This window comes from Apodemus sylvaticus, chromosome 8 (assembly GCF_947179515.1).
Source record: "Apodemus sylvaticus chromosome 8, mApoSyl1.1, whole genome shotgun sequence".
Lineage (NCBI taxonomy): Eukaryota > Metazoa > Chordata > Mammalia > Rodentia > Muridae > Apodemus > Apodemus sylvaticus.
In genome coordinates, this window is record NC_067479.1 from 84,104,599 (window position 1) to 84,248,777 (window position 144,179).

Here is a 144,179-nt window from a genome sequence, read left to right on the forward strand (position 1 = left end):
AAGACACAAACACTCTCTTAGGCTAAGAGTAGAGTTTTCATTCTATCCCTGGGAAGCCATGTCTTGGCTTCTGTCTGTTGACTGTCCATTGTGACTATCGTGAAGTCACTAGGCTGCCTTCAAATCTGTTTGTGAAACAGCTCTGGCACGGCGGAACATTCCTTTACTGTGTATGAGCAGTGACATGTACAGCTGGTGAAATGAAAGGGAAACATTTTTCTTGCTGACTCCCCTTTCTCTAGTCAATGATGCGGTCATGGTCCTTCGGAGGTGCACTCCAGCAGCCGAAGTCCTCGTGTAACTCCTGCAGGAGACGCTATAAATGTCAGACACCCAACAGTTCCATGGAGAGTGCACAAAGCCAGCTGCTTTAAGACTGAAAATTCATTCAAGGTTTATGTCCTGCAGCCAGGGCTGGCTTGGTGACTATGCCACCTACGGAGTCCCATGAGTCCCATGATCAGAAAGTTCCTGCCCTTGGTATATAATCAGCACCCTGCATTTCAAACTGGCACTGCCTGATACAAGGAGCAGCTCATCATTGGTCACCATTATGATTCTTTACATAGAAGGGCTTTAAGTAGAGAAACACCATGACAGCTCAAGAAAGGGAAAAGCTTTCAGGTTTTGCTCTTGCTTTCTGAGCCAGGAGCCATGCTCTTCCATCTGCAGAGACACTGCATAAAAACAGAGACCCTTTCTCCTTCCAGGGCCATCTCTCAATGGGTCTCCCCACCCGTCTGTGTTTCTTTTTCTCTTCCTCTTCTGTTCCCTCCTCTTCCCTGCTCCTCCTCCTTTCTCCTTTCTTCTCCTCCTTCTTTTTCTTCCACATGGTCTCATGTAGTCAAGGCTGGCCTCAAACTTTCTATGTCGTCAAGGAGGACCCTGAACTTGCGATCCTCCCATTTTCTCTTCTCTGGCACTAGAACGGCGGGCATTTGCCCCCACATACGCTTTATGCGATACTGGGGCTCAAACATGGGGTTTTGTGAGTGCTTGGCAAGTGTTATGCCAACTAAGCTTAACCTGTCTGTCTTCTGGTTCCTTTGCTCTAATCTCTAGATGCTTCCCCTCCTACTTTCAGAATTCCTGGAGAGACTGGGAGACATCTCTATTTCCTCCTCCTCCATCACACTCCAGGACGGTCACCAGCACGGTTCAGCCATTCTCCAGCCCCCTCTGATCAGACTCTCAGCTTGTCTGGCATCCAAATAAGTTGGGAATTTTCCAAAATTCTCTAGGAGAAGTGTGCTTAGTAACCCAAGATGTTTGCAGAGCACTGACATACTGTTCCCTTTTTGGAGGCTCACAAAATACAACAGCAAGCATAGTCATGGCTCTGGGAAGTCCTGCAGCAAAGACACAAAGAAAATACTCAGATGCACCCAGATGCACCCTGAGTAACCTCGAATCTTCCAAGCTTATTATTTTTCCAAACCGATTTCAATCACTTTCCGTGCAGAGTATCTCTGAAGAGCCTCAGAACCCCCAGTGTCACGCCTTGCTCGCAGATCAGGCTCAGGTTCCACAGCCTGAGGCTTTGGAGGGAGCCCAACCAGGAGCCTAGAAAAGTCTCTTAGTCTCTTTGATCTTCAATTTTATTGTAAGTCCTATGAGATTAACACCCCTATTCTGATAAGAGAGTGATGTACTTGAGAAATGAACACAGTAAGCACTTGATGAAGGCAAAGCTGTGTCTAGATTGTTGCTGTTGTTTAATTTTTAATATTACTGTATTCTAGTTAGCATGCTCTTGTTTAAAACTGAGTCCTCTTTTGTAATCCAGAATAGCCTCCAGCTCCCTATATAGCCTAAGATGGCCTCAAACTCACAACTCTTACGGCTTCTTCCTCCACAGTTGCAGAAATGTGTTATTATACCAGGTCATCATGACTGTTCACCACTCCAAAGAAGTGCTTCCCCTCCAGAAGCCCTTGCTGATGTCTCCTGAGCCATCACTCTCTTTATCTTCTTGTTTTCTTAACTCTCAACTTGGAACTTGTTATCAAATCAACACCCAGCAGCCCAGCCATTCATGCCTAAAGTCTGTCTATAGTACTAGGGAAGTGCCATACTTTTCTCTTTCCAATCACTTTCCTGGATCAGGAGCATAATGAGGAATGATCCCGGGTAGGATGCAGCGGTTGTGGATAGCCCTGGGCTTGTATTTTGGTGCTAATTCCACTCCTTGGAGTTGCTCTGTGAACCTTCTCCCCCACCTTAACTTTTCAAATAAAGGCTTGAGACAATGATTGGGCAGGAAAAGGGGGAGGAGCTGAGAGTCGTGGGAGGAGAAAAGGATCGCTGGAAAGGGGGCAGAGCTAGATCGACAGGAGGATCGGCAGGAAGTGGGGAGGAGCTACAGAAGATCCATGGAGAGGCTGCAGAGAGAGCAGCTCGTAGCCTGGAGAAACCACAAGTTATATGGAATAATAAAGATGGGAATAGAGTAGTGTAGTGGGAGATCTGCTCAATCTAGGCTTATAGCTTGTATTGTTACTGATTGAGTTAAGATTTCTTTTACCAGGTAATTGGGTTGGAAAAATATAGCAACAGGATACCAGGCCAGACAGGATATCTGCTGTCTAGTGATAAAGAATATGCAGTCTATGTCCTCATTTGAGAAATGCATCTGTTTGTTTAAGATGTCCCTTTAAAATGCGCTCACATGCTTAAAGCTATAAAAATGGCAAAGCAATAAAAGATGGTTGGTCCATCGGTGCTGAGAGACAGACACCAGCCTGGGACTGAGCAACAGCAAAGCATCGCGTTCACAAAAGATTCCCAGTCTAGAGGAATTGTCTGTTTCTCGATGTGGTCAGGTCAAAGCAAGAACACCACTGTGGCTGGTGTTGTGCCCCGCGTTGCTGGCTATTTGTTAGCTGTGAGTTGACACTTTCTCTCTTCCCTACTTAGCTTGTCTCAGCACCTCTCTTCATACCTTGCCTTTCTCAGCCAGTTCCTGTAAAAGAGATCCCAGGATGCTGGTGGACCTCAGACTTACAGCCATCTCCCTATCTCAGCCTCTAGACTGCTAGCTTGGTTTACAAACATAAGCTCTAACACACCCAGTTAGCAATTAAACCAACATAAGGTTGAGATGCTTACAGGAGGACTAAGAGACAGAAGTAATTTTGAGGCTAATGGTTCAAGGTCATACCTTTAAGCTGCTAATGTTGCTGCTGCTGTCAACCTAATGTGAATCCACAAAACTGGTGAGCAGTAGCCAGAACCTAGCATCTTGGCCATGGTAACCATATCTACTAAGTTAGTCTGGTTACTTTATTCTTCTAACATTGACTGGTTTGGAGGTCTTGTTGTTTATTTTGTTTGATTTTATTTGTTTCCTTGTTTGTTTTGTCTCAGCCTAGTCACTCTAGCTGCAAGGGAGCCCAGGAGTTGATTTTTTTTTCTTTAATCTCCATCATTTATAACATGAACAGAGAGAGGCTAGGGTTCATGGAAGACAGTAGACTATATTCCAGAAGACTATCAACATAAAACAAGGGCAGCTTCTGTTATTGCATGTGAACAATTTGCCTAGTGCTAGTAGTATGTAGTTTATATGTATTTCCAGTTGTTTTCCATAACAACACTTGTAGGATGGTCCAATAATAGATCCATTTAACAGATGATAAAACTGAGTAATCATGATATAAAAGCTTCAAGGTATGTGCTGGTTTGTTTACAAATATGTTTGTTTACATAGGTTGTGAGGTTTGTTTGGTTAATCTACATGCTACCACAAAGTACACACATGCACACATGTGCTCACACACACATATAATATATATCATTTGATATACATATAATGACATACATATGATATATATCAGTTAGTGGGTAATGTGCTTTCCAAGATAAGCATAAACCTGAGCTCAATCCCCAAAACCCATGTGAAAAGCCAGGTATAGTGGTACACGTTTATAATCCTGGTGGGTCTCTCACTAGAGAGTTCAGCCTAGTCTTGAACTCCAGATCCTCCCATCTTAGTCTCCTAAGTGAATGCTGAGACTACACTATAAGCACTGCCATACACAACTTAAATCCAAACATTTCAGAATTTGAAGATGGTTCTCATGAGCCCTTCTTGAAGAACTATTGTCAGGCCAACTTCAACCCTGAGTAACCCTAAGAACATAAGATAACAGAGCCCCCCCCCCCAAGCAATGTTAGTAATGGGGACATCATGAGTCCATTGTTAAGATGGGAGTGCCTGGAGAGGACTTAGCTGTTCTGAAAGAGACTGGAAGAGTAATGGTGCATGAGCTTGGAAATCTCACAGAAGAGAGCAAAACATAAATGTAGAGACATAGCCACACCACGCAGAGATGAAATTAAGAATTCTCAAACTGACACATTATGATAATACTATCCACTCTGAGGAGGGAGAAAAGCTAGCCTGGAATTTTGTGAGTTTTCTTTTTCCATGCCTGGTTGGTTGGTTGGTTTTACAGAAGATCAAAGCCAGGGCCCTGTGCACTCTACCACGGAACTTCATCCTTTGTCAGGGTTTTCACAAGGAACTCTGAGTAGTGGAGTGTGTGCTCCCTGCTCAGATGCAGTGCAGTGACTAATTTCTTCCTCATAAGAAAACTAGAGGATGCTGGGTGGTGGTGGTGCACACCTGTAATCCCAGCACTCTGGGAAGCAGAGGCAGGTGGATTTCTGAGTTCGAGGCCAGCCTGGTCTACAGAGTGAGTTCCAGGACAGCCAGGGCTACACTGAGAAACCATGTCTTGAAAAAAACCAAATCCAAAAAACAAACAAACAAACAAAAAAACAAAAAAAGAAAGAAAGAAAGAAAGAAAGAAAGAAAGAAAGAAAGAAAGAAAGAAAGAAGGAAGGAAGGAAGGAAAGAAGGTAGGAAGGAAGGAAGGGAAGAAAGAAAGAAAGAAAGAAAGAAAGAAAGAAAGAAAGAAAGAAAGAAAGAAAGAAAGAAAGAAAGAAAAGAAAGAAAGAAAGAAAGAAAGAAAGAAAGAAAGAAAGAAAGAAAGAAAGAAAGAAAGAAAGAAAGGAAAGGAAGAAAGAAAGAAAGAAAGAAAGAAAGAAAGAAAGAAAGAAAGAAAGAAAGAAAGAAAGAAGAAAAAGAAAGAAAGAAAAAGAAAACTAGAGGAGAGTGCAAAATATCAAGGGACTAACTAACTAATGGGTTGCACAGAAATTTAAAACGATTGTTCAGAATTAAAAAGAAAGAATCAAAAGGCTGGGGAGATAACTCAGCCTGTGAAGTGCTTGCTGTGTATGGATGAGGACCTAAGCTCAATCCTCAGGATCCACATTAAAGAAGAAGACAAAGAAGAGGAGAAGGAGGAGGAGGAGGAGGAGGAGGAGGAGGAGGAGGAAGACAAAGATGAAGACAAGGAAGAGGAAGAAGAAGAGGAGGAAAAAGAAGAGGAGGAGGAAGGGGAGGAGGAGGAAAGGGAGGAGGAGAAGCTGGCTGTGAGGATGCTCACTTGTAATCCCAGTACTGAGAAGACAGAGAACAGAGGACCCCAAGGACTTGCTTACCAGATATCCTAGTGACATCAGTGAATTCCAGGATAGTGAAAGACAAAAACAAGGTGTGTGTGTGTGTGTGTGGGGGGGTGCTATGAATAGAGGTACTGGCTACCAAGCCAGAGTCCTGCTAATAGCCCTTTGACCTCCAAATGCTATGACACATGCATGCCCAGGCATTAAAATAATTAAATAATTAAAACAACTTGAAAGGCACCCAAGGATCTATCTCTGCCATCCACATGTAAGCACACACACACACACACACACACACACACACACACACACACACACACCAAGAAACCATTAAAACTTGTCAGATTCACCTTGAAGACAAAAATCTAGATAATTTAACAGCACTTGTATTTTAGATCTTGAGGTTATAATCTGTTTTTATCTTACTGACTGGGCATTCTTAAGGAACTATGGAAGCAGATGCTGTCACCTCTGCAACCTCTTGCCTCCAGATTATTTAGCCAAAAAGGTACATATTACAGCTGAAGAGAAATGCTGAACTACTTGAAGTAGGCAAGAGTCACGGTGAGGTGCCAATGGTGTGTCTGTTTATACAGAATGAGGGTGAAGCTACCAAAGCATTGGGCTGTCCCACTAAGAACAGAATGTCAAGGCAGCAAGGATATCTTTTAGAGGGATCGGGATTTGAAGTAAACATCTCTCTCAGGAAGTATCTGGCCTTAAAGATACAATCAGACAACCCAAAATAACTCAACATGCTCAGGAAGATGAGCTCGCTAAAGGGGGGAGCCAAGAAAAAAAAATAGACTATGAAGAGACGTCACAAACCTAGAAGCTGGTAGGAAAGTAATGTGTTTTTACTGGTAATTTTATAAGAACTTCCAGAAGGAAGGAAATTCCCTAACGAAGATAAGCCAAGGAACGAGATGATGATGCCGATGCTTGCTTAAGTTCGAGAACATTCCAGAGTTAAGTTGGCATGGAAGGAAGAAGGTTGCAGTGGACGCCACACCACCATGAGTGAATGAATCAAATTCTGTAAGAAATTTCAGAGTGTCCTATGAAAGGCTCTGTCACACAAACAGGATGGAATGGTCACCCTGAAGCATGACCCTGGCCTGCCCAGTGATTGCCAGGGAGAGAAGAAAGAAAACCAAAGAAGATAAACACTAGCTGCTTGGACTCAAAATGTAGACTGATGTAACAAAGACGAGTCCGCTTCAGAGTGAGGGCTGAGGGTCTGGGGAGGCATGGGCTGGAAGCACGAAGATGCTGATCACTGCGGGGCACAGACTCTCATCAGAGCCTGCCTTGAGACAGGGTTCACAGCCCTGCAGCAGGAGCCAGGAGTCTTTGTGGCCGAGACAAGAGAGGCTGGGAAAGGGGACTCGACAGGGAAAGAGCTAGGGTTCTCCACAGGAGGGAAAGCAAACTCTTGTTAGTAGGTAATTTAGGAATCAGGGGATGAATTGCAGGGGCCATGCTAAGATCTAATAAGACCCACATAGCTCTTGATAATCAAACAGTCTGTGACAGCAGGCAAAGGCTGCTGCAGGAGAAAAAAGCCAGCTGCCAGCCTGGGACAGAATACGATAGAGCCAAGATGCCCATGCTTCAAAGACTGCTGTCTTAACTCCAAGAAGACATGGCCATCAAATCCAGCCACAGAAAGATCCCTGAGTCCAGAATGTTCTCTATTGTACCCACTAGAATTATAGCTGTCGTCTATCCAGGGCCAGCTACAGGATCCAGTGCGAAACGAAAGGTGTCCCTTTCACAAAGCCGGGAATAATGTGAGGAGCAGTACTAAAATATACAGCTTTTTCTTTTCTTCTGAGGTTTAAACTTGGTTTCTTGGTCTAAACTTACACCTGCCATCAGACCCTATTGCTGTGCATGTAGCTACCTCTACCTGTTAGCAACTACTGTGCCTCACACCATTGGCCCTTGGGACAAGGCAGAGGCTTCTCTTGATCTTCAAGTGTGAGTCACTGCCCGGGACCACCTGCCTAGTGACCTCACTGCCCACAATGGACTAGATCAATTGGCAATTAAGAAAATGAGTGAAACCTTTTGGACATTTCACATGCTTCCAAATGAGATATGAGTTTACTCTGCACCTTAGATGTGTGCTTGGCATTTAAAATGTGCTTTTCATTTTCTCTCTGCTAGCCACACAGGCACACTCTGAGCTTCATGCTTCCTAATATGAAATCACCTCCCGAGTGTCTGGGGAGATGGTTATGTAGCTAGACCATTTTCCCTGCACATGTGAGGCCAAGGCTTCAGAGACCCTGAACCCACGTAAGTGACAAATGGACATGAAATCTTTCCTGTAATTCCTGCCTCAGAAGACAAAGATACGGGATCTCCAGAGCAAACTGGATAATGGCACAAGCCACCTCATCAAGCTCTGGGGTTGATTGAGAGGCGTCAACCCCATGAAATGGAAGAGCTGAATGATTAGCGCAGGTCTCCACATGCACATAATGCACATTCACATATACATACATACATGCATACATACATACATACATACATACATACATACATACATACGATGGAAGAGAAGGAGGTAGGAGAAAGATGGAGCAGAAGCACGTGGCCTGGAGAAACCACAAATTATAAGGGATCTCATAGATGGGGAATAGAGTAGTGTAGTGGCCAATCTGCCCGATCTAGGTGTGCAGCTTGTATTCACATTAATTGAGTGGTGTTTTGTTTGCCTGGACTTATTTGGGTTGGAGATTTAGCATGATGGCTGCTGCTCTCTGTGCTAGCCTGATGGCTGCTGCTCTCTGGAGAGGAACATAAATATCTCTACTCTTGGGTGAGAGGGAAGGATCTTCAACAACAACAACAAAAACTTGTCTTTAGACAACATGAGAGTCCTAATGCACCTCTCACCTTGGACAGATCCTCTTTTCCAAAAGGACCAATGTCACTCAAGTCAGCCAAGAATCAGCATGCAGCATTCAAGATGAAAGGGTAGGGTAGACCTTTGCAGCCACACTCTCTGTGCAGGCTACATTTTATGACACCTTGGCACAAGCTAGAGTCATCGGGAAGACTGAGGAAACGCCCCCTCAAGTTGGGCCTGTGAGGGCCTTATTCTCTCTCGCAGGCCCGTTCTGTTTCATCCCCAGCTCTCCTTCCAGGTAACCCGTTCAATGTAACTGGGGCAGTTACACCTGTGATGGGTTTTCTTTACTGACATTTGATATGGGAGGGCCCAGTTCACTGGGGGTGGTGTGACCACTGGGCTGGTGGTGCGGGAGCTATAAAAGAAAATGAACAAGTCTTTCAGAGTAGTCCAGGAAGCAGTACTCATTAGTTCCTGCCTCCAGGTCCCTGCCCAGGAGTTACTTCCTTAAGAATGGACTGATTGAGCCAGGTGTGGTGGCGCACGCCTGTAACCCCAGCACTTGGGAGGCAGAGGCAGGTGGATTTCTGAGTTCGAGGCCAGCCTGGTCTACAGAGTGAGTTCTAGGATAGTCAGGGCTACACAGAGAGACCTTATCTCAAAAAAAAAAAAAAAAAAAAAAAAAAGAATGGAATGATTGGTACAAGGAAATTAATCCTTTCCTCCCCCAGTTGCTTGTCATCATGGTGATTTATCACAGCAATAAAAACCCCAAATAAGACACTCTTATTATTCAGATAAAGAAACTGGGGCTCACAGAAGACCCCACATATTCAAGTAATAACAAATACAGAAACAAATACAAGGGTCTCGAGAGGTGTTTCAAAGGACATGGGTTAGATTCCCAGCACCCATAAGAATAATGGTCCGCAACTCCAGTTCCAGGAAATCTCATGCCCTTTTCTGGCTTCCACAGGTATTTTACACACACACACACACACACACACACACACACACACAAATGCACATGCACATGCAAATGCACATACACATGCACATGCACGCACCTATTATGGTTTGTATATGCTTGGCCCAGGGAGTGGCACTATTAGACTGTATGGTCCTGTTCAAGCAGGTATGGCCTTTTTGGAGTAGGTGTGGCACTGTGGGTGTGGGTTTTAAGACCCTCACCCTAGCTACTTGGAAGCTAGCATTCTCCTAGACGCCTTCAGATGAAGATGTAGAACTCTCAGCTTCCCCTGTACCAAGCCTGCCTGGATGCTGTCACATTCCTGCCTTGATGATAACAGACTGAACCTTTGAACCTGTAAGCCAGTCCCAATTAAATGTCCTTATAGGAGTTGCCTTGGTCATGGTGTCTGTTCACGGCAGTAAAAGCCTTACTAAGACAGCACCCCACAGGCAAAGACTCAAACACATAAAAATAAATCTCTTTAAAAATAAAGAATATAATAGATTCATAAATACATGGCTAGGATATTAATATTCTTAGATTTTAGAAAGTAAAACTAAACATTTGGGAAAAGTTACCATCTTCCCAGCAAACACCCCACATACACACAACCACACACACCAGGGTGTAGCGAGCAAAGTGGCAGCAAGGCGCCTTTGTGCAATCAAGGAGATAAAGACCTGCATTTTTCTCTAGTGCAAAACATAACTAATATATTGACCAACTTCTCAGGCCAGCCTGGGCACCCGATCTGGAGTCAAATAAGGAGGTTGTTTGTGTTAAACAGTGTTATCTTAAGTAGCCTGGCTCCTTGGCCTCTGGCTAATTTGGATAAATCGGTCTCTCAGGGTGACTGTAAAATTCCTTTCCTCCATAAACCTTTGGAAGGACAGATGGCCACTCTTCTGCTGAGGAAGTTTGACTTCTCTCTGTACTCCTGTGTTGGGGGAGGGGAGAAGCCTGTTTGGGGGCAGGGCAGTGTCAAGAGCAGGCAATCAGGCCTAGCTGTGCTCAGTGGTGGCTTTTCCAATAAAGGTGCTTGCCGCCAAACTTCATCACCTGAGTTCAACTACAGAGACCCACGTGATGGAAAGAGATAAGCAACTCCTAAGAGTTGTATTCTCCATATGTGTGCTCTGGCACAACTCACACAGACATACACACACTCATACACGTACTCATACACACATGCTCACAGACACACACACATGCTCATACACACTCACAGACACAAACACACACACACACTCACACATACACACACGCTCATACACACTCACAGACACAAACACACTCACACACACACACACGCTCATACACACTCACAGACACACTCACACACACACACACTCACACACACACTCACACACACACACACTCATAGAAGTACACTCTCACACACACATGCACACATTCACATTCCTTCACAGTCAATCAGTAAAATATAATACATTTTAAGTACAGAAAAGAAAAGAAAATAGAGAGCTCCTTGGGGGGAGCCTTGTGTAATCTCTATTATGTCTATGTCTCAGCTCTTTAGACTAAACAGGTCCTCCCATTCTTTCGGTGAGCTTTGGTCTATGTCTTCAGAACAGGAATTTTTGTAATTTCTTGGAGTTATAGACATCTTTTGGAATCTAGTCAAAGGCTCCTCAGAAAGGACACACATTGGCAGCTATTCATATATTTAGGCAAACAACCCCCCAAGCCCATCCTTGCGCCCCAAGTTGAACACTTTGAACCCTAAAGTCAGGAACAGAAGACATTTTTGGAGAGAACTCTACAAGCTTGAATGGTAACCCCTAACATTACCTGGGCTTTAAGGGGTTAGCACACCTCTATGCACTGCGAGGAGGAGATACTTGGAAGTGACCCACATACTTCCTAAGATCTTGGAGCAGTGGTTTTCAACCTTCCTAATGCTGTGACCCTTCAATATAGTTCCACGTGCTGTGTTGACCTGCCCCTCCCAGCCATAAAATTATTTTTGTTTGCTACTTCGTAATTGTAATTTTGCTACTGTTGTGAATTGCAATGTAATGCCTGTGCTTTCCGATGACCTTAGGTGACCCCTGGGGGACAGATTGAGAACTTCTGCCTTAGAGTAAAGGAGAAGAGGGCTAGAGAGATGGCTCAGCAGTTAAGAGCACTGACTGCTCTTCTAAAGGGCCTGAGTTCAATTCCCAGCAACCACAAGGTGGCTCACAACCATCTGTAATGGGATCTGATGTTCTTATCTGGCATGTCCGAAGACAGATAGTGTACTTACATACATAAAATAAATAAATCGAGAGAGAGAGAGAGAGAGAGAGAGAGAGAGAGAGAGAGAGAGAGAGAGAGAGAGAGAGAGAAGAGCCTGGCAGGAAAATGGTTCTTCTGTAGGAAACACTTCCTATTACCTTTAGCCTGTAATTTATGAGTAATACCACAAGGTGGCAATGTTGCAAATTAATGGTTCTTTCAGTTTACTAACCTCTGGGTTCCAAAGTCAAACCAATATTTCCACAAAACTTTTTCAATAACTCAGTTGAAATTGCAGAGAACAAAATGTGCTCCAAGTGCCTGCTGCTGGTCTAGATTCTGGAAATATGAAAGTAAAGAAGGCGTGTGAATATCTTTGTTTTCCAGTCCTTTTCTTCCTGCAGCAAAAATGTGCCACCAAAAGGTTAGGTATTCATTCCTTTAACTCTCAACTGCTCTGTCCTTCAGAGACAGGTAATGAGCACCTATAATTTTTATTCCCTAAGACCTGTGTGGGCTGTACCAGAGTTTCCCCTGAATCTCTTTAACTCTTAGGTAATCTAGTCTCTCTTTTCATGTCATCAGAATAAGAATTGTTTAGTAAACTAGCTATTGAGAAATATCACTAGACACCAAGGAGAGAAAAACATCTTTCCATAGGAGTTAGAATTCCTGAATGTTCCATGCTTCATCTACAGAGCCTGCATAGACACATAAACACAGACATACACACACTTTCTGTGTGTCTGTCTGTCTCTCTCTCTCTTGTACACACACACACACACTCTCTCTCTCTCTTGTACACACACATCACACACATATACACACTATCTCTGTGTCTCTGCCTCTCTTCTACATAAACATGCATACATACATATACACACTATCTCTCTCTTTCTCTTGTACACACACACACACACACACACACAGGCTGTTGGGGAATGAAGACTGCATCCATGAGGAATTGAACCTATGTCTTGAAAGAAGCCAAGCATTTCTCTTCTCTGATTCCCCAGGTTCTAGTGACCTGGTACCTAGCCTTGTCAGTTACCTAGTGCTCCGGCTACTTGTGAACACTGACTGTCCTGCAGGACATGTCAGCTGTTCATCCACAGCAAGGGCATCCGTGGCAAAAAAAAAAAAAAAAAAAAAAAAAAAAAAAAAATCCCCAGTGAGCAACCACTCCAGTGAGCCAGATGTGAACACACAAGGGAGGACACACTCAACAGAAGGAATGAGTGGTTGGACATTGGGGTGGGGGGGGGGAGCTTCAAGGCCTGTGAGAGAGTGCATACTCCCAGTGTGGCCCTAAAGCATGTATTACAAGGATAGAGGAAGTGCAGAGGGAGCACAGATAGGGAGGAGCCAGACTGAAGGGCCCTGGTGTGCTGAACAAAACATGTGAACTTGGCTGTGTGACCTGAGGGAAGCCAGGGGGAAGCCATCGATGGTTCCAGGGAGGAAGAGTCCACCAAGACAGAGCCAGAACGGGCAGATGGGTCAGTAAGGATCTCCTAGGACCAGCCAGGACCAGCCAAGACCAGCAGGAACATCTACTCGAGTGTTAGTGGTTGACTTGCACTATGTCCTGTTGATAAACAGGATGGGGTGGGCTGGGGTGACACAGTCATGGGAGAATGAGCTAATGGAATCTATGGGCTGCTACTGGGGCTCTCCACTCCACGATATCCTCTCGCCCACTCTTTTCTCTGCAGGTCTCCCTCCTTAGCTCTGCTTTCCCCGGATGCAGCCTTTCAGCGCCCACCCCACGGGGTGCATACAACAACGGAGCTCTCGGAGTTCTCAGAGCAGCACACCCGGGAAGCTGGTAGGATAAGATGAAGATGGAGAGGCTCAGAGAGGGTATGCGACATAGCCAGGACACACAGCTTCGTGGAGGCCACAGTGTTCAAACCCTACTCTCTAGATCACTGGCAGATAATCAAGTCAGGGACAGAAATATCCCTAGTTCTCCAGTTCTGGCTCCAGCTAAGGAGTGCCAACCGAGGGAGGGGCAGGAACCGGTGCTTCTCAGAGGATGTGACCACAAGGGGGCAGTGGCGCCCCGCGATGATATGCTGATATGCCGCTGCTTGGCTTGAGGGCTATTGAGACGAGCCTAGAGACCTGGCTTCAGGGGAAAATTCCTAGAGGTCTCAACCTCCAAGGCCCCCACCCAGGGCCAGACTCCGCCCTTCCACTCAGAGGCACCTTAGCCTTTGGCACGTGACTGACTCAATGCAATCTTTTCTTAGTTTCCGGGACTAGGCTTGATTACTGCAGGAGTAGCCCATGGCCATCCCTGGTCCCTTAAATGCAACATTTAGCTCCAACTCAAAATCTCTGCTGCCCCTCAGTCCATTCGCCCGCGTCATGCTCTCTCTAATTCTGGGCACTGAGAGCTCCCAGAGCCTCTCATCTACCACTGTCCTGTCCCGGAAGTTTAAAATCTAAACCAGAAGAGAGCAGAGCAGGACCTGTGAGGTTGCTCACTGGGCTCCAGGGGGACATCAAGAACCTTCGAGAGGACAAACGGGACACCAGTCCCCCCCTCCCCCAACGGAGGAATGTAAGCACTCCCCCCCCCCGCCCCTCCCCGCCCTTTCTTCTTCACATTCCACTTTTTCTCCCATTCTTCCCCTCCTCTTCCTTCTCTGAGCAGGGTCTCTGCTCCGTAGCCTAGAGCTCTCTGTGTAGACCAGGCTACCCTTGAACTTTTCATGATCATCCGGCTTCAGCCTCGTCACGTACTGGATCTACAAGACTTCTGCACCCTGCCTGGTTACTTTGAGCTATTTTAGGTTTCTTTGAAGATAGCACATGCTGGATGACGCAGGGGAATATTGAGCTCAAGGCCAACCTGGGCTACTCAGCGAGACATTGTCTTAGGAAAGACAAACCTCTTTGAAGAAAGGGCTCCACTGCTTGCAGGTAGGGGAGGTCATTGAACTCCTCATATCACGGATGAAAATCTGAGGACAATATCAGAGATTTCCCTGGCTACACACTTTGGGAAGGGCACAGGTTACCCTGGAGCCCTGGTCTACCCCACATGACCATCCTTGGGCATAAGAAGTCAGTGAGAGATGAATAGAAAAAAACTTGTAGCTGTTGAAAGCATAGCAGAGGGATGGAGAGATGACTCAGCAGTTAAGAGCTCTGACTGCTCTTCCAGAGGTCCTGAGTTCAAATCCCAGAAGTCACATGGTGGCTCACAACCGTCTGTAATGCTATCTGATGCCTGAGGGATGAGATTGTCTCTTGTATCCCTAAAGAGAAAGGTCAATTGGGGAAGAACAGGCTGCTCCCTGGGTGGGGGGGGCGCGGTCCCAGAATTCAAGTTTATCCAAGGTACTTCTGTTAACAAGGATCCCTGGGCTCAACTTTACACTTCAGTGCAGAACATCGGCACTATTCCCTAGACATTTGCAGGGGAGCTGCAAAAACACCTGGGAAAGAGGGCTCCTCACACACCCGTGGAATGGATGTACTCGGAGTGCTATGGCTTAACTATGCCTCATTCCCAGGAGGGGAGATCCTCAGAGAGCCCAGTCTGAGGGAGACATGACACGTCATTGGGGAACCTCTGTTTAAAGGGCTAGGGAAGACAGTTTGGGGTGAAGAAGATAGATATCTTATTTCTGTGGGTCTCTGCAAGGTGCCTTGCTGTGTCCCTGACCTTGCCCTCTGCCTTTCTGTCTGAGTCTGTCTATCTGTCCTGTCCTCTCAAGCATATGTACTGTCAGAAATGAAAACATACATATCCACACCCAGAAATCTCTCTTTCGTTTTTCCTTTCTTTTCCTTCCTAGGGAATACAAGTCAGACCTCGCACACCAAGCTATATCCCCAGATCCCTTTTCTTAATCTTCCATTTTGAAACAGGGTTTTGATCTTGGACCTGCAAATCCTCCTGTCCGGGCTTCCCAAGCGCTGGGATCACTGGTGGATGTCACCAGACCTGGTTAGAAGAAAAGTGTCAATGTATCAACGCACTAACATCTTCGTCTTAATTAGTGCCAAAGGGCACAGAGTCCCAGTTCCAAGAACTCTGGAGAGCCTGACTGGGCAGTGAATCAGAGTCAGGAAAGCCTTGAACTCATTGCCGAGGGTTAGGCTCCAGTCCTTATTTGAACTCAGGGGCTTTGAACTGAAGTGCACCCTCTCTGCCTCTGGGAGCGGCAGCCCTCAGGAGCTGGTCCTGGTCTGTAGTAAGAGGGTTGGCGTGCGAGCCCCGCCTTGCAGTTGTTTCCTCCTGGACTCACAGGCTCTGGTTCCTGGCCTGGCTGCTGAGGAAAACAAGGCTAGAAGGGAGCATGCATGTCGACTGCAAACCCTGGAGAGACTGGTGACGTAGGAGAACCGGAGCTGACCACCCAGAGGTCTAAGCGCCCACAGGGAGGCTAGACTGAGAAGCAGAGACCACCACTACTCCGTGCCAGGGAGAGCAGAAGGCTAGGTGTCATGCAGGAATTTGCACATTGCCCTTGGCTGGACCTCTGTGTGTGGGGAGGGGGAAGTCAAGAGTTTGGACATGGGAGCTGGAGAGATGGCTCAGTGGTTAAAAGCACTGACTGTTCTTCCAGAGAACCAGGGTTCCGTTCCCAGAACCCACATGGCAGCTCACAACTCCAGCTTCAAGGGATCTGACACCATCGCAAAATGTGAATGCAGGCAAAACCATGCATGTAAAATAAAAATAAATGTTTTTTTCAAAGACTATGAGCATAATGTGGTTCCAATCCCAAAAACATTTAAACTTTCATGAACCTAGTCACTTCCTGTCTCAGGAAAAGAGAGACCAACTGTTCGTAACCATGGAGGTCAGAAGCTGTGTCCTGGAATTTACCCTATCCAGAGAGACATGAGGGAAAGAGACAGCTCCAAGGGGCCAACTCTCTTCCCTGTAGTTCAGGGAACCAAACACGTGTAACCATAGAAGTTCAGAGTGACAGGAGCACCTATCCCCAGTAAGTGACAGTCAGCTTGTGTCACTGCACGCAGCTCCTGCTTGCAGAGCTGCCTTGGCTTGGCTGGCTGGCTTAGCTTGTGCAGTGAGGACTTCTGGGCCACTGTCCTCCACTCTGTTGCTGGTGAGCCTGTCAAAGAAGAGGACTTGGTGCCGATGGTAGTGGAGCCACCCACACTCCTGGGAAGACGACTGCGTGGATCTGGCTTTGCTTGGGAGACCTGCTTACATTGTTCTCACCAGCCACGGATATGGGGCCAAGTGATTGTCATGTTAGAGCTGTGACCCAGGTAGCTCTGGACTGTCCTTCCCATTGGCTGGGAGCCTCTTGTCTTGGCCTTTCCCATGCCTGGATTATGGTTCAGCCAGACTTCCTGTGCAGGTCTGGCCAGTCCTAAGCCTGAGGGAACAAGAGGAAGTGTGTGAGCCCTGGGGCTACTCTGCACGTCTGAGGGGCCAGCCAGGTGCTTATTCAATGAGAGAAACCTGGGAGAAAGGAAGAGGGATGACAAGGCTTCTGCTACCTTCTCCTTCAGAGCTAGATGACCACCACAGAACTCAGAGCACTGACGAATTCTCAGGAGACACAAGGGCCTATGGTGACATCACCAAGGACCCGTGAACACACACACACACACACACACACACAGAGCACCATACAACTGGGGGGGGGGGAGCCTGCTATACAAAAGCCTAAAGCCTACATTCATTTTTCTATTGTCTGGGAACAGACATTTCTGATATAATCTTTATATATGTATTAAATATACATGTATATATAGTAAATGATATACTGAATGGTAAATACAAATCCCAGCCTCTCCTTATACATTATATATTATGAAATATATATATAATATATATTTTATAATAAAGAGACTGAAACTTTATATTTTAAAGTTAATAAAGTTAGTTAACTCGGAAAAGCACATACTTAAACATGGCTCTGATCCAAGAGTGTTCTAGCTGGCACTGACACCAAGGTGGAGAGGTAGCCAGAGCAGTAAGAATCGTGGGGAGAGGTGCCCTGGATGCAGTTGCCAGTATGTGGTGTGGTGCATCAATGGACAGGTAAGACCTGGATCTCAGGTGGTATCCTGGGAGGCTAATGGAACAAAACACCTGCCTCCCTGAACTAAGGAGCCAGGCTCTGGGGCTCCAGCTATGGACCAGGTTCAGAAAGAATGTGGATAGAATGTTCTAGATAAAGGCAATCTGAGGCCCTCCGTGGATGCTGGAAAGTTTGGTTAGTGGATACATTAGTTGCTTTTCAGTGCCTGAAGAGAAAGAAGGAAGGGTTTTATTTTGGCTTACAGTTTGTGGGGATACAGTCTATGGTGGAGAGGAAGACATGACAGCAGAAGGCTCTGTGATGTGGGAGTATACAGTAGGGCTCCTCATCTCCTCACATCTTGGTGGAATGTGAACATTCTCAGAGACGTTTAAATGCGAAGACCTACCCTGAGCATGGGCAGAACCATCCTCATATCAGGCTCCCAGACTAAATAAAAAGGAGAGAGTGAGCTGAGTACCCATATTCATCTCTCTGCCTCCTCACCCTGGATGCAAAGTGATCAGCTCCACGTGCCTTCCAGCCATGACAGATTATCCCCCCTCAAATCACAAGCCAAAATAAACCCCTTTCTTATCCTTAAGGATATCTTTTTATTCTTAAGTGACTTTTGTCAGGCATTTGTCATAGTAACAGGAAAAGCAACTGGTACATAGAGGCTTAAAGAGGAAGGCACCGCCAGGTGGTGGTGGCGCACGCCTTTAATCCCAGCATTTGGGAGGCAGAGGCAGGCGGATTTAAGTTCAAGGCCAGCCTGGTCTACAGTGAGTTCCAGGACATCCAAGGCTATACAGAGAAACCCTGTCTCAAAAAACAAAACAAAACAAAACAAAGCAAAAAAAGAGGAAGGCACGTCACTTTACTCTCATGTAAAAGTTTGAGCTGTTGGGTGGTTCTAAGACTCACTAAGACTCAGTGGAGGAGCCAGGGGCCTTCTAATTTGTGCTGATGGCATAACACAAAACTTCTATTTCCTATAGTCCAAGCTCCTGCCATCACATTTATACCCTTTCTCTCTGAAGGCATGATCCATAGAGTGTACATGCCACTATCATTCCTATCTCATTGATCAAAATGGCCTCATATGTAGCTGCAAGAGAGCCTGGCAAATGTAACTTAAAATTCAATTATTTTTAAGAAAAGGATCTGGAGGGGCTGGGTACACATAGCTCAATGGTAGAGTGCTTGTGTGACACCTTACCTTCCATCCCCCCATCCCATCCCCCTCCGCCATGAAACAAAAGGGGGAATCTTGGCTACTTGGGGAGCAAAAAGTAGTTTCTGCCACATGGAGTTGGAACCGGGTCTCTCCATAGTCCCTCCATTGGCCTTGGGCTGCTCTGGCCTCCTTGACCAACTTCATCAGACCTAGGCACCCTCCTGTTCCTGTCTACCCTAGTCCTGCTGACCTCGGCAAGTGGACTTGGCCTGTAGAAGTTTTGGTAGTGTAGGGTTGCAGTGATGGAAGGCGAGCCTGGCACTGGCTTTCTCTCCTGCACTCCATGCTGAGTTCCTGGAAGCTTCCTGGCTAGGGACTGAAGCAAGTTCCCACTCACACTGTTGGAGTTCTCCCCTTCTGTGGCTCCTCTGTCCCCTCACAGTGAGAGAGGCAAGTGTGGGGTGGGTGGAGGGCCGGCCGTGTGCTCATTCCCTGAACCAAGGCCAATCAGGTAAACAGCTAACGGCAGCAGCTGAAGTGGCTTGGGAACTCTTTCCCACCAGATAGTCTGATCTTGCAAAGGCCAAAACCAACAGCAGCCGATTCCGGAGGCTGTGGCCCCGCCCACTGTCTGGGTTGCTCACCCCAGGCTGCAGCACGCAGTGGTTCTGCTCTGAGCCTCCGTTCTCCACTCCTGTTTTCTCAGAGGATTAGGGATGTGGGTGAACCAGGGGTTACAGGAGAGCAGCATTTCTCAATCTATTGACACTTGGGGCTGAGGATTCTGTCTTATAAGGGAGTGTTCTGGGACCTCTTCCTACCAGATGACAGTAGTGCCCGTTCTAGCTCCGAGGTAGCAGATAGCATCCAGGGAGGGACTCGCGGAAAACCATACCCCAGGTCTGGGGGCACAGTATCATGTACTCAGCCCCCAGTGATTGTAGCACTGACTAGCCTGGGGAACAGAGGCCATCTCAGAATTCTAGCATGGGGGTCAAAATCGAGACTCTGGAATGCCCACCCCTTTGGCAGCCAAGTGACAGCAGCAGCTTTGAAGGAGTCAGTCCTAAAATAGACATTAGCATGCCAGGCTCCCCCAGCTTCTCCCGACTCTCCAGGTGTGCCACTTTCCTGGGTAGAAAGGAATGAGTGTGGGGCCTCCACCACATCTCTCCAAGCTTCCTTCCCTCTACAAGCGGAAGTCGAGACCACAAGCCACTCCCACCAGACCAGATGAAATTGTACGGGTGTAGAATTTCATAGCTGTAATGAGCACCTCAGAGAAACACGTTTTTAACTTCCTGGTTTTTATGAGGTGCTGGGGATAGAACCTAAAGCTTTGCACAAGCTAGGAAGTCCTCTACATTGGGCTACTTCCTCAACTTAAAAGTGTGCCCTCTCTTTCTCATACTTTTTCTCCAAAAACAATATTTTATTAGGGGCTAGAGAGATGGCTCAGCAGTGAAGAGCACTTGAAGAGGACCCAGGTTCAGTTCCCAACACTCACATGGCACCCACCACCACCTGTTAACTCCAGTTCTAGGGCATTCGATGGCCTCTTCTGGCTTCTGAAGGCACTAGGCACACACGTAGCACACCTATATGCAAGCAAAACACCTCTACACATAAAATAAAAATAAGTCTTTAGAAAGAGTGTTAAACTTCATTTCTCTGTGATAAGTAAATAAATAAATCAAAGAAACAATAGGAAGGTTACAATAGGATTAATAAAAAACCAAGGTACCAAGCTGGGCAGTGGTGGTGCACGCCTGTAATCCCAGCACTTGGGAGGCAGAGGCAGGCAGATTTCTGAGTTTGAGGCCAGCCTGGTCTACAGAGTGAGTTCCAGGACAGCGAAGGCTACACAGAGAAACCCTCTCTCAAAAAAAACCAAAACAAACCAAAACAAACCAAAACAAAAAAAACAACCAAGGTACCTGCTAACCAAAGGAGACCAGGTAAGATCCTGCAGACACCACTAGGAAATGAATGTTGAATAGATAAAGGGTGTTAAAGATATTAGTTATGAATTTTCACAGGCGTGGCAACAATTGTATAGTTATGTAGTAGAATGTCCTCAATGTTAGGATCTGCAAACTGAAGGATTTGGGGGGAAGTGTGCAGGGGGGCTTTCAGGGACTACTTAGATCTGGCTGCATTGGAATACACTATGTAGACCAGACTGGCCTTAAAATCATAGAGATCTGCCTGCCTCTGCCTCCAAGTGCTAGGATTAAAGGTGTGTACCACCATGCTTGCCTTGAAGTAGTTTCTATTTCTTAAATAATATTTATTAGTGTGTGTACACGTATGCACATGCCAGGAGATATGTGTGGAGATTCAAGGACATCTTGGAGAAATTGATTATCCCTTTCCACCTTTATGTGGATTCCAGAGATCTCTGAGTTCAAGGCCAGATTGGTCTACATGTTGAGTTCTAGGCCGGCCTTGGCTACAAGGTAAGACCCTGTCTCAGAAAGAGACAGAGACAGAGAATCCTTTAAATAGTTCTACCAAAATTTACAGGGAGGGCACAATGGGCACATGATTGACAGTTGTTCAGATTCTGTCCTGTCTGCACGGTGGCCACCAGCCACTTGAACTGAGTCACCAACACTATAAAATGCCCACTGGATTTCCAGCTTAGCTTTGAATGAGTTCACTAATGATTTCTAGAGTCAATGCACATAGAAATTATATTGGTGGTATATGAACATAATACATTAAATAAATGTATGAAGTCTCAAAGGCTGGCAAGAAAGCTCAGTGGGTACAGGTATCTGCCATGCAAGACTGATGACCTGAGTTCAATCCCCAGGACCCATGAAAGGTAGAAAGAGAGATACAGTTCCACAAAGCTGTCCACTGACCTCCATGCATACCATGTCCTTCCCCACCACAAAGACACAACACTAATTTTTAAATTTAGAAGAAATTATATTTCAAAGTAAATAACTATTAAAGTTAATTTCTTTCATATGTGCACGTGCATGGGAGGTGTTCATGTGTTGAGTGCAGGTACACATGCTAATGTGTGCACATAGATGGGGAGACCAGAGAATAACTTCAGGTGTTGTTCCTCAGGCATCCACACACACATACATCTTATTTTGAAACAAGGTCTCCCATTGCCTGGTGCTCCACCATAAGGTGAGTCCCAAGCATTCTCTTCATTACAAGCATCCACCATCATCTCCAGCCTTTATTTTTATATAGGTTCTGGGGTATCAAACCCAAGTCCTTGTACTTACCTGGAAAGACAGCATTTTATCAACTCAGTCATCTCCCCAGTCCTTTAAGATTAAATTTAATGTGTTTCTATTTATCTTTTTAATATGGTAGCTATTTTTTTAATGTGCATTGGTGTTTTGCCTATAGGTGTATATTCTGTGTGAGGGTGTCAGATCCCCTGAAATTGTGAGCTGCCATATGGGAGCTGGGGATTGAATCCAGTTGGGCCACCAGTGCTCTTCACTACTGAGCCATCTCTCCAGCTCCCCAGAATTTTTTTAAAGATTCATTTATTTCATGTATGTGAGTACACTGTCACTGTCTTCAGACACACCAGAAGAAGAGTATCAGATCCCATTACAAATGGTTATGAGCCACCATGTGGTTGCAAAAGACAGCATTTTCAGCAAACAGTGCTAGTTCAACTGGTGGTCAACGTGTGCAAATTGATCCATTCGTATCTCCCTATACAAAACTCAAGTCCAAGTGGATCAAGGACCTCCACATAAAACCAGATACACTGAAGCTTATAGAAGAGAAAGTGGGGAAAAGCTTCAAACACATGGATGGGCACAGGGGGAAAGTTCCTGAACAGAATAGCAATGGCTTATGCTCTTAAGATCAAGAATCAAGCCAGACGGTGGTGGCGCACACCTGTAATCCCAGCACTCTGGGAGGCAGAGGCAGGTGGATTTCTGAATTTGAGGCCAGCCTGATCTACAGAGTGAGTTCCAGGACAGCCAGGACCACACAGAGGAACTCTGTCTCAAAAAACTAAAAACTAAAAGCTAAAAACTAAAAACCAAAAAAAAAAAAAAAGAAAGAAAGAAAGAAAGAAAGAAAGAAAAAAGAAAGAAAAAAGAAAGAAAGAAAGAAAGGAAGAAAGAAAGAAAGAAAGAAAGAATAAGAATCAACAAATGGAACCTCATAAAATTGCGAAGCTTCTGTGAGGCAAAGGACACTGTTAATAGGACAAAATGGCAACCAGCAGATTGGAAAAAAATCTTTACCAATCCTACATCTGATAGAGGGCTAATATCCAATATATACAAAGAACTCAAGAAATTAGACTCAGAGAACCAAATAACACTATTAAAAATGGGGAACATAGCCAGGCCTGTAATCCCAGCACTCTGGGAGGCAGAGGCAGGTGGATATCTGAGTTCCAGGACAGCCTGGTCTACAGAGTGAGTTCCAGGACAGCCAGGGCTATACAGAGAAACCCTGTCTCGAAAAAAATGAATCCAAAAAACAAAAAACAAAACAAAAAAAAACAAAAAAAAAAATGGGGAGCAGAGCTAAACAAAGAATTTTCTACTGAGGAATACCGAATGGTTGAGAAGCATCTAAAGAAATGTTCGACATCCTTAGTTATCAGGGAAATGCAAATCAAAACAACCCTGAGATTCCACCTCACACCAATCAGAATGGCTAAGATCAAAAACTTAGATGACAGCAGGTGCTGGTGAGGTTGTGGAGAAAGAACACTCCTCCATTGCTGGTGGGATTGCAAGCTGGGTACAACCCCTCTGGAAATCAGTCTGGCAGTTCCTCAGAAAATTGGACATAGTACTACCTGAGGGCCCAACTCTACCACTCCTGGCCATATACCCAGAAGATGCTCCAACATATAATAAGGACACATGCTCCTCTATGTTCATAGAAGTCATATTTCTAATAGCCAGAAGCTGGAAACAACCCAGATGTCCCTCATCAGAGGAATGGATACAGAAAATGTGGTACATTTACACAATGCAATACTACATTAAAAACAGCTATTAAAAACAATAACTTCATGAAATTCGCAGGCAAATGGATGCATCTATAAAATATCATCATAAGTGAGGTAACTCAGTCACAAAAGAACATACATGGTATGGTCACTGATAAGTAGGAATTAGGCAAAGAACATGAAATACCCATGATACAACTCACAGACCACATGAAGCTCAAGAGTAAGGAAGACCAAAGAGTGGATGCTTCAGTCCTACTTAGGAGGGGGAACAAAATAATCAAGGGAAGTAGAAGGTGGGTGAGACTTGAGAGGAAGAGAGGAGGGGGAGGGGAAAAGAGGGGAAGAATCAGGTATGGGAGGAGATGGAGGAGATGTACAGAGGGTCAGGGAATTGAACAGAGGTGTGTAGCAATGGGGGATGGGGAACTGGGGAGTAGCAACCAGAAAGTCCCAGATGCCAGGAAAGTGAGAGCCTTCCAGGACCATGCTTTCCTGGCATCTGGGACATTAGCTGAAATGGGGAGGGAGAACCTGTTGAGACCATATCCAGAGGTTAGGCATGGCCCCTGGGTTGAGGGATGGGGCCACCCACCCATTTCAAAAACCTTAACCCAGAATTGCTCCTGTCTAAAGGAAATACAGGGACAAAGAGTGGAACAGAGACTGAAGGAAAGGCCATCCAGAGACTGCCCCACCTCCGGATCCATCCCACATATAGACACCAAACCCAGACACTATTGCTGATGCCAAGAAATGCTTACTGACAGGAGCCTGATACAGCTGTCTCCTGAGAGGCTTTGCCAGATCCTGAAAAATACAGATGCAGATGCTCCCTGCCAACCATCAGACTGAGCACCGGGATTCCAATGGAAGACTTAGGGGAAGAACTGAAGGAGCTGAAGGGGCCTTATCTGGCATCAATGGGAGGGAAGGCCCTTGGTCCTATGAAGACTTTATACCCCAGTGTAGAGGAATGCTAGGACATTGAGGCAGGAAGGAGTGGGTGGGTTGGTGGGGGAGCACCTTCAGAGAAGCAGGGTAAGGGGGGATAGGATAGAGGGGTTGCAGAGGGGAAACTGGAAAGAGGATAACACTTGAAATGTAAATAAATAAAATATTCAATTAAAAAAGGTTTTATTGAGCCAGATGGTGGTGGCGCATGCCTTTAATCCCAGCACTTGGGAGGCAGGGGCAGGCAGATTTTGAGTTCGAGGCCAGCCTGGTCTACAGAATGAGTTCCACAGAGAAACCCTGTCTGGGGGGAAGGTTTTATTGGAGCTAGAGAGATGGTTCAGTGGTTAAGAGCACTGACTACTCTTGCAAAGGTCCTGAGTTCAGATCCCAGCAACCACATAGTGGCTCACAACTATCCATAATAAGATCTGATGTCATCTTCTGGGGTGTCTGAAGACAGCTACAGTGTACTTACATATAATAAATAAATAAATCTTTTAACAATGTTTTATTTTAGACATTCAAATAAATAATTTGACAACTGGAAAGAGAAAAAAGCATAATAGTAAACTTGCATAAATGGTTAATATATTTCCACAAAATAGAGCTGACCTAAATGGAGAGAAAAGGACATTAAGTGTACCATTTTTTAAGAAAAATTTGTGTATATTTATGATTCCTTTAATTAAATTAGAAGACAATAATAAAATGAAAATAAGGACTTTTTTCTTTTTAATTAGGAGGATTGAGAAACAAAATTTAAAACTGGAGGAACTATTCAAGTAGCCTGCTCAAAAAGCTGAGGCTTTGTAAATGTAGAAAGGAGTGACAGGTGTAAGCTTCTGAATGGAAGAATATGCTAATTAAAGCACAGCAAAGAAAGAAATTTGGGGGACAGCACATGTGAAACCCAGAATAAACAGTGTCTCTGAATTTCACCACTACATCAGAAGCTGAAAAACAAAGGAAAAAGGTCTCAGAAGTCTGAGAGAAAAGTTTCCAGGGCAATTAGATACCCAGCTAAACTATCACAAAGATTTAGGGTAAAGAACTGGAGATAAATCTCAAAGGTTTAAGGGCCCTTACTGCTCTTTCAGAGGATTCAAGTTTAGTTTCCAACACTTACACCACAAGCAACCGGGGCTATGAGACACTTTTCTTGACATTGATGTCACTTTTAACTCATACATACACAGACCCACACACATAGTAAAATAAATCTTGAGGATAGAGAGATGTGTCAATATCTAAGAGAACTTAACTGCTTTTCCAGAGGATCCAAGTTCATTCAATTCACAGCACCCCTGTCCGGGTGGCTCCAATCACCTGTAACTCCAACTCTAGCACACACACACACACATACATACATACACACACACACACACACACACACACACACACACACACACATACACAGAGTAATTAAAAATTATTCTAACCCCCCCCTACATCATTGTTCAGAGAACTGTTTCAAAGAGTATCCCCATCAAACTAGGAAGGAAGAAAGACAGAAGCATTGGGTTCTGAAAACAGGCTATAATGGAAGAAAGAGACAAGGAGACTTCCCAGATAATGGTGAAGGGATGTTCTGGGGCAGTTAAGTACAAAACAAACCCAGAGAGAAGTCATCCATCTAAGAGCAGAAAGATCACAGAGGCTAGAAGAGATGTTTATATGGAAAAAGTGAAGGGGACTGATAGATAACCATTTTAAGAGCTTTACAACTAACTTCAGCAGGATACGGGCAGTGAATGAGTGGTAGGAACATACAGATCCTAGCAAACAGACAAGGCAGGGAGAAGAAAATGTCCTGGGAGAAGGAAGAAAGAGGGTGTAACTCCAGGGTTTTTGTAATACCCATATTAATAATAATGTAAACACTGAATTATGATCTACCCATAAATTAACATCTTACTATATTGGTTAAAGAAGCTATGGGTGTGCATACTGGGGATAGAATAGGGCTACTTCTTTGTGGTTTTTTTAATCTGTTTTAATTTGTTTGTATTTTTTATTATATTATAACTTATTTTGTGTGCTTGTGCACCTGTGTGTGTGTGTGTGTGTGTGTGTGTGTGTGTGTGTGATGGCAGCTTGTAGGAGTCACTTTTCTCCTCCTACTCTGTGGCTCCTGCGAGTTGAACTGATCCTGTGTTGTCAGGCTTGTCAACAGCATCTTTACATAACCATTTCAACAGCCCTGACTCTGCTTTCTTCTGTTGAAATATTTTAATTGTTCTTTGAGAATTTCACACAAAAAGTTTTGTTCATACTTAATCTCCCTCAGCCACCTCTTCCCAGATCCACCCCTTGACCTCTCTCCCAATTTCTGTCTTTGTCTTCCCATCAATGTCAATGTGTGCTACCCAAGCACCCTCATATGTGTGGGCCACTGGAGCCTGGTCGACTACCAGAGGCTGCACTCTTAGACAAAACTGACCTTTCCTTTGCTAGCAACTAGGAATTGCCAATCGCTCCTTGTCTAAGGGTGGAGGTTTATGACCAACTTCCCTTCTCCATGTTGGGGTCTGTCTTGGGCTTGCACAGGTTTGTGCGTGCTGACACAGCCACTGAGCATTCATATGTGCGTCTGCACTGCTGTGTCTAGAAGACACATTTTCTTCTGTAGTAATCGACCATCTTGTGCTTTCCTCCCCTCTCTTGCAATGATCTCTGAGTCTTTGGAGGAGGCGTTGCCTGCATATGTTGCATTTAGGGCTGGACATCCTGCAATCTCTTATTCCCTGCACCTTGGCCAGTTGTAGGTCACTGTGTTAGTCAGCATGTACTGCAAACAGAAGCATCTCAGGTAAGAACTGAGAGATGCATTAATCTATGGCTATAATGGTAGGTCATTAGGAATTGGCTTATATTCATTTAGCAGAATGAATATTAATTAGTACCATGTTCTTCTCTAGGGCCTGTGACCTGTCTAGTTACAGGTTGTCAGTTATAGAACGGTGCGGTGCCAGGTATGAATTTAATCTTGTGGAGTGGGCCTTAAATCCAATCCAAAAGTAGTTGTGTACTTTTTTATGTTGGGAAATGAACCCAGAGCGTCTCACACGCTAGGCAAGGTCCACATTCCCAGTCCTCAGCATAGGAAGAGAATCTATACTAACTGAAGTAGAATAACAAAAGACAATTGTAGGAAGGGCTGGAGAGAAGGCTTGGAAACTAAGACGCTTGCTGCTCTTCCAAAGTTGCAGGTTTCGCCAAGCACCCATATCACAACTGCCGGGAACTCCATTTCCAGGGAACCTGATGCCCTCTTCTGACCTCTACAGGTACCTGCATGTATAAGGTGCCCATACCTGCACTCAGGCACACACATACACATTAAATGAATAATTTTTTAAATGATCGTGGGAATTTTTTTTAAACGGAAGCTAGATGTTGCTTAGAAAAGCAAGGAGGGACTGGAAAGGAAAAACCTAAACCTTGGAAAGGGCCTTTGGGACTGGTGTTTGGGAAAGGTGAGGAAGGCGGCTGCTATTTCCCATTATGTAGTAGAATTTGACTATCTGAAAATGTTTATAGCTATCACTCAGCTAAAAATAAAAGTTGATTTAAAAAGATAAAAAGTCCAGACCATACAGGGCAAGACTGGGAATCGGTGGTTATTCCAGTTGCCGCCCATCAGCGGCCTGCGTCAGCTCCTCCGGCGGCTAGAGGGAGCCTTGCTAGAGAAACTCCATCCGGCCTTACCTCGTGACTCATAGGCTCCCATTGTTCCATAGCCCTGCCACTCTCCCTCTGTGGGATGTGCGCATGCCCAGGTGGGGAGGGGGCCGCAGGAATTTTCTGGTACCCTTTGTTTGCTGTGCTGCTTCACAGCTGTCCCCAGAGGTACAAGCTTCCTTGCCAAGTGTCAAGCCTGGGGCACTGAGTGCCAAAAAGGAGCGAAAACAATCTTAAAATACCCCCCTCCCGACCCGCTGTGGAAAATTAGGGTCACATGGTTGAGTGAGACCTTTGAGATCAAGTTGTCAACTTCTGCGATAGGTAAACACCTACTCTTAGGCTGAGCAACTTCAGTGGCAGAAGACTCGGTACTTACTGTTGTGGGCTGAGTGCGAACTGAAAGTGCACCAAGGTTCTTTACAGTTGATAGGGTTTTGGTATTCCCTATAGGGCAAGACTTTTGCGTATGCTAGGTCCTTTTGGGTATGTGTGGCAAACACTTTACCGAGCCATCTCCCCATCCCTTCCTATCTGACTTTTATAGGACCGTGTTTTATGCTCACCTGTAACTCAGTGGTCATTAAAACACTCCCCAGAGATCTCCAAGTACTGGTCAAAGTCGCTTGAACCCAACCCGAAGCCCGTGCTCAGGCCATGGGTGCAATTGGCAAGAATGTGAACACTCTAGGAGGGAACAAAGCACGGGCTTGGGGACCCTCTTCGCCCCCTTTGCCTGGAGGGCATCCCAGTAGCCACAGGCCATTAGACTTCCCTCTGTCCACACAGAACTCTAGGATGCCTCCACAGCCACTTGGAGTTCAACCTGAAGCGCAATAAAAACAGCGACACACCCAGCCTGTCTCACGAGGGTTACTTGTGACCATCTCGACACACCCAGTCTCTCAGGAGGCATCTGCTTCTTGGAGAACCAGAACTACAATGTAACACTTTCACGGGTCCTAAAAAAAAAAAATCCATGAGTCCATAGGCTGGCTTACGGAAAAATCCTTACTTTTTTTTAAATAAGGGTTAGGGTTAGAGTTTAGCAGATCAAGGCCCAAGCCGCCATGTCCGATGACCTGAGTCATCCCACATGTTTTCTGATCTCCACTTATCCCTGTGGCGCATGTGTGCCGCCTCCCACATAAACAAGTCAATAAAGAGAAGGAAAAGATCCATTGTTCCGACTTCTCTCTGCCTCCACCTCCCACTATACACTCAGACCCAGACAGACAGACTGACAGACAGACAGACATACCAACACAAAAATGCACAAACACACACATGAACACACACACACACACACAAAAGAGGAAAAGATCTTTTCCCTCAGTCCCCTTGTAAAGAGCCATGGCCTCTGAACTATACCATCCTAAGTTTATTTGAGTCTCTTCAATGATCTTCGCACAAGAAAGTTCTCTAAGGACCCAGTTTTGAGACATATCAAAGTAGCTGTACCCGCTGGGGCCAGAGCTTTGCCTGAGACTCCGGATTCATAGGCATGGCAGGTGGGTGTGAGTCGGAATGCCTGGTAACATGGCTGGTGGTACTATCCTGGTTCAGATGAGAGGGTTCTGGGGTGGGACCGGGGAGCCATGTCAGCCTAGAGCCATCAATGAGTGTGGCATCACCTGTCACACCACAGCCGTGGGCACCAAAGGATCCAAACAATCAGTCCTTTCAAGCTGTCCGATGCCAACCACAGCATCTTCACGGACTCACCGGGAAACCCAGGTGTGTGTGGCACTGCCTTTTGCCTATAGCATTGACATCACATTACCTAAGCCTGGTGGGAAAGTGGCAGCCGGCACAGCTTAATTACATACTTGTATAATTCAATTTAATTTTTTGAGACAGGATCTTGATACATATAGCCCAGACGGCCTTACATTTATAATCCTGCTTCTGCTTCCCAATGCCAAGATGACTGCCCATGTCCAGTCTTGGTAGTATTTTGTGACACAGTGTGCACACACTCGTGCATGCAAGTGTGCAAGCCCATGGGGGCGCATGCATGTGGAAACAAGAGATCAACCTTAGCTGACATTCCTCGTGTGCTAGCTGCCTTGTTTTTGGAGACAGGTCTCTCGCTGGCCAGGAATGCAGCCATTAGGCCAGGGACCTCAGGAATCCCCATCTCCCAGTCCTGGGCTTGCAGGGATGAGCAATCAGACACAGTTTTCTTTTTACGGGCAGCTGGGCCTCAAACTCTAATCAGTCCTCCCGTCTGAGCTACCTCTCAGCCCTGTGGTTTAGTTTTCTTTTATTCTGTCGTCTTTTTCTTTAAGGGGCTAGGTTGATACCCAACTTGTAAACGTTCTGAAAAGCAAACCATTTGGCTCCTGTGAGCTGACAGGAGTGGCCTCCAGGCTCCTGGGTTCACGTTTCCCATGAAGTGAACTGCTGAGGGTAGAGATCTGAGTGGCTAGAGAGAGACATTCTCCTTCCTCCTCAATCACCAACGTCAGGTGTCCTAGGCAACTTTCATGAGACTCAACAAACACAGGTCATCTGCTCTGTAGTGTGTGGTGTCAACAGCCCTGACAGAGCAGCTCAGCTGGCCAGAGGCGCAGGTGAAGGAATCAGAGAGTGAGGGGGTAAACATGCATTTCAGTGCAGGGGGAAACACAGGCAGGATGGCTTGGCAGGAATACAGGAAACACAAATATGTGAGTCCTAAGCCCTCCAGCCAGGGTTCCCAGGACTTGGGTATTTCTGATCCTTCTCCCATTGCTTCTTAATCAGGACCTTTCTAAGGCAGAGCCCAGAAAACCCCTAGTGTGATTGTGTGTGTGTGTGTGTGTGTGTGTGTGTGTTTACTCCTACAGAGCCAGAACAGGGTATCAGATCCTGCGGCCCCCCCTCCCCCCCAGAGCTGGAGTTACAAGGCAATCCAGATCTACTAACCACGGGTGCTGAGAAATGAGCTTGCATCCTCTGAATGATCAACCTGCATTATCATGGAGCCACTTTTCCAGCCTGAAACCACTTTATATTTTGAGACAGGGTCTCTTACTGAACCTGGAGCTCATGAATTCGTCTGGGGCTGACTGAGAATCAAGTCCTGTCTCTGCCTGCCCCGTGCTGGGAGGGCTGATGCACATTGCTGAGTCAGGCTTTTAATGGGAATGCTGGGATGTGAACTAAGGTCTCTGCTTGGACAGCAACTGAGCTATCTCCATGAGTCCTCCGGTGATTCTTGAGTCGCCATCGCTGCTAAGCCAGGCTGGGATGCTGGTTCCAACTCACTGGTTTTACACACTAAAGTTTGGCTGTGACTTGTGGGAAGATCACTGTCTCTGTGCACCCTTCCTTTGGGATGAGAGCCCAGGCTCTGCCTCTCGGGAGCTGTGTGACTTTGATCCTCAGTTCTTAGTAATAATAATAATGATAATAACACCAGCCTCATACAGTGTGGTGGGCGCTTAAGTAAGAAAATGTTTACAAACAGTAGTCAGTGCTTGGATGGAGTTGCTACCACAACTGTGGCAGATAAAGTCTGGGCCTTGGCAGCCCTAACAACCAAGGCTCAGCTCAGTTGTAAATCTCTTTCCAGGAGACAAGTTTTCTTCTGTCTGTCTGGTGCCAACCTGTGCCTTCTTCCAACATAAAATTCCAATTTCCTGAGGACTGTTGTTTCAATAGTCAGATTCCTGGCAAGTATTTCTTTGAGATATTGTCACTCATGACAGCAAGGTAACATACGTGTTGGGGGTTGAATAAGAATGGACCCCCATAGGTTTATATACTTGAATGCTTAGTCATAGGGAGAGGCACTACTTAGAAGGATTAGGAGGTGTGGTCTCATTGGTGGGAAATGTGTCACTGGGGGGTGGGCTTTGAGGTTTCCAAAGCCCCAGCCAGGTCCCACTGTCTTGTCTTCCTGCAGCCTGCAGATCCGGATGTAAAACTCTCAGCTATTTCTCCAGTACCAGGTCTGCCTAAGTACTGCCAAGCTCCCAATCATGATGATAGTGGACTAAACCTCTGAAACCGTAAGCAAGCCCCAATTGAATGCTCTCCTTTATAAATGTTACCTTGGTTGTGGTGTCTCCTCACAGGAATAGAACACTGACTAAGACAATTCGTAAGACAGTGGGGCATCTTTAACACAGGCAGAAATGGCTGTTAACATCACCTGCCTAGATAATCACAGACTCCAGACCTCCCAACACATTTTACAGATAGCATAGAGGTCTGGAGACCTGGAAAGAGATCTTCAACATCTGAGGAAAAGACATTGGCCACAAATGATATCTGGTCTCAGCCATGCTGTGTCTAAGGACAGAGTTTTTGAGTCAGTGTAGCAGGTACTCTTTGGCTCAGGTATATTGAAAAGCTGGTCCACTTTGCAATTTTTAGAATGTATGTGTATTTGCGTGTGCTGCATGAGTTTATGTGCAACATATGTTTAAAGGAGCCCTTAAATGCCAGGAGAGGAAGTCAGATCCCCTGGAACTAGAATTACAGGTAATTCTGAGCCATCATGTGGATGCTGGGAACAGAACCTGGGTTCTCTGTAAAAGCAACTGCTCTGAAACACTGAACAATCTCTCCAGCCCCATGCCTCACCGCTTTACATTTTAATGTAGTTGTGGTCGGTGCCAGGCTGTCTCTGTACCTCAGAACCTTCTCCATAGCCCAGCAGACAGCCATTTGCTTGGGATAAGCACAGCGAATGTCTCAGACCATCATACAGGTTGTCTACCAAAGACTCTAGAGCTGGTGGCTTGGTCCCTAGTATAACTATGTTGATGGTGATAGAATCTTTAAAAGGCAGAGTATAAAAGTACCTTTTATTCACCTGATGTAATTGTTGTCTCGGAGATTTTTTGTTTTTGTTTTTGTTTTTTGGTGTTTTGTTGTTGTTGCTGTTGTTGTTGTTTTTGAGACAGGGTTTCTCTATGTAGCCCTGGCTGTTCTGTAACTCACTCTGTAGACCAGGCTGGCCTTGAACTCAGAAATCCGCCTGCCTCTGCCTCCCAAGTGCTGGGATTAAAGGCGTGCGCTGCTGCTGCTGCTGCTGCTGCTGCTGCTGCTGCTGCTGCTGCTGCCAGCCGCCGCTACCACCACCGCTACCACCACTGCCACCCGCCACCGCCACCGTCACCGGCCGCCTCCGCCACCACCACCACCCAGCTTGTCTCCGAGATTTATTGCCTCAGTCTGCTAACCTAGGCCTACTCTTGGAAGCTTCTAGCCTCTGTATAATCTAATCTAGGCCTAGAGTGTTTTCAGCCTCTGAGACTTATTGCTGAATAAGCTCACCCTTCTTGGGTTTTTTTTTTTTTTTTAATCTCTTCTGACTGGCTAGTTCAACTCCTCACTCAAAGTCCCACCTGACTTACTCAGTCTGGCTTTTCTCTTGACCTCCGAATTGCTCTGCTTGGCCTCAAATTAACTCTAGCAATCTTTTCTAACCTTTTGGCTCCTTCTCATTCTCTTGCTTGTTCTGTCTTTACCTGTGTCTAGCTTGTTCTCACTTCAACCTGTCTCTGTAAAACCCTCCTGGTAAAACTGCCTCCTTCTCCCTCTCTGTGCTTATTTGTTCTCCCTGTGAACTCCACTGAACTCTCTCTCTCTCTCTCTCTCTCTCTCTATATATATATATATATATATATATATATATATATATATATATTGTTTTGTGCTGTGCACTTTTCTTTTTTGTTGTTTTGTTTTGTTTTTTTGGATTTGTTTTTTTTTCAAGACAGGGTTTCTCTGTATAGCCCTGGCTATCCTGGAACTCACTCTGTAGACCAGGCTGGCCTCGAACTCAGAAATCCGCCTGCCTCTGCCTCCCAGAGTGCTGGGATTACAGGTGCGCCACCACCGCCCGGCTGCTGTGCTCTTTTCTTAGTGTGCTTTCCATCTCTCCCTTATGTTTCCCTTTCCTCTCTCCTTGTGAGAGTCGGGCATACCTTAGTCTGTCAAATCTTTCTCTGATTCATCACTTTGTCTGCCGCTCAATTAGACATCACTTTCAAATATGGGTGTTTCCTTTAACAAACTAATTTTACCTTCTTTGTTTGGGATTAAAGATGCATACTAAAGGCTGAACCACATCCTAACTAGAGACAGATTCAAATATCCTGTAACAGTAGAGTCTAGAGAAGGCGATTGGACCTTTGGGGGCACCGTCCTTGGAAAGAATTCAGGACTGTTTTGTGAGTGTGTAGTGGTTATTCCAATGGCAGACTGCTAAAAAATCAAATTCAGGGTCTGAGGATGTAGCTCAGTTGGTTGAGTCCTTGGCTAACATGCATAAAGCCCTGGGTTCAATGCAGGCGCCTTTAAAACTGCAAGGTAGCAGGCATATGGGCAGAAGGTAGGGATAGGAGAATCAGTAGGTCAGGGTGACCCTTGGTTCATTGGTGGTTCAAGACCAACCTTGTTTCAAAAAATATATTAAAAAATAAGTTCAGCTTTCTTGACTTGCTCTCATTTTCCCTTAGTTTTCTCTCTCTCTCTCTCTCTCTCTCTCTCTCTCTCTCCCCTCACCCCCTTCTTATGTGATGCTATCCACCTGGAAGCCCTCAGCAGAAGAAGCCCACACCATTACTATGCTCTGAGATCCCCATCACTGAGGGATCTCTTTTCTTTTGTTTTTTTTTTTTAAGATTTATTTACTTATTTATTATATGGAAGTACACTGTAGCTCTCTTCAGACACTCCAGAAAAGGGAGTCATATCTTGTTACAAATGTTTGTGAGACACCATGTGGTTGCTGGGATTTGAACTCAGGGCCTTTGGAAGAGCAGTAAGTGCTCTTAACCACTGAGCCATCTCTCCAGCCCCATCTCTTTTCTTTATAAAGTACTCCATCTCAGGCATTTTGTTGTAGCAACACAAAACAGTACAACACAGGCTCACCACAACAAGTGCCATTTATTTCCTCATAAGGATAGCTGGCTATGTACTTTGAAACATCGCCTAGGGCTGGGGTGTTCAAGATGTGGTCTGGTATGTCCATGTGGTCACGTGATTGGAGTTGGACTTCTTTATTGCTTGGGTCTCAAGGTACTTGGATTTCTTAGATTTCGATCTTCCCCTAGAGCATAGAAGCATCAGGTCTTTCTATTATCTGTCCAAAAGCAAAGGAAATCACCTGTCTGTTTATAGATCAAAATAGCCCAGGTGGGCTGTTCAGTTTTAGAGTTCCTCTTCCCAGAACTGCAAAACAAGCAAGCACATAAAAATTAGCCACCTTTAAGGGGGCTTCTTTTGTTGGTGGAAATAGGCAGTTCTCGTTGCTAACAAGTCAGCAGGGGGAAGATTTTTATCTGAGGCATCTGGCCAGTACAGGGTGTTCCACCCATCACATGTGGAGGAAGGTAAGGGACAATTTCCCTGGGGCCCTTCTCAAGCCCTGGAAGTAGGCACTGGTGGGTGAAAGAAGGCCCTGTCTTCAGAGAAATCAGCCCGAGGGGCCAATGTCTGACTGACTTCACAGAAGTGACCCAGCAGGATGGAGTGCTGGCTTCACCCAGTGCGACTGGTTCAAAAGTACAGTTCCAGCCCGGGAAGACGGTTCAGCAGTTGAGAGCTCTTGGGTGTGTGCGCGAGGTTTGTACGTGTGTGTGTGTGTGTGTGTGTGTGTGTGCATGTGCTTGTGTGCATGTGCTTGTGTGGGTGTGTGCACACACACGTGGATCTGAGTTCTGTTTCTAGCACCGCCTGGAACTTCGGATCCAGGGGCTCTGACAACGTCTTCTGGCCTCCTCAGCCATCCATACACATGTGGACACACATACACATATTCTCTCTCTCTCTCTCTCTCTCTCTCACACACACACACACACACACACACACAGAGAGAGAGACAGAGACAGAGAGAGACAGAGAGAGAGAAATTTAAAATGTTTTCCAAGTATGTCTGCTGTCTCTTCTCTGTTCTCCATGATCACCCCCTTCCATACATGCTACTTCTGACCACCCCCCCAGATCCTGCCCTGAGGCCTTGCTCTTCTGGGCTCCAAACCAAAGTACCAGATTTCCAAATTTGTAAAAGGCCCTTCAGCTGGGCTATAAAACACTACACCTGTCTGCTTCATCTTGTTGAGCAATCTCCCACAGAGCAGAGGTGTGAAAGGGCTTCTAAGGACGGGAGAGATACTCCAGCCTGGAAAGATGGCAGGAAAGGAGGGATTTGGGGGCCGTGGGAACTCTGTTCCCAATCATCTGGGAACACAGAGAGGTAAAGATGAGGAGATGTATAAAGGCGGTTTGCAGCAGCGGAGCTCTCTGGCAGGAGATGCTCTGTCCTGGTCCTGCCCTCTAGACTCAGGTGACTTGGCATAAGATGAGGTGACTCATCAGGGCCACCTCAGTCTGCCACAAGGTCCCTCAAGTTCACGCACCTGGCTTTGCTGGGACTCGTCCTCGTGGAACAAGATCGGCTCCTGGCTTGGCCTCTGCTTCAGGAACCGAGGGACAGAGTGGCCAGTGAGAAGCATGGGACTTGGGAGGACATTCACCCTGCATTTTTTCAAATATCAGAAAGCAGAGTCTCAGGCCCTGGTGGGGATACACACTCAAGTAACCCAGCCTTCCATACCTCCAGACAGTGGTTCTCTGCTGGGGAGAGGGCATAGAGTAGGAGACAGGGAACTTGAACAGGTCACAGCTGTTGGAACAGAGGTAGTTTCCTGCGGGGACAGTGCCACACAGGGAAAGGCACCCAGCCCAGACTCGGGAGGGCTGACTGGTGGCTATGGAAAGGTGATAGCAGGTAGCCCCTGAGAAAATAAAGGCGGGTCACGAAGCATAGCATGAATTCATAGCATGAATACGGTGGAGACTCATAGAGACTAGCACCTGGGGCCTGGGTTTCAAAACTGGAAATCTGGGCTCAACAGGTAAAGGCACTTGCTGTGGAGCCTGATGCCCTGAGTTTGATCCCCAGAACACACATAACAAACGGCAGAGATATCTGTGTCTACTAAGTTGTCCTCTGACTTCCCCAAGTACAGTGTGGTTGTCCCCCCCCACCACCAGATAAGCGGGTTTGTTTGTTTGTCTGAAGCAGGAACTTGTTATTCAAACATGGAGAGCAGATGGGCAGAGCTGAGACCAAACTTCAGGTGCCCCTCGTCCCCAAAGAGAGGTCGTCTTTGCTGGAGACATCTCCCAGAACAATCTGCCCTACCTGCCCACTGTCTTCCCAGACAGTAACCTTGGCTTCAGAAACTTCCCAAGCAATCCTGCCCTTGCCAGGCCCATTCTAGGACGAGGTGACCCCCAAGCAGGCATTTTTCTTTTTAGTCCTCCTGAACAGTTCCATGGTGACTCTTCTTGGGTCTCACAAGAAGGCAGAGAGGCAGCTGGGATACAGTATGTGCCGGTTTCTCCATTTCTGGCTTCCCCTCCTCCTCAGATTGCAGACTCCCTGTAGGTCAGAGCCTCCGAGACCGCCAACAGATTTTGTGGGTGTCTTCCCTATCAGATTCAGAACTGCCAGAGGGCAGTGTGAGGGACAGGAATGCAAGCCTGGGCAGGCGTTTTCTGCCACCTCATAGTTGTTTGAACTTGGGGAAAATTGCTCTCTTCTGCTTCTTCATTTGTAAAATGAAGTTAATAACACGTTAGGATTAAAAGGCATAGATAAAAGAGATCTTAAGGCTTTTTAACGCAGTGCATGCTGGTTAATGTAAAAAACTCACAGCCCCACAGTGTAGAAAACAAGTGCAGTGTGAGTAGTGCCCAGCCACGGAGGAGACGTCTATAACATGACCCCTCCCCCAAGGCTCAGGGAACATCACGGAAAAGGGGGCAGAAAGACTGTAAGAGCCAGAGGTCAGGGGGAACAGCGGCAAACGGCATCTTTTGGATGGACACAACAGGACCAGAACACTCATGAATTCCGCCACGGTGCAAGATCCATCCAGCCAACCTTCCAGCATGGGTGGGGGATGGGCTCACCAGCCCCGCTACGGAGCTGTTGACTGAAAAGGAGGTAGAGTCAGTTTTCTTTAAAGGTGTGGCCCTGGTAGGTCCTCCGCCCTGCTCCAATGCTCCCGCTCCCGCCGCCACCCATTTGTACAAACTGAACTTAATGGCTTATTTTTTTAAAAAAACGAGGATATGAAGTTGGAGGTGGGAGTGAGGTCTGGGAAGAGTCAGGGGGTTGGAAGGGGGAAAATATAGTCACAGTTGTTAAATGCATGCACGGGATTCTCAAAGAACTAATAAAATATTACTTCTTGTTTTGTTTTATTTTTGTTTTGAAGTTCCAGGAGCTAGAGGCTCAGCAACCACGGGCGTCCACTGCTCGGGTAGAGGACCTGAGTTCAGGTTCCAGTACACACACCAGGCAGCTCAAAGCCACCTGGAACTTAAGTGCCAAGAGACGTGATACCCTCTTCTGGCCTTCTCAAGTACCTGCACACATATGTGCATACCTGCATACAGACACACACACACATGATTTAACATTAGAAAAGAAATCTTGAGAGAGAGAGAGGGGTGGGGGAAAGAGAGGGAGAGGGAGAGGGAGAGGGAGAGGGAGAGAGAGGATGCCACTGAAAGGCGTCCTGCAATAGGACAGACGCCATTCTTGCTCCCTGGAGGCAGGGCCATTTGTCAGTCCCAGCTGCACCAGAAGTGCCCTACCTAACCTAGTACAGAGTGGGTGACCAGTTAACAGTGGCAGCAGAGCAGTGAGTGCAAAGATACTGAGGGAGAGTAGGGTGCTCTCTCAGCCTAGGGCCGGAAGGCTTCTGAAGGCAGCAGAACTAGAGGCTGCTGGGAGGCGCAGCACCATTGACTTCCACTGAACCTATTGACCTCACTCCTCTGGAACCCTGCCCCGGGCTAGGGCTAATTCAGTGGCTTCGGTGGAGGGCTGTGCCATCCTGAGTGCCCAGTGACTTCAGAGCCCAAGGGCCAGCTCACTGCTTCCTCGTCCCCAATCTCTCCCTCACTCCTGCAGCCTTCCCTTTCTCTGACTTCTCAGGAAGTTGGGGAGCCTGGCCAGGGCTCTGCTCTAACTGCTTTCCCCCCTCTCCTACTTCAGAAAGCTCCAGATTAAGTTCAGCCATAGGAAGGCCACAGCCCAGCCTTCTTCGGCATGTGTTGATAATCTGTCCCTGTCCCCTTCCGCTGTCCCTGAAAGCCACTCCCCAAGTCCCATCTCCGGGCGCATAGTGACTGGTGCTGTTGGGGACGAAGGGCTGTGCTGTTTCACACAGCAGCTGGCAGTCTGTGAAGCAACCTGATGCTAAATAAAAGGTGTTGCTGTTAGGATGCTGTTACCTTAAGGCCGAAGTCAAACCGGAAAGCCTTGGACCTATGCATCCCAGTGCTCTCAGCGTGGGTCGAGGGGAGGGTGCGAGGGAGTATAGGGAGAGAAGAAATAAACAGGCAGATGGGAAGGATTTCCAACTCAACCGTGCATTATTTGTGGGGTGTTGTTTCCAGGACCTCTCCGGGACATCCAAATCTCAGGGTTCCTTATAGAAATGGCACAGCAGCCTGGGGAGACAGCTCTGTGGGATGAAGTGCCGTAGTTGGATCACGGGTATGAACAACCACACCAGGCAAAAGACTCTTGTGTGTGTTTGTGTGCCTGTGCACGTGCGTGCTTGCTTTCTCATGAAAGCATGTATGTACGTATGTGTGTATGGGTGGGCCAGGACTTTTCCAGAGTAGTTCTCTTTCCACCCTGGTTTTGAGGCAGGGCCTCATTATTGTTGACATTGTCCTATGCATAAAGCTTCCATTTGATTCTCCTCTTTCTGACTCCAATCTCACTGCCAGGTTTTTTAGGCACCTCATGCGGCTTTTTAAGTGTGTGCTGGGGACCAAACTGCAGTCAGGGTCACTTGGCAAATGTTACCCGTGAGTCATCTTTCCAGCTCACAGATTTTAAACAGGGTGCTTACGCTCTGGCTGTGTTTTCTGCTTCCGAACTCCTTGAGTTGGGAAAGTTCTGATTCACCCAGCTGCAGATGTGAGGCCCATCCAGTGATGTCAGAACAATCAAAAACCCACTAGCCATCTTCTCATCGCAGCACATTGGCTGTGAACTGGCCAGGATCTGTGCTACCTGGGTTCAAAGCCATCTCCATTTCTCGTGTCTGCACAACTTGGTGCCTCAGACACCCGTCTGCTTCCTGCCCTGTTTGTGCTGCAAGGCAAAAGTGTTACTTTGTTTTATTGGGTGTTAAATCTGTAGAAAGGTGTCTGGAAGCTACCGAGGGGCAGACTTGGCCACACCACCCTCCCTGACCCGACCAGCCTTAATTGTCGAGTTGAGGCTTCTATCTGATGGGAGGCGTCACTGAGGAATGAATGGCCTAGATCAGATGGGCCTGTGGGCACAGCTGTGGGAGACTGTTGATTACAATTCATGAAGAAGAGTTCAGCCCAGTGTGAGCACACCATCCCTGGGTGGGTGGTCCTGGCCTCTAAGAAAAACTCAGCTAAGCATGGGACTAATGAGTCAGACATCAAGCCAGCAAAAGATGGTTTCTGTAGTTCCTGCCTCCAGGTTCTTGCACTGACTCCTCTTGATGATGGAAATATGTAAGCCAAATAGCTTTTCCTTAGGTTCCTTTGGGGTAGAATATGGTCACGGCATCAGATAAGTCAGAAGAACATCTTTGCCCTGCTCCTAGATGTTCTTGCTTGGTTTTTCTTCCTTGATCTCCACTTCAGCTCTATACCAATCCTTCTAACCTACTGACATCAGCCTGTCCCTACCTACCCCACACCCCCACCCTGCTCCCACCCCAAACACACCACACACCAAGAGGGCTTGTTCATGTGTTTTATTGTAAAAAAAAAAAAAAAGAAAAATGTTAAAATAAATTACATCTGCCTTCACCACCAGCACATGCATACAGCGTGGTCGGTGTGGCTCCAGGGCTGCGGACATCTCACAGGAGCTGGGCTCTTCTTCCTCCCAGCCTGAGGCTGCTGTGGCCTCTACAACCGCTTTGATAATGGTGGAGGTATGGAAACACACCTCTCAGTGTCATAACGTGGGGGCTCTGGCCCCCATATGCCCCTCGGCATCTATACATGGCGGGGGGAAGGGGCTGAGGCAGGTTATCAGCTGAGCCAGGAACTCCTTAACTCCTGTCCCGCACCCGAGACCTGCGGTTGTCCCTCCCTAGCTAGACCTTGGCTGACAAAGGACAAGGAGAGCTGGGAGGACACCAGAGTGCCTGACAGACAGACCTCCATTCCAACGGCAGGGACCCTGTTCCTTACTGGCTCTGGGTATAAAAACAAACAGTTCAATAAAAAAAAAATATTAATAACAGAAAGCATTTAGGCCAGAGTGGGCTGGTTGAAGGCTGAGCATCAGGGACTTAGACAGCAGTTAGTTCCCAGACCTCACTAGGAACTGGACCAGTAAGATTCACATTTTCTTTTCTCCCCAGCCCAAATGTGCACACGCATGCCCACTGGCACCTGCACACGCTAACACCATACAGTGGCTGGGGGCGGGGGGGGGGGGTTAGCTCAATTCACAGTTCTATGAGCCAAGAATGATTTGGCCTCGCTCCACAGGCCTTACTAAGAGAGGCAGTGAGGGAATCTATGAAACGAGACGGTGGGCTGGGAGTGTGGGTGCCTAGGCTTGCGCTGAGGGGCCTGCACCTCATTCCTGAGCTCCCTGACCACACCCAGAGCTTCCATCTCTCTCCTGCATCTTCAGGGCATAGGACACCTTTGGCCTGCTGTCGCTGTTCAGAGGGAGTCCGAGGTGGGCACGGCTCCACTGAGAGGACACACATAGCCCCTCCCCCACAGCCCCTGCCCTGAGGTTTGCAGTAAGGGGCTAGCTGGGCAGTGATGAGTAGGTGGGCAAGCGGGTCCTGCTACTGCTGGGGTGCTGAGGTGCCCCCAAACTCCATCATATCTGTGCCTTCCCAGAACACCCAAGAACCACGTGCCACCCCTGGGTCTTACAAGCTCCTCCTTCCAAATGCCTAGCTTAGTGCCAGGAACAAGGGCGTTCATTGTCCATTAACACTGGTGAACTCAGCTGAAGCTTCTGGCCTCAGAGAACCGTATGACAGTCAACCGAACAATGGGGAAAGACTCAAGCAGCAAACCCAGGACCTCCAGGGTGAGTGTTGCTGCCTACGTGCCTTTGGGTCGGCCTGCCGGGCAGGCCCAGGACAGCAGCCTCCCCACTGGGCCACAGAATGGAGGCCTGTCCTGGGCCAACACCACATCCCATGGAAGCAACCGACTGGAGAGGACAGAAGGAAAGGCAGGTCCCTGGCTCCCCATCTCATTTCCAGAGCCTTCTCCCTGGGGTCCGGTCATCACAGGACAGCCCTGGTAAGAGGAAGGCACTGGAAAGCAGGTGGGGAGCCAGGCCCACCTCACGTGCCCCTGGGGCTGTCTGCCTTGTTGTATTCGTTCATCAGCTGCTCGTAAGGCACGGAGAGCTCTGACTCAGTGCTGGTGAAGGTGGACTCGTCCGATGAAGGGAATTCGCCTGTGCTGTTCAAGGGCGCCTCAGCCATGGGCCCCTGTTGAGGCTGCTCCTTTGAGGTCAGGTTGTCCTCCACGGAAGACTTAGAGGTCTCCTCATCTGAGAGGCCGGTTTCCTCATTTTCAAAGGTAATGTTGGCGTTCTGGAAGATGAGCGGGTGGTAGTCCAGGGCTTCCCACGGCTCGCCCTCCTCACTGATACGGTCCAGTTGGTTACTAAACGCTTCGGAGGTTGGGTAGCCATCCTTGGGGGCCTGTGCCCCCGCCTCCTCACCAAGTGGCCTTGACACATGTCCTTTGTTTCTTAGAGTCTGAGATACCTCTTCCAGACTGGGCACTCGATTCTTGGAATAGACCACCAAAGGTGCCAGGGATGCAGGGATGGCGGGTAGCCCATCCCCTTGGGGCCCCAGCCCGTGTCCAGGTCCTGGGACCCTCTCCCCACCCCCGCTTGTTTTCATTGCCTTCTTCCCAATCTGCTTGATGAGGTCATTGTAGGTCTCCTCCTTTTTGGATAGGAAGCTGAAGATGTTCACGTCCTTGGAGGCTGTACTTCCGGCCATCTGCAGGGCCTTTCGGGAGTGTGGAGAGCTCTCAAAGGATTCCTTCCGCCTCCGCCGCCTCTTCTTAATGGCTTTGTGCACTTCCACAAACATGCTCACCTTCCAGTTGACAAAGAGGGACAGCCAAGCCAGCCCCAGGTAGATCCAAAGCTCCACAAAGTATCGGTAGAGGGCGTGGTAGTTGGCGCTGGGGTTCACACCTGTAAAGACAGGAAGTCCAGAGGGTCAGCAATGGCCAGAGCTGTGCCGGCTGATGTAACACCATTGCAGACGCAGCAAAACGTGTCAAAAAAAGGGCCTGGGAGTCAGGCATGGCGGTGTGTATCTTTAATCCCAGCATTTGGGAGACAGAGGCAGGTAGCTGTATGTCTGTGAGTTTTGAGGCTAGCCTGGTCTATGAAGTGAGTCTAGGACAGCCAGGACGGTAACACAGAGAAACCCTGTCTCAGGGAGGGAAGGACCTGGGAGATCGATCACTCGGGAGGTAAAAGTGCTTGTAAGACAAGGACTTGAGTTCCAGCATCAGAATTCACATAAGGGCTACAGTTAACGGTATGCCCTTAATGGTTTAAGAGCACTGGTTGTTCTCCCAGACTGACCCAGGTTCAATTCCCAGCACCAACATGGCTACTTATAACCAATTCAGTTCCAAGAGCTCTGATACCCTCTTTGTGACACCAGGCACACATGTGGCATACAGATATACATCCAGGCAAAACACCCATACACACACACACACACACACACACACACACACACACACACACGGAGGCCTAGACTGTCCTTGCCTGTCTTTCTGAAGGACTGTGATTTCATCCCAGCCCATCTCTGAGCTTCAGTTTCTCCAACTGCAAAATGTCAGACCCGAGACCACTTAGGGGGTGAGGGGAGTTCAAGGGGGCTCTTTGGGGGCAACTGTGGAATAACCAGCTCACGAGTGTGAATCTTTCTGCTCCGTTCTGTTCCTCCCAGTTAGTGAGTGCATCATGGCACAGTTAAAAACGGAGCAGAAAGTCGACATTGGGGGTGCTGGCAGCCTCGGCCCTGGGGAGGGACTAACAGATTTACTGTGAATGATGCCGTGGTTGGGTCGAGATGACCCAGGAAGCACTGACCTGGCAAGAACCACTCTGAACTGTCTTTACCCTCCTCCAAGGCGGAGCCTGCCTCCCTGTCTCAGCCCTCTTCAGCGTAGCCCTCTCTTTGACTGACTGTCCTCGGGAGCTCCACCGCTCTGCGTGCCCCTCTGTGACAACACACTCCAGAGAGTCTTTCCCGCCTTCACCCCACAGCTCCAGAGGTTCTTCTCCCTTCTAGAATTAGGTACGATTTCCTTCCTGGTCAGGCAATACGGCTCAATGGGCTAAAGGTGCTTACTGCCACGCTTGAAGTCCTGAACCAACTCCTGAAGATTGTCCCCTGACCTCTACACATGCTAACTCCCAAACATACAAATAGATAAAATAATAAAATAATTTTTAAAAATACCCTTTGTAACTTTATCTGCATCCTGACTTCCACGGTGGGAAGGACCTGGAAGAGGAAACCTCCAGCCCTCATTACAGCCTTCCCCGGAGCCAGAGCCTCTGCCTTAGGAGGTGCCCTGCTCTGAAGCAATGGCAGCAATGATGTCACAGGCTCACGTGCCTGGTTTCTACCCTCAGCACCGGGGAATTGAGAGGGATTCAGTAGGCAGTATCCCATGTGGTGGTGGCTATTGTTACAGATGCTTAAGACAGGAGGATGGACCACTGGACTTCCTAATACCACAGGCTTCCCCTCAGCAGGCTCTGGGCCCCTGAGACTAAACAATGATGGGGTTGTGCCTCTAAATTTATATCCAGACAGCAGGCAGGCCCCACGAAGCTAGGGTCAGGAGTGTTCACTGAAGCAAGCGTCCTGTTCCCTCCACCCACTCGGCTGCCCCCTCACAGCATTCCACACAAAAAGGGGGCAGAGGCATGACCTCCACCTGCCCTCTGAGCAAAGCAGCTGGCGCCGTGACCTCTGCGAGCCGAGGTGCAGGTCAACAGGGAGGGCACAGGCTGACACTGGTCCAGAAGGGTTTCAAGATTAGGAACCAGGAGGCTGTGCAGGCCACAGGCACCAGACACTGAGCATGGGAGGCTGGGACAGGCACAAGCCTTCACACAAAGGGGACAAAGAACCTCTTCATTGCCTGTGGGGATTACGCAGAGGAGGAAAGCAGGGCTGAGGGGGCAGGGCAGTGGGGAGAAGGCATCCCTTGTCTGGTACTCTTCCTGTGTGTGTGTGTATGTGTGTGTGTGTGTGTGTAGATCTGGGAAAAGCTTCAGGGTGATTCCAAGTGACCTGAGAATGGGAATGGGAGAAGCAAGAGAGAGAGATCAAAGACTAGCCAGCATCTATCAGGTGCCCCAACAAGGCCTGTCTTGAATTGGAACGAGACATGGCAGAGGTCAGAGGAAGGAAGCAGGGACTCACCGGCCACGAAGTCCCCAAAGCCAATGGTGGAGATGGTGATGAAGGAATAGTAGAGGCCCTCAATGTAGTTCCATTCTTCCGTCACCATGAACACAAAAGGCGGGATCACCAGGTGGACCAGGACGCCCCACACGATGAAGATGGCCGTACACGTGATCTGAGCCTTCCTCTAGCAGGGTTGGTGAGAAAACAAGTCAGCTGTGGGAAGGGACTCCTACATCCCAACTGAGACACAGAGTGTCCCAGGGTGCTCCAGTGGATCCAGCAGGACAAGCGTCACCTGTCCCAACACCTCCCCTCCGCTGTCATGGTGCCCCCAATCAATGCCCCCCTTATCTCTGTGTCTAGAGTTAGGAACATACCAGGCTCACTCCTCTCCTGGTAAGAAACTGGCCCAGCCTCTTCGCACGTCCCCCGAAGAACTTGCCCAGAGCGCTGATCCACGTCAGGCACAGTGGCACCCCGAACAGGCCATAGAAGACACAGAAGAGGCGCCCAGCGGGGGTCTTGGGAGCCACATTGCCATAACCTGAGAGGGAGGAGAGAGGGAGGCCAGGATCACAGCAAAGATTATGGAGCCACCACCTCCAACAACACACACACACACACACACACACACACACACAGCAGCAGCAGCAGCAGCTTGTGAGGGACACAGTCTTTAAGATAAACTGATCCGATTCTAGTAACATCGATATATGATCCCTCGATCAGATCATGCTCTGACCCTGGTCAGTTATACAGTTATTTCTACAGAGGGGGCTTTGTCCCCTCCATTATATTGGGAGTTCCCTGTGGGCAGGGACGAGGCCCACAGATACTCCACTGTCCATTGGGTACTGCTGTGCAAATGAAACAGAGATGCCTGCCCTCACTGGGTAGACACCCATAAGCAGTGTGGAGGACAGACTCCAAAGATGGCCACTCTGAATCCCTCTGCCCTCACCCAGGGCTCATGTCAGGGTGTAGTCTGTGAAGCTGAGTATCAGTGGCTTGGACTCCTGTAAGGTTCTGAGGAGAGAGGAAGTGGATCTGGTGTACTGAGGGTGTACTGAGGGTGTAAGGGGACTTACCGATGGTGGTGATGACTGTGGCTGCGAAAATCATCGCATTGGGCCAGTTCCAGTTGTTGAAAGTCTGGTTCCCGGTGATGGCCACACCCTGATCAGCAGCATCAGACACCACCTAAAAAATAAAAAGAACCAAAGGGAAGGTCAGAGAGAGATTTGTCAGTGACAGAGATGTAGCTCAGAGGGACTCCACCTTGCCTAGCATGCATACATACTCTAAACTCTATTCCCAGCATGGCATAAGCCTGGCACAGTGGCACACACTTGTAATGCCAACACTCAAGAGGAAACAGGAGTCGGCCAATGGTAGCACATGCCTTTAATCTCAGCTCTAGGGAGGGAGGGGCAGGTAAATTTGAGTTCCAGGCCACACTGGTCTACAGTGTAAGTTCCAAGACAGCCAGGGCTATACAAAGAAACCCTATCTCAAACACCAAACCAAAACCCAACAAGGAGGGAAAAAAGCATGGGGAGGGGAATCAGGATCCTGCTTCAAGGCCAGCCAGGGTTACTTGAGACCCTGCCCCAAACTAATAGCAGCAGCAACACATTCCTCATTTGACCACCAGGATACCAAGGTGGCTAGCAGTGTCTTTACTATATAGCTGAAACATTTTACAGAGAGGACCAGGGAGGTTGAATGATCTACCCAGGTCCACACAGCTAGGGAGATATATGAACCAGGCACCTGGTTTGAAATTTTGACAGAAACCACCCAGAGCTGAGAAAGCTTGTACCACAGGCTTCTGAGGAGGGAGCTTTTCCAAAAAGTTTCCAGGTGGTGCTGGTTCAGGGCCTGAACTCCAAGAGCTATGAGACTATTCCATGTCTCTAAGAGGGCAGACGCAATACAGATACCTCCAATGTCCCCTATACGTTAGCCCTCCACAGCCTGAGAAGGGGCTTTCAACCATGTTCACTGGGGGATGACCACTGAGGTCACCTCAGCATCCTCGAGGCCAAGGATATGTATCAGGACACGTAAACGAGCTAAACCATCCTTTCCTGATCCTGTCCCTCATGGTGACAGGCTCCCCCTTCCCTGAGTTCCTTCTTCTCTCTGCCCTGGGCTGAGCAACTGTTGGGACGGAGACAGAACAACAGGTGATAAGTATACTTCAAAGTGATTAAAACTTACCGGGTCTCCACAGTTTCCAACTGGTTGGAGGCCCCACGGCAGGCATTATCTGCTCCAGAAATTTCCCAGAAATACCAAACCTGGTTCTACAAACTCCTACCTGCCTCACTTACAAACATCAGCTCTGCCTACCTCTCAACTCATCTGACTGGAGGAGCAATATCAGAGCTATGCCGAGAGCGGCCAGAGAGGCCCGTGAGGGGCTCTGAATCTGGGGTTCAAGTTCCGTCATTCCAGGTCAGCCCCGGGATGACCCATCAGCCTAGAGAGCAGGAACCCAGCCAAATTTCCTATAAAATCCAAGCCAAGGATAGCGGGGAACAGAGTGGAAAGAGAGACGGGGTGGAGAAGCCATCATTTCTAAGCCACCCGAAGCATGACTGAGGTTTGGAGGGAAGGAGGGAACGCATGGATGGTTCCGAAGGAATGCACAGTTTGCAGAAGCAGCAGAGGCTGTGTAAATGGAGCTGCATACTTTGGCGAAGAATTTTCCATGATGACATGCCCGCCCGACACCCCATCAGACCACAGGCCGCTCGCTGCCCTACCTCCCACTGCCATTCCCAAACCTAGGAGAGCATGGAACGCAGGATATCTTACATATTCTACGGGTAAGAGCATCTTAGATGCTGCAGACCAGCAGGAACACCCAACAGCTTCTTCCTTCAATTCTAGGAGACTGAGCCTACTTGCTAGGAAATGGCACTGGCACCAAGCCACACCTCAGCCCCTATTTAGCCTTTAAAAATCTGTCTGGAGCAGGAGAATGAGGAAAGTCTAGAGCCCTGAGTGTTGACATTAAACAGAGGGGAGAAAAAGCAGAACCATTTTAGTCCCCACCTGTTATCAGATAGAAATCTTAAGCCGACAACCTGAAATGAAACAGTGTATGCAAGAATGGGGGTGTGGCTCGATTGTAGAGAGCACACCCAGCACAGGTGAGGCCCAGGGTGGCACACTTGCAAGCCCAGAACTTGGAAGGTGGAAGCAGGAGGGTTCAGAGTTCAAGGCCAGCCTGGGTAGAGAGGCTCTGTCTCTGAATAAGGAGCTGGAGAGACAGCTCAGAGGTTAACAGCGTGTGTTCTGTTACTCTTTGAGGTTCCAAGTTTGGTCCCTAGCCCCTATATGAAGCTGCTAACAACTGCGTGTAATACCAGCTTCAGGGAGAGCCAATGCTTCTGGTCTCCAGGGCATCTTCATGTGTATGCACGTACCCAAATGCATAAGATAGATAGATAGATAGATAGATAGATAGATAGATAGATAGATAGATAGAAAGATGGAGATATAGATAGATAGATGATAGATGGATGGATAGATAGATAGGCTGGGTATGGTGGCCCAAGGTTTTAATCTCAGAGCTCAGGAGAAACAGGGAAGCAGATCTCTGAGCTTTGAGGCCAGCACGGTCTATATGGTAAGTTCCAGGCCAACTAGAGCTAGACAGTGGGACCCTCATCTTGAGCAAATAAAAAACCAAAATCAAATAAACAATTATGCCAGATCTAAAATGGCACTGGCTTACCACCTCTGATCATTCTCACTGAAATCCCGAGGAACAAAAAGATGTCAGAGAGAAGCAGCCTGTGTGTTTTCAAAAAGTAAAACGGTAAAACTGTAGAGATTTTGTTTTGAAAGTCTAAGGAACCAGGCTAGACTCCTGTTTTCGTTTCCTGAAAGCTGGGCTTACAGTTGTGCACCACCAAGTCTGACTTTTGAAACCTTCCAAATGGGGAGACCTGAACATTTGGAATGAGTCGAATACATTTCCTTCACTGAAGGGCCACAAAGCTTCATGTCATGTCGAAAGCACTCAACCTGAGTTAACAAGGCGGCTGCAGGAAGCCTTCAGCACACTCTCACGGACAAGACAGAAAAGTGTCTGGGGTCCATTCAAACGCAGCTCAACATCTCTAAACAGTATCCTCATTGCCAATCCAGACAGAGGTCTCCACGGTCATGCCCAAGGCCTAGCCTTTACAATGTCTTCTTTCATTTACTCAATGGTACACACTCAGATGATTAAGAGCCTACCACTACGAGAACACAAGATGCAAATTTAAGAATCAGTGCAGAAGGATAACTACAACACCACAATGGGGAAACATGGTGAGAATCTACACAAAATGAATGTCTTTTTAATCTTCAAGTCTTCAAATTTTGAATCAGAAAAGTGGTGGGGGGAGGGGGCGGTGTGTGTGTGGGGAACTGGTGAGAGAGATGGTCCAGCGAGTCCAGTGCTTGCCAGGACCTGAGTTCAGGTTCCTGGAACTCACATAAACTGAGTGGGGCAGTATAGAGCAAGGAGACAGGTGGGTCCGTGGGGTGTGTTCCAATCTAGCTGAAGCAGTAAGCTGCGGGTCCACTGATTGATCCTGTCTCAATCAATAGAGGAAGACACTCAGTGTGGACCTCTGGCTTCTACAGGTACATTCATATACCTACTCAACACACACACACACACACACACACACACACACACACACACGAGAAAGAAAAAAGGAAAAAAAAAATCAAGATAGGACAAAGGGGAGAGTTCTTGGATTCCACTGGCCATAGATCAACAAACACGGGTAAAAAAGTAAACCCCAGGGTGAGTTATCAGTCCAGAGCTGGAGATGCCAAGTCCATTGTGCTTCAAGGTCAGGCCACGAGTCACAGACTGTTCCAACTCTGTGTCAGACTATACGCGTCATGCTAATCAATGAGCCGAGGGCCAGGAAGACCCATCAGGGAAGCATTTGAGGATAGCATCGGCCACTGCAGATCCTCGTAATGAGAATCCGTTAGGACGGGGTGAGCACTGCCCATCAGGAGATGATATGGGGCACACAGAACAGGAGACCTTACTTGGGACCAGTTGTAGTTTCTGGAAAGTCAGGAGATTGTGTTTACAGGGACACTCTGTGTCAGACGGGGAGTACGGTTGTGAACACACAGAATCTGTCTTCTCACAAGTTTTCTTTCATGGTTAACAAGAGGACAATACTGACGTAAAGTGGATGGCAGACCAAAGGCGCTAAATGCTGGTAGCGATCACAGGACAGCCCTACCCATAATGCTTCACTGCTCCTCTGGAGTCAGGCTGACTCAAAGGCCACATGTGATTCAGAAATCAGTCAGAAAGGACTAAACATTCCCCCTGACACAAAAGCTGAAAACTCAGGACAGCACAGAGGATGGCAATGCCGGGCTTCCTGCCCTCACCCCACTGGTGCCAGTGTCCTCCGAGGCTTGCAGCCTCACCCTCTCTCTCCCGGGCTTATCAGGAGCCGCCGCTCCGCCGCTCACCTGCTTTCCCCGTGACTTGCGTGAGTTCTCCTGAGTCACCCATCAAGGACAGATAACTATAGAGAGCGTTCACTCTCCTAAGAGCCCCTAACCCCATAAGACACCAGGGAGCCCTGCAATGGTAGAAAGGCACGGTATCCTAAAAGGCAACAGGGGTAGTGGACAATCACAGCTCCCCAGGGCCCCTCACTGTTTCTTCCCCTGCCCACCATCCCCAAAGACGGCTGCTGGCTTGGGGTCTCTGCATAGCTCCTCACCAAACCTGGAACACGGATGGGAATAAGGAGGGCGATGACCACAGGACGGGACACCAAGAGTGCCGCTGTGGCTGGACACCCCCTTGCTTGACCTTTGACACAGCCAGCACCTGCCTGGCTCTTCCTGATTCTGCCAGGTATCACTTGGCAAGGAGCTGAGATCTGAGTGGGAACTCGGAGGGAGCCAGCGAGTCTTTCTTTTTCCCATTGCGTGGCGCCATGGTGGAGATGCACAGCTAGCTGGCCATGGTTGGGATCCCGCAGGGTGAGGAAGAGGCCTGAATCAGTCTCCCAGAACAAAAGAGCTGACCCAGGATGGGGGCCATCCCCGGGTCAAGGGAGGGCTGTGGAGGAGGCAGGCAAACCCTGTTAGACAAGGCGTCCTGTTCTCAGGGTTAGAGAAACAGCTCTCACGGGAGGAGGTGGCCCCTGTTCATTTGCAGTATTCTTTAACTTGGCTCCTAAACTCACAAGAGACAATATTTTCATTTTCCTCCTAAGCTTGGAGGGTGATGGAGAGAGGGAGCCCAGCCTGCACAATCCGGGCCAGGCTCCTGTTTGGGGACGGAATCGAGTTCCCCGCTTGTCACCTTCATCATAAAGCCAGCGTGATTTATTGAGGTCTTCCTACGTGCCAAGGGTTTTGCTCAGCATTTTACGTGCCTTTTAGCTCATTTAATGAGGACAGGATTCTGCTGGGAAGACACTATCATTTTTTCCACGTTGCAAATGAGAGTCTGAGGCTGAAATAGCAAAGAAGTAGCCAGAGGTCGTGGTACGAAAAGCTACAAGGCTGGGACTAGAACCCAGGGCCACCCGGGTCCAAACCGTGGTGATCCTGTCCCCTTTCCCCACAGAGGCCACAGGAAGGAGACCTGTGCACACTTCCACCCTTTCCCACCAGCTGAGAAAACAGTGCCCGAACACCAGTCCAGCCATTCCCACCCAGTCCTCCAGTGAGCCAACATCCACACCCCCACTCTAACCTGCAGACACCAGCCATCCACACCGTCAGTCAGGTAGGCCTTCTTTCCATGGTGTGGGGTAAACTGGCCAAGGCACGAGCCTATCTGGGGGTCCCATCTAAGAAGCACCCATGCAGCTATTTGGTCTCTCCACAAATCCTGTGGCTTCCCAAACACAGCCCCTCCCCCATTCCTCTATTCCTGCCCCTGGAGAATTGCAGTCCTATGGTGCTCCAAGACCCAGAATCCTTGTGCTCTCACTGGCTGACTCTGTTCTGGAAAGTCGCCCCACCTGTCCACGGTGCTTGAGACCTCGAATACTGGAACCATTAATCAGTCTCCTTCCGGGGGCTCTTCCAGACACCACCTCCTAGCTGTGTAGCTGCTGAGATGATATTTGGGCACATATAATGATCAAAGTACTTATAACGCTTCCCTCACTGAATGGCTAGGACCTGTAAAGCAAGTACCATTCGCCTGGTTTAAAGATGAGAAAGCAGACTCCAGGCCAAGGCAGGGGGCAGAGCTGGGATGTGAAGTTGAGCAGGACCACAACGGCACAGAGGGAGAAGCGAGAACACTGCTTAAGCTGTTTAGTACAATGAAGTCAGGCTTAGAACACATCGCCTCAGGCAATCACAAAGGAAATGTTAAATGTCAACGGGAAAGAAGAGTCCCCTGTAAAAATAAACTCCAAGAAGAGACTTTGTGTTCCTGTAACTTAGGCCTCTGCCTCGCACAGCGCAGTAGCTGCTGCAGTGAAGCGCCTGTTAAGTGATGGGTACCCTAGCCTTAGCTCATGTGTCTTCAAACGCCTACACACCCCAACATCTTTGAGCATTATTCCAAAGTTGTTTTATTCTTTTACGATAGGGACTCACTGTGTGGCCCTGGCTGACCTGGGACTTCCTATATAGATAGACCAAGCTGGCTTCAACCGGATACAGAGCTCCACCTGGCCCTGCATCTCAGTGCTGGGACTAAGGGCTTGCTCCAGCATGTCTGGCTATCGGTGGCTTTTAAAACAGTTCTATCTGCAACAAAGTAGAGGCTTTTGTCCAGCAGAAACGGGGGAAGGGATGCAGACTCAGAAAGAGAGGGTGTCCAGGATAGGGCTGAGTTCTGGGTTTGGGAAAACCAATGACCTCCAGCCAAGGGACAGTGCACCCAGCCGAAGAGAAGGGAAGGAGCCAGGCTAGAGAGGGGATGAGGGTTAGGGGTCAGAGCATGCAATGGCTGCGCTGGGGGAATACCCATGGAGTGACCAGGTTGTCCTTCCTGCAGGAAGGACACCTGTCACCTCCGGAAACCCTCACAAAGGCAGTGGCTATATAGCGAGAACAGGAAAGGGAGTCTAGAAGACCATGCTGACTGATTGGCACTTCACTGACTCTTTGCCAAGCCCTCCTCTCCAAAGACACTCACCCCTAGTCACAGACAGTCCACTGTGGCACTGACAAACTGAGCCGTCTCAGATACAGGCTATCTGTACGCAGAACCAGATGGACCTACCTACCTGGGACTAAGAAGGACAGGGTCTCCCAAAGGTTAGCAATGAGGCTTGGGGAAAGTCCTTGGCTGGCCTTGGCCTGCATCTTCTGAACACAGGGCGAGCATCCAGGACCCACTGAGGGAAGGCCAAGCGTGCCTGCTATCAGCATGCTAGCTCCTCTGTCTTTGTCTGAATCAGGAGCACAGACACTGTAGATGGAGGAGATCCGAATAGAGATCTACTTGCCCACAGGGACAGGAGGGAGTGGCAAATCCTGGACAGGACTAGAAGTTCACAGGGAGGGCCAGTGAGAAGAAGTGACAACCATGTCTTTCTCTTCCTATACAGCCTCTTAGCACTTGGCTTCCTCAGACCACATGGAGAAAGCACTATGTCTCTATAGTTAGGTGCCATAGGCGGGAAGAAACTTGGGCACAGAAAGTGCCCTTACCCTGCCCCCCTACCCCAGAAGGAAGCCTTCTCTTTCCCTGCCTACAGTTCTGAGCCATCCTTATCTGTTTGCCATCTATCTAAGCAATAGATGCATCTAACTAAGCGGGGTGTTCGGGGGCACAGGTGTCAGCGTTGCATTCCCCAGGTGAGGTCAAGGCCAGGAGGGGAAAGAACTTAATTCCTAACCCTCCCCACCCCCTGCTGTCTCAGGCTTCACAGTCATCAAAAGTCTGCCTGACGCTGGCCTCACAGCCACTTGCTGTCCATGACCATATGGACTCTAACACGATCCCCTCCCAGGTGGGAAACCAAGGGTGCATGAAGACCCCGAGATGGGTTCTCTGCACTAAAGTTAACAGCTAGATACACGTCAGGTAAACATTTGTAGTTTGGGCCTGAGTACAGCAACTGTCAAGTTATTTCAAGTCACAGACAGGCATATGTCAAAGGAGGGAGACCCCAAGCCATCCCTCATACACCAAAGCAACTTAGGAATCAGGGTGGGTAACGAGGGGGGATGGGGAATGCTGGTGTGCCCAGCTGATCAACTGGCCCTCATTCAATCCGGTGATTCCCCACTGGACATATAAAAATATTGTGGAACCGGGTGGTGGTGGCGCACGCCTGTAATCCCAGCACTCTGGGAGGCAGAAGCAGGTAGATTTCTGAGTTCAAGGCCAGCCTGGTCTACAGAGTGAGTTCCAGGACAGTCGAGGCTATACAGAGAAACCCTATCTCGGTATAGAACCAAATCCAAAAAAAAAAATCTTAGAAGGGCTAGAGATAGCTCAGTCAGTGAAGGCTTGGGGTGCAAGCATGGGACAGGACCTGGACTCATTCCATCTTCACCATCCATGTAAAAAGTCTTGCATGGTGACACAAGCTTGTGATCTCAGCACTAGGGAGATGGAGGCAGGAGCATTCAGGGGCTCACTGGAGAGCCAGCCTAGTTAACAGTGAGGCTGAGGGTACCAGTAAGACCAATCTCAAACAGTGAGGTCATCTTCTGAGAATGACCTCTGGCCAACACACACACACACACCATCTCCATTCCAAGCCAGCCTTTTGAACTATTTTATCAACGTTAACTTGGGGATGGGAAGAGGAGTTAGGCTTACTTATAAGATGAAATTAAGACTTTGATAAAACAGAGCCACTGTGAGAGAGGGACTCTCAAGCCCAGGCTGGACTGCCCAAGGAACCGTCTTTAAGTTTAAAATACCAAGCCCTGCAGACACATGTCCACAGATTTAAAAAAAACTTCCCCAAAAGGTGTCAGGTGGTGGTGGAGCACACCTTTAATCCTAGGCTCAGGAGGCAGACAGGAGGATTTCTGTGAGTTTGAGGCCAGCCTGCTATATAGATGAATCTCAGAACAGCCAGGGCTATACAGTGAAACCCTGTCTCCAAAACCAAACAAACAAATAATAAGTCCCTATGGTGATATACACCTGCAATCTTAACAATCCAGGAGATGCATGAGGAGAATCACAAGTTCAAGGCCAACCTGGGCTATACATCCAGACCCTAAGTCAAAAACAGACACCAAAGCAAACCAACAAGAAAACAGTTTCTCTCAAAGCAAAATGAAAAACAGAACAAAACAGAAAACATTAGCAGCTGCCTTTAGAGAGGGGTGGCATGGAACAGGAGCTGTGGGGCTCCAGCAGGGAGCACAGGGCAGGGATAAGGAATTCCTGGTATTTCTCCACTGCCTTCTCCCCAGCTCAGGGTGCCTGGGGTGAGGCTCAGAGGGCAGCCATAGTTCAGAGCAAGGTATAGGCAAGAGTCCATTAGTACTCACTCCCTCCTTGGGCCAGCTGGAGGCCCAGCTCACAGCAGCCTTGCCTCACCCAGAGAGAGGGCAGATGATGAATAGCATCCCCTTTGGGACAGATGATGGATGGCCCGGGGGAGGGCCACACCGTGCGTGTTTTCCTTCATCAGTGTACTTGGCTGTTAGAGCATACCAAGAACTGAGACTCTCCAGGAACCCTTGGCCTTTCTGCCCACGTCTTCTCTACAAAACAAGATCTGACCACAACCTCCTAAAATACCAGTTTTCCACTGCTCAGACCAGCACCTTTCCTCACCTACCCCTGCTCTTTTTAGCATGTTGAAAATATATTGCTTTCAGCATTGAAAATTATTGTGCCCTAGCCCAGCTCCCAGGTCAAGAGCCCCATCGCCAGGACCAGTTTGCCTGTCTTCCCCAACCCAGCTCCCACTAGAGGGGAGACCCCTTTCTTGTCTAGACTCATATTTTGTCCTTGAAGGAGTGTGTCCAGTGCCCACCCAGCCTACTGTCCCTTACCCACTGCAGAAGCAACCAGCCAGAGCACAGGTGAAAGGCTACACACACACACACACACACACACACACACACGCACGCGCACACGTATGTTTACGCAGACACACCACTTGCATGTGAAACCTGGCTGTACCTCCTAGGAAAGCTTTTAAATATCACTTTCCTATTCAGGCCCTGACTTTCTCTGGGGGGCTAAGACGAAGCTAAAGGCTCCCCCTTCCCTAGTTAAGGTACTGTCTAGGTCAAGAAGCCACAGAACAGTAATCTTCCTTTGTGGTTTCACTTTCTACAATTTCTGATTACCTATGGTCAGCCGTGGTCCAGAAGTATTCAACAGAAAATTCCAGAAGTAATTCATGAGCTCGGACTGACTTCTGAGTCACGTGGTAAAAAAATTCATGCTCTTTGCCACTTCCTGCCTGGGCCGTGAATCATCTCTTCTCATCCATCCAGTGTACCCACACTGTGTCCGCTACCTACCCATAACTCAGTCACCGTGTTATGTTACCATAGTGCTGGTATCATTGGTCCAAGAAATACACAGCTCCCCTTTTCTGGCATCTACTATTGCTGTCTTGGAAAACATCTGCACGGATTGTTAATGCTAACACGGATGAGTAGGTTAATTCTATAGTGCCCCTAATGTATGCCGAGAGTAAATGTGTCATTTTCCACCCTGCCCCTCAGGGGCTGCTCCAGTCTCTGGGTCTGTGGGTCTCATTGTGTGGCTACCATGATGTGTGTGTGTGTGTGTGCGTGTGCACACTCGTCTCTGTGACTGGATTTCCACTGGAGTGCTGGATGTGAAGCTGGGTTCTCCACATTTACTAACTAAATCATCCTCTCAATTTTCCAAACAGCTGCCCTGAACCCAAGAGATTAAGGTCTGTCCCCTCCTCCCTGCCACACCCTCCCAGTCAGCACTTTGTCTGTGAATGTCCTTTCACCCACCTTTGGGATTCCCCTGCCGCCCTCCCCGGTTGTCTCTCAGCAGCTTCTGTGGCTGCTCAGAGGCAGAGCCTGGGTCTCACGCTCTCTCCAACTCCCGGGAGCACACTTGTGCCAAAAAGGGAGCAGCGGGGGGTTTAGCAGTTCCTTCTGGGTTTCCGATTTTCACAGGCCTGGGAACCCAGTCCTCACTTGGAAGGAACAAAGAAAACAAGGCAGGTGGCCCTGTCCCATTGTTCTCCGCCTGGGAGATGGTCACCTGCCCGGTTCCCTGCAGCCAGCACTCCTCCCATGAATGCAATCTGGCAGGGACTGGCTGAGTCAGGAGTAGGGCGAAAGGCTGGAAACCAGCGAGGATGCTGGGGCACCTGGAGGGCTGGAGATCCCGGGGTATGTATGGATGCGGTCACAGAATATGGCTGCCTGCCCAAGAACTGGCCTTAGGGAACAGGAAAGGACCCTTCCCTCACAAACATGCACACCAGCTGACCCCTCTGGAGTGAAGCTCTTAGAATTTACCTATGGCCAACAGGACAAGAAAAGAGGGACATCTTTCACCTCCCTGCAGCACCTCGGAGCCCCAATTAACCACCGCTGCCCTTCCCCCAAGTGACCAAGTCCCTGCTCTGTGCTAGTATGATTCCTATCTGAGATGCTGGGCCTTGGGTTTGTGACTGCATCCCTTTCTACCACCAGAATGCACAACCCAAAGTGCCTGGCATCTCTCTGCTCTGACCAATGCCAAGAGGGTACCCTCCAGTGTATGAGAAGGAGGTCAGGGAATGGCTTCAGTTAGGCCTCACAGGCCTACCAGGCTGAGGATGTGCTTTACCGGCAGGAGAGGCTTCATTCCAAGGGTGGGCTAGGGCTCTGGGAAGAGCTCTGTGCTGATTGTATCTGTTCTAGACAAATAAGCAGGCCTTTGGGCCCTGTGCACTCACTCTCCTGTGTCAAACTGCGGGAGCTCGCATGTCAGTCAGCATCTCCCTCTCCTCCACACAGCAAGCAGGCACCAGTACTCTCAGGTCGTCATCCCTCTCCACAAGCCCTCTCTGCAGCACAAGCAAGCTGGTGGCAGAGCCATAAGAAGCCCAAGGGAAGCCGGGCTGTGGTGGCGCACGCCTGTAAATCCCAGCACTTGGGAGGCAGAGGCAGGCGGATTTCTGAGTTCGAGGCCAGCCTGGTCTACAGAGTGAGTTCCAGAACAGCCAGGGCTACACAGAGAAACCCTGTCTCGAAAAAAAAAAAAAACTCCCCCCCCCCCCCCAAAAAAAAGCCCAAGGGAGAGTAGAGTCCTTCTCCACAGAAAACCCTGATTCTCCAGTGTCAACCCTGGGACTGTGTTGGAGAATGTCACCTACAGCAGAGCAAGAACCGTACAGAGAACACTATAAAAGAGGGCCAAAGGCAGATGAATGCCAAAAAGTGCTGTATTCAGGTTGGTGCGTGACTGTTACACTCAGGGACTCACAGCCTCGATGGTTACCTATACAAGATCTGTCAGTAACTCCAGCATGGGTCAGGGAGGGGCTCATGAGGACCCATCCACCACTGGCTGAGGAGCTAGGCCGGCGATGCCTGCTAGGGAAGGAGGGATTATTTTTTGTTTTGTTTTGTTTTTTTGTTGTTTTTGGAGACAGGGTTTCTCTGTATAACCCTGGCTGTCCTGGAACTCACTCTGTAGACCAGGCTGGCCTCGAACTCAGAAATCTGCCTGCCTCTGCCTCCCAAGTGCTGGGATTATTTTTCTTAAGGACTGTGGTTCCCTGTGGGTTGCCCAGGTGCACACAGATAACACTAATTAGGGGGACATGATGGCAGGAGGGTCACATGTTGGGGGGAATCATGGAGCATGGGGGGGAGCTGCAGTGGATATAATCGAGAACACTGTTTGGAATTGTTGAAAGTTTTTTGTAGAGTTTAAAAAAAGACTCCAGGGAGACACACACCTTATCTAAATCTTGATTACATCTTTAGGGTACGTGCACACTTAGGCTCCCCACTTTATTCAATTCACAGTCTGACCTTGAGGAAAGATGGAAGGAGTGACCACAGGAAGCCACTGCTCAAGGTTTCTAAAAACAGCTTCTTGAGCAGGCTACAAAGGAGGTCACCGTGGGAACCGCTGACTGGCCATCTCCCCATCCACGGCAGGCAGCCTAGGACAGATCTGGCTCACCTGCACCTCAGCTGCCCCGCCACGTGCCGGCTTGCTCCCCAGCCTCTGTAGCCCAGGTCCTGCCCTGAACATGTATGTCTAGAAGTTCACTTCAAAGTCCCCAAGTGTCAAGTTTGGGTCCCTCCCTTGGGAGCAACTCAAGGGCAAAGATCCTGACTTTGGAGCAGGCATCCCAGGCCCTCGGCCCACAAATAGGGCCCCATGCCAGGTTTAATTATCCATATCTGTGAAACAGGAAGGCCATGGTTCCACTTGGGCTAGGGTAGGAATCATGGCGCTGGGCACACAGCATGTTCTGAAAGTGGGCACTGGGAAGATTGATGTGGCCATGGTTCTACACACAAATCAAAGGGTCTGAGAGAGGCCTCTGTTCTGAGGGCCTGTGGTGGCTGTATGAGATGCTGCCTCTGGCCATTGCCACCCTGAAGATTGGAGATGGGGACAGTGGCCCAAGCTCGGTGGATTTCCACTCGTGTTCCTATAGGCACCTGCCCATGACTCATGATCCTCCTTCAATCAAGTTTCATCTCTACCATCACCTTCTCCAGTCCTCCCTCCAGTCAGTCCTTCATCACACTTCATCACGCTGTTGGGCATCTGTTTCTCTGGCTCACTCTGGATATTGCTGAAATGGGTCAGAGCTGAGACAGCAGATGTCACTCACACTATTAAACCCAAAGCAGAGCCCACTGGATGGCATCCCAAATTAACCAATGAAAGCTGGGGTTTCTGGGACATCTGCCGGCCGAGGCATAACGTGAGTGCGGTCATGGCTTGGGGGGGGGGGGTGCATCACTAGTACAGGGGGTGGTACCTGTTTCCAGGCCCCCATGGCTTTCCCCCCTCTGCAGAGGTCCAGGCCCACTGAGTCAATTCCTGTGGACTTTGGAACTAGATTCCAAAGGAATGAGACTGGGTAGGGAGGGGCGGGCGGGGCCAAGCGAGGGATATCCCAGGTGGTTGAAAGTCCACAGGTCTCTTGGTGTGTGGCAGGACCTCAGTCTCTCCTGGAAGAGTTGAGGTAGCGCTCCCAGATTCCTATAGCATCCCAGATGTAGTAGCAGCCAGTCCTGTTCTGAGGACTCTTGCCTGGAAGGCTGTCCAAGCTCCTGCCTCCCTGGTAGGATGCCGGCTCCTAGCCCATCACACGCTACTTCCAAGTAATATCCACACCCTTGGAAGAATATGGTTGACTGTCCCGCTGTGCCTCTCATGGTGTCACGATGTAGCGAGCTTCCCTACCCCGCCTGCACATCCCTGCTTTCACCTGTAGCTGTCAGCCTGGATAATGACTAACAAAGTATCCATCCTTAAAGGCTGGGCTTCTGATGATAAGGGGTTATGAAGCAGCCCGTTGATTATAATTTGTTTAAAATGACCAGTGGTTAAACTGTAAACCTCTTCACTAATTAAAAAATAAAATAAAATAAAATAAGCCGGGTGTGGTGGCGCACGCCTGTAATTCCAGCACTTGGGAGGCAGAGGCAGGCGGATTTCTGAGTTAGAGGCCAGCCTGGTAAACAGAGTGAGTTGCAGGACAACCAGGACTACACAGAGAAACCCTGTCTCGAAAAACCAAAAAAAAGAAAAAGAAAAAAAGAAAAAGAAAAAACCATAAATTTAAAAAAAAAAAGCCGACAGGGGTGCTAGGTGGCCATATTACCTCCAGGAAACACTCTACCTGATTGCTTGTCTCCTTCTCACCCAAATCGGGCCTCCAGGACCTGGCTGAGAGGCTGTCATTCGTCCATGCTCCAAGCATGATCTTGCACCAACTTCTCCACAAAGCTCACTGCCGGCTCCTTCTGAGAGCCAACCACCTGTCACGAAACCCTTTCCTTATTGCCTGACTCTAACCTGACCCCATCCCCACCCCCCACCTCACCCCGGCTGTGGTCCAAGCCCATTTCCTCTACTTTAGTCACTGGCTGGAGACAGACAACAGCTGGCCTCCATCCTCTCTGGAATAAATTGTAGAAGAAACCGCCAGGAACTGGGCACAGGCATCTTGGCATGGACAGTACTCTGTGGGTCAGGAGGAGGGGCAGGGAGGAACGCTTTCTCTGCCTCAATGGCTCCTGAGACCCAGAGTCAACCGGCAAGAAGACTTGAGTCACAACGTGGGACCATGATACCCCACGGCCCCAAAACCATTGGATAAGATACAAGGATGAAGATCCTGAATAGGCCTCCTCCTCTCAAATCTCACCCTAGGGTTTCTGACTACAGGGAGGACATACAGCGGAACCCCAAACACGGGTGGGAAAGTGGCCCCACCACTCAGGCATGCGGCAACGCAGAGAGGCCACCCAGAATACTGGGTTCTGCTTTTCTACCCTGCATGAATAGTCTTCTGTCCACCGATCATCACAGGCCAAATACAGTGTGGGGTGTGGGCAGGGTAAGCAACGTGCCATTCAGTGCTGAGGTGATGATGGAAAACACAGCCAGGGCTCTTCCAGGACAGAAGGGCTGGGCTGAGGTAAGGGTTGTGGTGGGAGCTGAAGAAAGCTCCCACCCTCACTAACCTGGGACCAGGGACGAGCCGGGCAACAGGAAATGGAAACCTCTGCTGGCGGAGCACAAGAACCTTACCAGAGACAGAGGCCACTGCCAACACCAGGGGCCAGAAGTAAGCAGGACCCTGCCCAGCGCATACCCTGTCCCCTCTCCTTCTCCCAAGAGCTGTGGATGCTTTTGTTTTGTTATTTTTGTTTTTCCTAAACAAGGTCTCACTAGGTAGTGTAGACTGGCCCGAAATTCACTGGCCCCAAATTCTCTGATCTTCTTGCCTCCGCCTTCTAAGTGCATGCTGTGCTGTAAAGCAAGCACGTTCGTTCCCCCACCCCAGCATGGGCCACACGCATGTCATTCCAGCACTCAGGAGAAAGAGGCAGGAGGGCCGCAAGTTCAGGGACAGACGAGGCTACATAATAAGACCTTTTTCTTCAAGCAAAGAGCAAACAAGCAAACCCTCTGTAAGTTCCTAACCCCCTTCCCAGAACCCAGCAATCCCTCATGCTACCTACTGAGCGGAACATTCAGCAGACAGGTCTGTCCATGCCAACTACTACCTCGTCCTCCATACCTTCAGTTTCTTTGTTTATAAAATACACACCTTTAATGTCAGCACTCGGGAGACAGATCTCTAAGTTCAAGGCCAGCCTGGTCTACAGAGTGAGTTCCAGGACAACCAGGGCTATCTATCTACCTATCTATCTATCTATCTATCTATCTATCTATCTATCTATCTATACCCTGTCATGAAAAGCCATAAAGGGAAGGAAGGAGGAAGGGAGGGAGGGAGGGAGGGAAAGGGAGGGAAGGAGAGAAGGAGAAAAAGGGAGGGAGGGAGGGAGAGAGAGGAAGAGGGAAAGGAAGGGAGAGGGAGAGAGACAGAGAGAGAGAGAGACAGAGAGACAGAGAGAGAAATACTAAAGCTTCCCCACCAGCTCACAGGATAGAGTCCTCTCAGCATTATATCAAAAGTCCACAGGAAGCACGGAACCAGGCACAAACAAACTAGCATTCTACAGATGTTAGGGACTGTGGGGAAACTGGGCTGGGTGTTGTCATGGGTGACCAAAAGAAGAAGGAACAAATGTCATCGTATTCCCAAGTCACCTGAGGGACAAGCAGAGAAGCAGCTGTCGTCCTCCAGTGAGTTGTTTTCCAACAGAGCAGCAGGAAGGGCTTTCTTGGAATTGCCAGAGGGGCCATCTATCCTCACATCTGCTTAAGCAGAAGTCCCTGAGCTGGGACAGGAGTCACTTAAAACCTACCCTAGAGGCTGGAGAGATGGCTCAGGAAGGTAGCTGCATTTGCTGCTCTTCCAAAAGACCTGGGTTTGATTCCCAGCACTCGTGTGGCAGCTCACAACCATTTGTCAAGTGCAGTTCCAGGGAATCCAATCCCCTCTTAGGCTTTCTGGGGGACCAGGCACACAGGTGGTGCACAGACATACATGCAGGCAGGACATCATACACATAAAATATCAGCAATAATAAAACTAACAACCCAGCGTCAGACCTCACGACACATCCTGCCCTCTTCAGGGCCCTTGGCCCTCTCCATTCTAACACGAGGCTTCCAGTCAATCCCAGGGAAAACAGGGTGAGACCAAAGGGAGAGATGGGAGAACAGGAGGCCTTTCTTCTCACTTCCATTCTCCCCAGGGGACTCTGAGCCATTCCTCTCTATGGAGGGACAAAGGGGGAGCTGTGTCTGGCTGCTGCAGATGCCTTGTCTAGCCAAGGACCAGCACCCCACCCATATGCACTTAACCCATGTAACCCAAAGAAGGTGGGACCAGAGCCATGGTTGTTCCCTGTCCCATGCAGCTTGGAACAGAGCTAAGTGATTCGTTTAAGTCTTTGCTGAGCCACAGCCATGTGCCCAGAAAGGGGCAAAACAAAGGCAGGACAAGCCACTGCCTGCCCAGGACAATCTGCTGCCAGGCAAAGTTAGAGGCTGGGCTGGCCAAGGGAAGTTAGGCAGAGATACCACAAGAGGTCACAGAACAAGAGAGCAGGCGAGGAGTGAGGCCAGTCCCTGGGGCCACACAGGCCCCTTCAAGGGGAAAGGCTGGAAGCAGGGAAACAAAGGCACAGAGACATCGAGGCAACGGAGGCGCGGTGACTCATGCCCACTATCCTAACACTCAGAGGCCAAAGCAGGAGAATTATCAGTCTGAAGCTAGCCTGGGCTACAGGGCAAGAATTTGTCTCAAAAAATAAAACAAAGCAAACCAGACAAAGAATAAACTAGGACTGAGGCAATCACTTAGACAAAGATTCCACCCACTTAAAAAACAAGCCCATCTTGCCTCCCTTCTCCCCATCTTAGATATGCTATCGGCCCTCCCTACATCAGGAATATAAGATGGCCAGGCACACTCAAGGATGCGGTGTTACCAGCACCCTCATGCTGTACGCCTGTGGCTTTGATATGATGTAAGTGCCCTCCCCCACACAGGTTCACAAGCTGCGATTTAATCCCCATGGTGAGATGCTACGAGGGTGGAAATTTAATCCAACTATGCCTTGGGAGGGGATCAGGATTGGATAAAGTCATCAGGGTGGGGCTCCTATGACTGAATCCTAGTAGCTTTACAAAAGAGCAGACACACACACACCATTATAGTCTCATATTCTGATTCTTGTTTTTCTGCATGTGCTATGATGCACCAGCTCAGGACGCTGCCAGCAAGAAGCCCATCGTTGTCAGCCCCTTGACCATGGGCCAGAACTAAGCTGAAAGAAACCTCCTCACAACGTACAAAGTCATCTGTGGTATTGCATTACCAGCAACAGAAAACAGGCCAGCAAGCAGTCCAGCAGACCTCTGCACTAAGAGATAGGCTCATCTGTGCAGTCTCATGTGGCTACTGAGTGCTTGAAACTCAGCCAAGGACTGAGCAATGCGATCTGAACTTTCTTCATTTATTAGTTTAAACAGCTTCAATGAGAGTTATCATATTGAAGAAATAAAAGCACATCTCAGCATATCCCACTTGTAGAATCTATATCAAACACACCCTACCTGCATCTCCCCCTAGGATGTGTGTGCCTTCCCTGGACTGTCAGGCTGACCAAAGCCTCAGGCCACAGGCCACAATAACCTTCTTCATCTCTTGCCTGAGATCCTGTTTCCTGTTAATCTCAAACACAGGCTGAGATTTCTTGGGCCCCCAAGGAATGTGGCAGGGCTGGAAGCATAGGAGTCAGGACCCCACTTGTTCACAGACCTCCAGAAGAGTCCTCCCTGAGCAAGACACCAACCAACCCAGGTAATAGCCAGCTGATTCACAATGGAGCTATGGCCTTCTTTGACTGGTGTTAGGCCAGGTGACCAGTCTTAAACTTCGTGCGTGTGCATGCTCGTGTGTATTCCTGCCTGCGTGTGTGTGTGTGTGTGTGTGTGTGTGTGTGTGTGTGTGTGTGTACAGGAGCACACACGTACCTTCCTCAATCACTTTCCCTTTATTTTTAGATAGGGTCTCTCACTAAACCTAGCGCTCACGGTCGCTAGCAGGGCTGACTGACAAGCCCCAGGAACTCTCCTGCCTGCTTCTTCAGCCTTGGACTATTGCAGCTGGCTTTTCACATGGGTGTGGAAATCTGAACTCAGTTAAGAAAAAGGAACCACCTTCCTAGCCTGGTCTCAAACCTCCAAACCTGTTTCCTCCAGGCCCTGAGTCTCTCCTGCTGATGGCATGATTCCTCAGCAGGCTACAGGGTTTTAGAAAGTTCTTGTCATTCTGAACACTGGCTGCCCAGAGGTTACACTTCAGTTAACTGAACTGAAAGAAAGACCTCTCTCCCCCTGTTCACTGACTACTAAAGGGGTACTGGCTTTGGAGGATGTTCTGTTAAAACTAGCCTTGTGTTCCCCCACACTTTAAAAACAACCAGTGTGCAACGGGTGAACGTGCAGTGCATTCCGTGCCATTAAAAAAAAAAATCAAGTTCTTTGTTATAAACACAATACAACTGCATTACAGAAAATGTGCAGGCAGAAAGAGAAAAAGCCATCAATAATCCAGTCCCCAAAGCTTGGCCCTGCCTAGCTTCTGTTTTTAAATTGAGTTTCTGTGACTCAGTGCTAAACTTACATCCATCCCCCATCCCCTACCCCTCCTGTTTTTGTAAACCTGAAGTGTGGCTTGAACCTCAAACCTGCTTTAAAAAAAAAAAATCACTCAATGGAAACCGCGGTGCCCCGGGCAGTTCAGGCTTCAGGGCTTCCAACCCCGTCTGGATAGGGGACGCCATGCCCCAGGCTGACGCATACCAATCTGATGATCGATAAACACAGGTTAAAACTGTGGGAGCAGAGCCATGGGGCAGAGTGTGCAAGAGCGTGAGGTTGGAGGATGAATGCATAAGCATTCAGGAAGCTCAGTGTCCCCTGAGCTGTGAACATAAAGAAGGTCTGGGGACAGTGCCTGCAGAACAAAGAAGTGCGAAGATACACAATGATCCCCAACAGACCAAGAAGATACACAATGACCCCCAACAGACCAAGAAGATACACAATGACCCCCAACAGACCAAGCAGGGGACCTGATGGCTCGGAGCTTCACTGGAATGTCAAAACATGCCTCTCTGCTCATCTCCAGTGCATTGGAAGCAACAGGAACCTCCTAGAACCATACCCCAAAGTGCCCTCAATCCCAGACAAACTCCTAAGGGGCCATGGGCACACCTTCACCAGCAACCTACAGACCTGCCTGATAGACAGGAGAGCGCAGAACAGATGAGGGTGGAACGCCGCCAGCTGCAGGGTGCTTGCGGAGGGGGAGAGCCTGTCTAGACAGACCACCTTCTGGACTGAAGGTGGGCACACTGGCCTTTGCCACAGGCGACCTGGGACAGCACCACATCTAGCCTTGAAGGCTGCTGGCAGGCAAAGAGACAGAGGGTAACGAATTACCTTGACTCCAGCCGTTGGTAATGGTTATTCATTAATGATTACCCTCCTTACAGGGTCCTGGGTTTCAGATGCAACAGGGCACACAGATCAAGAGCCCCGCAGGGAGGGTGGGAAAGAAAACAGACGTGAGAGAACTCCTGAGCAGTGTACGGAGAGATGGGGCTCAAAGGAAGGTAACCCCCAGACCCAGCATCAGGAGATACCACCACACAGGGGATAACATCCCAACCTGCATTCACCTTCTTTTTGGGAGGACCTGTGGTGGCTACAGGTTGCGATGCTCCTGCCTGTTTCTGAGCACTGTAGGGTAACTAACCCCAATACCTGCTAAGCCCCACTGACTTCAAAGGAAGGTACCTGGCATCCAGTACTCTCTTCCTTCCCACAGCCCTTTAGAGCAGTACTGAGCATACAACTAGAACTCCATGTTTGATGGGCCTTGGTGAGCAAGTCTTTGGCTCAGAGAGGGGCAACGGCCTGGCCCAGTCTCACAGCAAATGAAGCTCCCAAACACAGGCTAGTGAGTCCCACTCACTGGGCCATTCCAATGGATACAGGGCTGAGTTCAGTCTAGGAGAGGGGACCGGGTGTGTGTGGAAAAGCTATTAATCAGGACAACCTCCCTCTTCCTGCTACCTACCTTGGGGGTGCTGACAAGACACTCCCACACCGGCCTGCCTCGCTTAGCCTGCTCAGCACTTATCCCCTGGGCAGCCCTGGAGGGGGCAGGGATGACGGAGGGAAAGGGCATCCTTCCAAAGCCAACATTGGCAGGATGCATTCCACAGCCCAGGGGACACGAGTTTTGTTTGAACAGCAATGATAGGGAGGAATGGGTCTGTCCTTCACTCTACCCCAGGGTCTGTGGACAGGTGCCTACTTCCATCCTGCTTGGGGGATGGGGCAATGAGCAGTGAGACCCCTATAGTAGACAGACACAAAGGTCACCCCGGCCAAAATAAATACACATGAAGCTCTCTTCTCCCACCCAGCCCTCAGCACACTACAAGTAACCCAGTTGTCCCTGGCAGGGTGTGTCTGGGTGGCATGTGAACCACTGGAGGAAAGACTAAAGATTCTCTCTGGAGCGGAACGCTAACCTATGTGTCCTATGGGGGGGGGGGGGGCAGGAGTCACTAACCCCGGGGAGGTCAAGTAGAGGTGCCTGTCCCAAGGGTGGGTCTAAGTGAGAGAGGTGACAGAAAACACTTCACAAATAAGCAAAGTTTACCTTCCCCCTCCAGTTCCTTAATTCTTTCTCATGGGGTTCTTTCTTGACTGTCCCCTGGCCCACAGTCTTGCCAAAGGATAGGAGGCTGACCAGGTGCATGAAGGCTAAGGGTCCCTTGGGGGTGTTGTAAATGGGGGGCGGGGAACAAGCTGGAGGTAAAGGCACTGTTGACAGCTCTTGCATAACCAAGGTTTTCCTGATTTGAAAGCTCTAAAGTGGTAAACAAGACTATATATGTGTGATCTATTCAGGCAGGACAAGGTACCAGTAGTATCAGAATTCCAAAGAGCATCGCTCAAGGCAACACCTGAGGCTAGGAGCAACCACGGAGGTGGAGGGTGGCTCTGAAGAGGGCTGGGTAGGTCAGGTAGAGCGCTTGCCTGCCAAGCATGAAGCTCTGGGCTCCATGACCAGCACCAAAGGAAAAATGGTCAAGGTGGTGCTCATGCTTGCAATTCCAGCACTGGGGGGGGGGGGGAGGTTCAAGGTCATCCTCAGTTATATGACAAGTTCAAAGCCAGCCTGGGCTGAGACTCTTATTTCAAAAAAAGACCAAAAAAAAAAACAAAAACAAAAACAAAAACAAAAACAAAACAAACAAAAAACCAAAGAGTGATTTGTGGCCTAGCAAGTCTCTAAAAAGAGCACCTTTGCAGCCCTCTGGCTCCAGACTTGCCTGGGTGCAAGCAGATACGTAGCTGGGTAATCCTGGCTCCATTATTCAACTGTGTGCAAGAATCCTTACCTCATACCATCACTGCTGCTGTGTGCCTGCCTCTCTTTGCCACCCTTGCCAAGTAATCTATAACGGTGGATCTCAAAGTCACCAGGCATGGTGGCACATGCCTTTAATTCCAACACTCTAGAGTCAGAAGCAAAAGGACCAATGAGTTCCAGGCCAGTCAGATCTGCTTGGTGAGTCAAGACCACCCAGGGCTACCACAGTGAGACCCTATCTCAAAAAGGAATCAGGACAACATATACCTCAGAGGTCTTTGTCAAAGTGCATGCTACGGGCATGCAGGGCTGCAGAATACCCCTCCTCCCATGGAAGGTTGACCTCGAATCCCATCTGCAAGGCCCACTAGGATCAGCAAAAGATCTCAAGGTCAACAGATCACCTCCCCATTCCCACCCTACCAGGCCAATGTGAGGGAGGATTTGTTGCCAGAGGCCTTGGGTGGCGACCAGGCGAGCCATTGAAAGGTGTGGTAACACCTTTGACTGACTGACCTACCCTCCGAGGCCACTTTCCCCCAAAGCCTTAATTGCTTGCCCCCCAGCTGTAATTGCACTTCATTGCCTTTCCCCACCCCTTGTAAGCACAGACGTCTTAGACAATGTTGTGTAACTTTCTCTGAAGGGCTGGGCCTCAGCTCCAGGAGGCTGCTTAAATAAAGACTAAGCTCATCTAGCCATACATTTTTTTTAAGCTTTGTGGCCAGGAGAGGTGTCCTCAGTGTAGATCACCTCTTGCAACCTCCATGATGGACAGGAGACACCAGCCAACTAACAGCTCTCAGGATGCAGATTCTCCGGTAGCCGAGTCCAATGCTGGGGAAAATCCCTGGGGGAGTGGGGTGGAGGGTGGGAGTGGGTCTCAGTCAGAGCACTTCTGCCCCAGACTCTAGCCTGGCCCAGAAAAACACCCTTCTTTCTGGGCCACTGGGAGCTTCCACACTGGCAACACCTACCTTTTCTCCCACCCATGCTCATCAGCAGGGAAGCTAGCTAGATCTCAAGGAGGGCCATGTTGGGCAGGTTAGAATAAGAAGGTTAGGATAAGGGGGCTCTGCACCCCAAAATGCATTCAATACCTTTATGACTTAAAAGCAATGTTATAAGGATATATATATATATATATGGCTACATTGTTCTGACCCCCAAATACTAAGTCACCCAAGGCAGTGGTGAGATGGGAGACAGAGACAGGAGAATTCCCAGAAGCTCTCGGTCTAGCTGGCCTGCTGCACGAGGGAGCGAACAAGATTTGTCTCTAACAAGGTGAAAGGAAAGGATTAACCCCCATGCTGCACCGTGGCACATGCACACTCACATACACCGACGTGCACGGACACACAAGGATATCAAACATACGTGTGTGGTTAGAAATGGGCTAAGAATTGTCTCTGTGAAGAAAGGCCCACAGCCTTCGAGCAGTTCTGCTCCATTAACCTGAATTTGCCTCTCAACCAGAAACATCCAACCTGCAGCCCACAGGTCATGTGCATCCCAGGAAAGCTACACAGTTGGCCCAATTATTCACATATCATGTCATGTAATGCCATAGGTTGGTTAGACACCCCTGCAAGACAGCTCTGCTGCCAGCTCAGTGACTCCCTCAACTGGCCCCGGTTTCCGATCCAACAGATGGGGTGGCATGTCTATGGGGGAGGAGGAGGATGGAGAGGGTTCCTCCCTGTGTTGGGCCCATGGAAGAGCCGGAATAAAGGTATCAAGTGAGTGGTTCTGCAGACCCTTGGAAAAGGCAAGGGGAGGGGAAGGGAGGGTAAGCACAAAGCCAGCATCTGTAAGCTTTTTACAAGACTGGGTGGGGTCACCTAGGTGCTATGGGAAACACCCTGCAAACACTTCTGCACCCTCCCAGGGTGGTAGGTCAAGGTGGGGAAAGACCCAAAGTGGCTGTGGTCTAGATCTGTCACACCACAGGCCCTATCAGCCAGAGAGGCACCTCCTCTCCTGCAAACAGTCCTGGCCTCAGAGCTCCTCCTGGCAAGGCTCTGAAGATTAAACAAGGGCAGGGGCATACACACCTACAAGGGGCCCACCCCTGCCCATCCATATTACATTCACCTTCCTCATTTCGCCGGAACACTCCTGCAACTTCAGGAATGCCGTAGGAGTCGGCAAGACATCCTCAAAGAGATGGAGACACTCATGCGGCCTGTGCTCAAGCTCAGCGAGTCTGCATGCTCAGCACATGCTTCTTATCTGCTGCAAGGGGACCTGGATATTTGTACTTTCAAGTTTCTTGAAAGTAGAAACCACAGCTTCCTGCTCCAACCCCAGCACCCAGCAGAGACCCAAAGACCAGGACTTGGCAACCACAACCTGGGCATCCAGCATCCCAGAAAAAGGCTGGAGAAACGTTGACAAGACAAAGCATGGCAGGGCGGAGCTGGGGGTGAGCGAGTTGGAAGGGGCAAGGTGGGGTGGGGTTAGCAAACGTCCTAAAGTTTATATTGCTGTGATAAAACACCACAACCAAAAGCAATTTGGGAAGGGCAGGTTATTTGGCTTATACATCGTTATCGCTGTTCACCATTGGAGGAAGTCAGGACAGGAACCTGGAGGCAAGAACAGATGCAGAGGCCGCGGAGGAATGCCACTTCCTAGCTGGCTCGCCTAGCTTTCTAGGACACAGGACCAGCCCAGGGAGCTGGGCCCTCCCACCTCAACTGTCAATGAAGACAATGCACCAAAGGCTTGCCCCCAGGTCACCTGGTGGAGGCCATTTTTTTTTCAGTTGATGTTCCCTTTTCCCAAAGGACTCTAGCTTATGTCAAATTAACATAAAACTATCGAGCACAGGAATAAGCTCTTTTTATTGCATTTAAATTTTTTTACTATGTATGGCTGTGTTCAAGTCATGGCACAAACGTGGAAGTCAGAGGACAGCTTTCAGGAGTCAGTTCTCTCCCAGATTTTATCAGGCTTGAGAGTAAGGACCTTAACCTGCTGGGCCATCGTAAACACTGATCACTTCTTTCAAAGCCTGTGAAGAGACGAGGCTTCTACCTGGCTAAAGTCACCTCACTTTGCTCTTGTGAAGGCCTGGCCTCTTACTCATCAGACTTTGATGAGAAAGTGCATGCCACTGAGAACCTAGGCATGACAGAACAAGAAGCAAGCATTTACCTTCGCACTGGACATCTTGAGAACTGGGCCTTATCACACAAGTCTGGGGACAGGGAGATGTGACATGTTGGGCCCTTAAAACTTAAAGGCACTTCAATCCCTCTTCATGGATGAACAAACATAGGGTGACAAATCTGGCCAGAGTCACACAGCACAAACTAATGTACAGGTAAGACTGGGATTGTGATCAGGTTTTGTTTTCACTTGGACCATCCCCAAGAATAGGTCAATTCAGACAAGTGGTGCGCAGTGCCCAGATGAGGTTGGTAAGATTCCTGGTGGACTACAGAACCAGTTTCCAATACATGATAGATCCAAGCTAGCCCTTCCATCAACTATCCTGTATAGGTTCTTGCAGACTTGGGACAAGCATCCCCCTTTGTAGAAAGAAGGACTTGGTTAAACAGCTGCAGTCAGATTACAGTAGGGCATGGAGGAGTGGGTGACAACAGCCACAAGTACACAGTCCTGCCTAAATATTTCAGCAGGAAGCCTAAATATTTAGATGGGTAAGAGAAAAAAAAAAAGAATGCATATTGCAAAGCTAACCAAAGAGCCCTGGCCACCAAGAGAGCCCCAAGAGTACTGGTACTGTCTTGCCTCTAGGAAGGCCCAATGTGGCCGCCAACCCTGCACAGCCACCACCTAAGGAAGATGGCTCTGAGGCTACCTGGACCCAGGCATGTCCAGGAGGAGCTTGAGACTCGAAGGGAGAAGACACATTTTCAAGTGTTGATTACAACCATCAGGAAGTGAACGGAGTTGATTGGGATGGAATAGAAAATGGTAGGCACCACAAAGAAGGACTTACTGGGTTCCATCTTCCTCCTTGACACCAGTCTCTAGATTAAGAACGCAATGCATGGTGGGGCCTCTGGGAAGGTCAGGAACAAGATGCCCAGAGAAAGGGGGTAGGTACAGAGAGCAGCTGACACTTAGGTCCTCTGTTGTATGTTGTAAGCCCTGCTTCAGTGGAGTACCACTGTTGCATCCCATGGAGGAGACAACCTGATCACGGTCATACCCATCACCACCCTGAACGCTTAACCCTGTGCACCGAAAGGTTCCGAGACACCAGGCCTAGGTGGCATTTTCCCACTTCTCAGCCTCCTCCCCTCTTGCTTCTTAGACTATCAGCACAGCAGAACACACAGCGAAATGGTTCCAGGCATGAGGACTGGGTAGCAGCCTTCCTCCTCCTCCCAATCAATCACAAAGCCTCAGACATGCTGCGACCACTGTGGTTGTATTGGTTACTTTTCTTGTTGCTGTAATCAAATGCCTGACAACAACTTTAGGGAGAAGGGCTTATTCTGGCTCTCGCGGGTCAAGAGCATGTAGCCCATCAGGGCATAGACGACATGGGCATTCTGGTCTTCCAAACTCTACCAAGATGGCCCACTAAGCTCCTGCTTACAGCAAGCACTCTAGGGTTTCTCCATTCCCCATGCACACCAGCTCCAAAGACCCACAGGTCATGTGGCCAGGTTTATCACAGAAATGACACACACACACCCATTCCTGATACCATTTCACCTTTCTCACTGCTGTTACAAAATAACTAACAAAAACTTAAGAAAGGGAGGGTCTTCAGAGCTGGAGAGATGGCTCAGTGGTTAAGAGCGCTTGTTGCTTTTGCAGAGACCCCAGGTTCAATTCCAAGAACTGACATGGTGGCTCACAGTCATCCATAAGTACAGTTCTAGATCTGAAGCCCTCTTCTGACTTCTGTAGGCAGGGCACCAGGCAGCCACATGGTGCGAATACAAACACGCAGGTAAAACATTCATACGCATAAAAATTTGTATACATGCAAGAGATAGAAATACTTTTTAAAGGGGTCTATTTGAGCTCACTCTGAGGGTACACAGCAGGGGAGTCAGGACAGCAGAAGCATGTGTGAGGCAGCTGGTCATACTGTGTCCTTTGTCAGGAAGCAGAGATGAATGCTGGGGTTCAGCTTGTTTTTGTCTTTTTCTTCAGTTGGGACCCCAATGTGATGATGTTGCTTATATTCAGGGGTTGTCTTCCCAAATCAGCTGAACCTTTCTGGAAACTTGACAGTGAAGACCACCACGGTGGTCTATTCTATTCTGCTGCTGCTTGCTTTTCTGTGAGGTGGTGATGGTGCCTGCTGAGGAATGACTCAGTGAGACACTACACGCCAGTGGTTCTCCCAGCTCTCGGCCAAGGAAATTCTTAGGTAAGTCTCCTCCTGGCCCATGCCTGTGCTCCAGTCACTAGCTCTACTAACTACTCATGGGCAAGACCAAGGCTTAGCTGCCCGGCGAGTGAGGCTCCCTCAGCCCTTTTACTTTGCTGGGTAGATGCAGGCAAGGGGAGGAGCAATGAGTCCCAGCCCATAGTCCTAGATACAGAACATGGGACAGTCCCTTGCCTAGCACAGCAAGCAGGAGCCCACAGCATGCTTACAGGCTTGCTACACATGTACACACACACACACACACACACACACACACACACACACCACCCTTTCTTCCTTAAATCAGAGAAGAAAAACCCATGTGTCCGTGATGCATGACGGGATATTCCAGGTGCACTCGCTAACACCAACCTCTTGTTGGTTCCTTGTTCTTCCTCCTGCAGACCAGGGGTCCCCTGAGGCTAGAAGCTGGGTTTGTGTGTTGTTTTTTTTTTCAGAGTCTGATTTCCCCAGAGAAAGGGTTCTTCTACAGACTTCTGGAAATGGCAACTGAAACCTCTGAGGCCCTGCACAACCAAGTCCTCCCCTCCAGCCTCCCGCCATCTGCCGCCCATCACTCAGCACGTCAGCCTGCATTTTCCTCACTCTGCCACCCCAGAGCAATTTCCTCTCCCCAGCAAGACTGAGCTCAAGTGCTCAAGACCCTCCAGTTTTTTTTTTCTTCTGAGGCTTCCTGCACAGAAAAGCTGGCCAGCAAGAGAAGGCTCCCCTCTCTACCCCATTAGAGTTTCTGGTTACTTCATCATTGAGGTTAACAAGCCTCACCAAAGGCTTCAAGAAGAGCATTGGTATGCCATCCTTTTCCACAAAAGGACACGAAAAGACAACCGGGAAAGGTAGCCTGGAGTGGAGTGTCTGGGTGGATGATCCCAGACCGGGGACCTGCACAGAGAAAGAGGCACCTTAACGAGGTCTGGGGTGAAGAAGGGGCTGAAGACTCGATGGGCTTTCTGGGAAAAGCCACACTCCATTTCACCAGAAGCTGAAAGGAAGGAGGAGGCGTCCTTATCAGAACCCTCACAAAGTGAGTGGGCTCAGCCTACGGAAATTTAATTTCAGTCAGAATATTCCACTGTTTGCAAGTTGTAAATGGCTGTGAAGAAGGAGGGAACTTTCTGTAATGTTATCCGCTTCCCCTCCTTGAAAATGGCAAACATTTGATGGAGTTCAAATTCCTTGGCTACACTCACAAGGCTCTGTCATCTGACCCTCACCTCCCTGGCCTGTGGCTGCAGCTCAAGCACCATCGTGCTAAATTATACCTCTCTGGGGGCTTTGGAAGGGGAAGATCCACTGTATCCTTCCCCACTCCACTTCATGTAACTCTTTAAAATACTACGTTGAGGGGCTGGAGAGCTGGCTCGACCGTTGAAGGCACAGACTCCTCTTCCAGAAGGGCCAGGGTTTAAGGCCCAGCAGCCTCGTAGCACCCCACAACCAGTTAAGGGATCCAAAGTCCTCTGCTGCCTTCCTCACTCACTGCACACACATGATGCACATGACATACATGCAGTTAAAATGCCCATACACATAAAAAATGACAATAAAATCCAATATTCGGTTGACAGTTGGGATGTGGCTCCACGAGAGCGAGTTTGCTTAGCAGATGCCAGGCCTGGGGTTCCGTTCTCATCACAGCAAAAAATAGAATGCAAACAAATTGGGTTGATAACAGACCCAATGGTCACGAGCACATTATACGGCAAGACTATTTTTAACTGTTTAAAGAGCCTTCATACTGTTTTCCAATGGCTGTGCCACACGTTACACATCAAAAGACAAACATTGCATGATTTAATCTACTCAACATATTTGAGGGCAGCAAATTCATAAACACAAAACATAATGGTGGTTCCTAGTGGCTGGGTGGAAAAGGTGGAGAGAGGTGCTGATTAGTGGGAAGTTTCAGTTCTACAAAAGAAAGGGTTATCGACACAGATCTGAGTCACAACCTCGCGAACCAATTATCACTGAGTGATTCACAAAACTGCTGAAGAGACTACATTTGACTTTTTTTATGATTTACTTTATTTTTTTTAATTATGTGTGTATGTACATGACTCTCTCTCTCTGTGTGTGTGTGTGTGTGTGTGTGTGTGTGTATGTCTGTGTGTGTGTCTGTGTGTCTGTGTGTAGGTGGGAGTCCATTACGTGAGTGCAGGTATCCTTGGAAGCTAGAAAAAAATATCAGTGCCACACCAGTGCTGGAAGCTGCACTTTGGTCCTCTACAGAAACAAGACTTGCTCTTAACGGCTGAACCATCTCTCCAGACCCCATATTTGTTTTTTATAACTAAAAAAATTATTTGCAGCCAGTTTCATCTACAGAGTCCTACAAGTTCCAGGATAACCAGGGCTACATAGAGAAACTCTGCCCTTTTTTTGGTTTTTTTGTTTGTTTGTTTGAGACAGGGTTTCTCTGTGTAGCCCTGACTGTCCTGGAACTCACTCTGTAGACCAGGCTGGCCTCAAACTCAGAAATCCGCCTGCCTCTACCTCCCAAGTGCTGGGATTAAAAGCATACACCATCACTGTCCGGCGAAGCCCTGCCTTAAAAAACTAAAACTAAAAACAAATAAATAAAAAAATAAATTTGGGGTTGAGAAAGCAGCTCACTTTGTATGGTATATGTGTCTGGTATGCACTAAGGCCTTGTGCACTAAGCTAGCCCTAACATTAAATGTTCTAGAAGGGTTTTCTTGGGCCAGTGAAATGGCTCGGTGGGTTAAGACAATTGCTGCCAAGCCTGACAGCCTGAGTTTGATCCCTGGGACTCTCTCCACATGGCAGAAGAACAGAGTCAACTTGTGTCCTGACCTCAACCCATGTGGCCTTGAAAGCACACACACACACACACACACACACACACACACACACACACACACACAAAATAATGTACAAGGTTTTTGTTTTGTTTTGTTTGTTTGTTTGGAGACAGTTTCTTTGTGTAACCCTGCGTACACAAGCCCTGGAATTCACTCTGTAGACCAGGCTGGCCTCAAACACAGAGATCCTCCTGTGCCTCTACTTCCCAAGTGCTGGGATTAAAGGCATGACCATCGCCACCCCTACAAGTCTTTTTGATTCTTTACAATAACCGTTCAGAAGTTCACTATGCCTGTGCATGGAATACTCCATACAGCCCTGAATGGGGTGGCCATCCTTTCTCTGAAAATCTAAAACATTCCAGGAGCCAAACCTTTCTGGGTAAGTACTAAATAAAGGGACACCCCAAGTGGGAAATTCTATACTTGACTTCACATGTTGAGCCATAAAGCAGGCACACTACAGTCCATACAATCACTCTCAGAGTGTTTGTACCTATTGTACATGAAACAAGACTTTGGTGGTATGACTTGGGTCCGGTCCTCACAATGGTCTTGTGGCTGCAGACATTCCAAATGTGTGAAAACCCAAATCACTTCAGACCCCATGCAGGGCTGAGCAGGCAGGGGTGGAATGGTCACAAACAAGTCATAGGGTCTCAGCAAACAATGGAAGACACAGATCACACGATCATCCCAAGCTCCGGTTGGCTCCACCTCACTTCTCTCTGGGGCATCCCTGCTTCACCCCAGTTCTGGCCCAACAGCTTATATCACCCCAATATAAAGACACTCCCAGGGGTTCTTTCTTAGAAGCCTAGCTCTTCTGCTCCCCAAACTTCATTTCCCTCCTGTACACCCACTACCCCTAAACACAAACTCACAGAATACAGAGGCCAAGACCAATTTGACAACAAACCCCCAAGTTCAAAATGAAAGAAAGCCTTTGGCCACAGGTCAGGACCAGCCAAGCATGATGTCCAAAACCACGGAACTGAGTTTCTTTTAAACACCAGTCTATAAATAGGGCAAAACCCCAGGAAAATACTTAGAGGTGACAATCACCACCTCCTGCAGGCCACCTCCTGAAAACGGTCAAGCTTTCAGTGCATGCACATTTCTCTCCCCTCATGGTTCTCCACAACTGTGCCTTTACCATGCTAATGGCTCCAGTAAAACTCCCAAGAAAGCTTAATAAAAATTCACTCCAACTGGTAAAACTCTAACCGGTACAAGTTAACTATGACAGACTTTTTGAGGGAGTGTTGGTGTTTGTGGGGATTTTCTTGTTTGCTTGGGTTTTTTGTTTTTGGTTTTGTTTGTTTTGTTTTGTTGTTTTCTTCCAGTCTTCAACTTAAGGGTAACTTAAAAGCCAAACCCATGGAAATGGTTGTCCTTTGACGGTTCAGCTGAGTGGTGGGTGGTGCTGCAGCCTTAGTCCCAGCACTTGGGAGGCAGAGGCAGGCTGATCTCAGTTCGGGCCAGCCTGGTCTACAGAGTGAGTTCCAGGTCAGCCAGGGCTACACAGAGAAACCCTGTCTCAAAGAACAAGGAAGAAAGGAAGGAAGGAAGGAAGGACGAAGGAAGGAAGGAAGAAGGAAGGAAGGCAGGCATAGAGAAACCCTGTTTCAAAAAACAAGAAAGGAAGAAAGGAAGGAAGGAGGGATGGAGGGAGGGAGGGAGGAGGGAAGGAAGGAAGGAAGGAAGGAAGGAAGGAAGGAAGGAAGGAAGGCAGAAAAAGAGAAAGGGAGGGGTTGTCTTTCTACTTTTTCCTTTCAAAAATCAAATTTACCCACTTGGCATCTCTGCAGCTCTAGACTGTTAGAATTCAAGCCGGATCAGAGCAAGGCTCAAAAGACCTAATGACTTTTCTACCAAAGGCGGTGAGGGGACCAGTGTCCACCTTGGCTTAAAACCAAGTGAGTGCCCATGTTAGCCCTCTGTTCCCCTGAACTGGGCTCATAGAAGTTTTTCTCTAAACCTTTCAACATCCCTCCTTTTTTTTTTTTTTTTAAGTTTTGGTCTGAGGTCATTAAACAGTCCACAGTTTTGTTTTGTTTTGTTTTTTTTCATAAATTTGGGGGAGGATTGGCGTTAAAACAGGTGTCAGAATTTCAAAACTGGGGTGTATTTAAGGGTTTTACCTGTGAAAGGAGGTACCCCTGGACTGTGGTAAGAAGTGAGGAGGAGATGGGGATGTGTGGCTCAGGCTCAGTGGGGGGAGCGCTCCCCTAATTCTCGGGAGGCCTCCACTCCATCGCGCATGCCAGAACAAACAAAACAAAAAGCGAATTTTAGAGCTTGGGCGGGAACAATGTCATCAGGATCCAAGAGGTTTTCAGAATGGGTCAGCCATATCAGCAGTCCAGGGAAACCCAGGGCTCGCCCTGGGGTAGCAGAGCAGAAAATAGGACCTGCTACCCTATCCCAGTCCCAGAAGACAGGAGGACATGGGACCCCATCAAGAGACCTTTTGACCCTTCCTAAGCTAAAAGAGGACATTCCACAAAGTTAGGGCTCTCTCTCTCTCCACCAGTCCATTCTCCACTCTGACTTGACCTCCTGAGAGCCCTTCCAAGCTCGACTTGATCCTGTACTAAGATGCCTCTGTATGAACACACAGTTCCATTTGGTTAACCTCCTCCCTCAAAGACTTAGATGAATTGTCAGCCTGTCAATTTAACTCAGTCCTCAGCTTTGTGGGAGGAAGAAGAAAGAGGGACTTCCTAAAACAGCCAAAGGTGCAGGACCAAAAGGTGTAAACACAGCTTCAGTGACAGAGACAGTGCGGGGCCAGCCAGACAGCTTCACTAGAGAAGACTGTGTGCATGTTCCAGGGGAAACAAAAACAAAAACAAAAACAACAAAAAAAGATTTTCCCAGCAGTCCAAAGCCAAGCTGAACCAATGAACTCAGCTTACTTAGAGACAGCAATTCTCCTGGTGGACCTGCAAAGGTGGATGCTGCTTGGGGGACACGCCCAAGGCTGAAGCTGCTGTCCAGGTAGCCACTTTAACTTCCCTGGGTGTCAGTTGCCTTATCTTAAGGCATGAGGTCATCGTAAAGCACCTGAAACAAGCAGGTAAAGTACTTGGCAGGCTGCCGTCCTCAGAGAGCACTCCATAAAACTCAATAAATGCTAGCGGCAAGAGCCTGCCTGCTCCTTCTATGCCTACCCTCTTTCCTGGAGCCCTACCAAACTGCTCATTTCGCAGATGAGGACATTGAGGCTAAGGGTAAGTTAACTGGTTTGATGAGGAAATACCCCAGCCAAGGAACAATAACAGCTTATGCCTCTCCGCAGAATAAGGATAATTTTAACCACAGTGCCCAACACAGTAGATGCACTATAAATGCAATTTCACTTGCTGGGTTTAAAAAAAAAGAAAGAAAGAAAATACATAAACAAATAGGATAACCAGCCACCAAAATTCTGGCAATGCCAAACACCAAGGCGCATATCATCTCAGCATCCAGGGGGCTGAGGCAGGGTGCTTATGAGTTCAAAGACATAACCGTCTCTATCACTAAAATCATCTGAGCATGAGTATCTTTAGTCCCAGAGCCTGGGAGGTGGAAGCAGATGGATCTTAGTGTCGTCACCAATTCCAGGACAGAATGGAGCTACGTAGTGAGACCCCGCTTCCACAAATAAATAAACAGATTCATTAAGAACAACTAAAATAAGATCTGGAGATGTGTCTCAGTGCATAGAGTGTTTGCCTAGCACACATAAGTGGCCTGGGTTCTACGCCCAGCACGGCATTCACAGCTATGGCAACAGAGGTGAAGGTTGAAGGATCAGGAATTCAAGGTCATCCTCAGCTACATAGTGAGTTCCAGGGCAGCCGGAGCTACTTGAGACCCTGCCTTAAAAAAACAACTCTAACAATAATAAGGTGCAGTTTATTACTTGAGTGGGAGTTCAGATAGTTTTGAAAGCAAGGAGGACAGCAGGGCACTCGAAAGGCAGCCTGTGCGTGGGACATCTCGACCGGCAGCTTTGAGGGGAGGGGAGGGCTAGAGTGTGTCCTTTTTTCTGTGCATTTGACTATACAGCCCATGGTCTGCAGCAGTAAACCCAACCCCCACCCAAGCATGGCTACCTCCTGCTCCCACCCCAGGAATTTTCAACTAAGGGGCTTTGTGATGACCAGGGCTAAAACCCAGAACCTCAGGTGGAAAATACCCAGGCAGCCAAATGAGAAGGAAGATTTTTTGGAGTTTTCATTTTTTCCTTAAACCAATTTCCTGAGGCCTGAGGCAGCGCCCCAAGTCACAGATCAGAAAGCCGAGAGAGGCAGATTTTTGCAGATTAAGCTGAGGCTGGCAAATGCTTTCATTGGTCCATTTTCATTTCTTGGGTTTTTCCTTTGAAAAGAGGGAATTTGCCCAGTTGACAAGGTTGTTCTTTTTTTTTTCCATTGGGGAGGGTGCGTGTGACAGACTGTCCTTGTTCATTCAAGCAAGCATCTAGAATCTTCTCTAAGTCACACTGACCTGATGTTGCTCAAATTCTTTTTTCTAAAAGTTACCTGTCCACTTTGGACGGTAGAGGTGCTGCTGACAGGCAAGACCTTAAAATAAAGGGCATTTTGTTTTTTCAAACACCCTACGGAAACCGCCCGGCCTGTAAAGCTGCCACTCCACCAGATGCACCCGGCTGAATAACCCCCTCCCTTCTCCCTGCGTTTTGAAGTTTATTTTCCCACATTTAGCCTTGAATTCTTTCCTTCCTTCCCCTGCTAGGTCTGAGGAGCAGCAGGGAGGGGAGACTTGGAGGGCAGCTGAAGCCTTATCATCCTCTCCTGCCCCTCCCCTAAACAAAGCCCCCAGGGCAAACCACACACACACACACACACACACACACACACACACACACACACCTCTCCTCCACAGGTATGGTCAGAGCAATCACAAACCGACCACCTTCTTCCTCCTCAGCATACCCAGATGCAGCAGACGCCCAGCAGTGGGTATGTGGATCTTTCCAGAACTCCTTGGAAGAATAGACTAACCACCAATCTTTTGAAACTCACCCCCAGCATCACTTTCGTGTAACCTCCCACACCCCAGCCCCTAAACACAGGGGACAGATCTTCTCAAATGCAACAACACACCTAGTGGTGTAAACCTGTCCCACAGGCCTGCTGAGGACAATTCTCTGCAGAGCCTATGCTCCCTCAGGCACCTAAAATGTCTCTGTGAATGTCCACCTGGCAGTACCAGCAAGATGTGTTTAGGTTTTCTCAGTTTTCAATGTTACAATAGTCCAGGGTAGGACAAGGATGAAGACAGGTTTGTTCCCATTTGACAAAACAGGTAACTGAAGGTGGAAAGTGAGGGACACGAGACAAGTAGAAAGAAGTGGGGGCTGATGTCCATTAAATGGACCCGATCAGATCTAGGATTTGGACAATCTACCCCTGCTCCAGTTTAATCCTATCGTTATTGGTAGTAGGCCAGGAACACAGGGATGGATGGATGCTTAAGGCTGAGCCCTCAAGAAACAGAGAGGAACCTCTGACCCCAAGTTGGCTCAAGGTTCCAGTTGAGATGGTCAGCCAAGTTTACCATGGTGAGTGAGGTCAATGGTCTACTGGGTGTGTGCATTCTCAGATAAGAGACTCCACATGCCAACATCAGGGAAACTTCCCCCCACCCACGCTATCCTCGCCCCCTCAAAGGACACTACCTGGATTCTGGTGTTCGTTTGTGCAACCTGCTGCTTTGACAAAGCTTAATTCTGAGTCCTTGAGGGATGTCTCAGCTTTAGTAAAACTTCAGGGAAGCCTGGGAGCGTCCAGAACTTTCCAGCCACAGACCTTCCTCCGGGGCACTTAGGACACGTCCAAGCCCCCTGCCCCACTCAAAGTACAGCGACCGGGTCTTTTGCTCACACCACATCTGGGGGCCCTCTGCTGTATTCAAGCTAAGAAAGGTCGAGCGGGCGCGGCAACCGCCCAGGAGCGGGAGGTGGAGACGCGAGGGGTGGCACCCGGCTCTGCTCCCGGAGTCCGGGAGCGTCTCCAAGGAAAGATAAACTCCTTTATCCGCCCCACAGTCTCCCTCCAAAGAGGGAGGCACCCGCACACCCACACTGAGCCACCGCGGGGCCCAGTTCATCCTGGAGTCAACCCCAAATTCTCTCGCAACTTACTAGGTTCTGACCAAGTTTGCGCGCGTGGGGGAATTTCCCTGCCCCTAGACGAAGACACAGATCTTTGCGACCTGACACTTGATAGGACATTTTCTCCCGCCACTCCGGGACCTCTGGGTGAGACTGAGGGGGGCGGGGGGGGAGGCGGTCGTCTTAAGTTGTAGGAAGGAGTCTCCCCTTCAACACCGCTATAGCCCCAACAGCTTCAGATTCATACGGGGGATTCAGGCGACCGACGGCTCACCTGAAGGATCTTGTCCAGGCCCTCCTGACTCAGGCACGGAAACTCCTTGAGTAGATGCAGTTTCTGCGTATAGTAGTTTTTCTTGGCCTCCTTCCAGTGTGGTTCCTCCAGCACTTCGAAGATCGCCGCCCCGATGGCCAGGTAGAATATGATGGCCGAGGTGAGTAAGGGACCCCGGTCCACCATGGCTCTAGAATGGCCACCTCCTGGAGAAAGAGCCCCCTAATCCCAGCAGCTCCTCCGGGTTCACCCGTCCTGCAGCCCTGGACACAGCTGTTTGAATTTGGAGCTCCGCATGCGCAGTGCCCGGTACCCCCCGCGCGCCGCTCCCGGGACAGTTGCTTGGCCAAGTTGGCCCCCTGAGCGCGGGGCACTGCGTGGATCGCGTTCTCACAGGCCAAGGTGAACGCACACCAAAAGGGCTTTGGGGGCCACCCCAATCTCTCGATCCTGAAGGGTAGGGTGAAACTCAGGACCCACACCGGGAGACACGTGTGCCGCCTCTGTGCGCGCGACTGTACGCCCAGCGCGCCTCCGCACGGCTCTTTAAGCAGCGCTCAGCCCGCCCGCGCCAGACCCTGAAAGGGGTGGAGCCCAGATCGGCACACGCCCCTAGCCCCGCCCATCGCGCCTGAAGTCTTTACACCAAGCACCAGGATCGTCTCGCTCCCTAGCCAAGGCTGTGGGGACCCCACCAGACTTCCAAGACCCTCACTGTCTCGGGATTTGTGGTCTGCGGGATTCCAGTTGCCTATTAGAAATTGATATAATTAGCTAAAACGGCCATGCACCTTACTACTGAGGTCAGAAATACATTGCCAGTGTTATTACACATTCAGATATTTCCCCATCTATTTCTGGGACTCACACACACACTTACCTATCTGACCCAAGTAAGAGAGTTCGAACTGAATTAGGATTACTGGGACTAATCCCAACCACAAATGGGTCAAGAACCCATCCCAGGTGATCTATGTTCTCGATGCTTCTGAGAGAGGCGATAGGGAGCCACACCCACACTACAAAGACCTCTTCCTTACTCCCAAGCCTACTTAAAATTACAACACCACTTCCCCCTTACCCACCCCAGCTGGACTATCAACTGGAGAGACTAGAAATGCTTTCTGCTCAGTGATGCAGCTACCCATGGGCCTGTTAATAGCAATAAACATTCAGGCCAGGCCAGGTGTGGAGGTAGTGTGCACATTTAGTCCCAACTAGAGAGGCAGGTGAATATCTCTGTACAAACCCTGTCTACAAAGAAAGTTTTAGGCTAGCCCGGCTACATAGTAAAGCCTTCTCTCAAAAATTAATAAACAAGTACTTGATAATAAGTAAAAGATGTGATTACATCTAGCAAAACTCTTCTGGGTTATTTCTCCCTTTGCTTGTAAACCCTGGGCAGAATACATGTTTTTGCAACATAATCAGGGTTTGTCATTAGATCCACTTCTGAGGAAAGAAATGGAAGCCGGGGCAGAGGCATTTGGGCAGCCTCCACTATCTCAAGTCAGGGGTGCTGACTTGGGTGTCAGAAGCATAGACTGCTCCTGACCTCTGCTGAAGTGGATGTGACAGAGACCAGAGTCCCTAGCCCTACCCCCTCCCCAGGACCTTTTCCTTTTGTTTGTGAGTTCTCCTCACAGGCCCAAGAGTTGCACAGAAGATTATCTGTGGATCTCCAAATCTTGCTGCAGCTGCAGAGCTAAGGATGAATCTACACTGCTGACCAATCAGTCATTAAGATAGGGTCTCCCTGTCTAGCTCTGGCTATACTGGAACTCACTAGGTAGACCAAGCTGGCCTTGAACTCACAAAGATCCACACATTCCTCTGCTTCCCAAGTGCAGGAATTAAAGATTCAGTTGTGGTTTGTAGATCTTGTTTGAAGATTGCGAATATGCCCCGAGGGATAAGTCTGAGCCGGAAACCCAGAAAGCCCAGGTTTCCAGGGCAGGAGAGATGACTTGTCAGTTAAGAGACTGATAGCTATTGCAAAGGACAGAGCCTCATTTTCTAGCATCTACCTCGCAGCTCACAACAGCCTGTAACTCCAGTTCCAGATTATTCAATGCCCTCTTCTGACCTCCGTGGGCACACACACACACACACACACACACACACACACACCCTTGTTATAAGGTGGCCAGGGGCGGGCGTGGTGCCACATGCTTGTAATTCCAGCACTCTAGGAGGCAGAGGCAGGCAGATTTCTGAGTTCTAGGACAGCCGGGTCTACTGAGTGAGTTTAAGGACAGCCAAGGCTACACAGAGGAACCCTGTGTTGAAAAAACCAAACCCAAAACAAACAAACAAACAAACAAAACATTGTGGAAAGCACAGGTTGGGAAGTCACCTGATTCTTCTGAAAATTCTCTGCCATTTCACTTCCCTGGCAGCTGAACTCTCTTCCTGGGAAGGAAAGGGGCCTCTCTTCTCTTATTTCCACTTCACTGCCTCACAAAAACACTGAAGCATACATACACTAAGATGAATTGATCTTTATTCTCTCTCTCTCTCTCAGCATATACATGCATGGATGCCAGAGGTCAGCCTCAAATACCATTCCTTAGGTTCTCTCCATTTATTTTGTTTATTTTTATTTATATGTCAGCGTGGGTCTTCATGAGTTTATGTGCAGCATGTGAGTGCAGGAGCCCACAGAGGCCAGAAGGGCACTGGGTCCCCTACAACAGGCAGCTGTAAGCCTCCGAGTAGATGCTGGGAACTGAACTCAGCTCCTCCGAAAGAGCAGCCAGCACTCTCCACCTCTGACCCGTCCTCCTAGGCCTCAGCGTCAGTCTTTGAGACAGGCTCTCACCGACGTGAAGCTGGAGGATTCGGTTAGACTGGCTGGCTAACAGACCGCAGAGAATCATCCTCTCCGGACTCCTCAGTACTGGAATTCAATATCCAGCCACTTTCTGCTTCTCATTTAGACACCATGGGACCTGGGCATCGAGTCAGCACCTTACTCCCGTGCACAGGCCTTTCTCCAACTGAAATCTATTTCTCCAGCTCCATTATTCAAAATGTTTTTATTTTTAGTTTCTCTGTCCTTCCCTTCTGTGTCTCTGTCTCCTGTTGCTTCTTTGTCTCTGGCTTTCCCTGTACTGTGTCTAGGATGCTGTCTGTCCCTCTTCCTCTGTAGTGTCAACCCTGACCTTTCCTTATCTCCCCACACTCTTTTTCTTAGCTCTCTCTTCTCCTGCCTCTCCTCTCGTTTGTGTCCTTCCAACTGGACTGTATTCCTTCTCTATTTCCCCTCTCCCTAGTCTCATATTTGGATCACACTTTCCCCAGGAGATCAGAAGCAGACACGGCTGCATGAACACTACTTACATGAACTATGTCTAGACTCTAAACCGCAGGGCACCCAGTAGGGGATTTTGTCAATATCAACGTATCTAAATAAAATGAGCCTCAAGAATAGGTAAAGGAACCGGGCAGTGGTGGCACACGCCTTATTTCCCAGCACTTGGGAGGCAAAGAAAGGTGGATCTCTGAGTTCAAGGCCAGCCTGGTCTACAGAGAGAGTTCCAGGATAGCCAGAACTACAGACAAACCCTGTCTCGGAAGAAAACAAAACAAAACAAAACAAAAACATGAATAGGTAATGGAGGGCTAGTGAGATGACTCAGTGGCTAAGAGCAATGACTGTTTTCCCAAAGGCCCTGAGTTCCAATCCCAGCAACCACATGGTGGCTCACAACCATTCATAATGAGATCTGATGACCTCTTCCAGTGTGTCTGAAGACAGCTACAGTGTATTTACATATGATAAATAAATAAATCTTTAAAAGAATAGGTAAAGGACAAGTCTGTACTTAGGTGTAGAATGATAAAGTATGTACTTTAGGACTGGAGAGATGGCTCAGCGGTTAAGAGCACTGACTGCTCTTCCAAAGGTCCTGAGTTCAATTCCTAGCAACCACATGGTGGCTCACAACCATCTGTAAAGGGATCCAGTGCCCTCTTCTGGTGTGTCTGGAAACAGCTACAGTATAGTCATAAATAAAATAAACCTTTAAAAAATTATATATTTAAATTTTTGTTTAAGTTGTATTACTTTTATATATATAAATATATATATATATATAATGTGTGTATGCATATGCATGTAAGTATGTTTGTGCATGCAGACATGCTTGTAACAGACTTCAATTCAAGACCACCAGGAAATGACCTCTAGACTTGATTTAATACACTGTAGCTGTCTTCAGACACACCAGAAGAGGGCATCAGATTTCATTATGGATGGTTGTGAGCCATCATGTGGTTGCTGGGATTTGAACTCATAACCTTCGGAAAAGAAGTCAGCGCCCTTAATGCTGAGCTATCTCTCCACCTCAAGAGAATATGTTTTTAAAAGCAAAAACTACACAAAGACCTTGAGTATCGGCAAAGGTGGGTTACAGAAGCCAAAATCAGGAGTCAGTCACACCGTAACAAGAAGATGGTCACGGGCTGTACATTTCTGGGAGAGCGTCAAGGAATCAGAGCTGCAGGAAACTTGAGTCAGAGATAATTGGCTGTGAGGTAACAAGATGGATGGCTAACACAAAGTGGAGTTTCTCTAGCCATCACATGCTAGTTCGCTCACGAGTTAGTTCTCTCTTTCTATCATCTAGATTCCAAAGACTGAACTCAGGTCTTCAGGCTTCATAACAAGCACTTTCATCCACTGAGCCATCTTGCTGGCCTTTATTATACTGATGGTCATTTCGGAATACTGTCTCCTAAAAAGCAGTTTTGGGTTTTTGAGAATAAAGTTGAGTTGACAACAATTCTACCACAGGATGTGCCTGAGTCCCTCTTGCAGGACTTGGCAGAGTGAACAGCTGTACAGCTCAAGGTCATGGCAGGCTCTGGGCACCAAAGAATCCACACCCAGTTTTGTTTCTTCCTCATTGCAAATAGGCAACTGGATTATCCTCTTGGTAAAAACAAACACTAGATAATCCTTTTCTTAGCGTCCTTCCGATGCCCCTTCACTTACCCAACCCATTGGGGCGAACCCACTATGGCCTGAAGACTTCTAAAAGTGCATTTACAGCCCATAGCCTGTGGAGCTGCAGGGTGAAGGGCTGCAGTCCTGTGCAGTGGAGTGGATTTGTAGCTTCCTGTGGGAACTCAGTGTCGCCCAGGAGCTGTGCCGAGCTGCAAATCAGTACCTAGTACTAGGAAAGGGACTGTGGATCTAAACTGGAAATGTGGATTTTTACTAAACACATGCCACTTCTACACCATGGTCAAGAGAAAGAACCAACAAGTGTGATCACTTATTTCTGTTTAAGAATATTGCTGCCAGGCTGGAGAGATGGCTCAGTGGTTAAGAGCACTGACTGCTCTTCCAGAGATCCTGAGTTCAAATCTCAGCAACCACATGGTGGCTCACAACCATCTGTAATGAGATCTGATGCCCTCTTCTGGTGTGCCTGAAAAACAGCGGCATACAAAATAAATAAATAAATAAATCTTTAAAAAAAATGAATATTGCTGCTGGGTCTATTAATTTCCCTCTGAAGATGAAGTACAATCAAAAGAGATACAGAAAAAAGTCATGAAAACCATAACATGGTTTGGTAACACATTCACTTTTTAAAAGAAAATAAATCACCAAAAACTTATCTCCTTAAAAAAACAAACTGAGAAAGATGGCCTAGTGGATGAGTGTAGCTGCTACCAAGCCTGAGGACCTAAATTTTAACCCCAGGTCCCATGTGGTGAAAGGAGAGAAGGACACGCAAACCCATATCCCACACACAAATAAAATGTGACAAGCAACAGTTGCTCCTTCTCATTATGGATGGTGGTGAGCCACCATGTGGTTGCTGGGATTTGAACTCAGGACCTCAGGAAGAGCAGTCAGTGCTCTTAACCACTAAGCCATCTCTCCAGCCCCAGTTGCTCCTTCTAAAAGAAAAAAAAAAAAAAGCCCATACCTTGGTGGTATAGTGCTTTTGTTTTATGTTTATATGCTTGCTCTTTGTCAATTTGATGCAAGCTAGATGGATCTGGGAAAAGGAAGGTTAGCAGAGGAGCTGCCTCCATCAGATTGGCCTGTAGGCAAGTCTGTGCAGTGCGTTCTTGATGACAAGGCGATGTGGGAGGACCCTGACTACTGTGGGTGATGCCATCCCTGGGTAGGAGTCCAAGGCTGTTTTGGAAAGCAGGCTGAGCAAACCATGAGTGGTAAGCTAGCCGACAGTGTTCTTCCATGGTTCCTGCCCCCAAACTCCTGTTCTGACCACCTTTCATGGTGTGTCATCAGCTTTAAGATGAAACAAACCCTTTCTTTTTGTCCAAGTTGGTTTTGCTCAGTGTCCTATCATAGAAAGAGAAAACAAACTAGGAGAGGTGCTCAGCTGAGGCAGGAGAGTTATAGAGTTTAAGCTAGCCTGGTCTATATAGTGAACCAGGCCAATCTGGCTAGAAAAAGACCATATCTCAGATGAGAAAAACAACAGACCTATTGTTCTAAGCTCAGAAGGCCAATAAGCAACATGTTTACTCTATTTTCATTCTTGTTGTAGTGGGATAATATTTAATGTCTTATAAAATCACTTAATTGTGAAATTATCAGTTATTTTATGAACTTTATTTCTCATAGATCACTTAAAAACCTGGTTTGGGGTGGGGGGGTCCTCCTGTTAAACTGTGTCACCAAATGCCTCCTTTGTCAATTAGATTTTTTTTTTTACAATGAATTCAGTATCTATGACCAAGTGGCACACTTCTCGTTTTAGATTTACCAGGAAGAAACTCACAAATAGCAATAAAGTTGTGGAAAGAAGAAGAGGAGGAGGAGGAAGAGGAGGAGGAGGGGGGAGGAGGAGGAGAGAGGGTAGGGGGAGGAGGAGAGAGGGTGGGGGAGGAGGGGGGAAAGGGGGAGGAAGGGGAGGAGGAGGGGGAGGAAGGAGAGGATTGGGAGGGGAGGGGAGGAGGGGGAAGAAGAGAGAAGAAAGAAAGAAAGAAAGAAAGAAAGAAAGAAAGAAAGAAAGAAAGAAAGAAAGAAAGAAAGAAAGAGAGAGAGAGAGAGAGAGAGAGAGAGAGAGAGAGAGAGAGAGAAAGAAAGAAAGAAAGAAAGAAAGAAAGAAAGAAAGAAAGAAAGAAAGAAAGAAAGAAAGAAGTTGAAGGAAGGAAGGAAGGAAAGAAGGAAGGAAGGAAAGAAGGAAGGAAGGAAGGAAGGAAGGAAGGAAGGAAGGAAGGAAGGAAGGAAGGAAGGAAGGAAGGAAGGGAAGAAGGTTACATAGGTACATCCTTGCAACCTGGCACTGGAAAAGCAGAAGCAGGAGAATGACCACAAGGTTGAGGTTACCCTTGTCTATAGGAGTTCCCAGCTTATCTGAGCTATAGAGATCCTGTCTTAAAGACAAACTATACAAAATAGCGACCGCACCTGAGAGATCTCACTACTGGGAAGGTTGAGGCAGGAGGATGGCAAGTTTGAGGCCAGTTCGGCTCTGTAGGGAAATCTTGTCTCCAACAGTAACAACATCAAACAATATAGTAGCAAAAATACTATGTATGCACACATAATGGAATATTACTCAGCTTTCAAACAAGGAGATCCTGGCATTTACTACAATGTATTTAAACTTTGATAACTCCATATCAAGTGAAATAAGGAAATCCAAAAAGAAACACTGAAAGATTCCATTCCTATGAAGTTTTCTTTTTGTTTTGTTTCGTTGTTTGTTTTTAAAGTAGCCAAGTTCTTTGAAAGTAAAATGAATAGTAGTTGTCTGGGGCTGGAAATAAAGAAGGCAGAACCTGCCACATGATCAATACCAGGAAAAATAAGGTTCCTTTTACAAGATGTCAAAATTCTAAAGCTCTAATGCTCTTGTGCATCACAAAACACAGGTCTAGCTGTTCTGGTGTTGATAGTGCTAGTGTGTGTGTGTGAGAGAGAGAGAGAGAGAGAGATGTTTGTGTACATGTTTGTGAGTATACACCTGTGTTCATATGGAGGCCAGAGGTCAGCATGCGATGTCTTTCTCAACTGTTCTCTGCCTTAATTTTTAGACAAAGGTCTCTCATTGCCCCTCACCATTTCAAGTAGACCAGATGGCCCAGCAAACCTGTGCAGATCTTCTCACACTGTTTTCCCACCCTGTCCACATGCCCAGGGTTTTATGTAGATGCTGATAATCTGAACACAGGTCTTCATGGTTGAGCTGCAAGTGCTTTTATCCACAGAGCCATCTGCCAAGCCCATGTTATATGTGTTTTATAATCTGAAGACTTTCAAAGAAGAAGTGAGGACTAGAGAGATGGCTCAGTGGTTAAGAACACTGATCACTCTTTTAAAGGATCCAGGTTTGAATCCCAGCACCCATGTGGCTGATGGCTTACAACTATCTCTAACGCCAGTTCCAAGGGATCCAATGACCTCTTCTGACCTCTGAGGATATTGTGTGCACACGTTGCCTAGATTCATATCCATGTACATATAAAACATCCATATGCATAGAAAGTTTTTGTTTTTTGTTTTTTGTTTTTGGATTTGGTTTTTTTAAAGACTGGATTTCTCTGTATAGCTGTGGCTATCCTGGAACTCACTCTGTAGACCAGGCTGGCCTCGAACTCAGAAATCTGCCTGCCTCTGCCTCCCAGAGTGCTGGGATTACAGGCGTGCACCACTACCACCCGGCAGAAAGTTTTAAAAATATGTTTGAAGAACTAACACCAAATCTCCTCAAACTATTTCATAAAATAGGAAAGAAAAGAACACTTCAAACTCTTTTTATGAAGCCACTATTACTCTGATACCAAAAAACAGACAGATTCAACCAGAAAAAAAAAAGTGGAAAGAAAATTATTGGCCAAGGGGCTGGAGAGATAGCTCAGAGGGTAAGAGCATTGCCTGCTCTTCCAGAGGTCCTGAGTTCAAATTCCAGCAACCACACGGTGGCTCACGACCATCTGTAACAAGATCTGACACCTTCTTCTGGAGTGTCTGGAGACAGCTACAGTGTACTTACATATAATAAATAAATAAACCTTTAAGAAAGAAAGAAAGAAAGAAAGAAAGAAAGAAAGAAAGAAAGAAAGAAAGAAAGAAAGAAAGAAAGAAAGAAAGAAAGAAAGAAAGGAAGAAAGGAAGAAAGGAAGGAAGGAAGGAAGAAAATTATTGGCCAGTCTCTCCAATGAATATAGAAGCAAAAATTCTCAATAAAGTACCTACAGAATGAATTCAAGAACACAAATAAAGATTTCTACTATGATGAAACTGACTTCCTCTAAGAGTCACAGAGATGGCTTAATATGTGTAAATCAGTAAATGTGATCCACAACACATGAACAGACTCAAAGACAGGAACCACATAATCCTCTTTGAATACCTCTCATGCCTCATGCAGATAATGTCTTTGACAAAATCCAGCATCCCTTCATGATAAAGTCGCAAAGAATCTAGGGAAAGGGGAGGGAGACTTATATCAACATAAAAAAGACAATAGGCAACAAGTCCACAGCCAGAATCCTGCTAAAAGGAGAAAACCTCAAAGCATTTCCAATATAATTGGGAGCAAGACAAGGATGTCCACTTTCTACATTCCTGGTCAATGACCACAACTTTTCAAGTGCCAGGAAGAATAGACTACAAGTTCAATGTAAGAGACACTGGAAGTCGCAAGAGTCAGCCGGGCATTGAGGAGAACAATGTGACTACAGGGCAATGATTAGATGAAGTAAACGTTGCCTTGGCAGAGTTTCAGATACTCTTAGCAGTAAAGCGACATGCCCTTTGCTCTGAGAGCCAGTCAAACTATTACAGGCTAAACGAGAGCCAAGCACCTATGCAGAAGGATTTGTGTTTGAATATTTACCATAGGTCTTCACTGTCATTTCAAAGGGTCCACTCCACCCCCTTTAATGTGTATGTGTGTATGGTCTGCATGCCTATGTATACATACATTCACTTATGTGTTGGCATATACATGTGTGCATGTGGGTGTGGAGGTCAGAGACTGACATTGATCGTCTTTCTAAATCGCTCTTCATTTTGAATACCGAGACAAGGCCTCTCACTGAACCCAGAGCTTGGCAATTTGGCTGGTTCTGCTAGCCAGCTTGCCACAAAGATCCCATCTCTGCCTCTTTGTAAGTCCACTAGCTTTTATTGGAGGTCTAGGGATTTGAACCCTGATCCTCAACCCTACACTTTATGCACTAAGCCATCTCTAATGCTGCTCAGTTTTAAGCCCCCCACCCCCACCCCAGACTGACTAATTCAGAAGCCACCTGAGGCATAACAAAGGCAACCCAAAGCCTTTCTCCCCAGAGGTCATCAGTTCCTGAGTCCCGGCATCTAAGAGTCATTTCTTTGCATTAAACGCTGCCTTCCTCCTAAGACCTCTTCTCAAACCTGAAAGAGGTTACAGAAGAAAGTATCGTTGCGAACTTCATGAGTCTATGGCCGCTTCTGGAGTTGGGGGATAAACCTGTGGGCACATGCATTAGAATTCTACACCATTTCTAAAGTCCACACAATTCCTATTCTCTTTGTCCCCTTTGACTCCTTGCAAGGTTGGCTCTGACTGGAAGAGTCTATAGAGACTTTGGCAAGGAAGCCAGCGGAATGTGCTGTCTCCAGGATGGGAGAAGAGGAAAACAGAGAAAAGGGAGAGCACTGGGTAAACTTAAATTAACACAAACTTGTCCGTTCCTATCATTTTTTACTTATTTAGATTTGTTTTACTTTTTTATTTGTGCATATATATTTTTATATGCATGCCAAATGAATGTGGGTGCCCTCGAGGACCTGAAGAGGATGTCAGAGTCCTTGGAGCTAGAGTTAAGGGTGGTTGTGAGCTGCCTGGCATGAGTACTGGGCACCAAACACCAGTCCTCTTTGGGAGATTTCTTAACCACGCAACCACCCCTCCAGCTTCAATAAGATGTTTTTTTGTTTTGTTTTTGCTTTTGTTTTTTCGAGACAGGGTTTCTCGGTATAGCCCTGGCTGTCCTGGAACTCACTCTGTAGACCAGGCTGGCCTCAAACTCAGAAATCCGCCTGCCTCTGCCTCCCAAGTGCTGGGATTACAGGCATGCGCCACCACCGCCAGACTTCAATAAGATGTTTTTAAAAGGTTCACTCTAGCTAGATTTTTTTTTCTCTAGCAAGATTTTTAATAAATAGGACACAAGATCAGACAGATAAAACATTTACTCATTGCTAATATTATCTCTTTTTAATGAGAAGGGTGACCCCGGAGGGAGTGTTGTTAGCCTCTTTTACAGATAAGGGAAACAGAAGTTTAGAGGGAGGAAACAGCTTGCTCAAGGTTATCTGTGCTGAGCCCCACGCCCAGGGCTCTTCTTATGCTAAGCATTCAACCAAGAGTGCATAGCCCCCACAGCCTTCCCCTGCGGTTTCTCTACTCCCTAAAGCTTCCTGTTTCCCTCAAACCCCTTGGCCCGGCCCCTCCACAGCTCAGTGCTAGGTGAGATGGCAACTCTTGGGAACTTCTCTCTTGGCTTCCAACCCTGTAGTGAGCAGCCTCTTATGTCACTTGAGCCATCTCTTTTGAAGATGGCCTGTCCTTGCTGCTCCCTGTCAACTCAGTCTCTTTGGGGGCAGCCATGCGTGAGAACAGGTGAGAGCAAGGTTGTCTGTAGGACAACCCTTCTTTGGGAGCAACTGTTTACAGTACTTCGTATATTTCAAATTTTCTATTTGTTTTGTATATATGTGGTGCATACATACCACAGTGCAAGTGTGGAGGTCAAAGAGATACCTTTTTAAATTAATTTTTATTGTGATAGGGTGTCATGTGTAGACCAGGCTGGCCTCGAACTCACAAAGATCCTCTCTGCCTCTCTGGTGCTAGGAATAAAGATGTGCACCACCAAATCCAGGAAAGGACAACTTTTGAGAACTGGTTTTCACATTGCACCTTGTCTGAAGCCCATTTTCTTTTGTCTCTGTTGCTGCACAGCAATCTCCAGGCTAGCCCTGGAACCCTTGTGACCAACACCCTGTCTCAGAAACCAGAAACAATGGGTCTGGAGATAGCTTAGTGGTTAAGAACACTGGCTGCTCTTGCAGACGACCTGAGTCGGGTTTCTGGTGCGCGCGCACACACATGAGGCCGCTTCCAACAGCCCTTAACTCCAGCTCCAGGGCATCAGACAGGTGGTACACATAAATACAGACAAACATTCGTAACACTTAAAATAAAAACAAACATATCTCCTTTTAAAAAAGGATTAAAGAATGCAAAATAATGTTTTCCTTTGTTAGGACTAATGATTTAACCCTGAGCCTTTCATATGCTAGACAGGTGCTTTACCACCTTAACCATAGTAAAACATGTTCTGAGACAGTTTCATGTGTCCCTGGCTGGCCTCAGTTCACTATGCTGTTGAGGGGAACTTGGGACTTCCAGTTCTGCAGTCTCCACCTGAGTGCTGAGATTACAGGTATGCACCAACAGGCACTCCCTGTTTTTTGCAGCACTGAGGATCCAGCCCAGGGCTTCCTGCATGCTAGGCAAGTAGCTACCAACTGAGCTGCATCCCTACGTCCAACCTGGAAATGTACAGCGGCATCTTAATGTAATCGATTGTCCTTATAACACTGGCAGGTTTTATTTTACATCTTTAAAAGCATGATACAAGGGAGAAATCTGTTGGTTTCACCAAGACTGCCAGATGGGGAGCACGTAGGAAAACCAAGTTTAAAATATTCTGCCTAAAGAGGTTCGCTATAGCTTTTTGGGTATTCACCAGGGAGTGACAGTCCTTTGAATGGGTAACAACACAGTTCATTAACAAGATGAAGGAAACCAGAGGAATAAGAGGCTTCTAGGAAGGGACAGTTTTGTGATCTGGGGCCTTCTTGTTTTCTATGCCCTACCCCTTCCTGCTGTGGTGCAGAACCCGTTGTTGTCTTCTGGAGTTCAGTGACAGTGGCCGTGTGCCTCTCCCTCTCTAGGGAACCCTCTGCTCACGTCTGTGTCTTCCTCCTCAGACCGCCTTCCCTGCCCTGCCGGTGCCCTGGCTTTATCCAGCCTAGTTGGATCCCACACTTAAAGCCTGTGGCAGTTTCATCTGGCCCTAGAGCAGCCTTTCCCTAGAGATATGATGATCCCAGAGACAATTGGCCACTTGTTTCCTGGATGGGCAAAAAGGCCTGAGGACTCTTTGAGGAGGGGGTGGGAGAAGAGGAGGAGGACGGGGTGCCAAGAGGAAGGAGGAATTGATATGCCTGGAATTTCTGCCTCCTCTGCCAACATCCATGAAGAAACCAGGCAATAAACAGAACTTGGCATGCACAGGACTTTGGCCCTGGAGTCCCGAGACGCGTGAAAGCCTTTGAGCAGAGGTGGCTTCCATCACCAGAACTTACACAGAGGACCCCTACGATAGGAGAAAACAAACAGCCTTGAGGATCACAACAAAGGGCCTGGGGCCACCAAGTTTACTTGGGAGATCCGCAAGTTCTCCATGGGTGAATAGAAAGACCAGTGTCTCCCAAGCCCTTGATTTTATTTTACGCATGTGCGTGCATGTGCCTGTGTGTGTGTGTGTGTGTGTGTGTGTGTGTGTGTGTGTGAGAGAGAGAGAGAGAGAGATGCAGATGTCAGAAGATAACTTCATAGACTTTGTTCTCCTCTTCTGCCCTTATGTAGGTTCTAGGGATCAAACTCAGGTCATCAGACTTGTGTGGCAAGTGCCTTTACTCCCCAAGCCATCTCTACCACCTGGCACACCACAGACAGACAGACAGAGACAGAGAGATTTTGATAAGCCTCATATACTTTTGCCTAAACAAGTCCCTTCTACCCTATTAAGGATGCTTCTTAAGCTCAGCGGTGGCGCACGCCTGTAATCTCAGCACTTGGGAGGCAGAGGCAGGCGGATTTCTGAGTTCGAGGCCAGCCTGGTCTACAGAGTAAGTTCCAGAACAGCCAGGGCTACACAGAGAAACCCTGTCTTGAAACCTCCCCCCCCCAAAAAAAAAGGCTGCTATCTTAAAATATGATAACATGAATGTCCCCATAATGAAATTGCCTTCACCCTCTTCAGACACTTTAGCTTTTCTGCCTTCCTAGTTACAATACAAAGGTCTGGACTTGGGTACAGTTCAGCTAGTAAAGTGCTGTGCAAGCATTAGGGTGTAAATTTAATCCCCAAAACCCACTTAAAAGAAGCCAGGCAGGCATGGTGATGTAGGCTTGTAATCTCAGTACTAAGGAGGCAGAGACAGGTGAATCCCCTGAGGCTCAAGGACCTGCCAGCTTAGTCCAACTGACAAGCCGCAGGCCAGTGAAAGAACTTGTCTAAAAAACAAGGCACCTGAAGAATGATCCCTGAGGTTGACGTCTGGCCTCCACACAGAGTGTTGAGACCAAGGACACGTTGCTGAAGCTGAGGAAGGCTGAGTGGAACCAGGCCTGCTGTACAGTATCTCCAAGGTACAACCACCTAGGCATTCTAAGTAGATTTTTCTTTGTGGGGTAGAGGGTTAGGGTGGAAGTGGAGTGGGAATGGATTGGAAATAATCTTCTATGTCTCAAACCTGTAAAAGGCACCAACACCTTCTAGTGAACCAACTCTTCCTAAAGAATCCAACAGATGAGCTTTGGATGTCATAGGGCCCAACTCTACCCGCAGGTCTAAAACTGCCTTTGTGTAACACAGGTTTAGTGGGAAACAAGGAAATCTTTTGGGACAAGGACAGGTGGAGGGTACCTTTCCCTCCCTTATTTCTGAGCATACTTCTAACCCTTGTTTTTCATTCCCTGGGAACCTAGGCATTCCTGGACCCCTATCCTAGGACGACAGAATTGAGTCTGGGGCCTCCCTCCTTATGCCTGGTCCTCTATGAATAGTATATAAACTCTCTTTCCCCACACTGCCGGCTTTAGGGGTCAGCTCACTGCAGGGTGGGGTCTGAAAAGGAGTCTGGTTCAGTAACAGGATCTGCACTGGGAATGTATGCATTGAAACATTTCCTTCTACCTAAAGGTCCTTCTCTAGTCAAACACTGAACATTTTCACCGGCTCTTTAAAGTATGGTGGGCTCTGGACACAGCTGCTGAAGTCAAGAGTACCACCCCATGCTCTCCCTCTACCCACCCTCCCGCCATCTCACAATGCCTCCCAGTTCCTTCCTATATCTGTATATCATTCAAGTCCCCGGAGAAGCCTTTCCCAGACTCTCCCCAAGTCCTGTAGCTCCATCATCTACCCCTATGTTCCTCCACAGCTTTGTCTTCCCTCTGTCTTCACCATCAGACTGTGCTCTTTAGTTTGTTTGTTTGTTTGTTTGTTGTTTAGGTAGTCCTGGCTGTCCTGGAACTCATGCTGTAGACCAGGCTGGCCTCGGCTCACAGAGATCTGCCTGCCTCTGCCTTTCGAGTGCTGGGGTTAAAGGTGTGCGCCGTCATGCCGGCTTTCTGACTGTGCTCCTTGTAGCCCTCACATCTAGCCATATGCTTGGCATATGGCTCTGCTTAGCAAAATGTATGAGTTGTATGTGTGTGTGTATGTATGTATGTATGTATGTATGTATATAACTCTCATGGTTTACTCAGTTTGCTTTCTTACATACCTCAGGACCACCTGCCCCATAGTTCCCCATAGCTTGCCTACAGGCCAACCTCAAGGGGACATTTACACAACTGAGGTTCCTTTTTCCCAGATGATTCTAGCTTGTATCTTTTCTCTTTAAAGATTTTATTTATTTTATATAATGATGAGTACACTATAGCTGTCTTCAGACACACCCGAAGAGGGAGTCAGATCTCATTACGGCTGGTTGTGAGCCACCATGTGGTTGCTGGGGGACTTGAACTCAGGACCTTTTGAAGAGCAGTCAATGCTCTTATCCGCTGAGCCATCTCTTCAGCCCCTTTGCTTGCTTCCAGTTGACAAAAATCTAACCATCACAGGGCTTCACTGTCAGCAGAAGATGAGAGTTAGGGGCCTTATGGAGTTAGGATAGTCTGGAAGCCAAGAAAGAGATAGCATTTGTCTTGGCTGGATAGGTAGGCAGATTGCAAATTAGGAAATAACATGTAACCGGTATATATCACTTAAGTACTAGTGATCTTTTAATGAGTAGCTATGGCTCATATGTCAAAAAAATACTTAAAGGGCCAGAGAGACTCAGGGAGTAAAAAATGCCAAGCTGTAAGACATGGGTGTGATTCCTGGAACCAACATGGTGGCAGCAGTGAGCAGACCCACCCAGAAAGTTTCCCCTGGTCTCCCAACATGTGCCATGCTGTGTGTGTGTACATGTGTTTATACACGCAGAGAAAAATGAATACACACAATAATCTTTTAAAGGTTGAAAGCAAGGCTGGAGTAGCTCAGTTAGTACAGAGCTTGCCTGGGACACAGGAAACCTTGGGCTCGGCCCCTAGCTCGGTATAAATGACTCATGATCCCTGGACTTGGTGTGTAAGAAAGCATACCATGGGGGGGGGGGCAACAAAAAGGGGTTCACCAGGGAAATGTGTGTGTGGTGGAGGAGACAGTTGTGACAAATACTCTGCCTCTGAGCTGCATTCCTACCTTTTGGGTTTTTGGAGACAGATCCAGACTGGCCTCAAACTTCTAATCCTCCTGCCTCAGCCTCCTGAGTGCTGGGGTGACAGGCCTGGGACCCTAGATCATCTCTGATCTTCCTGCGTTTCCCTCGAAAGACATGGTTTCATTTAGACCAGGCTGACCTCAAACTCGCTGTGTAGTTGAGAATGGCCTTCAACTCCTGGTTCTCCAGCCTCACCTCTCAAGTTCTGGGACCACCAGTGCGTGCCACACCTAGATTTAATGCTGGATATAGTTTTTGCAGACTCCATGTGAGGGCTGTTACTGAACATGTTGGGTGGAGTGTGGGAACTCTCAAGTGTGCAAGGCCTCCGTTTGTCTAGGGGAACTGAACGGGGCTATGGTTGACCCAAGAGCCATCAAGGGGATGAGTCACTTCTCAACAGCCACCCCTTCAGATTCATCTGCATTAAATTCGGTGAAGCCCCAGTTTCAGATATGGACCTTCTGGTGGCCAGGGAACTTGAACATGGCTCTATTCAGGGCAGGGCCGCAATCCCACATTCCTTATCCTGCAACTTGGTGCAACTGGACATGATGACTTCACCATTGTGAACACTGCCACTGTCTGGAGCTCAGGCACTGGGATATGAAAATCCACCAGAAAACTATAGCCAGGGCTTTTGGGGAAACGCATATAGGCAACAGGCTACGTCCACTACATCCGAGACTGCTCTCCACAGTCATTACCAGACCCCACGAGGAAAGGGATCTGGTGGACTTAATTGGCTGCAGATGGTGGAGGGCCTTAACAATTTGTTGTTGTTTAGCTTAGTTTAGGTGTCTGAGCACTTTGCCTACGCATGTGCACACATGTGTGTGTGCTCATGTGTGTGTGCATATGTGTGTGCTCATGGAGGTCAGAAAAGGGAGTTAGATCCCCTGCAACTGGAGCTAAAGATGGCTGTGGGTGTTGGGAATACCTCAGGTACTGTGCAGAAGCAGTAAGAATTCTTAACTGCTGAGCCATCTTCCCTATTAAAGTTTTTTTCCCTTTTGTTTTGTTTTTTTAAGTGTGACTAGCTCTTAGCTCACCTGGGAGGAACAAACACAGAGAGCAAAAATCTAAAAAGACAGATTTGGGGTGGGTGAGTGGTAAAAGGTTCAGACACGGGGTGGGACTCGTCTTCTCTCAAGAGAGTCACCTTGCCTTGTTCTTGGTCTAGAAAAATCAAGATGTTAGGGTCGTCTTCTTCTCAGCTCCTGGAGAGGATAAAACCCACAGAAGGATGCAAGCGGATCCAGGAGTAAGACAGGAACTGGGGAGGGCAGGACGGAGCCCTCTGGACGGTGGACTGGCAACAGCCGTCAATTACATGCACTGAGTCACAGCCCAAGCCGAAGTCTAAGAAAACAAACAGGAACACGTAGAGAGGCCAAGCAGGCTGCAATAGGACGTTTTGGTGAGGCAAGAGTCGCCGGCTTGAACTAATTGAGTTGTCTTTCAACTGAAGCGGAGGTTAGACCCGCTTCTCATTCTGGGCATGTCCTCGCTCCAGAGTGGGCATGTAATTTACTGGAAAAAAGGATTTGATTTACAGGGACAGGGTTGGACAGCAGCTGTGACCAAAGAGCAGGGTGTGCCTGAAGACAAGGCTTCCAGGCGGGGCAGCCGGGGTTCACCCCTGCTGCAGGACACTGCACCCTGTATCTCGGTATTCAGGGATGAGCGTTTAGGCCATCGCAGAGCCATTTCCAAGGGTCCTGTTTCAAAATGTCCCTTCCACTGTAGGCTGTTTGCTGGCTAAAAACTCACTGCCAGTTTTTCAAATCCCCTTTCATCTTGAAAGCTAGGTAGGAATTCCTGAGACAAAGTGGAGAGGAATTGGGAGAGGAGCACACAGGGCTGTAATTAATTTGAGAGCTGATGATTAGGGAAGGGGGAAGGCTGTGCCAACCTTTTCTTTTCTTTTCTTTTCTTTTCTTTTCTTCCTCCTGCCTTTCTTTTTCCTCCCCCCATTCTCATTCTCTCTCCCTCCCTCTCTCTCTCCCCTCTTCCCTGTCCCCCTCCCTCCCTCTCTCTTTCCTCTTCCCTGTCTCCCTTCCTCCCTTCTTCCTTCCTTCATTCCTTCCTCCCTCTCTTTCTACAGAGTTTCATGTAGCCCAGGCTGGCCTCAGACTCACAGTGAAGTTGAGGATGACCTTGAACTTCTGATGCTCCTGCTTCCACTTTTCAAAAATGCCCATACACATAAAAAAAGTTTTTATTAGCATACAGAATAATGGGCTTCATTATGACACTTCTGTATACATGTGCCATTATATTTTGTTCTAAGTTGTCCTTCTTCATAGACTGCTCCCATTTGGGGTGGCCATGGATGGGGGCAAGATTCAGCAAGCAGAGGGGAGCTGTCCTAATTCAAATGTGTGCAGTGTCAGTGAGAGGACCCTGTTAAGCAGATTCTTTGAGAAGCTAACATCCTCCCTCATCATATATGACCTCTAGGACTGTTCTCAATGTGGCCCAGGTATACGCATCAATTTCCCAGCCCCTGAGCCCCCAATTTCTCTCAGCCAGAGCCTTTCTGTTCTGTTTTAATATGTCTTGTTTTGTTTGAGACAGGGTTTCTGTGTAACAGTCACTCTATAAAACAGGCTGGCCTCGAACTCACAGAGATCCACCTGCCTCTGCCTCCTGAGTGCTGGGATTAAAGGTGTGTATGCATCACCACGCCCAGCTCAGAGCCTTACTTTATACTTCTGTGTCTTTCAGATCTTTGGGTACAACTTGCACATGTACTTCACTGACATGAAGACACACCCATTGTCAGCTCAGGGAGGAAAAAAAAAAACCCAGCTAGAAGCCAAGTGTGATTTCTTTTTCTTTCTTTCTTTCTTTCTTTCTTTCTTTCTTTCTTTCTTTCTTTCTTTCTTTCTTTCTTTCTTTCTTTTTGTTTGTTTTTTGTTTTTTCAAGACAGGATTTCTCTGTATAGCCCTGGCTGTCCTGGAGCTCACTCTGTAGACCAGGCTGGCCTTGAACTCAGAAATCCGCCTGCCTCTGCTTCCCAGAGTGCTGGGTTTACAGGTGTGCGCCACCACCGCCCAACTCAAGCGTGATTTCTTAGGGTAGCAACACACTGTAAGCAAAGCGAGGTGGTTTGGAAACAGTTTTGCTTAGTTCACTCTTTTGGAGGTCCAAAGTCCAAGACCACATAGCATCCCTGCTAGGTCCCATGGCGGAGCTTGGGGTAGTGTGGTAGTGGGGGATAGGGTAAAGAGGAGGAGAGGGAGATCATATATCGAGGCTAGATGCTGGGGATGGGCAGGGGCAGGCTAGCTTTTCTCTAGAAACTCCTTCTGATGAGCACTAACTCATTCTGTAAGACAGTATTAAACCCTTTCAAACTGTAGCAGCTTTAACCATCGATTGACACAACCTAAAATCAATCATCTGGGAAGAGAGTCTTTTGTTTTGTTTTGTTTTTTGGATTTGGTTTTTTCGAGACAGGGTTTCTCTGTGTAGCCCTGGCTGTCCTGGAACTCACTCTGTAGACCAGGCTGGCCTCAAACTCAGAAATCCGCCTGTCTTTGCTTCTCAGAGCGTTGGGATTACAGGTGTGCGCCACCACCGCCCAGCTGGGAAGAGAGTCTTACTATCCACTTTAGGTTGACCTGAGAGCATATCCCGAGGGGAGATTGTCTTGATGGCTAATTGACAAGAGAAGACCCAGCCTATGTGGGGAGCACCATTCCCTTGGCAGGGGTCCTGAAGAGAAAGCAAGGAGGGAGGCAATCAAGGATCCACACGCGAATTCTCTTTCTGCTCTTGATGTAATTTTATGTAATGTTTGAAGTTCCTGCCCTGGCATCCCCACAGTACTGGCTTGTCACCTGGAATTGTGAACCAAACAAAGCATTTCTTCCCTAAGCTACTTTGTGTCAGGACATTTCACCACAGCAACAGAAGTGAAGCAATAACACAAGGGCGGCCCTATAATGACCTGACACCTCCCATCAGGCCCCGCCTTTTAAAGGTCCCATCCCCTGGCATCGCTCCATGCTGACAACTGAGTCTGTACAAGCTTCTGGGCAACAAACCACATTGGAACCCAGTGCCCATCATTTAACAGGCACGGCAGCCAGCTTCAACAGCTTTTACAGGCAATAACAGCATCCGCAAACCTCAAGGAGCTCTGCAGACAGCTGTGGTCTCTGCAAGTACCTACAGGCTCTGCAAACTGCTGTGCATTTTAAACAATCTTTATTTTAAAATGCAAGTGCAAAATTTTGACAAAATTATAAACAGGACGCTCTGAAAACTGGATAGCTTCTGCTAATGGCAATGGAGTTTGAACAGATGTAGGCTCTATCTAAAACAAACAAAAACAAAAAAGACAGGCTCCAAAATATCTCTCCAGTCTGCCCCAACTGTGTGTGCTGCAATAGCTGAACCATAAAAATATAATATTGTAGGGGGCTGGGAAAAAGGGTCATTGGTAAGGTGCTCTTTGCTCGTGAGGCCCTGAGTTCAGATTCTCCAGCACTAACTAACATAAAAGTGGGATGTAGCTGCCAGGGTCCATAACCCAGGGCTGGAGGCACACAGGCCGATCCCTCAAGGCCATTGGCCAAGCATCCTACACAAATTGTTGAGCTACTGGTTCAATGAGAGACCCTGTCTCAAAACATAGGGTGGGAATCTAGTGAAGAGGACACCAGACATTGACCACTGACTTGGTCCACATGCACACATATGTATGCATGTATCTATACTTGAATGCACATGTGCCCACAATGCACAGGTACATACAACATACATGTACGCACACACATACCGCATACCAATAATCAGAATAAGAATACAGTTGAAGATTCCAATCCCAGTTGTTTGGGTTTTTGAAGCTGTTTATCATTTGCTCTTTCCACAAGAAAAATCTCTCAGGGTAAAGACAGGAAGGAGTGGAAGGCAGACAGGCACATTTGGACACGCATTCGCCAGGGCTATAGCTCAGTGGCAGCAGCACTTCCCCAACATGCACAAGGCCTTGGGTCTGCACATTGAAAAACAAGTCAGGGGCTCTGCTTGTGTTGGAAGGGATTCATCTAAATGAGCAAACACAGAGCGGGGCTGTTTTTATGCTGTCATGGTGCCAGCACCGTGGGAAAGGTAAGAACCACGTCCCCTTATGGTTTGGGCAAATCAAACAGCGCTGAGCTGTTTTAGCCAGCTGTTATAAATACCTGCACACAACTCAGATGTATTCTTCCGAGTCATGATTACTGTGTGCCTGACTAATGTCCGTGGTTAGCTCTAGCAATAAAATTCATTATAAGCTACCTGAGTAAGGCATCTAAAGGTGGTTGACACTTCTGCTGAAGGTTGCTGGCACCAGGCCAGGACACACCTGCTCTGTACAGAAAGAGGCACATCAAGTGTGGATTCAGATTCTGGATGAGACTGCATCCATAGTATTGGCCTAGCCCACGATCCCTATGGACTCCTGAATATCCTTGAGAATGGGAGTGCAGCTGAGGCCATTGCTCCAACACAGCAGAAAAACAAAAACAGCAAATCATTAGATAGATTATAGATAGATGACAGATAGATAGATAGATAGATAGATAGATAGAAATAGATGATTGATAGACAGGGATAGATAGATTGATTGATTGAGATAGATGATTGATAGATAGACAGAGATAGACAGACAGGTAGATGTTAGATAGAAGATAGATGATAGATAATAAGATAGACACACAGACAGATAGAAGATAGATGGTAGATAGATGATATAGATGTTAGATATATAGATAGATAGATAGATAAAGATGATTTATATAGAGATAATAGAAAGAGTGATCAACAATATATATAGATGATAGATATATAGATTGGTAGAGATAGATGATATATAGATAGATGATAGGTAGATAGATAAATGATAGATGTTATATAGATAATAGATAGATGGTAGATAAATGTTAGTCAATAGAGAGATGATAGATATAGATGGTTGATATATAGATAGATGATAGATGACTGATAGATGTTGGATAGATAATAGCTAGATGATAGCTAGATAGTTAGACAGATGACAACAGTGTCAGTGGTGAGGATTATAATGATGATGAAGAATATGATGATGACAATGTTTATAGTAAAGGTTGAATTCCTTTTCCAAAGATATCATGACAAAGCATAGAAAACTGGGTAGAAAGTCATCATCTCTCAGTGTTGAAGGCCAAGGTCATGGTGTCAGCAAGGTTGGTTCATTCCTTCCGAGAGCTATAATAGAGACTCTGTTGCATATCTCTCTTGCTCCTGACAGCCTTTGGCATTCTTTGGCTTGTAGACTCATCACTGATCTGCTGCTTTTGTGTTTACATGTCTTCCTCAAAATGTAAACTTCCCCTTTTAAATAAAGACATTGAACTTGATGGATTGAGGCTCATACATCTAACCTCATCTCAACTTGATTATACACAAGGACTTTGCTTCTAAGGTCATAATCTGAGGTACTGGGAGTTAGGCTTTTAACATCTGAGGAGACATGAGTCAGTCTGTGACAGACATGATTATAGTAATAGTGATGGTGACAGTGGTGATGGTAATGGTGGTAATGGTGACTGTGTGGTGGTAATAGTACTGAAGATAGTCCTGGTGATGGTGATGGTTTTGGTTGTAGTGATGGTGATGTGGTGGTGATGGTGATTATGGTTGTGATTTGGCAATGATAGTGGCAATAATGGTAATAGTGATGACAGTAATGGTAGCAGTGGCAATAGAGTGGTGATTGTGATGGTGATGGTAGTTGTGGGGTGGTGATTGTGATGATGGGGTAGTAGTGGTAATGTAGTGATGGTGATGGGATGGGAATCCCATGGTGATCATGGTGATGGAGTGATGGTGATAGTGGTGCTGTGGTTTGGTCAAAGAAACTGATGGAGATATGATTGTGACATAGAGAAGAAGAATATTCTCCAAGTCAGAAGGCTAGGGCTTGCTTTAAGTCAGTCTTCACACTTCCAAGGTAGTAGGGACCTCAGGAGCTCTCTTGCCTGGAACGCTTTGACCCCTGCTTCCATTTTCTGACTTTCTTCTCTTCCTCCTCCAGACTGAGCTTATGTGTTGCATCCAAAGAAAGTCCCTGTCCCCGGTCTGTGGCAGCTCCCTCTCTTCCAGCACATGAGGTTGCTGGTTGAAGGCTCCACAGCTATGTTCTCTAACAGATGCTACTACGAGAGCAAAGAGTATGCCTCCTTTCTCTTTGGTTGCTTAGTAAAGTTAATTTTATTGTTTAATTGATTATTTGTTAGTATGTGCATGTGTTCATATGTGTGCAGGTGTTTGTGGTGTGTGTGTGTGTGTGTGTGTGTCTTGGCTGGCTGTCAGGGGAGACCTGTCTTTGTCTTAGTGCTGGGATCTCAAGCAATCCCACCATGCTCAGTGCTTTTGTATGGGTTCTGGGGATCAACACAATCCTTATGCTCGAATAGCCATGTCTCCAGCTCCTGGTTGTTGTTATTTTCTGATAAGATCTCCCTATGTAATCCAGGCTGGCCCCCAAAATAATGATTCTCCTTTATAGTCTTCACAAACTAGGATCACAGACAGGTACCACCTTGCCTGGTTTTAGCGTCTTGTTTGCTTTGCCTTGCAAAGTATATCCAGCCATTAATACTGCGTCTGGCATACAGTTGAGACTTAATAAATATTCATTACATTTTTATTTTCGAGACAGGGTTTCTCTGTGTGGTCCTGGCAGTCCTGGAACTCACTCTGTAGACCAGACCGGCCTTGAACTCAGAAATTTGCCTGCCTCTGCCTTCCAAGTGCTGGGATTAAAGGCATGCACCACCACCGCCCGGCTTCATTACATTTTTAAAAAGAGAAAAACAATGGAGAGCTGGCTGTGGTGGCACATGCCTGTCATCCTATCCCTTGAGAGGCGGAGATAGGAGAGTCAGGAATCCCAGGTCAACCTTACCTATATATCAAGTTCAAGGCTAGCCTGGACTATGTGAGCTTCTGACTCTGTTGTGGGATATTCACCAAAGGCTGCTTGGACGTGGGTTTAAGCCAATAGAAAGTCTTTATTATCTGGCTGGCAACTACAATGGGGGTTAGGGAATCCCAGTATAGTCCAAGCCTTTTTCAGGGTGAGTTTTTGACTGCATGCACACACACACACACACACACACACACACACACAATGTCCTGGCTTGACATACTTCACTTAACAAGAACAGTTAGCCAGAAGCAGAACTATGGAAGAAAAAAAGCAAGGTTAATACATTTAGAGACTTTCCCATAACTGTGGACTTTAATGGATTGCCTTTGGTTTCATTTTGACAGGTGGTGCTGTCTCCAATGGGCTGAGTTTTACAGCGTAAATGGTGCTTCCATCATGGAGTCAGTTGTGCTAAGGTCTAGGGGCCTATGAAGGTCTGTGGGTGGGTCTGTTACCACCTCAGCAAGCCAAAACCAAAACAAGTGAAGGATGCTAAGTTTCCTATGAGTGGATAGTACCTCATCCTCCCTTTCCTTCAGACTTTATCTGACTGAAGATTTCGAAGTCGCAGCTGAATGCTCATTTCTCATGGTTAGACCTTACTCATCCTAGGCTCATAACAAACACCTAGGTTATCAAACTGCAGTTGACCCCACACTTGCCCTGACTCTGTTAAGTGGAGAGTCATGATTTCTAATCTTGTGTTCTGGGTCCACCATTTCCAAACTGAAAACAGAAGCCCACCAGGCGATGGGAACATTCAGCGGGGAAAGCAGGAAGCAAGTTACTGCCATCAGAAGCCCTGTGTGAACAGTTCCCAGGGTCTGAGCAAGCAGGGCGCGAGGCCCTGTGGCTTGATAGTCTCTGTATAAACAGACAGCAGGGCAGTGCTTTGGTAACTGCCACAGGAGATAAGGCACAAGTCATAAAGCCTCCTGACCGGCCTTCATTCCAGCTGAGACTGCGTCTGGTGTTTGCTCAGGTGCGGCCCCTCCCTGGCTGCAGCACAGATTGCAGCAGTGGTTGCCCTGGGGAAGAAGGGGTTAAAATGTGGGAGTTGGATCATAAATAAACACATGTGCCGCGGCGGCAGGGCCACCCCTGTGCACCCCAGCCTGCAGCAGCAGTCTCTGCTTCACCACTGCCGAAACTTCAAGACACTCTGCAATGCACTTGGGTACAATCACTCATTCACTCATCCATCCATCCATCCACTCACTCACTCATTCATTCACTTTTAATTTTTTGCAACAGGGTCTCACTATATAGTCCAGCCTGCCCTTGAACTCACGCCCATCCTGTCTCAGTCTCTAGTATTCGGAAATGACAGGAGTACATTACCACACTCAGCGTTTACATCTGTATTTTATATTTTTTACATTTTTTTTCTTCTTTTCTTCCTCCTCTTCCTCCTCCTCCTTCTCTCTCTCTCTCTTTCTCTCTCTTTCTGTGTGTGTGTGTGCATGTGTGTTTGCATGTGTGTTTGCATGTGTGTGTGTATGTGTGTTTGCGTGTGTGTGTGTGTGTGTGCGCGCGCGTGCGCATGTCTATTTGCTTGTTCCACAACAGGTGTATGGAGGTCACAGGACAGCTCTGAGGAGTCCAAGACAGCTCTCTTCCGTCTTGTGAGTCCTGGGGATGGAATTCAGGTCATTATGGCACTTGAAGTAGAAACATATGTTGAGGTTATATGTCCATAAAAAAGCAAGCACCTATACATGATAAAAATGTTTTTTCTAATTTATTTATGTTTATGAATGTCCTTCCTGCGTATATGCATGGGCACCACATGTATGCAGTGCCAGTGGAGGCTAACACATTCATTCAGGGATTCAAACCTGGGTCTTCTGCAAGAGCAGCCAGTGCTCTTAAACGCCGAGCCATCCTGAATTAGCAAATACTAAACTGTTCCTGGGGAAAACGCCAGATCAGGTTCTTGTGAGTCACTGGTCACGATATTTTCTTCAACTGATGGAGGCATAACCTCATCACGTGTTTCTACTTCAAGATACCTTTTTAACATAGCTTTTTGCTACATTACCTTGGTTGGATCCTGAGTAAAGTTGAGTCCAGCTCAGTGCTTTACTGCCAGGTATATCACAGTCTTCCTGCGCTCAGAAAGGCCAGACAGTTCCTCAGCCTGGCACCCAAAGTCTATTTTAAGCTTCAAAATGACTAACTCAAAATACAAACATACACAGACTCACACACACACACACACACGTCATGAACTGGATTTTAGAGCTGAAAAAAGAAGGCAGACTGTGGCCTGCCTCACCTCAGCAGGGTAAACCTGCTCTCTGGGCAACTCTGGTTTTTCACAGCTTGTACATTTCCAGGTGTGGCTACTCAAGAGATAGGAACACGGAGTTTGTGGTGACAAGGAAATTCTAGCCAATATAGACAGATTCCTAAGTACAGAATCTGCCAATAAGGAGAATCATGTGTGTGTGTGTGTGTTTGTGTGTGTATGTTCATCTGTGCAAAACACTCCATCCACAGCCCCAGCCATTTTAACGTGTATCTGTATGTCTGAAACTGGATTCTCACCCATACCTCCAACACCAACCTCACACTCCTCTCTAGCCTGCCCGCCTTCCTTGTGAGCAAAGCTGTTCTCTGATGGGAAGGCCGCAGCTCTCTGTGTCCTCTTTGTGTTTGGTTGCTCTGCCCATTCAGACCCTCTCCCCTCTTCTGCCTGCTGCTTCTGAGCTGGGTCCTCCAAAGTCTGGCGCTACTGCTTCTGCAGGGTACTTCCCACTACTGCCTGTGCAGGAGACTCCTGCATCCTCAGGGCCTCACTCCTCAGCTGCCCCCAAGTTGGAGAGGGAGGAAGGAAAGCCCTAGGGTACCCCTAATCTCATCTTGCCCTCAATAGACTCGGTATCTCTTTTATACCGATTTCATACCCGAGTCTCAAAAGCGGGAACATCTTCCACAGTGCCATCCAGGCTCCACCTCAGTACCCACAGGGCTCCAAACCTCACCCAGGATGTGTGAGAGAAGGACTCCAAGAAAGGCTGCCGGGATGGGTTTATTAGAAGCACTCTGGACCATAATTGTGCAGCCAGGGCTCAGAACCATTGCTTCAAGCACAGGAGGGAAACAGAATTTCTGCACTGAGTCACCCCAGTGCAGTCTCCATCATGGCTGTGCTAATTTGCATTCCTGCCTCAAGCATGAGCTGTTGGCTTGTCTTTTTTGGTAAGAGTTGTTTTTATTGGCACTGGGGCTTTATGGTTACTGGTGGTGGTGGTGGTGGTGGTGGTGGTGGTGGGTGTTTTCAAAACAGGGTTTTGCTTTGTAGCCCAAGTTGGCCTAGAATTATAAATTCTCCAGTCTGTACCTCTCAAAAGTTGAGATGACAAGCATGTGTCTGTCACCATGCCTAGGTCCTGTGACTTTTGGCCTGAGTCTCTTCAACTACTGCTATGTCCCAAAAAGCTAGAAGAAAAGACGCAGAAAGTTTTTGTCGTGAAGATATGATTAGTGTTGGACTGCACGCGGCACACGGTAGAGTATGGCTTAGCATCACTGCCAAGTACCAGGACCGAAATGCAAAAGCCGCATTAAGTCCAGTTTCTGCTATCCACATACGACTGAATACGTGGCCTTTGCCGGAGAGCGGTCAACATGCCAGGAGCCACACCCTTAAAGAAAACTGACTCTCCCTCTCCTAGCATCTATCAATAGCCAGTAGTTCCTCGGCCAGGAGTGGGACTTCGAGTCCATCTCCCTGCTCCAAGGTAGGATTTAGTATGGCTTGAGTGTATGCAGGTATTGTGAATGCCTTCACAGGTGTAGTGAGTTCGTATGTGTAACTGTCCTGCTGTGTCCAGAAACTACAGTTTTCTTGCAGTCACCCACCGCCTCTGGTCCTTACATTCTCTCCAGCAGCTCTTATGCAATGGCTCCTCAGCAGTGTGAGGGGTGTGTGTGTGTGATGTACACGTCTCATTTAGAGCCAAGCATTCTGTGGTCTTATTCTCAGCATCTTGACCAATTGTGGGTTACTGTGTTACTCTAAGGGAGCTTCACAGACAAGGGCAGAGAGACGCACTAATCTGTGGGTGTAACAATAAGTTGTTTAGACTCAGCTTAATAGAAGGTCTATTTAGCAGAGTGATAGCCGTGGCTTCCCCCCCATTCCCCAGGACCTATGACCTCTCTTGTCACAGCCCTAACAATGAGAAGAAAAAAGACTCGAGAGGCAAAGGCAGACGGATCTCTGTGAGTTCAAGGCCAGCCTAGTCTACAGAGTGAGTTCCAGGACAGCCAGGGCTACACAGAAAAAAAATGTTGTCTTGAAAGAAAAGAAACCAACAACAAGACACAGCTGGGTGGGTTGGGAAGGGGAAAGGTGAATATGTCGGACTGTACACACCTTTAATCCGCCCTGTGAGACAAGACAGACCCTCCCTCCCTGAAGTTGCTTTTTATCAGGAATGTGGTCAAAGTGATAAGAGTGGCTAGTAGACCAGACTGAGCCAGTTTGTCCGGAGCTTTTTGTTTTTATTTGCTTGCTTGCCTTTTGCTACTTCAGCCTGACTCATGGTCCATCTCCCTCTGATCGTGCCCTAATACACACATATATGAAAGATCAGTTTCAAGCCATAAAAATATGCAAGTGTTCGTTAGTTGACAACAAAATGTGGGGATAAGGAACTGGGGAAATAGTTCAGTGGTCAAGAGTACTTGCTGCCTTTCCAGAAGATGAAAGTTTGATTCCCAGCACACACACACACACACACACACACACACACACACACACACACACATTCCCTGCCCTCCTTGGCTTCTTCGGACAATGCACTCATATGGACTATCCTCACACAGGCACATATACATGAATTAAATAAAATAAAGAAAAATCCATACCACATCGTCTATGAGATATACCATCTTGAGAAAAGCCTTATATCACTTACAGAGACTCAGTTTACCTACCTGTAAAATACAGTGAACAGCACCCACCCCAAATGTACATAGTCTTGTGCTTGAAGCATTCATTTTTTTGTTTGTTTCTCTGAGACAGCTTCATGTAGACCAGGCTGGCTTCAACACTTGTTATGTAGTCAAGGATGACTTTGAACTCCTGATCCTCCTGCCTCAGCCTCTTGGGTGCTGTGATTATAGGTGTGTTCCTATACCAGTATAGGTACTGATATCTGCAGTGCCTTTCTCTCACGAGCCACTGACCCTGAGGTCTTTTTTCACCTCCCTGTCCCCTAACCTCATGAAGGCTCTATTCACTTTCTACTAATCTACGAAAGACCTCTAGCCTCATCCTTGGGGGTCCTTCTGGTCACCCTTCTGCTCCTTCCCACTGTCATCTTGCTTCTTAGAGTCACATTTCCTCAGACATTTCAAATGTCTATTTTTCCAAGAGACCCTCTTAAATTGGATGAACCTTTATTTCCTTCTTTGGGGCCATTGTGTGTGAGTGTGAGTGTGAGTGTGTGTGTGTGTGTGTGTGTGTGTGTGTGTGTGTATGTGTGAGTGTGTGTGTGTGTGTGTATGTGTGTGTATGTATGCTACATTCTTCAACTAAGCCATAACTGTGCATGTTTCTGTGTGTGTATGGGGTATGTACGTGTATGTGTTTATGTATGTGCATGTATATCCAGGCAGGCTCATGTGTGCATGCAAATGTGGAAGCCTAAGGTCTACACCCAGGTCTTCCATTATTGCTAACTTCTCCGGGATCCAATGCTCTCCTAACTTCTTGTTCTTATTGTTATTACTAATCATTATTATAAAGTCACTGATTCCAATCTATGACGCCCATATTTATGAGTGTGGAGACCTACCAGGGGTCAAAACTTTTCCTTTTTTTCAAGACAGGGTTTCTAATGTAGCTCTGGCTGTTCTAGAAACTCCCTTTTATAGACCAGGCTGGACTTGAACTCACAGAAATACACTTGTCTCTGCCTTTCTAGTGCTGGGATTAAAAGTGTGTGCCCCTACTTGGGATTAAAGGCATGTGCCCTCACTGTGACCCAGCAAAATAAAAACTCTTAACAAAATTGAGTCTCCTCCCTCCCATAGCCATCAGCTGTAAGCAGCTCCTCAGCTGCAGGTGGGATATCATGGCCACCCTTTACTCCTTCATCTGAAGTGTTGACTGCCTTGATCTCCTAAAGTCATCAGTTCTTCCTGGTCCTTCCCAATCTCTAGCTCTTGAAATCTTTCTGCCCCCATCTCCTACAACATTCTCTACCCTTTGTGGGGAGGGTATAACAGACATGGCCTATCTGTGGTTCATTTGCTTGACCTTTGAGTGTGCTTGAGGCAAAGGTCATTTCATTTTTAGTACCACCCACCCATCACCAGGATGTGCGTCCAAAGCTTTTCATCCCCATAAACAGAAACTTGAGCCATGATGCAACAATTCACGCCCTCCCCCGTAACCTCTAATCCACTTTCTGTTTCTTTGCTTTTGGTCATGCCCAGCATTTCTTCTGAGTGGAATCATACTGCATTTGTCATCTCCTGATTGGTTCCCTTCACCCAATGGTGTTTGCAAGGTTCAGCCACATGTGGCAAGAATCAGCAAGCTGTTCCTTGTCACGGCTGAGTGTTACTCCACTGCATGGGTCGGACCTTGTTCTGGTTATCTACCCATCATCCATGAAGGCTCAAGTTACCTTTACCTTTACCTTTTTATCCTGTAAAATTTAATGCTGCTGTGAACAAGTGTATGTTTGTGCGTGTGTGTGTGTGTGTGTGTGTGTGTGTGTGTGTGTTTTGATATAGGTGTCTCTGTGCAGCCCTGGATGTACTGGAATTCTCTCTGTAGACCAGGCAACCCTTGAACTCCGAGATTAGCCTGCCTCTGCCTGTATAGTACTGGGATTAAAGGTGTGCACCACCATTGCCCAGTCCTTAGGGCATGTTTAAAAAAGTATATATAGGGTCTGGAGAGATGGCTTAGTGGTTAAGATCACTGAGTGTTCTATTAGAACACTCCCAACAACTATGAAGTGGATCACAACCATCTGTAATGGGATCTGATGCCCTGTTTTTGTGTGTCTGAAGAGATTGACAGTATACTCACATACATAAAATAAATTGATCATTTTTTTTAAAAAAAAATGGTGCACACCTTTAATCCCAGCACTTGGGAGGCAGAGGCAGGTGGATTTCTGAGTTCGAGGCCAGCCTGGTCTACAGAGTGAGTTCCAGGACAGCCAGGGCTACACAGAGAAACCTTGTCTCAAAAAACAAAACAAAACAACAACAAAAAATATGTGTGTGCACGTAGGCATGCACGTGGAAGTCCCGCCCACCAATTAAAAAGACCCCTTACAAACACCCATGGGCAAAAAGACTGGGAGGAAAAGACATCTTTACATTGCAGTACATTGGATAGTAAAAAAAAAAATTAATTATTTTACTATCCTTTTTTAAAGCACTATGATTCAGACGTCAGTAAGTCCCACCCCACTGGTTCCCATTTCAACATTGGTATCTTTTTTGTGTTTTGCTTTTTTGTTATTATGAGAAAGGATCTCACTTCCTATCCTAGGGTGCCCTCAAGTCCAGTGATTCTCCCATCTCTACCTGTCAATCACTGAGATTCAGCTTCCACCAGTGCAATCCACAGTCCTAGGAACAAAATGCCTGTCACCTTCAATAGATCAGCTGTGCCTGCTTGAGGGGAGCCATCAACATTGGGTCTGTGCATGGTTAGCATTCTCTCACATAACGAAAGGCTGGGAAGTCTAGATCAAGGGGCTCCATCCTTGCTGGCTTTCCTATACTGCTGCTGCTACAGGGACACTCAGGAACCTGCCAGTCAGCCTCACCCAGTACACTTACGGGTTCCCAGGGGTGAACTCTGGTGAATTTGCTCTTTGTCTTTAGGACCTTGTAAGGAGATGGCTGGTGTTGTTTACCTCTCCCTGGGGAACGGATGCTCCCCAGTCACCGTGCCTAGCACCCTTTGCACCTTGACGGTTGTTCTGTCAGTACATAAAGATTTCTCCGTACCCTTGTTTGCTTTTCTGCTACCATGAAAACACCATAACCAAAGGCAACCCAGGGAGGACAGTTTTATGTCATCTCACAGCTTGAAGGGAAGTCAGGACAGGAACTCAGGGAGGAACCTGGGGGCAGAACCTAAAGCAGAATCCATGGGGGAATGCTGCCTGCAGGCTTGCACCTTGTGGCTGGCTCAACCTGCTTTCTTATTACCGTCAAGAGTCACTTGCCTAGGGATGGCAACTCCCAGAGTTGGTGGGGCCTTTCCATATCAATATTAATCAAGAAAATCCCCACAGAGTTGCCTACAGGCCAGTGTTACAGAGGCATTTTCTCAATGGAGATTACCCTCTTCCCAGATATGTCTAGGTTTGTGTCAGGTTGACAAAAACAACCAGCACAACATCCCAGTACCACCTGTCCAGGGGTGGCACTGCCCACAGTGGGCTGGGTCCTCCCACATGAAAATGTCCCCACAGATTTGCCTGTATGCCAATCTGATGGTGGCAATCCCTCAACTGACAATCTCTCTTCCTACAAAGCAAACAAAAAACTCACAAAAGACAACAGCTAACAAGCACAGCCCCATTCCTTTACACAGCTGTATAGTGTCCTGTTGTTTAGCTATATCATTATTTTGAACCAGTGCCTTACTGGTGGGCATTTAGGTTGTCTCCAACTATTCTCTGATATTTTCAAGGCTTCTGTAAATAGCTTACAGGTATCATTTTGCACATCTAAGGTCTCAGGACATCTTGGGGAGCATGGGTCTTGGATATCTGTTTTTGTGTTTGCTTCTGGTGTGGCTGACTCATTGCTTTCCATGTGTATGGGATGTTCTTGGCCTTTATGGTTCAGTGGTTCTTAAGATGGGGACGTGAGGTGCCTTGGGAGGGGGGGCTTGGACGAGCCTCTGATGGGAAATGACAAAGTGCTGGGTTGTGAGTGGGTTGTGAGTAGGTTGGTAGTAGAAAGGGATGGGGTGAGACAACTGCATACTCAGAAGTCTGATGCTCAGAAAGGAGTCAGCCAAGTCCAAGGCCTGAATCAACCGACCGGGACTAGGATGAGGGTGGGGCTCCAGTCTTGAGGCATCTCACTTTTCCATTGCCTAGAGTGATTTAGAGCAGGACCCTGGGGTGGGCTTTGCCAGCCTGGCCTTCATCCTGGCTTCTGTGGCATAGGACAGAGCAGTGTTTGGGATAACTACCTGTTATCATTTTGTCTAAGCTCCACCCACAGCTACATGGCAACAGCCAGGTAGGCCTGGCCCACTATAAAAGGGGCTGCCTGCCCCCTCCTCTCTCTCTCTTGCCTCTTGCTCTATTGCTCTCTCTCTCTGCCCATTCCCTTCCCCCTCTCCCTCTCTCCATGTGCTCATGGCCGGCCACTACTTCTCTACTCTCTCCTTCTCTGCCTCTACTACCCTCTTAACTCCCCTCCCCATGCCCTGAATAAGTTCTATTCTACACCACATAGTCCTGTGGCTGGTCCCTCAGGGGGAAGGGATGTCTTGGCATGGGCCCACTGAGGCACCCCCTTCACCCATACCTCATCATACCCCCATAGAACATATATATACATATCTTTTTATAAACACATCACTACCTACTGTCCAGTTTAAAGCTGAGTCTATACTTTCTTTTAATGTGTGTGTGTATGAGTGTGTGTATGTGTGTGTATGAGTGTGTGATCAGCACACATGTACATGTATACTGCACATGCCAGGGAAGCACAGACAGAGATAGGAGCAACCTTGAGTGTTAGGGTTGAGGTTTGGTCTGTTGCTATGTATTGTAATGTTGATTTTGTACAGGAAGTTCTAGGCCTACTGGTGAATTCTCTCAGTTACAGGTTTTTGCTATGCAGACCTTGTTCATTGTTTTAAAACTGTTGGTTAAATAAAATTGGCTACAGCCAATTACTGGAAGAATTAGAGGTAGGTGGGTTTTGAGTTACCTGGTTGGGGGTAGAGAGGAGAGAGGAGAGAGGAGAGATCAGATGGAGGAGGAGGAAGAATAAAAGAAGAGGAATTTGGAGTACACTGCTAGGGAGGTAGCCAGGTCAGCAGTTAGATAAGTATATTAGGGGTTACCCCCCAGCAATTGTCAAAGCCAAATAAAATAATCGTAGCCTGGGTCTCACTTACTTGTAAGCTAGTTGGGATATGTTTAAATCGGTTGTACTACATGTTAGTCCTCCTCTTCCAACTTGTTGGTTTTTATTGATTTATGTACTCATTTAGGTATTTATCTATTTTTGTTCTATATGATATATTCCAATTATTGTTTTCTCTCTCTTAACTCCTCCCAGTTCTTCCCCATCTCCCCTCCCATCCAGATTCTTTTCTGTCTCTCCTTAGAAAACAGGAAGCTAGGCACGGCCTTTAGCTGCAACACTTGGGAAGCAGAGGCAGGTGGATCTCTGAATTCAAAGGTCCATAGAGTGAGTTCCAGGACAGTCAGAGCTACACAAAAGAACCCCCAAAAAAATACAGGAGAGAAGAGAAAACTGACAGGCCTCCAAGGGATCGTAATATCATAATATATAATTTAATAAGAGGATAAAAAGAAAAAACGAACCGGTTGAAATAGAAAGAAACAACCAAAAAAAAGGCCGGAGAAAAAGCACAAGAAATGTAGACATGCCCACAGCCACACCCACAGCCACACCCACACCCACACCCATAGGAACTGTATAAAAACATTCCACCAGAAGCCATAATACGTATGCAAAGGGCCTGTAAGGTTTAAAAGGGGTGGGAGGGGGGAGAAAGTCTCGACAACATTCTCAGACACAGAACTCCCAAAGACGCATTTGAGTTCATTTTCTTGTTAGCCATCTACTTCAGAGCATGTGCCCTGCCTAGCCTGGAAAGCAGTGTTTAGATCCAGATATCCATCAACAAATGAATGGATTTAAAAAAAAAAGGTACATTTACCCAAAGAAAGTCCACTAAGCTGTTATAAACAAATAAAAATATGAAATTTGCAGGTAAATGGATGGATGGAACTGGGAAAAAAATCATCCTGAGTGAGGTAACCTGGACCCAGAAAGAAATGTGGTGTGTGTTCACCTATGTGGATGCTGAGTCCAGCTGTAAGGCCAAATGAGACTCAACTGCAGTCCACAGAAGCACTGACTAGGCACAGAGAGGGACCGGGTGACGGGGATTGATCTCCCTAGGAAGGGAAAATAAAATAGATAGTTATAGGTGAACATTGCAGGGACAGGCTGGAACGGCAGGATCAGACGGGGAGGAAAGGGATGAAGGGTACGGGAAGGAGAGCTAAAATTAAGGGGTTCTTTGGAAACCTAATACAGTAGAAGCTTCCTAAGATGTCTACACATATGAAGGTGCAATAAATGAAATTGCCAAATATCAGGGGAGACAGCGCCCCAGCTAGACATCTCTCATCACCAAAGGGAGCTTCCGGTATTTGGAATGGCTTATGTCTGATTTCATTGTTGACCCAAATGGTTCCATGGGGACCTGCAAACACCCCAGGCTGTTGCCAAGGTCGCTTTTCAAAGGTTGACAGCAAGAATCTACTGCTGAAGACAACACCTACACAACCCATTTAACACAGAGAGATCAAGCTGGTGCCTACCTTAGAGCCTTCGTTCACCCTTATGGGCTAGTGTCGTCCGGACCAGAACACACTCTGCATATTACCCAAGGAGAAAGGTAAACACCAACCCAGCTACAAACCCTCTGTCCTGCCTGCTGAAATGGCCAATGGTGGCACAAAACTTGTGGGGGTAAGCATCTGGTTTGGCCTAAGGCCCATCTTATCAGATGGAACCCATCCTTGACGCTGCTTGGATGACCTGAGAGTAGATAACCCAGTAACCTAGAGTAAAACCAAGTACTCCTGATACACACACACACACACACACACACACACACACACACATCTTCTAATGACATTCTGCTATACTCTTTGTTGGTTTTTAGTTTTGAAGATTTACTAATTCTTATTTTACACTTTCGGGAGGAGAATGGGGATTACAGATGCTCAGCTGTATCCAATTTTTACACTACTGCTGGGGATCTGAACACTTGCAAATAATTTCCCCACTGAACCATTATCTTCCTGGTGCCTGCGCCTGTCTGTCTGTCCTTCTTATACATGTACACCATGTCCCCTGCCCCTAGGCTGCAGCAATAATCATTCTTTACTGCCATCCTCAATTCTTAAATCATTTACTAGAGCTGGTCAGGTGGGGTCCAGGCACTGACGACTGCAAGAATCATGTGGTCCGAGGAACAGATGCCAACAGAGATTCCTCTGCACTCTGCCCCCACCTCTGCAGCCTTTGTGCCTGGGCTCCTTTCCCAGGCTCCACCCACCCTTGCTACTGAGCCTCTCCCCTGCCTCCCACCTCTCCTCCCAGTTTTGAGACTCCCACTGGCCATTGAGGTTAATCTGGGACTTGCTATATAATTCAGGCTATTCTTGAACTCTGATTCCCTGCCTCTACTTCCCAAATGCTTAGATTACACTGTACTATATTCTATACTAGATTAAACACACACACACACACACACACACACACAGACATGATGGTGCATTCCTGTAATCCTGGCACTTAGGAGGTAGAGGCAGGAGGAACAGAATTCAAGGTTATTCTCAGTTACATCATCATCATCAGAATAGATGGATGAATGGATGGATGGATGATGGATGAATGGATGGTGGGTGGATGGATGAATGGATGATGGATGATGGATGAATGGATGGTGGGTGATGGATGAATGGATGATGGATGGATGGATGGTGGATGGATGGATGGATGGTGGATGGATAGATGATGGATGAATGGATGGATGGATGGTGGATGGATGGTGGATGGATGGATGGATGGTGGATGGATGGATGGATGGATGGATGGTGGATGGATAGATGATGGATGAATGGATGGATGGATGGTGGATGGATGGATGGATGGATGGTGGATGGATGGTGGATGGATAGATGATGGATGAATGGATGGATGGTGGATGGATGGATGGATGGTGGATGGATGGATGGATGGATGGATGGTGGATGGATAGATGATGGATGAATGGATGGATGGATGGTGGATGGATGGATGGTGGATGGATGGATGGATGGATGGTGGATGGATAGATGATGGATGAATGGATGGATGGTAGATGGATGGATGGATGGATGGATGGATGAATGGATTGATGGATGGTGGGTGGATGGATGGTGGGTGGATGGATGGATGGATGGATGAACAAGGGAGGAAGCAAATATGCCTGTTGGGATGACACTGAGTAGCAATTCTCACTATGAGACAGCATTGGTCCTGTGCTTGCTGCCATCACATCCAAAAGACCGTGGTTGAGAGAGGCAGATGATCCAGCAGTTCTGGTCCCTTCCGGCCAGTGCCTCAGCCATAGTCTGTTGGTTCCAGTTGGAGGAACAGGTACCCCTGGGTTGTGGATGGGCCAGGGCTGGAAACCCAGCCAGTAGGTGAGGGAGAATAAACCAGTATTCTTAGAGCAAAGCGTGCGTAGTAGGGGTGGTAGTGGGAAGGAGGGAGGTGGAATGTTCTGGAAGGAGAAAGGGCACAGTACCCACAATCCACAGGTCCACATCACTGCCTCCTCTCCTTCCTTATCCCCTCGGTCTCCGAGGCTTCCCAACCAGCAAGTCTTTCGAGATTATCAGCAGAGCCCAGGCCACACCTTAGTTCCACAGCCTCTTTGAATTTATGGATACAGTCAGCAAGTTGTTTACTCTCCCAGCCCCTCTGTTTGGACTGCCCTCATTTCCCCTTAGTTGTTGCTTTTGTTAGACAGCAGGTAGGGGTCGGAGGGTTTGAGCTTCTGGCTTTGAGCGGATAGTCTGATGGGAGTAATGAAAGCAGAGAGGGCAGAAACACCAATGGAGATGCTTCCGCACGCCCCTGTAACTGAGAAACAATACCACTCAAAACTTAAAACTGCTTCCATTCGGTGGCTGGAGCGATGACTAGGAGGTAAAGAATGCTTGCTGCCCTTGCAGAAGACCTGAGTTTGGATTCAGCACCAAAGCTGGGCATTGTAATTCCAGCTCCAGAGGATCTGACGCCCTCTTCTGACCTCCTCCGCACCTGCAGCAGCATGCACATCATTAAAAATTAAATAATAAAATCTTTAAAATGTGTCCATTCCAAAGGCTTAGATTGTTAAGGGTTCTGTTTCCCTCAGTTTGCCCTTTAGCTTTCTAACTCCTGACTCAGCAGCATTGTCAGTCTTCTTTCTACATCTGCATGGGAGAATATACCTGCTGGTATGCACAAAGGCCTGTGCTGTAGGCTGGCAAGATGGTTCAGCAGGTAAAAGTGCTGCTGCCAAGTCTGACATTCTGTCTTTGAGTCCCAGGACCCAATGGCAGAAGGGGAAAGTCAACTCTAGAAGTCTGACATGGACACACTGTCCCTTCCCCCACAGCACTGAGCTGGGCTCCTCAGCCCATTCGATCAGTCTGCCACATTCCTGGCCACCTTCCGCCTGTGTTATCCCTGGCCTTTGTTCTTCTGAGAACCATACAGCTGCTTTCACCTGGAAATCAAGGCTGCCTCAGGGCAGTCTCACCTGGAAACATCCTGAGACCTGTAAGACATGAAGTCCTTTAATCCCAGCAGGCGACCTGCTGAGAAGAGGAGCCAACGATTTCTCAGATATCTCCTTAAGTCTGGGGGGAAGTTTGCCCAAACTGTTAAAAGGTCTGACCGACATTAAAGTTTTGGCCTTGATCAGTGAAACATTGTCCCGGCCTTCTTTCTTTTCGCCCCTTCCCTATCTATCCCTCAGCTTCTGGTCCAGCAATCCAGTTCGTAATAGCTGCAGGCAGCTATGGAATACAAAAATGAATGAATGAATTAATTAAATTGTTTAATTAAATGAAACTTAAAAGTGTGCAGCCACTTGGGGGAAGCATTTGGAAACTTTTCTGAAGGTGAGTACTTGCATGTTCAAGACCTGGTGATTCCCAAGCTGCTTCCATTCACAACTGCTGACCACGTTCGTTCACAAGCCCTTGAGAGCACAGGTTTGGGAGGGAGACACTGGAAACATCCCAATGACAATGGGGACATAACCTTATTATACAGCAGTGGGGAGAAAAATGGATACAACCGAGACATGATGATACCTGCCTGCCCGCATGAGACACAAATCGCGATGCTCCGTTTCCAGAAGACTCGCACTTAGGAGTGTATGCAACGGTTGCGGGTAAGCACGAGAGGTGCTGGGCCTCTCTCTCCAAGCTGGTGCTGGAGCAAGCTTGTCTCAGAACTTTGAGTACTGCGAAGTTACAGACAGTCCATACACAACTGAGCCCAAGAGCAGAAAGGGAGGCAACTTCAAGGCCTGGGATCTGCATTAGACAAGGCTTTGCATCTTGAACCAATAGGACAGAGAACTTGGGAAGGAAGCTTTCCAGAAAACCCCAAGACTGTGAGTCTCTAAAGTCTCGGCCTATGGAAAAAGAGGGCAGGAGCTTCTCAAGATCAGGGATTTTAAAAATCACAGACTTGCATTAAATCAGCACATCAGGCAGTTTTGCCTGGTCTCTATGTTGGCATCCTTTCTGTAGACTTGAATATTTAAATCTGTTTCACTTTCCCTAGTGTCCTCCTCCCCTCCCTCCTCCTCTTTTAGTTCTTCTTGTCCTTCTTGTTCTTCTTGTCCTTCTTGTTCTTGTTCTTCTTTGTCTTCTTCTTCTTCTTCCTCCTCCTCCTCCTCCTCTTCCTCCTCCTCCTCTTCCTCCTCTTCCTCCTCCTCCTCTTCTTCTTCTTCTTAATCTTCTTCTTCTTCTTCTTCTTCTTCTTCTTCTTCTTCTTCTTCTTCTTCTTCTTCTTCTTCTTCTTCTTCTTCTTCTTCAATTTCCTTTGGAGGCAGGGTCTTACTAGGTAACTCAGGCTAACCTGGATTCCTTAGTCTTTTTTATTTATTACAGCATAAAGATCTGTTTCCCATATCTGTAATTCCAGCTCTTGGGAGGCTGAGGTTAGGAGGATCGTGAGTTCCAGGCTAGCCTGGGCTACACAGTGAAGCCCCGTCTCTAAAACAAATACTCCCCGCCTCAACCACCACTACCACCACCACCACCACTACCACCACCACCACCCAAAACAAAAACAAAAAGAAAGAAAAGAGTAATTATTACCTGTGATAATTATGAAGTCACACAAAACTATGTTGAATTAAAGAAATATCATTCCATTGAAGACTACTGTGATGGAGCTCATATCCAATTCATATCGGACAGGGATTAATCTACAGCCTTTGGTATTAGGAGGGTTTCCATTCCTAGGTGAAGGGGTAAGGATCAGGGAGATAAGCAGAGGAGAACTGTGTACCACGTGCTTTTGTGTACCACCCTGCTCAGGCTCAGGACTCTTGAGGGAGGGGCTTACAGACTGCCAATATTAGAGATCAGGAAAACTGGGGCGCATCATAAAACTCATGGCGGATGGGAGCTTTGATTCTGAGAAACAGAAACTTGGTAGGCACTTGGCAGTCAAACTCCTCACAAGGCCTGGGCTGAGCCAGGCTGACTAAAAGGCTGGTAAGGAGTCAAAGGTCTCCTTTAATGTTACAGCCGTCAAAGCACCTGCTGTGGCCGAGTTCAGGCCTGGCTTCTTCAGGATCTGAGACTCGTGGCACTTATCATCAGTGGGAGGAAGACATGGTGGGGAGATAAACAGTAACACAATACCTGCCTGAGTCACTCCCGGAAGCCCAGAGAAGGAAGCGGGCATCTGCTGTGAACTGGGCAGATGGCACCACACTGGAAAGACAGGAACTAGGACACTGGCCCAGGTGCTGCCGGTGGGTGGCACGACATCGACTCGGACTTGTGAGCAGGGAAGAACTGGGCACTCTGAGGAACTCAAGCCTGTGCAGTGAGTGAGGCTGGGGAAAGAACTCACGGCACAGCTCGTGCCTCTCGCCTCTCCCATCGCCAGCACAGGAAGCCAAACAAGGAACTAGGAGGTTGCCTCTCTGGAGGGAGCAATAGGGGTCCTCCGGCATGGCAAAGACTCGAACTGGAGAGAGAGACAGAGACAGACAGAGACAGAGACAGAGTCACAGACAGAGACAGAGACACAGAGACACAGAGACAGAGACACAGAGACACAGACACACAGAGACACAGAGACAGAGACACAGAGACAGACACAGAGACACACAGACACACAGACACACAGACACACAGAGACAGAAACACACAGAGACAGACAGACAGACACAGAGACACAGAGACACACAGATACACAGAGACACAGACAGAGACAGAGACACAGAGACAGACACAGAGACACAGAGACAGACACAGAGACACACAGACACACAGACACACAGACACACAGAGACAGAGACACACAGACAGACAGACACAGAGACACAGAGACACAGACAGAGACAGACAGAGACACAGAGACAGACACAGAGGCACAGAGACAGACACAGAGACACAGAGACACACAGACACACAAACACACAGAGACAGACACACAGACACACAGACACACAGAGACAGAGACACACAGACAGACAGACACAGAGACACAGAGACACAGACAGAGACAGACAGAGACACAGAGACAGACACAGAGGCACAGAGACAGACACAGAGACACAGAGACACACAGACACACAAACACACAGAGACAGAGACACAGAGACACAGACAGAGACAGAGACAGACAGAGACACAGACAGAGACAGACAAAGACACAGACACACAGAGACACAGACAGAGACAGACAGAGACAGACAGACAGACAGACAGCACCCTGGGACACTCTGCAAAGAGCTATCTAAACATTATCAGCTCTCTCTCATCTAATGGCTTCTGCCTGTAGCTCACAGCAGGTCAGTCCTGTGGCCCCCTACCCTCAGCTCTCAAGCCCCACCTTCCACTCAAGCACCAGCCTATTCCTGTCCAAAAGTCCCTCTGACTCTGTTTCTCTCTGTCTCCATCTCTCCCCTCCTCTGTCTCTCTCCCCTCCTCTCTGTCTCTCTGTCTCTGTCTCTCTCTCCCCTCCTCTCTGTCTCTCTCTCCCCCTCCTCTCTGTCTCTCTGTCTCTCTGTCTCTCTGCCTCTGTCTGTTTCTCTGTCTCTGTCTCCCCCCCACTCCATCTCTCTCTCTCCACCCTCTTGTTCTCAAAGAAGCAGATTTTTTTTCCTGGCTGGGAGCCCAGCTGCCCGGCCTGAGATGGTCCACGCCGGTCCATCCGTCTCTCACCCATCTCAGGGTATGTGGGAAAGTCCCAGCAGACACCCCTGGGCCACCAGATGCACTTTTCCTTTCTTGCCTCCGAGGTGTGTGCCTACCAAGGAACCGAAAGCCTTTGCCCCCACCCTCTGGAGCCTTTTTTCTCCAGCTAAGGATGGAACCCAAGGCTGGGTGCAAGCTAGGCAGACACTTTACCACAGTGCCCCACCTGTAGCTTCTTTAAACTCCCCCAGCCCCTTCAGGAGCCCCTCATGAGAAGCATGGACGTGTGCCGCCCGCTCCTGTGAGGACACAGAGCATAGGGTCTGATCCACACAGACTAGTCGTGGCCCTTGCCCACAGGGCTCAACAGACCTAGGGCTGTGGGCAGACCCTAAGCCTGCTCCCCTCCTGCTCCCCTCTGAAGCTTGGCACAGGGTAGGGTGGCAGAAGTTGGCAGACATGGAGACAAGCCAAGGTTTTTGGTCATCCGCAGAAAAACAGGTTTGAGGAAACTTCCAGCTGATTTGCATATATTAATCCTTCGGAGAAGGAACAAGCTGGCAGGCAGGGTGGTGGTGGTAGGTGTGTGTGTGTGTGTGTGCGCGCGTGCGTGTGTGTGTGTGTGTGTGTGTGTGCGTGTGCGCGTGTGCGTGTGTGTGTGTGTGTGCGCGCGCGTGCGCGTGTGCATGTGTGTGTGTGTGTGCGCGCGCGCGCGCGTGCACGTGTGTGTGTGTGTGTGTGTGTGTGTGTGTGTGTGTGTGTGTGTGTGATTTGAGCCTCAGACTAGAACAGGGTGAGGAGACTGAGGGCCCCAGGTCATAGAATATAACTAAGATTGTACCCAATCAGAGGAACAATGTAAGAGCCTCTTTCCATTTCATTCTTTGCCCCTTCACTGCTTCTCTCCATAGCACTAGACTGATGATTTCCAGAGTGACCCCATTTGCACCCGCAATGAAAAATGATTGCTTTCAGTAGAGGCCTTAGAGATCTTGAAAGCCTCTAGAAGGCAGCATTCAATGGCACAAAGGTGACTCGGAGTCACGAACAGGCTGGACCTTTCGCAGTAACACTGGCTACTGTAGGCTGTGCAATCGCCACCTGGTACTGACAGCTGAGCCTGTTTGTCCTTGGACATCGCAGAATTGGGGAAATGAGGAGACTGCTGGATTGTTAACTGTCTTTGCCAGACAGCCTTAGGCAACTCAGCTTACGTCCCCGTGCCTCAGTTTCCCTGTCTGTAATCTAGGATCTTGGGAGATCCTGGGGACGGACCTACGAGGATTAAACAACACAGGAAGGAATGAAGAAAGTGCCCGTCCTGAGTGAGTGGCAGGTACTGTTTGTCTGTTTTCAGAAGAGGGGATCTGTGTTACCCAAGCAGGCCTGAACCCTGTGAAATTCCCAGCCTCCTGAGCAGCCAGCTTCTGTTAATAACTTTCCGAGTCCTTAATCTGTGCCAGGAAACCCAGGGAGAGCGGTGTCAGTGGGGCCCCAGGAGCTTTTGTGGTAGTGGATGAACAGCCTCAAGTGGATCAGATGCAGATAGAAGCTCTGCATGCAGGGTCCTTTTGAGACTATTGTTCAGATGGAGGACTCTGCTTTTGAGCCTACAACAAAGGCAGCTGTGTGGCGAGAGGCCCAGGGGACAGAGCGGAACACACCGAGAATCCCTAATTCCCAGCACCAGCCCCATCTTAGGGAGAGCCCTGAGGTGTACCTGGAATTTGGAGAGCTGCCTGTCCTCTAGGATTATGAATATTTGGACCCGGTTTCAAGGTAAATAAGTCAAAGGATCAATGCATGCAAATGACCCATCTCAGTCTATAGACCTGTTTTTCTCTGGGTGCCCAAGGTGCTTCTCAGCAAAGAGACTCCGGGGGTTCATGCTGGGGTTTCAGTACTTGGAAAGTCAAGGTGAGAAAACTGTAACTTTCTCAAGGAAAAAGGAAAAAAAAAAAAGAGGGAGGGGGAGGGAAAGAGCGAGATCACTCAGGGAATAAAATAATACAGATTTAACCGTCTCTTCTTTATAGTTTGCTGGTTTGTTTTCTCTGGCTTCATGCCCTTGGCTCCATGTTACAGGTGGATAGAGAGACAAGTCGGTGACGTCAAAGAAAATTAATGAAAACAAAAAGACACAGGTTCAATTACCTTGGGGATGAGGCCGGAACACTTTCCCAGAGATCAGGGATTCCTACTGCTGGCTATGCAGTCTCAAAAACTTGAGCCAGATGCTCCATGAGGCTTCTTGCGTGTCTTATTTTCTTTATTCGTGTGTGTGTGTGTGTGTGTGTGTGTGTGTGAGTGTGAGTGTGTGTATTTACACTGCCCACACGCTGAGGTCAGAGGACAACCCCCAGTGCCATTCCACGCCTGTGTTTTGAGTCAAGAGCTCTCACCGGCCTGGCCACGGAGCCCCAAGGATCCGCCTGTCTCTATCTCTTCAGTGCTGGGATTAAAAGTATGTGCTGCAGTGCTCAGCTTTTTTACATTGGTTTCAGAGATTAAACTCAGGTCCTCATGTTTTCAGGGCAACCAGTACAGTTTAGAGCACCATCCCCCTGGTGGGCAAGTCTCTGCAGTGACCCCAGGCCCAACTGTTCACCTCAAGGAGAAAGTCTGATAAAGTTTTTTTGTTTTTTAAGATTTATTTATGGGGCTGGAGAGGTGGCTTGGCAGTTAAAAGCGCTGACTGCTCTTCCCAAGGTCCTGAGTTCAAATCCCAGCAACCACATGGTGGCTCACAGCCATCTGTAAAGAGATCTGATGCCTTCTTCTGGTGTGTCTGAAGACAGCTATAGTGTACTTACATATAATAAATAATATTTATTATTATATGTAAGTACAGATCTCTTTACGGATGACTGTGAGCCACCATGTGGTTGCTGGGATTTGAACTCAGGACCTTGGGAAGAATGGTCAGTGCTCTTACCTGCTGAGCCATGTCTCCAGCCCCTGCTAAAGTTTTTATTGGACCTCACTGTTCCCCTGAGTTCTCTACCTGCTTTCAAATTGTCTTGTCTTTCCATTGCCTATATTTTTTTAAAAATGCCTGATCTTGGCCCCAAGCCCAATATATTCCCCAATTATTCCTTCTTGACCGCAATCTCCCCTTCCACTTCTACATTTCCCTCAGTAACCTGTTCTTTATTGAGTTTTTGCTCAGCATGCTGCCCACTAGTTTATACTACAGTGCATAGGCTCTCCAAAGTGCATCAACATTCACAAACAAAATATGTAGAAAAGCAGGTTAGCAATGGTTTAAGCAACTCATCTTCTTGGTGCTATAGCTTGGATCTGAAGCAATCCCTAAATCCCCAAGTGTGAAAGACTTCACCTCCAGAGTGCTATTGAGAGGTGATGGAAAGCTTAAGCTTCCTCTGGAAGGTGTTCTGTCGTGAAACACTGTGCTGACACAGGCCTCAGAGCATCAGGCAAGTCACCATTGAACCCTCTGAGGTTGTGAACCAGACGAAACCTTTCTTCTTTGTAAGCTTATCTACATCAAGTATTTCATTATAGTCACACATACTAACTAATGTGCTGGCAGGTCAATATGAAGGAGGCAGGATCATGCTAGAATCCTAAGATCAGTTTCCAGTCTTGAATTTTAAATTCTTGGTTGACTTTGAACAAGTCATACTTTGTCTTTGTTTGTTTGTTTGTTTGTTTGTTTTGTGGGCTGTTTGAATACTGAAGGATCCTAACTCAGCCTTCGTGTGTTCTATGGACTTTTCTGTGAAGCTAGCTAAGCTACCCTGACCAGCATTACTCAGCATCCAGTAGAGAGTGTTAGTTTCTTCGTGAGAGTCCCTAAGAACATATTGGGTATGTTAAATCCAAGGGAGCCCCGTTAGCTCCCAGCAAAGGCTGTTTCTGTAATCTCCCAGGTGCCAGTACCCTCTTTGTACAAGTAGCTAGCTCAAGGCTGGCACCCAGCAGACACCTGCCTTGTCCAATGTTAGTTAGCTCCTGTCCCTTCCCTGCAGGGCAAGAATCCAAGCAGACATTTCTGCTACGGCCAAGTGAGGAGTCTTGTCCCCAATCCCTGGCACTTGCAGTCACTGTAATTTATCTAGAGTGTCTGGGTCTCGTGCCCGGTATCTAAGTACCCATTTCCCTGGAGGCTGAGGGATGTGACAGCATCTGGGAGAAGAAGAATCTCAGTTGCATCAGGTGCTAGCTGTGACATGGGCAGGTCATTGTCCTTCTCAGGTCCCATTGTCTCACTCCTGTAAAAAATAGTTGCCACCTCACTGGATAACAGGGGACTTAATGACCAGCTAGATAACCTTAGTGATAATTTTTCGGATCGACGATAGCTAGATCACTATCCCAAGTGGGGACATCTGGGTGGAACACCGCCCCCATCAGGATTTCACAGGCCTAGACAACAGCTCTGAACAGCCACAGGGCTGCCTCAGTGGGAAAGGGGTGGTTTGAGCCTCCCAGGATGGCAGGACAGCATGTCCTAGGGACTTATCTAAGAGCCAGGATGGGGATCTAGCTCAAGGTTTGCAGAGTACACCTTCCCTTGGGCTGCAGCAGCTGACATTCCTGGCCAGGCCTTCTGGTGATGAAATGTGCCCACCCTGGGCGGAGCCCGACAGCCACTGCCACGGCCACACCTCCCCACACCTCCCCACTAATGAAGCTCAGAACGGCATGTCTCCTCATGGATTTTAGCCTGGCCCAGAGCCAGGGTCCAGGTTCAAGGGTGGAGGGTCAAGCAAAGGGAGGGTTTCAACCCCCAACTCTGCTCCTGGGAGGCTTCAAGACCTTAGACAACCCCTGCCCTGCCCTGCCCTGCCCAGAGCTTCGTTTCCAAGTAAGTTCAAAGGTCCCTTTCATTTTAGAGAAGTGCCCCTGCCCTCAGACTCCTGGGGAAAGGCACAGGTCCAGAGTCCCTTCTGTGTTGTCCCCACCCTCCCCCCACCACACACACACACTTGACGCTAAGAAAATTGGAGGTTTGGACTCTGTCTTTCTCTGTTCCTTCCTCTCCTCTTGCCACCACTGCCCACATCAGGGTCACATGGTTCACACAAAGGCTACTGTCAAGAATCCCCTTAAGGTTTGAATCTTCTGCCTTCATCTCTCAGTTCTGGGCTCACAGATAATTACCCACAATGCCACTTTATATGGCATGCTGGGCATCAAACCCAAGGTCCCATGCACGCTGAGGCAAACAGTCTGGGAACTGAGGCATAACCCCCACTCCACCCCCTTATTTCCTCCAGAGCCAGGTCAACTCTGCTCCAGGCAGCACCCGCTCTTGAGGCTGCAAGGTTCCTAGGAAACCATGAAACAGTCACAAGTATTCCAACTCAGACTGGAATGTGATGGCAGGCTTGGAAGGGGCCAACTATGACTGACGAGTGAGCGCAGAATCTGGAACCGGCAGGGACATTGCTCGAATCTCTCTCTCTGCCCATTTGTTCCTGCTGGGTGGCTTGGATGGATGACTGGATTTTTGTGAGTGTGCACAGCTCCTGCCTGAATCTAGAGACAGCCCTGCAGTGGGGCTTCTTGTGGGCTGGGTGTCCTCGGATCTCAGCTCACCTCTTTGCTTCTGGCAATGGCGCCAGCGACTGCGGTGACCAGTTGAACAAGGCCCAGTAGCCGCCCAGACTGTGTCAATAATCGTCACTCGTTACCGTCCCTCTCCGTTTGCATCCGAGCTCCCTGGGCTCACTCCAGAGCCGTGATTTTCCTATGGATGAGTCACCTACCGAAAGACAATAAAAAAAGGTGATTAAAAAGCGCTTCGACTGCTGGGATTCCCCACCTGTGTTTACAGGAATTCAGAGCAGAGGCAGAAGTTCCTGGGGCGAGTGAGCAGGAGCCTTTGGAGAGGCCCGAGGAGACTGTTTCCTCAGAATAGGGGTTTCTGAGGTCCAGGCCAGGGCCATCCTGTCAGAGGGGTGCACCTTGAGGATAGACCACATCTTGCTTAGATTGGGGCTCCCCGAAAATAAGATGTGTATGCCTTATACTGAATTTCCTGGGGAATGAGTCCAGGTCTCATATTATATCAGAGGGATGCTGGAGCTTCTGCGGCGCTACCGGATGTACTGACTGGAACATAGCTTTTTCTTCACATCGGAAAGGACTAACAGTCCATGAGCTCTCTCTTTTTCTCACATGCACGCTCCTCTTTCTTGTCTCTTTTCCTCAATCAGACCCCACTAGGCTGTTCCCCTCCCCCCCACATGTGAGCACCTCAGCTCCTCAGGCTGCCCTTGGCTCTCCTGTTCTAATCTGGAACCACTGGTACTCATTGACAAGGGGCAGAGGGCAAAGGTGGCAGACTTGGGCACTGCAGGAAAAGCCAGAGCCAAAATAGACTGGTCAGGACAAGGTTTGGCTACCCGCTTCAATGCCCTCTCCTGCTGAACTGCTGACCAAAGTCCAGAGGGGATGGTTCTGGCCCGGTGGGAACAGAGGGTGACAGGGAAGGCTCTGCAACCAGAGGGAACAATAGCAGGAAGGATTCTGGGAAGAGTCCTCTGGAGCAGTTACCATTTTTTCCAGACAGCATCCGCAGTCTGCTATACCTGGAGCTCATGGAGGTGCAAGCTGTATGCAGCCTACAGCTCCATTGACACAGAGCAGCAGCAATGTGGAGAGCCACCCGGGGGGAACTGCGGGTGTTAAGGAATTCTGTGGTGTTTCTCCAACTTTTCCACCAACGTCAAAGAGGCCAGACCACATTCCAGCAATGGCTTGGCTACACGCAACCGACCCAGGATCCCTGAGACAGTAGGCTCAGGTCCTTGCTCTCTAAAAGAGCTCAGATTAAGTTTGCATTCTAGTAAACCCTCACATGATTTTAACACAGCAATACATACTATGATTATTTAAATTTTTTGTTTAATTATGTGTATGCATGTATGGTTACATACAGGTGCCCGGGGAGGCCAGAGGCGTTAGATTCCCCCCCCCCCCCGAAATGGAATTACAGGAAGTTGTGAGATGCTCATTGTGAGTAAGGAAACAGAGCCTGGGTCCTTCCAAGAACAGCACATGCTGGAACAGTCTCCAAATTTCCATCTAGCTCCTATCAGCCTCCTTAATACTATTGCTATTATTTTTACTATTATCATGAGTATTTTATTATTTGAGACAGAGTCTCATGTATCTCAGCTGGACTTAAACTTTTCATCCTCCTGCCTCCACCTTCCCAGCACTGGGATCACAGGTGTGCCCCTCCACACCCAGCTTATGAGCACTGAAGATGGAGCTACGTCCCCAGCCCTCAATGTAATATTAGTATACAACAAACAACATGCTCCTTACATTCTTTGAGTCAAATAGCTACTCGGTGTGCCTCATCGCTTCTCTATTTCTTTTCTTTCCCCTTTTTGAGACAAAATCTCACATAGTCCAGGCTGGCCTCTGGCTCATTCTGTAGCTCAGCACGACCTTCATCTGTGTCCGATCCCTCTCCCTTTAGCTCCTGGGTGCTGGAACTATAGTCCTCCACCACCACTTCAGCCCCTTGGAGGGCTTACTTATTCTGTAACACAGAATCCGATCAAGGGGCTCAGGAGAGCCTCAGCTTTGGTCCTAGAGTGGACACACTCCCACTCCTCCTGGTATTTCTGCTGAAATCGCTAAAGGCTGAGCAGAGGGTAGGAGTGGGAGGGCTGAAGTGAAGACTGGGTGTGTCTCCTGTCTTCAAGGCTTCTTCATTCCCTGGCCTACTGGGTCTCTGGCCCCACACTTGCTGGCTGAGAAGCCCTTTTGTTGAAGGCCTTTGGCTTTGTCACCAGGAAATTTGCTCATGACTTAGACTCATAATAAGGCCACAGACAGCTTAAGAGACCTTTTGTTTTTGTTTGTTTGGGGGTGGGTTTTTTTTGTCACCGTCCCTCCCTCAGGATTTCTCTGTGTAGCCTTGGCTATCCTGAAACTTGTTTTGTAGACCAGGCCAGCCTTGAACTCAGAGAGATCCTCCTGCCTCTGCCTCATGAGTTCTGGGATTAGAGTCCAGTTGTTTTTGTTATTTTCTGTTGATAGTGGCGGTGGTGGTTTTCAAGATGGTCTCACTCTCTGGCTCTGGCTGTCCTGGCTATCCTGGAATTCACTTTGTAGACCAGGCTGACCTATGACTGCCTCTGTCTCCTAAATGCAGGGATTAAAGATATTTACCTGTCTTTAGTCTGTCTACAAGTTTAGGAGATCTTGACAAAGTCGCAGGCTTGCATGTGGGGCTGGGATGGCTTCTAGCTGTGTCTTACAGAGATCTGCCTGGTCCAAATGTGCATGAACCCTGGGGGAAAGGACCCTAAGGGCCAAGGCAGCTGCTCCCACTCTGGCTTTCCCATCTTCAGTCACACTGGTGGGTTTTTTTTTCCTCCCAAATGCTTCTCGAATCTTCATTTAACAAAAAGCCATCTTTGTGCAGAGCAAATCTCACCTTCTTCTCTTGCTTTGACCCTTTCCAAGACTTGCCACAGACTCCATGGGAAGTCCAGCTGGCTCCTGTCCCTCCTCTGTCCTCTGTCAGTACCTCCTGTGGCCGGCACATGCTGTCCTTTCTCAGTACTGTGCTTCTGTCTCCGCCATTTTGATTCTTTCTCCTTCCTCTTCATCAGGGCTTCTCTGTCTCTCAGGTCAGCCTGACTGTCAGAGGGTTTCCGCTTCAGTCTGAGTAACTGTGAGATGCTGATCTCCTTCAGATATGTGCAGTCAGGGAACAGAGAGGATGAGGGCACCCCTGAGAGACACATTAAAAATAAAATCTTAAACAGGATGTTTCCTTTTAAGTGAACTTTCCTTCAGCGTGCACTTTTCTAGAACCTTCCATGTAGAGATGGCTGTTTCCTCCCTCATGGGAGCTAGCAGGCCCAGAGGGAGAGGATGAGAAGGTGTCCCTGAGTGGCCCCAGTCAGCAGGAGTGACTTTCAATCCCCCCGCCCCCTGAGGAACAGTTGCCATGTTGTAAGGAGGCCCCAGGCACAGGAGGAAGCCAGGCAGACCTGTGCTAAGGTCCCAGTCAACAGCCACCATCAAAACACAAAGCAATAAGTGTTCAGATGGCCCTAAGCTGAGTTTTCCAGAAATCCTGCTGACGTCAGGAGACACAAACATGACCCCACTGAGGCCTGACTGAAGTTCACATTCCTGGGCAAAATAAAATGCTATTTTACTTCACTAAGTTTTATAGAATTTTGTTACATGATCATATTAGTCACTTGTCTCACTGGAGTGACAAACTCCTGACAGAAGTCACTTAAGAAGGAAAGGTTTTCCCTGGCTCACAGTCCTAGGAAACACAGTTCACTCTGAAGGGGAAGACACAGTAGGCAGCAGGAAGTGGCTGCTCACATCCTGGGTACAGTCAAGTAGCAGAGAGAGATGAGTGCTGGTAATTAGCTCACATTCTCCTTTGTATTCAGTCCAGGTTCGGGGCCCCTGGGATGGTGCTCCCTCCCCCCATTTAGGGTGGGTCTCCCTTTCTCAATTAAACCAGTCTAATAGCTCCCTTACAGACATTTGCGCCCATGCCAATTCTAAACCCCATCAAGTTGACAACTGACCATTGCAATGAATGAACTGCTCCTTCCTCCTACCCAAATCACTTGCCTTGCTTGAAAACTACTTTTTTGGGGCTAGGAGAAAAAAGAGACCAAGGCACTACTAGTTTTTGCCCCTGAGATGGGCCCTTATTTCCTATTAGAACTGTGGGTCCACTATCAGGACAACGCACAGACTGACCAGTGGAGGAGATTTTCTTACTCTTGGCTAAGAAATAGCTTTAATGAGAGGTGAACTGATAGAGTATCGACAGATTAACCTCTCTACCTTTGCAGCTCAGGAATCTGTAAATATAGGTTGATAAAAACAAGAGGGAAGCTGGGAACCTGTGACTTCTGACTCTCAGAGGGCTCTCCTTTGCTCCCCAGCACCCACACAACAGTTTACAACCACTTGTAACTCCAGTTCCAGGAGATCTAATGCCCTCTTCTGGCCTCTACAAGAACTGCACCTACGCAGTACACATACAGACATGCAGACAAACACCCATACATATAACACCAAAAGTAACTCTTTTTTAAAGTGAGGAAAGGGTTAGACTAATGAAGGGAAGAATATTTATGCATTTTCTGAAAATGGGATGTTTTCCAGGAATCTTATTGCCACTTCATTTCATTCTTTTTATGGTTCTTGTTAGATGTTGCCCTGGCAACCATCTACAGTCATGGCACTGTGTCGTTCAGCACAAAGATGGACTTATTAGAAATTGTCTGGGGTAAGCTTGGCAGTCATCTTATATCTAACTAGTTTCATCCAGCCCAGTTCAGGAGGAACTACTGGCCTACAGGCATTTCATCTTCCAAGACAAACAAGTTAGGGCAGGGTAAAGATTCAGCTAGGTCACCTAGGCAGTACTCAAGATGATAAAGGAGATGCAAAAAGAAGAAATGACAAATCCATTCTCTTTCCATACTGTTTGAGGCAGTACTTCAAGTAAAGCTTGCATTTAAAAAAAATGAGGTAGGGATCATTCTTTACACACACACACACACACACACACACACACACACACTCACTCACACACACAGACCCACACGCACACTCAGTTACTTTTCTCATCACAGTGACCAAAACTTGGCAGAAACCATTTAGAAAGGAGAGAGATTTCCTTTGACACAGTCTGAGGGGGTAGAGGCGGCCATGATGGCTCCATGACTCCAGCTGTGTCAGCAGACCTTTGCAGTATGGCTTGGTCACATTGTGGCAAATGATCTCAGGCATGAAGTTGAGTTGGGTTATACCCCCTCAAGGCTGTTGTATAGTTGTTAACTTAATTTCTTGTAAATCAGTGGTTCTTATTGTGAGTCATGACTCCCTTGGGGTCACCTAAGACCATCAAAAAACAGATATTTATGTTATGAATCATAACAGTAGCAAAATTACAGTTACAAAGTAAGAACAAAAACAATTTTATGGTTGGGGGTCACCACTAAATGAGCAATTGTATTAAAGGTTCACAGCATTAGGACGGTTGAGAGAGAGCCACAGTTCTAAGTTAAACCATTCCTTCATGAAGAATGGCTTTTTAAGACTTGGGAAATTCTTTCTTTTTCTTTCTTTCTTTCTTTCTTTCTTTCTTTCTTTCTTTCTTTCTTTCTTTCTTTCTTTCTCTTTCTTTCTTTTTGTTTTTTTGTTTTTTCTTTGTTTGTTTGTTTGTTTTTTGTTTTTTGAGACAGGGTTTCTCTGGAACTCATTCTGTAGACCAGGCTGGCCTCGAACTCAGAAATTCACCTGCCCCTGCCTCTCAAGTGCTGGGATTAAAGGCATGCACCACCACTGCCCGGCTGACTTGGAAAATTCTAAAAGGAGACTTGGGAAAACTAAGGAAGTGAACAACTCACAAGTCTTAGGAAGTCTCTGAAACTAAAATGTACAAGGTCCATCCTTTCCCAGTGTGGATTGCTGAGTGTCTCTCAGATCACTGGGACTGAGATGGGACACGCTGCCTAGAGACACACACTGGCCTATTGAGTAGTAGGCACGTCATACAGAGAGTTCCAGCTTTCCTTAGCTGGCACCACCGAGGGCTGGGCTTTCTATTGCCGTTGCCTTTGAATGATCTCTGCTCCCATAAGCAACTCACTCACTCTCCCATACTCCTGTAAGGGACCCCAATAAAACTCACTGTTTCACCAACTTGGACTTGGGTCATGTCCTTACTTTGGCTTAAGATTGGCTTGTTCACATTTCCCCAGGGTTAGTGTCACACTGTAAAGTTCCTACCCAAGTGGCCTATGTGTCTGAAAGGCCTTGTGTCTGAAAGGTTCCATAACCATCTTACGACAATGCACAGGCCAGGAACGGAGAGTTCAAACCCTGAGCCTGTAGGGAACATTTACATCTGACCTACAGCAACATGTTTCTATCCTTGGAACCCTTTCTGTGTCCTAAGCTGAGCCTACACATGCACAGGCCTCTGTGACTCCTCAGCATAAACCATGCCTGTCAAAAAGAGGAGACTCAATAAATCTCTGGTGAGGAGGGGCCCAGCAAATGCTAAGTGAGGCCAGACTCTAGTCTTTCTACAATGTATTCCTCACAAAATTTTTGCTCATGCAGCAGAAAAACACATGTACAGGATTCTGGGGAAAAAATGAGTAGCAGAGGGACAGAAGTCGTTGCTATCACAGTTCCCATTATTTAGGACACTGCCACCAGGGTGGTCTCTTCCCTTTAGGGCACAGCAGAGGCAATTGGAGGCCCTGTGGGTTTGGGTCTAGGACCAGAAGGAGGTGATAGCCTGCAGTGCTGAGTCGGATATTCTCGGTTTTGTTGTTGTTGTTGTTGGTTTGGTTTGGTTTGGTTTTTTGCTTTGTTCTTGTTTTATTTGATTTGAGATAACATTTCTCTATGTATCCCTGGCTATTCCAGAACTTGTTCCATAGCTCAGGCTAGCCTCAAACTCAGAGATCCACTGCTTCCTGTCTCCTGAGTGCTGGGATTAAAGATGCTCTCCTCCACTGCCTAGTAAGTCTGCCATTCTGTATGCTCATGCTTCTGTAAACGTTTGCTGAGCTCAGTTGAGTGGAAGCCCACGTGTTAAGTGTGTAATCACTAACACGGAGCAATGGTGTCTTGAAGGAAGGTTGGGATATGTGGAGGCACTGCAGGGATCCCCTGGGGAGGTGCCTGGGACCCACACTCTATGGGAGGGGCAGTGGGAGCTGGAGCTGGGGCCTCCAGACTGCTCAGTACAGAGACGAGGGCTTCTCTGTGGTGGCACGGAAGTCCTTACAGGACAATAGCTCAGGGGAAACAGGCACTGGGACAGAGATGGCAAAGACAGCTGGCTGCGGAGGTGGGCCGCTGGCAGGCGTGGGGAACCCAAACGCTATCTTTTAGGCTTTGCTCAAGTGTAAAAAGCAGTGAGAAATCACCGAGGTGATTGGCAGAGGCATGACAGATCCAGTCTGGTGTATTCCACGTGTGCATGTGCACACACATGTGCGTGTGTGTTAGAGGACAACTTCAGCTGTCCTTCTGTGGGAGCTGGCCGTTTGTGTGTGTGTGAGAGAGAGAGAGAGAGAGAGAGAGAGAGAGAGGAGAGAGATGTCTCTCACTGGTCTAGAACTTGACATGTGGGCTAGACAGTGTGGCAGCAGGCCCTGGGGATCCACCTCGTCAGCAGTGGGCTTCCAAACACAGGCCACTGCAAACAGCCTTCACATACAATGGAGAGACTGAACTCAGGTCCTCTGCCTACACAGTAAGCCCTTTATCCCCTGAGCCATCTCCTCAGACCTCCGCAGCACCCCAGCTACTGGGAGGGGAAAGGACATAAGGATAGTAAGGGACATCAGGGGGTTTTTGTTTTTGTTTTGTTTTCTGTTTGTTTTTTGTTTTTTGGTTTTTGAGACAGGGTTTCTCTGTATAGCCTTGGCTGTCCTGGAACTCACTCTGTAGACCAAACTGGCCTCGAACTCAGAAATCAGCCTGCCTCTGCCTCCCAAGTGCTGGGATTATAGGCGTGCGCCCCCACACCTGGCTACATCAGGTATTTTTGAGGTGGAAAAAGTGGGTATTTGGGGCTGATTTGGTGGCAGTAGGGCAGGGAAGAAATTACAGACACCTGTCAGTAGGGACTAGCAATAAAGCACCCAGGATGAAAGCAGAGAGGAAGAGACCAAACAGATGTCCAAGGAGGCCACTGTGTGCTGGGGACTGAGAAGACAGAGGCAGGTTGTACATTTAGGCTTCTAGAAAGGTCTGAGGACAGTTCTGAGATACTATCCATGTACCACACAACAATCATTGTAAATCAGTGTCTTTTAGTCTATCCATGGACAAGTGTGACCGTCATCATAGTCCATTCTAGAACATTCTCATCATCTCCAGTATACCAAGTCCTTACACTATCGCCTCCTTCCAATCATCCCAAGCAACAACTGAACTCCTTTCTGTGTGTATGTAGGTATCTCTGTGGTGTGTATGTGTGTGTGTGTGTGTGTGTGTGTGTGTATCTGTGTGTATGGATATATATGAATATCCATATACCCATGTATATGGCTATATGTGTATATATGGATTACGTGGATTCATTCTATAAACTCTGACTAATACAGTGTGGGTGGACACGTGCCTATGCATGCTTGTATATGTGAACAACCTTGTGTCATTATTCTTATTGTGTCCTTTTTAAAGATTTTTTTTGATGTTCATGCTTTTGAGTGCTTGTGTGTGTGTGTGTGTGTGTGTGTGTGTGTGTGCAATGACAGAATAGGCCAGAAGAGGGTGTTGGATTGCTTGGAACTGAAGTTATAGATAGCTGTGAGGTGTCCTGTTTGTGTTGTGAGCAGAACCGAGGTCCTCTGCAAGAGGAGCCCATGCTCTTAACCGCTGAGCCTTCTCTCCAGCATCCTCCTTGGGTTTTGAGGCAGGATCCTTACTAATTCCAGGAACTTGCCTATTAGGCCACACTGGCTGGCCAGGGAGCCTCAGGGAGCTTCCTGTCTCCTCTTCCTCAGCACTATGATCGCAAACATGTGCTGCCGCCACACAGCCTGTTCATGTGGGTTCTGGGGATCGAACCTAGTTCTTCAGTTTCACAGTAAGCCCCCAACCACTGAGCACTGTCTCTGGCCCAGCTTGTCCACCATCTATCTTTGTATGTCCCACTCCGCATTTCCACAGGGGCAGGACCACAGTCTGAGACTTGGTGCCTGGCTTCTTTGTAGAGCATTTGATTAGGACTCTATCACATCATAGCAACAATCTGTGCACATCCATCCCCTTTCCAGACAAGGTCTCATAGGATAACTTTGAACTGCTGATCCCCCTGCCTTTGCCTCTTAAGTGTGAATGATCCCAGCATGTACCGCCATGTCTGGTTTATGTGATATTGGGGATGAAGCCCAGGGTTTCATACATGCTAAGCACACAGTACATCAACCCTGGTTTTAACCCTTGAATGGAGCAGTTTGATCAGCCATGAGCACAGTAATTTCTGGTGTCAGGTTAGAGACCTGGGCTGGTTCTGTTGATGTTTCTGGACGCCATAGTAGAAACTTCTAGTATTTTTCAAGCCTTCCAGGTTTTACTCTTTTGTAACTGGTTACTTTGTCAAGTAACTCTAAGACTACATTTCCCAGCTCCCCTTGCACTGAGACATTCCAGTGTGATTTTGCCCCATCACTGAAATACAGGAGTCTAAAAGGGGATGTGCAATGTGATACATTCTCTCTTCTTCTTCTCTTACTGAATACAGACACAAAGACCGGAGCTCAAGCAGCCATCATGAGCCATGACAGGAGACAGAGGGAAGAAACCTAGCAGTTGTGGTGTGTGTGTGTGTGGGGGGGGGGACTCAGAGGAGAAACCAGCGTCAGACATAAGAAGTGGAGAGGCATTAGATTTAGCTGGCTGCAGGGACCTTAGCAGACAATGGCCAAGGCTGAGCAGAGAGGCACCTGGGTGCCATGTCTGATTCCAGAATTGGAATTCCAGTCTCCTCAGCACCACACAGAAGCCCCAGTGCCTGTCTTTGGAGACATTTTATCTGTACTTGTCAGGATTACCCAATCCCCAAAGCTAAGTGTAAGTGCTGAGTCAGAAGGATGGAACCTCTGGCCCCAATCTACCGGCACCTCGTGGCGACGGGTCACTATCTACCTGAGCATCTCCAGGGATTCGGGGAAGTGGTCCAGCCATCCCCAAGCTCAGAACAATGTCTGTCAGGATGTCCCATGTGTAAGCAATTAGATTTCTCTAGTTATGGCTGTAAGTCTCACAGAAAAGACATGTTCTCGTGGAAGGAAGAGAAGGATAGAAGGGAGAGGGGAGGGAGGGATGAAGGGAAGAAAGAGAGGAGGGAGGGAGAGAGGAAGAAAAGAAAGGGGATTCACATAAAATGTTCTCACAGCTATGGCCAAGAAGGTGAGGGATATTAATCCCAGCACTCAAAGGGCAGAGGCTGGAGGATTTCTGTGATTTTGAGGCAAGACTCTCCGTGTACAGCAAGTTCTAGGCCAACCAGGGCTACACAGTGAGATTTTTGTCTCAGAAAACAAACAAAAGCAAAAAGAAGAAAGTCAGAGACTGATTCATTTCTTGATTGATTTCAGACTCTCCAGGCCTTCCCAAGTCCTCCACACCTCCCCCATCTATGGTGCCTTTGGCCATGGAACCATTGGCTAAGTGCTATGGTGCCCAGCACTTCCCAGGGCCTGGTCTGCCCAGTGAGCCTGGGAAGGTGATTCAGAGTGGTTTGTCAGCGTAAGCATGTAAGACCGCAGCTGGCTTGATCACTGTTGCAATAGCAACCATGCCATCCCTATTCTAACAAGGCTGGAAGAACAGAAGTCCAAAAGGGAATGGGATCTCCCTTTAAAGGCGATTCTCAGAGGTTGTTCACACACCTGACTAAACTGGTAAAACACCGGCTCTTTTTCCCTTCTCACATAGCATGGGAGCTGTCCCTGGGACCAAATACCTTCTAGAAACAAACTAAGAAAGGAGTAAGGGTTTATGTGCGCTCAGGGTTCCAGTGGGATCAGACCTGCGCCCCTCAGCCTGTGCTCGTAGGAAGAGCATCATGGCAGTAGGGAGAGCGGCGGGGAGGCTAGTCACCCCTTGGCAGACAGGAAGCAGAGAGAGGGAAATAGAGGGAGGGACCAGGGCAAGAAATATGTCCCCAATAACCTACTTCCTCCAATAAGGTCCTGTCCCCTGCCAATAACACCATATGACTTCACCAAGAGATGAACTTTTCATCAGCCTGGAGCCCTCAGCATCTAATTGTTTCTGGAAATGTCTACAATCACCCCCACAGATGTGTTCGATTCACACACACCCCCAAGTTATTTCTTTCTAAAATGATCTATTTTTTATTCTATGAATAAGTTGGTGTCTATGTGGGTGTGTGTACCTGAATGTCATGCCTTCAGAATCCAGGAGAGGGTGTCAGATCTCCCTCAAGCTGTAGTTACAGGTAGTTGTGAACTGCCCATCATGAGTGTTAGGAACAGAACCTGGGCCCTCCTAACCACTGAGCATCTATCTCTTCAGCCCACTAGGTGTTTCTTAATCTAATAAGGGTGACTGTCAAGATGGACCGTCACACATAGTGAGGATATTTATATTTGGCCGGCTCTTTCTGTTTGTCTTCCTTCTTTGAAATAGGCTCTTACCTAGCCCAGGCTACCCTCAAACTGTAATGCAGCCAAGAATAGTCTTGAAAACTGATCCTCCTGCCTCAACCCTGTGATTACAGATATAACAAGTGTGTGCCTCCATGCCTCATTTATGTGGTGCTGGGAATCAAATCCAGGGCTTTGTGTAAAACTAGTTAACTTTTCTACCAAGTTATGTCCTCAGCCCACTCTGGGCCACTCTTACCATCCCTCTCAGCCCTGTGAGGCACCTATTGTTGTATGTGAGAGGTGGGGTATCTGTGGTACTGCAAGCTTGAATAACGTGCCTCCTACCTCCAGAGAAGCCAGTGAACTGCAAACAGATTGAGGGCTC

At 47.8% G+C, this 144,179-nt stretch overlaps 1 protein-coding gene and 1 non-coding gene across 2 annotated transcripts; both read right to left on the reverse strand.

The window, feature by feature from the left end:
- Window positions 1-41,111: 41,111 nt before the first annotated feature.
- Kcnk5 (potassium two pore domain channel subfamily K member 5) lies at window positions 41,112-84,487 on the reverse strand. Its single transcript, XM_052189793.1, has 5 exons — window positions 83,938-84,487; window positions 46,910-47,021; window positions 46,199-46,365; window positions 45,837-46,005; window positions 41,112-43,573 (listed from the first exon to the last, which is right to left on the reverse strand). The coding sequence occupies exons 1-5, from the start codon at window positions 84,121-84,123 to the stop codon at window positions 42,699-42,701; spliced, it is 1,509 nt and encodes a 502-aa protein (XP_052045753.1). The 5' UTR covers window positions 84,124-84,487; the 3' UTR covers window positions 41,112-42,698.
- A 16,628-nt stretch (window positions 84,488-101,115) lies between these two features.
- LOC127691730 (small nucleolar RNA SNORA70) lies at window positions 101,116-101,244 on the reverse strand. Its single transcript, XR_007979327.1, has one exon. It is a non-coding gene; the product is annotated as a small nucleolar RNA SNORA70 (small nucleolar RNA).
- Window positions 101,245-144,179: the final 42,935 nt, after the last annotated feature.

Coding starts and splice junctions, on each gene's coding strand:
- Kcnk5 (XM_052189793.1), bottom strand. CDS start 84,123: ATGGTGGACCGGGGTCCCTTACTCACCTCGGCCATCATATTCTACCTG. Junction 47,022..83,937: donor GCCTGGACAAGATCCTTCAG/GTGAGCCGTCGG, acceptor TTTATTTTTTAG/GTGGTGTCTGATGCTGCTGA. Junction 46,006..46,198: donor CCAGGAGAGGAGTGAGCCTG/GTATGTTCCTAA, acceptor CAACCCTGCTAG/AGGAAGGCTCAGATCACGTG.